The 104427-nt window shown below is 33.7% G+C and overlaps 2 long non-coding RNA genes across 2 annotated transcripts; one reads left to right on the top strand and one right to left on the bottom strand.

The window, feature by feature from the left end:
* Positions 1–6126: 6126 nt before the first annotated feature.
* Positions 6127–7578, bottom strand: LOC115443549. The gene is made up of 3 exons (XR_003938625.2): positions 7423–7578; positions 6778–6897; positions 6127–6275 (listed from the first exon to the last, which is right to left on the bottom strand). It is a non-coding gene; the product is annotated as an uncharacterized LOC115443549 (long non-coding RNA).
* A 6915-nt stretch (positions 7579–14493) lies between these two features.
* On the top strand, positions 14494–88984 carry LOC119189015. Its single transcript, XR_005112210.1, has 3 exons — positions 14494–14527; positions 51921–51956; positions 88843–88984. It is a non-coding gene; the product is annotated as an uncharacterized LOC119189015 (long non-coding RNA).
* Positions 88985–104427: the final 15443 nt, after the last annotated feature.

The raw sequence follows: 104427 nt of genomic DNA, 5'->3' as shown, positions 1-104427 counted from the left end.
GCCAGTACACAAAAGAGACAATAAAGAAAAAAGTAAACAATTATCGTCCCATTACGCTAATTCCAGTATTCTCAAATATTTGAAAAATAATGCACGCCCGTATTACCACATTCCTAAATAAACATAATATTTTAACAAAAGAACAAAATGGATTCCAAAAAAACAAGTCTACCACACTAGCGGCCTTCTCTATAATAAACACTGTGACCAAATCTCTAGATAAAAGAAAACGTGTATCAGCGGTATTTTTTTGGATTTAGATGATAACAACCTAACTGCTAACATAAAATAAGATACCAAATAATTCAATTTAAAATTACAATAGCTTGAACTAATACTTTTTAAAAATAAATTATCATAACCAAGAAATTAATGAAGTAAATGAAGTAAAATTTTTAGGTATCACACTAGACGAAAACTGCAACTGGAAAGCTCATATTAAAACAACTTGTACCAAAATAAACAGATTTGTATACGGACTCAGAAAAATAAGAAACTAGCTAGTGAAAAAACTGCCTTAATGGCGTATCATGGATATGTCGGATCCATACTACGATACGGCATATTGTTATGGGAAACTCAACAGATATAGGTAGGGTGTTCATAGCACAAAAAAATGTCTCCGGGCAATATGCGGGTCGCACCACTAGATTCATGCAAACCACTGTTCAGAAAATTAAAACTGCTCACTCTAACTTCAATATATATATTAGAAATTGGTATATTTGTCAAAAAACATTCTGAGTTGTTTGAAAAGTATGTCAAAATAATAAATACACTATCAGAGATCCAACTAATGTAAAACTAAATTCAATGTCAACCACTATGTATAAAAGAATTACCGGTTGTATGATCATTCAAATATATAATAAAATACCGAAAACCTTACGTGAACTACCTTTTACCTTATTTATTAATAGATTAAAGAAATGGCTCATAGATAAATGTTTCTATACAATTAAAGAATTTTTGGAATGTAAAGATATATAGTAATATAATAGTAACCCCCAGATGAACATAGGTTTTATAGTTAGATATAATATAATAATATTATGTATAGAAAATCATGTAATTTGTATGAGTAAACTACACCTAAAAGGGAATAGATATATTAATAATAGGTAATTTGCCTAACTTCGTTCTCTCTAATTATAAGTACGTATATAATTTTTTTGCATACCGTTGAAACGGTGAAACATGTTGCACATGTAAGATATTTAACATCATAATTTATACCATGTTTTATGTAAAATAAATTGATTTGATTTGATTTGATTTGATTTACTGATGATTGTCTTTTTTCTGTTGTAAAATATGAACATTGCGTACTAATTTGTGAGTCTTGTGTACTCCTATAATTAGTACATACATTAGCGTGTGACTTTACTACTTTTATGTTATAAACAAGAAATGTGTGTACTGTTGGAGAACCTTATTTAAATAAATAAATAATATTATATATAGGTAATGCAGTTTTTCAACCTCTTAGTCTGTTCTACAGTGACGATAGGCATTCAAGCCCTATTTGTAAATGCACATTGGCTCAATGCAAATGTAAGACCGGGTCGTTACTCATGCGTGGTCAGGATGCGAGCGGATGTCGCTCGATGAATTATGACGTCATGAGCGCGCGATCTCAACCCGTTACTGCTCCCTTAGAGGGTGCTCGAATGACTAGTATTTTGTCGGGTTTTCGATATAGCTTTGTTTTCGAATGTTTTAACTGGTTTTAAAAGTAATTCGAATGGTTCAGACTGGTAGATCTTCTTGTTGGTGTTATTTATTACCATTGATTTATTACATTATTGTGACTAAAACTATTTTAAGGATTTTATTGCGCTTGATATTGTAACTTTGACTTTGCGGATGACCAACACCTCAGTCCGCCCTGTGACCACGTAGATTGCAGTCTCCGAAACGTCGGGAGAAAAAAAATTCAAAAACCGCGATAAAACCTGTAAAATAGTTTTAGATTAATATCTAACATTCGCATAAACATAAATAATTGTTATTGTGACCATTATGCGATAATTTTGTAACATTTCTGATTGATTACATATTTACGATTTTATTGATGATGTGATTCAATAGTATCATGCCGATAAAGCCAGCACTTTTTTATCGTACCCAAAATATTTACAACGTGCCTCTATGTCATAGAAAATCGCAAAAATGATACAGTATACCATAGAGGCAAATATAAAACATAAAGTAATTTTATAATAATACCCAATCTTGTATCTCATTACTTGAAATCGGAAAAGCATACATTATTAAAAAAAATATATATTCTATGTTTGATAACCCGTGTAGAAATTTCGTGAAATAACTTAAGCAGAAGTTCAAAGACATTTCGAATAACAAGTTTATATATTAAAGTTCCAATAAACTTGTGAAAGCGTTCCACTTTAATGTACATTTTATCATTTTTGTTTAATGCGTAAATGACAGCTCAATGCCGGTCAATAATCTTTTGAAATTAGATGCAAATTATTCTATAGATTTTCTAATTGGGTCACCGTTGATTTTTAGTTTTTTCACGACTTTTATTTACTTGTTTTAAGAACTAGGTCCAGTGGATCTCGAGTGATGATGCAGAGGCGCTTCCATCGTTGGCTCTTTGTGAATTTTATCAGGTCATCTCAGTATTGAAAGACTGGTGAAAGCCTTCTAAGAGTTTCCGTTGAAGCTCGTGGCGAACGCATCGCACGCATGGGACGCATTGAAGGTACGAACTGGTATTTAATCGGCCCAGGGTTAGAGGTGGTTCGTCCTTAAATGCTGTAGTACGAAATTTTTACACTTTTTTTCACAATAAATAGTAATTGTATTTTTCGCACTACAATTATTTTTTATTTTATCATAGTGCAGGACGTCCTTAAATGCTGAGGTACGGATTTTGACACTTTTGTTTATAATAAATAGTAATTATTGTATATTTCGCCCTTGATTTCTTATCATAGTACAAGAAACAAACAGTATAATGCATACAAATAAATGAATTCAAATGACCAAAAACACAATGCCAATGAAGTTTTCAATATCTAAAAAGAACAGTAATTATAAGTTTTATCGGCAAAAATAGCGTACTATTTAATCGCAAGATTATCAAGATAAATGAATTGTTACACTTAAATACTGCACAACTAGTTGACACTAAAACACTAAGCGTAGTACTTATACCATGCATTTACTATTCTCAGCGTCAACTTTTAGTTTCGCAAAAATTAACGATCTAAACTTATTTATTTTCTAATAAAAATCAATAATGTTGAAATTTAATGACGATGGTTAAGCGGGCGATTAGTTAGCTAAAATCGTGTATCCTTGACATAGTGTAATATAGTTTTTAATAATATAGTACTACGTACGGATTTCCTGTAAACTCTAATGTTGGTGTGACAAATGTGTTATTCCTTCGTGACGTAATGCCACGATTTAGACTTTGGAATTACTAATGATATGGAATTGCTATTGCAGTATTTTACAAATTCCTATTTTACAAATATATTATACTTATAATATAATTCCTATGTGAACCTCTTAGCGAGAAATTTCGGACAGCGACAAATCTTCGACGGAGATTAGCCAGGTATGCAGGAGATATCATAGTGCTTTCACTCTCATAGTCCGGTGAGACGGCATTCCGAAATGACCGGAGAGAGATTTCTAAAGCACGGAGGTATCACACCGCGCCGCCTACTTCCTGACTCCAAGCTGTGACTGAATAATTTTTAAGGTGGAAAAACCCAGTCTATTTCGGTGGTCGGGCAAAGAACATTGTGACTGGGTTTTTTGAATACCGATTTGGACCCAGGACCTCAAGGCGATAGTCGTACTTTTACCACATACGCAATACAACTACACAACTGAGGCAATCAAATATTAATATATTTATATATCACCATATACTAATGGATATGAAAGCCTTCAATCCCTTTTGATTATACAGATTAAAGTTTTTGATAGTTAGATTAGTATTTTGATAGTTACAATGTTACTTATATTGTATTTATAGTTATTATAGGTATTTTATACATTTATCTTCTTTCTCAGTGTCATATTACCGTGATGCACCTACCATGATTATCTCTGCACCACCCTAAGGTTGACTGGTAGAGAATGCCTATGGCATTAAGTCCGCCTGTATACATTTGTATATTAAGTGCAATAAATAAAATTAAAGACCAATCATATTATATGCTTCTAACCGTTATAAGAGAACTGTTTGTCCTGAAAAAGCGCTGAAACTACAGTGGTTTATATAGCCTCATATCACACCTACTGTATCTAGGGTCCAAAGGCCCAAAGGAATGACCTCGATAAAGGTTCGCTTTTGTTCGCTCAATTTGGGTTAAGGGACGGGAATATATTTTCCTGCTTTTGCATTTAGAAAGCGACTTTTTCTACGCAAGAATGGTTGTTACTATTCTCGGGGAATAAAAAGCTGAAATAACTAAATAAGGATGAAATTCTTGCGGGTGCGCGACTATATTTTAAATAGTAAATGAAGATGTGACCAGGCTTTAGTGCCCACGGTCATGCCTGTCCCGTTATTTGCTACAGAATACTGTGCTTTTGCGGGACATTTTTGTACTTAGAATATTTCGTAATCTCATTGAAGATACTTTGCATAATATGTTTCACGGAATTGTTGAATTTTGCGCAGTTGCTCGTCTGTTTGTTTAAACGTTTATTGTTTTTTGGTTAACTGACTATGGTGTGGTCAAAATTAATAGTTTTTCTCGACTTTGAGCTTTAGTCAATATGGTAGTCGTCTTTTGAAGTCATGATGTATGATAAAATAGTGATCCAGTTGGGTTCTTTAATCGCACCTGTGACCAATAAACTTACCCTTTTTATTTAACAACTGCTTGATCATAAGCATTACTAGGCATCACTGCCCAAAAATGAAATGAAATTAAAGGACTTATTTACTGGCGAAGGTACAGGGTAGAGCTTAAACATTGGTTTATAATTAATCAAGTTTTATAAAAATTATTGACATGCAATTTTTTTTAATATGCATGATAAATAAAAAAGTATTTATTACTTTAGGGAATATTAATAATTGATAAGATTAACTTTGGAACTTGGCTGTCAATTCAATTTAAAATAAGTTTTACATTGTAATGTCTTTTATAATGTTAATTTAAAAATATTTATGCTTATTACTTACAGTAACAAAATCACTCAAACTATTCATAAATTACAAAGCAGTGCGTTTTTTTATTGCTTTGAAAAACGAGACAAGCTTGCCATTCGCCTGATGGTAAGTGATACGAGCCCATAAATAGTATAAACACCATCCAATTCCTTGAATTACAAAGTATTGTTTCGCATTCCACTGATCTCGCACATCCTGAGACATAATATGTTAAGTCTTATAATTATGTCCAGTAGTTACACTGGCTACAATGTTGTTTAAACCGGAACACAACAGTGACTACACGCTGCTGTTTCGCAGCAGACATAGACATTGCAATTGGTGCCTACCCAGGCGGACTTTTACATATAAGAGATCTACCACCCGTATAGGCGTAGATACAATTAGTGTTTGATATTATACGTTACTATTGTTGAATTACTAAAAGAAGGGGTTCCCTGCTGTCATTACTGAACACATATTTCCCAAATTTTTAACTAAAATACGATGTCATAAAATTATTTCTAAAAAGGGTTTTTTTTTATTTTCTGTTGGTCATTAGTCAATTCATACAACTTGATAGTTTTTACTGTGTCTTATTGATAATTGTATCTTACGCTGAACTATTACGTGTCGTTGTCCATAATTTCATGCAGGTTTAATAAAATTTATAACTTGTTATAGTCTTGTCATTTGCATACAAACATAAATTCTAACACTAAATTTATATTTAGCCTTTTCTACATATCCCATTCCGTTTGAAAATTAAATACTGTTTGTTTGATATAATACATCTTTGGATAAATAAAACAACATGATTTAATACGATATACATATACACACCAAATATGTTTTACATAAAATTTTATCTGTCACAATAAGTCCCGTAGTTTTCTCTACCGCACTGTCTCGGGTCAGATAGACCTGTATGAATAATCTTGTGCTAATGTCTAGTTGTAATCCCATCGTAGGCTGTGTCCTTACGAGGACAGCGGCTCAATTTGTCTTCCTCACACACTTAGGTTAAACGCGTTGGTCTTGTGGATTACCCGGCTCAATTACGGAGCACGTAGGTGTTTGAGTTGTTTTGGTTATATCATTTGGTCGTATTTAAAGCATTGTAGAAATGCTGTGGATAATGATAATAGAATTTTTTATTGCATAAGCAATAGAACATACAAAGAACATAGAAAAACAAATGTAAGATATGGTTCTATAATGGGCGTTGTTATCGCTAAAAGAGATTTCTTCCAGACAATCTTTGAATGGACAGAAACAAATGTAAAAAATAGACAGTTAAATTAATAAAGTTTCGTGTAATAATGATAATGTGTTAAGAAATTTGATCTGCTCGTTTACTACAAAAGTTTGGCGACTTCACAAATTCGATTTGACATAACATCATCAAAAATACGTAAATCTTGTAAATATATTACATGTTTACTTATTATAGCAATTTATTATAATTTGATCCAGATTCGTGTGAAATTATTGTAACAGAATAAAGTTCTACAAAATCCATCCATTACTTTTAGCATGTAAAGTAGCACAACTTTATCATAAAAAATATCACCCCTTGTAAAATACTCATGTTTTACATTGTTTTATTGCCCATTTTGAAAATAACATACCTATTCTCGCATATAAAGTACCAGGTGTTGCTCGTGACTTTGTCTGCGTGAAAAGCCTTTGCCGCTACAAAAGTCACTAAATCACTGTAGCGGTTCATTACGCCATCAATACAACGCCATCTATTAAAAAGAAATTAAAACAATGGAATTATTCTCCACGAGAGTAAATTCCCGGTATAAAAAAGCCTATGTGTTAATCCATGACATGGTCTTCGCGTGTGTAAAATTTTATGCAAATTCGATCAGCTGTGTCTGAGTTTACTTCTAACAAATATCCAAACATTTTCCCAAATATTCTTATTTACTATATTATTAAGATAATATAAGATAGCAGGAAAGTAAATACATTTAGTAAGGATTTTATTTGGGTTGAATGAGAAGTTTGGTATATCTATAACAGTGAAAGCTGTTGGTTCTTACAACTCAGGGTAGACTTATTTAAATAGTTACCAAGAGAATATAATAGTGTATAATATATTCATGTTCATTACTCCTTCTTTTTATTATTATTTTTGAGGTAATAAACAATTTGTATTATACTTCAGTAACAATTATTTCGAATCGATTTCCGAATCGTAATAATGTTTACGAAATATTGATTCACAAAGTGCAGGATTTGTAATTATAGTAGAATGTAAGTTGTACTTTGTATTACAAAGAGATATTGTGTCGCGAGCGTCACATAATAACTTCAGATTTCTGTCTTCTAAGAAACAGGGTCATCTTATTGTATAATTTCGCCTGTTATTAAATGCAGCTTATAGTTGACTTATATTTATGTTGCAGGTTATAAACATGCTTCCTTGTTTTGTTTTATATTGATAGTAATGTTGCTGAAAAAATGCTGAAATAAATAATATTAGCAGGTAAATAAACCGGTGCTGAATTAAATAGGATATTTATTTAATGAGAGGATGTATACAAAGTAAAATCATTCACGTAAATAAATATAAATTGTAAAATTTACACTGATTCTAAAGATGTATAAAACTAAAACGTTATATTAATTACGTTGCTTGTAAGTGTCATATAACGACTTTCAGCTTATCTGCTATCAAATTATCTAGAAATATAAAATAAGTAGTCAATGCAGAAATTATGATGCTTTACCATTTGTATAAACGAATGGAAACAGTGAACGCACAATCAATAACATTGTGAAATTGTTGTTGGAATATATTCTGTATATTCTGAACAGCGCCATCTATTGGCCAATGTTGTTTAACTAATATTTAGTATGGCAAGGTTTAGCAAGATGGCGCTACTGCTATGTGCCGTTACCGTGGCCGCTTTGCATTGGTTTTTTGAACATTCACTAGGTGGCGCTATAACAATATTCTCGAATGTTAGTTTTTCGGTTTATTCCACGGATTTATAAAGCCTTTTATAAAGATATATTTGGATGTCAATAAAATTTTTCACTAATGGTTAGCTTAGTATCAAATACACAAGAAAATTCAGAAATTTGAATAGATATCTATATTCAAATTTTTGTTTCAAAACAAACCTTACAAATGAAATTTCGTAAGTATGTATAAGAAGGTATGTAAAACAAGGAACTTTTTTTTTTCACTCATCTAGACCTAATATAAATATTTGCACGTTCACAGTACATATTTTATTTCTACTTTCAATGTAGAAATCGAACTTGCGTGTTTCTTTCTTTTACGGCTGGCTCACGCCGCGGTACCCTTCAGGTATTGACGCTTTACATATTATGAAGCATTATTATATTGTACATTTTTATCTTTACCTGAAAATTTTAATAAGGTAAAACCAATTTCATTGTGTAAAACCCGTGACAATCAATTGTTGAAAGGGTGTCTCTTAATCGCAGTTTTCATGACTGTTTGCAATGATTGCTATATCAGCAAGTGAAAACTCGGCCCACTGAGAATTTATGAAAAATCTAGTGGCTACGTGTTTTGACAACGAGAGGTAGCTTTTATGTTCGAAACCCAAATGAGCTAATTAAAAATGTGATTGTCTATTTGAAAAAGCGCTTAATAACATATTTGTGATTTCAATTTTAGCCTGAAATGTACATAGTTCGGTTCGAATATATTTGCGTACCAGTGGGTGTAGTAGTCATGTGGTTATTTAATGTCTAGCCTTTCAAGTAAGAATAAAAGGCGTGAACATTTGTTACTAATGTGACGGAAAATATTTTCTATATAGTAATTAATAAAATAAATAACTTTTATTTATTATTATCTATTCCAAAACTCTACAAATGCAAATCACTATAACCTATACACAGGACATATAAACATGATAAATTTGTAATCATACTCCTTATCAAGATCCATTAACATAATATACCACAATAAAAGAGTTCATTACTTAAAATATTTCTACGTCTGCACGACACACGTTGAATTATCCGCACATTACCTGTTTCCACGTAACAAAGGATTACAGCGTAGCGTTATTTAGATTAAGCCTTCCATTACTTTAAAAACCACATCGTTGTACTCGTGCGATATTCATCAGGTAAATACCGGTGTACCGACCATAAAGTCTGACAATTAGAGAATTAAATTAGTGCCTAACAAGGCAGCGAATTAAAAACTTAATAACCAAGATAAGCTTTGTATGGGTCTCGCCGCTGACGAATGTGGACGCAGTCTACTATGAATTATGTATTGTTTTACATGTGGGATTGAAATTATCTTTATTGACATAACCATTAAATTTAGTGTTATTAATAAAAATGGTGCATTAATGAAATGTGGAATTTACGTTTTTAATTAAATTTATTTTAACGCACCAAAATTAATTTAAACTTTATAACAAATTTTATTTAAGTAGGTATTTTACTCATAAGTTAAGGTACGCAATATAATTTCGATGCAATTTTCAGCTTAAATAAAAGGCCAGTGTTTTACAAAAGCCACGTAAAGTAAATAGCGTGCGGAAAAGTTCATTAACTGTCATAACAAGTTACTGTTCAAGGCTTTAAAAAGGAACACAGCTCTCGGACTATAAATATTGTTTAGATTGTTCTAGGAGGAACTTTATCGTAGCCGCACTGGAATTAAGCAATTACATGCAAGTCCTGAAACTTTACAGGAAAATGAGGAAAACAGAAAACGCCAAACATCGTTTTATTTCCTTACATTTGCAATTCAATTGGTCTAGCTACTTTAAATGACTTCGGGACGTCAGTACGCCGCAGTAGAATTATTGCGTTCCCGTAAATGTTTAGGTATTTTTATGGATTTATGGTTTTTGCTTGCCAGTTAAAGCCATGCAACACAAACACGAATATTTCAAACTACAAAGGTTTTGTGATAATTTAATGTATAAAAAATATTGCTTGTAAAATGGAAACACTTTTGATTTTATAAACGTAAGCTATTGTACGGTAAAAATCCTTTTAAAAATATATTTCCACTTGGTATTCGGTAGCTATGGATTTCGTAGCACCTCTACGAATATTACCGCTACGAGCTACGGCGTAGCGCGCAACATTAGAAATTACATTACCACCGACAACTTTTTAATATGCATAGAACACAGTTTCATTATAAGTGATGTCCGCACCGTTATAATAATGAACTCTATTGTCTATTTTTACTTAATTGTAAAACAATTCTAAATTTGAAACTAACAAGTTCACAATATAAATATAAAACCATAAAACCGTGTTCAGCATGTGGTAGAGTAAATTTTATTATTTATATTTTGTGCCGTCAGTCCAGCGGACTATGCTTTTATGTAAATATGATTATGCACGACGCACGGGCGAAACTTTCCCAAAATGAGTTTGTAACGAGTGTCCGCGACGCTACGAGTTCCGCATGCAGAATACTATTACGGGAACCACGAATAGTTTTAATCCTTCCTATTTGGCTGATAAAACATCATAAAATGTTTGCATTTTGCGCGGTCGACTGTGTGATGGTAATAAAATAAAGTTTGAATTATGATACAGAATTTCGTTTATTAATTCGCGCGCGTAAAATATATTGCCCAAATTAAAAGGTTATTTTAACATTTATAATGAACAAATAAATCACAGCTGATAATTTTAATAATATGATTACCATAAACAAAATATATATATGCAGTGCTTTTTATTAAAAACAAATGTAACCATATTTAAGAATGGAATCAAAATTAAACGTCATGGTATATTATTTTTTCAAACACAAAATTCCTATACATTCGCGTGAACACATTGATTTTGGAACAATCGTAATCTCCAGACGTACCTGAGAAGCAAAAGCAATTGGAAGCGATTGCACCACATTGCCGCACCGCCACCGCACCGCACCGCAACGGAACACCAAAGAGAATGCAGAAGCCGTTGAATCGAAACTGGAATTGCTAACAACAGAAAGTGCTTGGAGAAACAATGGGAAGGATCTAATTGCGGTGTCCCTAGCGGCTAGGAACGCAGTCGGAATCGACATTGAATTCCACTGAACGGAGGGCACGTGCCGAAAGGAGCTGAGATGACTGACTTCCGATGTTTGCTTAAATTTGTATATGTGGGTAGTTAACCAGCCAAGTCAGAATCTAAACTTGACTAGGCAAGTATACAAGGGTCAAGATTATTCTGTGTTGTAATTAAGAGTTAGAGTAAAAGCTCGCTCGACAGGTATAGTTGGTTGAAAAGATAATCTTATATTTTTATATTTGTTGTTGTTTTAATTTTTGTTGTTTTATTATTACCAAGTCTCCTAAAACTCGACTTCGTACTATCAATACTAGAGTTTGTTAACTATATAAATTATTTCTGCATGGTAAATAAATGAGTTGAAAATTCGTGAAAAATTATAATTTGCAATAAATTTTTCCAAGGTGGTTTGGTATATTAATAATCTCATATTTCACCAGATTCCGTAGTCCATATGGGCGAGTTTGCGTTCAACTCATTCAATTATGCAAAGCTACCATTTGTTAACAGATTTTAGGGTAATTCGGTGAATGTCGACTCGGTTTTATGTTAATCAGCTTAGTGTCCGTAATTTATGTGGTACATGCTTACAAACATTTCAGGGTATAATGTGGCCATCCACTGATAACGTTATTTCGTGCAATTAATGGCAGAAACACTCACTGGCACGAGTTAAAGGCGTATTAATATTTGGCGGCATTGTTGAATTGCTTTTGTTTAACGGTTATTTTGTGTTAATTCAATGCGAGCAGCGATAAGCGTCGGAAACATTGAGTTGGACTTGTGTTACGATACTTGGCTATCTTCGAGGCTGTTATTGTTTGTTTTATAGGCCAGTGTTATTGAAATTGTAGACTGTTAAATAAAATATTGTGTGTGTAGCTGTAAAATATTTTTTTTACGAATTAAATAGTTAGGCAATGCCACTGAAGATATTCCGGTTCCTATTTTGGCCGATTATCTATGTTTTGTTCGTTGAATTGCAAAAACATACTCAAAATTTTTTAGTTCAGTTCTTTTTTAGTATTTAAATTTACATAATATGTAAACATGTTGACAATTGGCTGATATGTATATCACTTACAGGTATACACAACATTCAAAATTGTTGTTCAAAATGTTGCAATTTAATCAAAAACGATTTTCTTCATAGTCTTCATGATGTTTTAAAATTAAGTAGGCCATCAGTGGTACCTTTACCTTAAAAATAATAATAAAATTTTATAACTATTAAACAACGTTCCATATATTATGTACAATTCAAGTCTATTAGTCATAATATCATGTCTACAAAATTGGATATTGCAACCTCGCCCTTCAAATATTGAGTTGAATCGTGATAGCAAACTAGCCTCAAGCCCCAAGGGCTTGATTACACGATCTCATAGGAGTACGTACGCCCACTAATATATTTGTACCTATATTATTACACTTATAAATCTACCTAATTATGAAAGATATTTTTTATGAACTTACCTTAATGTTAGCATCCTACGCTGTGATGTTTATGAGATGTTAAGGTTTTATGTAATGTATAAAAAAAATACTTACAGTTACTATAAGGGTTTTATTTTTGTCTGCAGCTCCACCTGTATGAAATGGTATTTGCGTAGAAGAGAATTATGAGATAGCATGCTACTAAGCAGCATATTAGATACAACTTTATATGTTAGTATAGATCTATTTTTTTTTAGTTGAAGGATACATTTTTTATCCGCCCGGATAGCGACCACCGGTCACAACGTTTTAAAACCCGTTATAGTGGTCCACGTAAGTGTGACGCGTTCCAGGATTAGCCTGTGTATATCCAGTTCCAAAAGGCCAGCATATTTGTGTCAACCGTCGACACTCGACATTCTATTGGACTCTATTCGACTTACCATCAGGTGCAGTGGGGTCACTTTATCGTGCACGTTTAAGAAAAATGCCTTACAAACAATATGTTGTTTATAATACTGGGCCCTTATCCTGTATGATAGTGTAAACGCGTAACGCGGCCGTGTCATGTTATCTTATCAGAAATGTGCGTGAAATGGTATTCTGTAAGCCAAATTTCTATAGTCCTAAACATGATGCGTTGTGTTATGTGCTTGTTACGCACTGTTAAAATAACGTGCGGGATAGAGAATAAGGCCCCTGTGATGCAATCGAAAAATGCCCATATCTTTAAAAATAAATATAATACAATGTACACCTAAAAATTTTATATAACGAAAAATTCCCTCTGAATTTCTTGCAAACCCATTTCACCTTACAATTGCGATGAAACAAACCGCGCGGTATTGACTGAGCGTTGCTAACTAGACCAGTGTCATTACAACAATACTTGCCGCGATTGTAGTGGTCACATGACAGTCACGACAGAGGGGTTTCCGCGTCAACTCGTCGCCACAAAAACTGAGCAATTTTCTGATAGTCATCTGACACGAAAATGGTTACGTTTGACATGCCATTTATATTTCCATTTATCAAATACTACGTGACGCGTGAGCGAGTAATGTTATTGGCTAATTATTTTAATGAAAATAAAATTAGCTAATCATTTTGATTGCTTTCGAGTTCATGTTTGTGGCGTATTATGTGCGTAATATATGGTAAGATAGTCTATTGTTTGTAATTTATATATGTAAGGTTGTCTTCGAATTCTCTGTTTCGTGTATTAGATGTACTATCAAATCAATACCGACTCAGTATTAAATTGATTGATTGCGAATATGATCGTAGTACAGATATCAAACATAATCTGTTAAACATGAGTCGTCTGGTGACTGGCTAAAATAATTTTGGGCGACAATAATACAGAATATTACTGATATATATAACTTTTTATAAACCGGCTATATTTAGTATTTAGTTTTTGGTTAATTTATTTAATATAAAGTTATTTAAATCGTCAATACTTTTGTTAGGTGTCCTTTTCTATTTTCAATTTTTATTATAATTTTCTATATACCATTTTTTATGATTTTGATAATAATTATATTTCCAGTTTTGGAGATAATGCCTTTGGCATTAAGTCCGCCTATGAACAAAATTTTATTGTATATGAAGTGGAAATAAATATATTTTGTTAATTTATTGAATGTAAAGCTAATCTTCAAATCTTATTCGTCAATATTTTTGCTAGGTGTCCTTTTCTATTTCCAATTAATTTTTAATATTTCTGACACAGTTACCTAACTAATGCAGATATGTTTAAAAAAACCTGTATTATTAATCCAAATAAATATTTATTATTATTATTATTAAAAACATGATTATAATTTTCTATACCAGTTGTATGATTTTAATAATAAATATATTTTGATTTCAGATGTGGAGTGACGTCAGTCAGTCTGAAAGCAAGTAAGTATGAAATTAAAGTGATTACCGTCGGAGTTGTGTAATAACTGTTTGCGGCACACGACTGTATCAAACCCGTAATTATTTGTGTATTATAAACGCTTATTAGATTGATGTTATCAATGTAAAGCTAATCGGCGGTTTCAGATATCCTCACGTGTCTTTAATTGAAGTACAATGTCTGTCGGACTTTACTTGTCTTGTAGTGTATTTAACTATGTAAATACTTGTTTAGCTCGTGTTTGTTTCTGGGGAAAAGTCATTCCGTTGCTTCTTTGTTGAAATATCAGATCGCTTGTGAAATAAACTTTAATATTTATCGAACTATCATTTAAATGTAATTTCGAACTTTCTAAATCTAAAGAGTATTTTTAATAGTTACATGTATTAAATAATTTATAGCATAGAATCGGCTCATTAATTCTGAAGATTAATCTCCTACAAGCAACTTACAAATTTTATCTCTTTGTAAAAAAGGCTTAATAAAATTAGACTGAACTGCAGATGTGTTCCTAAATAATTATAAATTTATTAGGTTGAAAATAAACTAAATCAAATGATTTCTTATGTTTACGCGAATATCAGATATTTTAGAAAACTATTTTTATATGGTCCTAAACGTGACCATGAAGGCTGCAGTCTTCTAAACGTTGGAAGAAAATTATATATAAAAAATCGCGATAAAATCCTTTGACAAAAACCTTTTGAATCCCCAACATATATTTTCTTTATAAATCATGTATACATACACACTCATATTCTGAGAAAATGCATTCGTTCAGGGTTCACAATGTCTATATAACCAACAGTCAATACAAAAGATGCCAGTATTCCAGTTTAGAAAACTTAAGCCAAATAGTGAGAAAACATGCAACGCGGTATACATTCGCGATGTTTTGGTCTTGTTTGAGCTTTAGGCCTTGTTGTACCCAAACATGAGCCAGTGTTGAACTGCACGGCGCTCTTTTACCTCTCTGTCAAGATTACAGTGTTGCGGCTTCCTTCAAAGTAATTATGTTGCTGAAAGTATGAAAAAGCTAAAAGTGAAGAATTTCGGTCGGTTTAGTGCTGAAAGAAGTATAACGACTTTGATGAAGGCGCCCCCGACGAGATCTCTTTTAAAAGATAATTCTAGATGTTTTATGGTCGAACCGAAAACTTTGCTTTTTCGTAACGATGTTTCCCTTCACTCAACATAAATTTTGATATTAAAGTCAGTTTAATGTTGTTTAAATATGCATTCAGACATAGTATAAAAAGCCGATTCGATGTTGTGGATGGAATTCAAAGAATTATCTGGCTGGTATGCTTTGGGGGAGGATAGCGGTAGATGACATGGACCAATCGGGATAAGGTTTTTATACACTTGTCATTGAGAGATTTAACTATTTAAAATATTGGTTACCTTGAACTTTAATCCATCGAACATTACTATTTCAGTGTAATGAATGAATAGATAGCGCTTTTGTAAATAGAAATCTTATCATAGCGACTTGACGAGTCCAAATTTCAGTAGGTACAAGATGTTTTTATAAAATGTATTTAAATTAACGGTGAAGGAAAACATCGTGAGGAAACCTGCACATCTTAGAAGTTCTCTATAGAAATTTCGAAGGTGTGTGAAGTCTACCAACCCGCACTAGGCCAGCGTGGTGGACTAAGGTCTAATCCCTCTCAGTAGTAGAGGAGGCCCGTGCTCAGCAGTGGGCAAGTATATAATACAGGGCTGATATTATTATTATTTATTTTATTTAAAAATTCTATAACGCAATATCCAATATACAGGTTGATTTATTATGAAATTGTTAATAATAACATTCAATAGAAATACAAAGCAATGGAATAACTTCACGGGAATGACATGGCTTTCAATTAGAATGTTTAAATAGTGATGACCTACATGCATTGTCTTCATAGCAATTGATACTTGTTTATGCATAAGGGAAAACATTATTTACTCAAGTTGAATTCCCTAACAACATCATGTGAAGTTGTGCATATGGTCAGAACTCTTTCTAAGAAATGTTTAGTTCATAATTCATTTGTTATTGTATAATGATACAATAAAATGAGGAAACTAAGCAGAATGATAAACAGTCGGTGAATAGGGTCGATATATACAATTCATAATATAATTTGCCCACTTTCATAATTTATAATGTTAATAACATAGTTTTACGAAAATACTAACAAATAATTATAACAAATAGTAATAATAGAACAAATCATAATAAGTAAGATGTAAAAATAAACAATAATTTTGCTTATACTCTTCCATATTTTAAGATAAGGTACAGATTTCTATTGAAGCGAATTTTTCCCGTCCATAAAGATTAAACTTTATACCTTAGTGTTCATTTTCGACATAACGACGATAGCTTAGTTGGAAATGAAACGGTCTGCCGACACGATGGTCTACACTCTACAGGTTCAAAACCCAAAACACACCTCAGACTTTTTAAAAGTTTTGCATGTATTGTTTATCAATTATCGTTCTCTTAATGTGAAGGAAAACATCGTGAAGAAACCTAAATACCTAAAGAATTCTACGATAGAATGTAAGGGTGTGTGAAGTCTGCCTATTTGCACTGGGCCATTGTGGTGGACTAAGGCCTAATCCTTCTCTATAATAGAGGAGGCCTGTGCCCAGCAGTGGGTCAGTATATAATAAAATAATATCAGTCAGTATATAATAAATAAAAACAATGTATATAATACAGGGCTGTACGAATTTTTCTATCACAGGGCATGGTATATATACATATACGCTATAACGATAGTAGATACTGTAAACTGTGTTATAAAATATGCAAAATATTCTACGATAAATTCGACAGATCCGCAGTTCTAGTACTAAACCTGTCTAAAAGTAAATTGACTATAAAACTGAGTGGTACATGTCGTTTAGAAGTGTCGTTTATTTTTCATATTCATACCTGTAAACAATAATGGACCTAATCGATAATCTAATACCACACAGTCTTCCCTACGCAAAGAGCGGTGCGAAACAGCCGTAAGTTGATTTAATTTGTGTACTAAGATAAGTGCTTGTGTTGCAGTTCTTGTTTTTTTTATAAACGGTTATAATACAGTAAGGGTTTGTGACGGAATAGTGAGATTAACGTCGCGGGTTTGATATCAACCTTCAAGACTGCATGTCGGAATTTTCTAAATTACGTGTGTATACTTATGCACGTAGTATATATTGTTATATAGGTATCTTAGAATTCTTAATAAGATATATATGATTTACATTTTATTTATCTGTACCATTATAAAATACAATTTATGCATGCTAATATTACGTATATAGTCTTTCACGTTAGTTATAGTTTAAATAATATATTAACAAAATACAAAATTATAGATTACGAAATTATAAACACATATATATACACAAAGCAATTTATTTAAATATTGCTTTAATTTCAATTATTATTTGCGTGACCTACTCGTTAGCGCGTCTGTAGCTAAAAACAAAACAACTTATGTTCGTAATTCAAATTTAAACAAAAGAAAAAACAGACATAATTTAATTCTATATTGAATTAAATGTTGACCGCGACTAATTTTCTATCAGTTGTACTTGAGGGGGCTTTGTGCCCGTTTCAGTTATTAAGTCTCAAAGGAGCTCGGCGGGTGTTCCAAGCCTTTCGCAGAAAAAAACAGACCCGTATTAAAATGTTAACTTAAGGTCCCAGGGCCCCGAAGCAAAGATTTAACGTTGTAGCAGCAGTCATTGTATTTTTAATTCGTGAGGGTTGAAATTGCATACGCTTTTTTATGATTAAAATGTCAGAATGGCATTTGTCCACAAAGAAAACAGCTAAATATCGATCATTGTATGTGATTAATGAACTTAACATAAACATAAAACAATCCGAATATTCAAATACCTAGGAAAATCAATGGTATGTTTTCTCATTACTTAACCGACTAGATTGGTACACCACGTGTCCGCACAATAAAACCACCGGACAAAGTCTGACTACACACCTGGCGTTCGTACTCTCGTATGTGCGAATCAATGGTGTGGAAAAGGCTTTATCGATTTTAAACTACCCTTATGTTGCAGTTTGTTAAACTTATATTGTTATTGGCTTTTTAAAAGGAAATGTTCCTTTGCTTGGACCGTTTGTTTTTGCGAACTTCAAAGATGTGCATTTGTTTTGAAAGGAAAATGTGTTTCCGTTTGTGTGTGATTCTTTTTTCAATACGATGGCTTAGATAGTGCTTGTATTTTTAATTCATTTCCCTATGTGTACATTTTTTATCGATAAGCGAATTTTATCGGACGAATAATTTAGTATTTTGCCATAATATTTTAACAATTTGACAAAATGATATAATTATTTGTAGGTATGATAAAAGTTCAAATAAAAAATCAGTCCATAGGTTTATGAATCCAGTATTAATTGTTATTTTTAGTAACAATTAATGGTTGAAATGCTTTCGATTTGTCTTACAATTTCGTTGATTTGAAATTAATTGTCATTCAGGTCGTTATAAATGAAATATTCATAAAATTTTAATTGATATATTTTATCTACTTTTAATTACAGTACAAAAGTTTAAATATATAACTACGGTTCAAAGCGAGGGAAATAACATTTTTGTTTATAAAAGTTTTCAAAGATCGACTTTAAATGTCATTCATAAAGAGTCTTATTGAAATTATACATCAAAATACCGAATATTATATTGGCCCAATTCAAACACGAATTTTAATGTTTTTATTTGAAGCTGTGGCATTCATTAACAGACTTCCTTTATAATTCGATAAAATAATAAGTAGTGGAAAGAGAAAAGAAAAAGGGTTGTCTCGTAGCCGAAATTCAAAAGGTTTTAAGTTCATAAAAGCTCAAGTTAGCTCGTTGTTGAGAGCTTCGTCATTTTTTTTCGTATTATAATTTTCGTAGTTTTCACAAGGGAACGGCACGAAGCCCGCTGAGTGGTACTGAGAGCCCTAGCTTTGCTAGGAGCTAAATAACTTTACTGAACTGTTTTTGGGAAAATTAAAACAGGTAATAATGATTTCGCAAGCGGACGATTGTTTAAGCCATTTTGGGGCCTTTTTTTAATTTCAACATGTTCTGTTCCGCACGCTAGCTCAACTGTGAAACAGACGAGTGGAATGTACCAAAAAATAAGCTCACGCTACAATAAAAATACATTTTTGTTTTGGAGTACAATTTTCATATTACCATAATGTTATTGTTGCTGTTTGGTAGGATTTTAAATACAAGTTTTGGGCGCAGTTTTACTAATACTAGACTGAGTTTAAACTGTAATTTACTAATTGTTGCTCGCGGCTTTATCTGCGTGAAAAATCTTTATTACTTCAAGTCTCTAAATCATTGCAGCGATACATAGCGCAGCCTACCCTTCCAAAATAGGGGCATATAGTATAATACCAATATTTATATCTAGTATACAGGGTCATTTTGACATTGCGTTACTAAATGAAACCACATACTGGTCTTACCTTTTGATGACATTGTGCCAAAAATCATCTATTAATAACGATTATTTTCACCAAAAATCCTGGTTTTAGTTTTCTGATCTTTTTATCATTTTGTAACTTGATAAGCCTGTGGTTTCATTCAGTAAAGCGATGTTAAAATGACCCTTATATTGTGTCGGGTTCCCTTTTAAAAATTTCACCCTTTGCCACTCTCTACCGGTGTCCCAAATTTCATCTAAAACCATTCAGCTATTCCTGTGTTTATTTCTAACAAACATTCGAACATTTTACAAACTTTTCCATTTATATTATTAGTAAGAAGTAAGATTAGATAAGAAGTAGTGTAAACAATATTTTCACCAATTTCCCTTCATGAACAGATTGTGAGTGACATGTAACATATTCAGCTAACTACACTATGTACCTTTAAATATACCTTAGACTTCCAACTGATCCTTAGAAATAATTAAATTGTTTACCTCTGCAACGGCTTATTATTTCTAGTAGCTATTTATTTATAGCTGCTGATTCCCACAATAATAAGATCGATTAATACTGTGTACTGGATTGACTAGTCGCAAAGGGTGAAATTTTCCGAAAAGGAACCTAATACAACATAATATAGGTATTAATTTGCATAAATGCGGATTGTAAATACTTTTAATGATAAATAGATTTTATGTAAATTACGAAAAGGAAGCCACGAATTATATGGAGTCTTCGCCAATAATATGGACAATGTACACAATTGTCCCCAGAATACGGCTCGCCCAAACCAATATGGGCTCTCTCTCTCATGGCAGTAATCGTTTCAGTAGAGTCATATCCGGTCTTTCCATGAGTGGATTAAGAGCATAAAAATACTTAATTGCAATCGCGATTTATAGTTAACTAACTTTTGCTCACGGGTCCGCCCATGAAAAATCATTCCCCAGATAAAACTTCCACTTTGTACTTCCGTGATAAAAAAGCCTATATCCAATCTTATGATTCAAGAGTGGTCTACAAATTCCATCAAAATGAAAGATGGAAAGCGTAACAGAGTTACTTTCGTATTTATATTAGTAAGAATAATCGCGGATATAGAAAACTAGCAACTCTATAATGCACGGCGCCATCGCAACCAGATTAATATTTAATTACGTTCCCATAACAGAGGTGATTGCGTTTCCTGCAACTGACGTGCCAGTTTATTATTTTGCCAATTTGAAACGATATTAAATTCTTGGAGGTGGAACCGGGGCCTGTCTCGTCAGAAACTTGATTTATTAAACGTTCGAGTATGGATTTCATATTAGAAACGTTTAGAACATGTGACTCGTGAATAGTTTGTGATTTCCGCCGTCGCGTTCTGGATTAACGGTGCTTATAGAATGTGGAAATGATAATTGTATATTTTACCTATATTACGTATAAATATACATATGGTTTGGTATCTTGAAAATACTTTTGAAACTACCTATAAAATCTATACTTTGGAAAAATATCATTAAGTATGGGTAACTAAATTATATTTATTGCTCAAAGAGCCTGCTTTAAACAAAAAGATTAGGAATGAGGAATAACGTATTTATATAAAGATTCGTCTTTATTTTTTTTTCAAAACGCATAAATATATTTTATAAATTATACGAGTAATGGCGAATAACTTGTATTAAAATCTACATTGGTAAAATTGAGATAAACAAATCTATCGGTAGTTGTGAATGTAGGCACGAAATCATTTTTCCCTACAATCCGCCGTGCGAATAGATAATGGAAAAAGACGTGGTTTTGCAGCGCCCAGACGCGAGACAAATATTTGTAGATCATACAAATATTCGTCTCGATGTGGGACTTTACAGTTTACACCTATCGTAACGCACAAAGAGATGTTTTTTAACGGTTTCTTTTGATATTTACAAAGTGAGGTTTTGAAATAAATTAGAATTCTTATTTGAATTTTTAGGGTTTACACACGATAGAAAAAATCTAAAAATCTAATCAAGTGATGGCAACCACCGCAATCTTACGGTAATTGACAAATTGCCAGTTGCAATGATAGCCAGAACTTCGAATTATTGTTTGGTGCTACGCAGCCCTACTTACCACGAGATATCAGTTATTAGTTTAATTCAGAGTGACTTCGTTGGTTATAAAACATAACGTACTCGAAAGCGGAACACAACAATGTTCATACAATAATGGTTGTTAATACAAAAACGATCAAATGATGATACCTCCCCTGATCAACTTTCTCATACGGTAGACCAACCATTATGCACATTCTATGAGCTGGGACAGTATATACCGAGCAATATTTATCAAAATTCCGGTGCGTTTGTATAAGCCAACCCTTGTCAGGCTAACAAAGGTATGCCACGTGAAAAAACACTAATGCCAAACGTCTAAGCCAGAACTGATAACGCCAATTTGCTCTAACAGTTCAAGCTCACAATCTGGACGCTGCATTTCAAAGCGGTTTGAAACTACGAAATACTTTCTATCATAAATATATCCAATTGTTATATAGTTATTAAAGTTTTCTATTCATCACAAACTTGGCTATCTACTGCTTCAATAACGGAGCGAGTGTGACTCCTGCAGACGGTAAACTTTGTTGAACTTGCTGTGTGCAGTTCGTGCCTCGTACGCCGAAATACGTTTTGTGTATTTATAAAGATTTTTGATGTCGTGATGTCATAAAATTTAACTAGTTGATAGCCCTCTGTTATCATAAAATTAAACTGATATCAGTTTATGTAACCCTACCAACGTGGGGAGGATTATAGAACACGATAAACTAATTTTCTGTGTCATATAGGTAAACATTTTTTTATGTTTCGTTTATTTTACTTTTCGAATCTACACCGTATATAATGTACATGTATGAATTTTCAGATATTATTTTTTACCGTGTAGCAAGTTACTCTCGGATCCAATTGGATTATAAAACAATATGTTTATGTAATTAAATACAAATCTTTCTTAAGTAAAGAGTCAAACAGTCCAATTTGTAAATCCAGAAGGTGTATTATCAGATTCACTAGAAAGTTTAATGTCAGTTGTGTTCTCTATGACAATAATACTCAAGTTACCTATTGTTTAACAGAAAACACTGTTGCCCAACAAAGAGGTATATTAGAAAAATAATGACGAATTTAGTTTGTACTACTCTTGTCCACAGACGGTACGTCCGAACTCAAGACCTTCCTCTTAAGCAACATTTCGATGAGCGGATTCAAATATTTTTCCTAAGTGCAGATCCTCTTGGCGTCCGTTTGAAGCAAAGACATCTTTGTGCGCGAGTCTTTTACAGATATTTTGGCAAATAGTCCTGTGATGCGTCGTTAAGACGGTGATTTCAGCTTTTATTGTTGGAAATATGAGCAATGTAGTAACTGGATTTAGCATATCTGAAGATAAATAAGAATTAGGATCATTAAACTTTTAAATCATGTTTGTTATTTGTTAAGAACGATATTAGGGTACAAATAAATCCGTTTATAGTTGAGTTTTATCCGGTAATAGTTTCTTACTGAACTCCGTACCGACAAGGAAAAAATAAACACAAGTTGCAAAATCCCCGTTAATACTTAGTTTGACTTCCTTAATTGTTTTGAACTGAGGATAACGCTAAATTCTTATGAAGCAACTAAAACAAGTAAAACATTACAATATAAAGTTTCAAGTTGTAATTTGGACGAAAGCCGCCCTGAACACGCAATTAAATGTTTGAAATAATTACGGGGAACAATTACCAAAGTGGCAGCAGAGTTGTGGACGACAGATGTTGGCTTTGGCGAGTGAAACGTTTTTAGACCCGCGCTGAGGACCCGTTCCTCGGCACGTTAAACTTTTGCTTCTTAGCGAATCGCACCAATCTATCCGAATAAACGATATTTTACACTTCTCTAAATATAATGATGTTTCTTTAGTACTTTAAGGGCCCGTGTCACAAATTTTAAGTCTACGAAATATAAAAGTCACACTGCAGTCTATGCTCTCAAATAAATAGTAATAAAATGAGCACTACCTACAATAGCTGTTTAATACTGATAAATAAAATTTACTTTAAACTGCAAAACAGGTCCCAATGAACATAAAAATATTATTATTATCTGTAAGATTTAATTCACTACTAATTGAGGAGTGGTTACAGTTAATTCAAAATATATCTGCATGATGTGATGTGATGTGATTAATATAAAAATATTTATTATGATTAAAATTATTACCATTGTTTCCAAGTTCAGTTAAATTCGGCTCCTTCCTCGCCATTGTGCTTGCCTGGCACGGCCGGGGCACTTTTTGTCTCGTTTCTATCAGACAACTTTCAGCAATTCTACTTTTATGGACCATCTGCTACCGCCATAATCATATTCCATTGTAACAATACATTTTAACTCTTAATATTCGTTTTGAACGACAAATTTGTAATACTTAATGTTTTAAGAAAGTTGTAAGTAGTTTCAGAAAATTATGCAAGCTTTAGTTTAAATATAATTGTAAGTCTTTTCGATGTTTCAGAAACTTGGTTGTAAGTTACTTAGTTGTAGTTTACTAACTTTCTTAGTAAATATTCTAATTAATTGGATTCTGACATATTTTTCTAAGTATTTTTATATGGCTATTTCAAAATGATTTTTAACATCGTATTAATCCAAAAATGTACCCAAAAATATCGAATAATAAAAAATGATGGAATCACTCTTTTTTATAATATTTAAGATGTGTCGCAGAAGTTAACCTCAATAGCGCGCAATAGATATTTCATTTAAGTTGAAATTTGACGATACGCCAGTATTAATTAATGCCGTCCATTAGCGTCGCTTGCTCCGTCTCTGAGAGCGCTCTATCGCTCTAAATGCAATTAGTTTAGCGAAGCACCGACACCGCGCGACACCGAGCTCTCAACCTAAATATAATTCGCGCTCTAATAAGATTATACCATGGAGTGTTCATAAGAAAATATTGTAGCCCGTAATGAAATATGCGATGAACTTTCAGCTTTACGGCTGGAAATATTCTCCGCTTGATTTTTACTGTAGTGTGGATCTTTTTTACGTATAAGAAGGTTGGTTAATCATTCCTATTGTTGGAATTTGCGTTATTGGAATTGTTAATGGTTTAATTGCAACTTTTTTTTTCTAAGTTAGTATTTTAAAACAATAGTTTTTATAATAAGAACCGACTAAGAGTCTGCACGTCATCTGGGCCTTTCATTGAAAATCAGCGTTGCAGTACTACTTAGGTCGTACTGTAGCATCCAGCTGAATGAGAAATACCTTTGCTGGACTTTATGTAATTTTTATTTCTTTATTTATTTATAATATAATCATTTTCTTTGTTTAATTTTATTTATGAAATGTGTCGATTCAAAATTGTGCCAGCAATAAATCTTTCTTTCTTTCTATGCTTAAATTCTTCTAAGGGCTCATTCCTTCCGGACTTCGGTCCGTGTAGCGTTTATTGCTACATCAGCCCTGGCCGGAATTATCAGTGTTATATTATTATTAGGAACAGCAGTGGTTAGGTCCACAACTTATTTTATGGAAATACTTCTACAAATAAATTGCCAACCAGATAGTCCTGATCAACTGACTCGATCAGTCTAACATTCGATGCTTTTACGCTGAGGCTGATGCACAAACGCTTTTTTACAATCGTAAACGTTAATGGAAAACAAAAAAAAACATGGGAAAAACATTCAAAGCAGGAAAGAGTGAGCCATAATCATGAAAAAGGTAATTTATTACGCCCAATTTAGACACGTATATTGAATAGGATTTTAGTTCGTATCCAATAGTAAAATATTCACCTTGATGCTGTGCGATAGCCAGTCTCAATATCGTAATAAATGTGACGTAAAATTACTGCGCAGTGGAACGATCACCACTCCCACGTCCTGGATTTGGATCCCGGGTCGGTTAAAGTGATATTTGGTTTCTATGCTTAGTATCAGCCCGGAGTCTGGTATTTGTGCCCGATATGGTGATAGACTCGCCCCTTGTTACATTATGGTACGGAACACATGAGGCGAAAAGTGGATGCCCTAGTTGCATCTCTGCCTTCGTAGATAATAGGTGAAACTACTTCTTAGGTATTTACTCGTCCTCAGTGTGGCCTTAATATAAGGTACCTATCAATTGTTACACCTCTAATGTAGTTGTGTAACTACCAGTTTCATAATAGTCTACAGTAATATATAAAGTTAAAGAGTATGTTTGTTTGTTTGAGTGCGCTAAAGGAATTACTAAACCAATTTTAAAAACCTACATTATTCCTGCGTACTGTATAAAGCTATATTTTTATCCCGGGAAAATATAAAGCAGGAAATTTGTCCCGGAAAATCTTTTTGACGCGGGTGATGCCACGAGCAAAAACTAGTCGAAGATATAAAACAAAAACGTTTATATCCTAACTATAGAGACTAATATGAGCATAGTTCGCATGATTAGCAGATTACCTACTAATTGTTAGCACTTTGCACCATAAGTTGAATGAGGTAATATCTATAATCGCATATTTTGGTGGCATCGTCTTTGCCTAATGGAAGGTTCGGGTTAGTAATAATCGATATGAAGTTATATACATTGGACATTGTTGCATTGTCTTGCAGTAATGTTAGTTCATACACATATCTATATCGGTTATAGGTGTTTAATTGTAAACTATAATTAATATCTATCGGACATGACACATATAACTGCTTTCTTAATTAGGTTTTGATTATCTTAGTTAACGTTGATTTTTGGCTAACTCGATTTGATTTTTTTTTTACCTGATTATTGCTTCTCTCTCAGTAGTAGAGGAGGTCCGTGCCCAACAGTGGGACAGTATATAATACAAGGCTGATATTATTATTATTATTGCTTCACGCATGTATACAGAGATTTGACGTCATTAATAGTATTTACGGCTCATTCTCAGATGGTGCTAAAATATAATAACTAAGGTTCAAAATAATATTTTTTGTGATGTGATTATTTGTAAGTCGCACTTTACAAGCCATACCACCACATACGAGTACGCATCACCTATATCGCCTATCGTAACAACGGACACCAAGTCCACAGTCCAGGCTGATATTCTATATATATTATTACGTCAAATAAAAATGAATTACACAAAGTTAAATATACTCAAAACTTTTGAGATATATATTTACTAATATTATGTACTATAATTGGAAATTATGAGGCTTAACATCCAATCTCTCATGATGACGAGCGCATTGCAATGCCATACAAAACACAATAAATCAAGGTACCAATTTTTCTAGCTATTATTTATAGGCGACCGTATCGCCCATCAGGTGAACAACTTTCTCATATTATTAAAATATGCATATAATATATATTTTAGTATAGTCTATATCTCAAAATAAACATTAATAAATCAAATTACCTTCGACTTTACTCAGTCAAGCAATTTCTAATATGATTTGAAAACAATGATGGCATTCAACTGTTAATATTTAGACTGCTGCATACAATTTGCGAACTTAAGTTCTTGCAATAGCAGACGGCATTAGACCTGTACGGTTCAATGATTTGGAGACGGTAGTTAACGATACTCACAATGGCGCAGTGGAGGCTGAACCATTTGAGAAACGACAGGCTACAGGTTGGATTATCGGACTGAGAATGAAAATCAATATTATTTACAGTCCACGCAAAAATAAGTATTTCCTTAAACTGTAAATGTTTTTAAATTCATTAAATATTATTTAGCGCTGCCAGATATGACGTCGAATTTATGTTTAATAAACGAGTAATTACTAATTGTTCGTGTTAGAATATAAACTAATAAAGCGGTTTTCCATCAGCAGTTCACGAATAGGGAAGAAATAAATTAAATCAAATGGTGATGAACAGTGATGTACATTTCCGCCATTTTTATTATAGTGGTGTGTGCCTGTATTGAAATATAGATGTGCGATTTTCAAAATTAACCAAAATATTTAAGTGAATAAAAGTTATGTAGCACCTTATCTGAAATTGAATGTAGGCGTCATTATTTAAGTTTAAAGGATTTTCAATTTAAAACACTATATTTTTAATTTAATGCAAAAACTCAAACAAAACTTTTAGAGTAGTTTAGAGCAGTTTTCCAATATCTATCTTTCGCTAAGTCACACTGTTCTCCGTTAACTGCAAAGGCTGTGCTGGGTCTAACGCAAATTATTAGCGCAACTTTAACCTTGCTCCCTCCCCGGGTATTCTTTCACGTCCGGCTTCGCTCCACGAACCCTCAATAGATTCATTAAGACTCTAACGAGATCTTCCCGAGAGATTCACGAATGCTTTGTTTCATTAAATGCGATTTATTTTGTTTATACGTTTTCAGATATTTGTTTATAGTACGCGCCTAATAATACGCCGTTTTCTATCCTCGTTCCTTCGTTTATGAAGGAATCAAATTGTCTTTCGTGTTGTCTGTGAATTTATATTTCATTTTATGGTGTACCTTCTTGATGATATATATTAGACGAGATTTGACCTGAGTTAGGTAATGTATATTTTTTATGCTTAGGTATATTATCGTTGTCTTTGGTATATGAGCAAGGTGTAAAGTCTATGCAATACAGAACATCTAAAGCAAAAAAAAAAAACCGTAAAAAATACTTTAATAACCAAAAAGTTGGTTGGTACGTAAATCCAAGTTCGCGTCCAAATCGCAGTGGTTCGCTTTTTTTACTGATTGCGAAATTGATAGTTAATACAAGAAAGGCTAATTAAAATAATCCCAACCTACATATATACCTACGAGACGTTGCCTGCCTTAGTGGTTCGAACATCAGCTCGGGCAAAGTTTTATGAGGGTTTATCTAAAATAATTAGTCCTCGATTTGGTACCCTGCCCTCTTACCTCTTACCTCGGTCACTTATGATCGGCAAGAGACACGACGTCAGATAGACCACCAGCTTTAAATCCATGTTAAAGTATTTTATCAACATGCTCTTAAAAGTGTGTACCGCGGATTCAACATTGTAGGAATGCATTGCACTCCAATCTTGGATCGGAGTAAGTGGAGGAAGGAGTATGTTTATCGTCAAGCGTTTCATTGACAAGCCTATTTATTTGTATTATATATAAGATACAAATAAATAATTTATATTGAATATATAGAGGTCAGTTAAGTTTAAACTCATGTACACCACTTTTTTTAGACGAGGTTAAAACGAGCGTTCTTTACTCGTCAATCAAGGTTATTTTGATATCCAAACTATTAGAATTTCACTAACGTTACGCTTAAGACAAACCATATAAAACATGTATGTATATTGTATAACTACGTTTCCGCATAAATTTAAGCCAAAAATCAATATAGCATTTGCATTAAAATACCTTTTGATGAAATCCAACATGCGACTGAAATGAAAGAGATTAAAAATTCACCCTCCATAAGTTACTTTACCGACAGCTTTGATAATTAGGCAGCTACGACCGCCCCGGCAAGTTCAGCTTATTATACAAATATAGCAAGAAATGTGCCCGTCTGTATGTAAATAATTATATGATTTTGCATTGGAAATGTGAAAGTGAATGGTTTAGTAAGACATTGGATTTAATGTTTTATTGCAATTTGAATATGATTTTAAATACATGTGAGCCTTCTTTGGTTAATTTACGTTTGATTTAATTCCTATTCCATCATCGTACGTCAATGTATTCTATTGTTAGAGTTCCGTAAAAAAGTAAATGTATTTTTATTGGACATAATAATATAATAAAAATAAAATATATTTTTCTCCATGCATTACCACAATTTTACCTTACTAATATTTTAACGAAAGTTTGTGAAATAATTTGATTGTTCGGACGTTTGGATGTTTGTCAAAAGTAAACGTAGAAATAATTGAACGGGATTCGAAGAAATTTGACACACGGATAGGCTACTGCCAAAGAGAATTATAATATATATGGAAAGGCTACTGCTTTTATTTTATAGAAAATAATGGAAGTTTTTATATTGATGGTAACGCTTTTAATCGTTATAATGTTTTAAAAAGTTTTGTAGCGGGAAAGGCTTTTCTCACAGGCGAAGCTGGAAGTAACACATGTGTATTATGAAGTCAATTTTAAAATTGACACGATCTAGACTAGAACAGATATCCATACAAAATAGACCAAATTTACTGCACCCTATTAATACCCTCCCAAAACCACTGAATTAGCCAAATTAACGCACCATGAATATTTTTGGCAAATTTACTATGTTAATGTCGACATTAAACACCTTTATTGTGGCACTAAACGCAAATCGATCGGAAGCGGCGTGTCGACGTTTCAAATCTAGGGAGGTATTTTTCAAGGCGACTGCAGCGTCGAGATAAGCGCTTTTCGTAATGTGACCGAATTTCAATCAAATTTATGAGTTATAATAATGATTATAGGTGCTTTATCTGCTCAGCTCATAAAATTTTCTCAATTTGAATGAAAAGGTGAAGTCTAGTGTAAAAAATTTGAAATCGCAAGGCGCTGATAACGTTTCGCTAAATTAATCTCGGAAAAATATTCGGAGGGGAATTGTTTCGATTGATCATTGCACGTTTGTCAATGTTAATATTTATTTAGATACGAATGGTTGGGGTGGTCTGAATATTAATTGGTCTTGGAGGTAAAATCGTTTGGTAAACGAGAAGAAATAAATGAAGACCATTTTTATTTTCTGTGTTCATTTTTTTATTATTACTAGGCTTAAATTAATGACATTTAAATATTGTTATTGTATTGTTTTTTAATATTAATAAATGTTATTTTTCTTTGCAGTCAATATTTTGAAATGAATATAATCTATAGATAAAAAATATTGTTAGTATACTAATATTGCCGTCATAAGGAAAAGGGCATTTCTACACAAAAGTTTTTGTAAGAAGCCAATAAAAGCACATTGCTTCGTCTTTTATTTATTATTACGAATATATTTTTAACTGAATTTCAGAAATAAATAGATACGTTTTTTCAATGATGACGGCAGAATACTGTTTTTGTTCTTTTATTACAACCGTACTTAATATAGGTCCTCTTTATGGATTATAAGTATAATCGATGTTCCGTATTTATGACTCCCCCGCGATGTCGCGAAGGTCGTAAATACATTGAACGTAAATTGTACATACGATTTCGTTCATTACTGATATATAAATAAAATCAAATTGTATAACATTTTTTTTTATAAAATGTTTTTGTATGATCAAATGATTATAACTTGCTATAAATAATTGTATACAGAGAAATTTTGTTGAGTTAGGAATACAAATTTTAAAATGGAAACAATAAATACCATGACTTATTTAAATTATCTAATTAAATTTAATTTTAAGGAATTAGCCTGAAAAAAAACTAGTGTATACCTAAGCAATTGTGCACTTATAAGTTATATCGATTGTTGTCGTTTTAAAATTGTATTCGTGTCAATTGTTGGCTAGTAAAATAAATAAAATTAAAATAAAAAAGGATATGTATGTATCCTATATTTAATTGTCAATAAACTGCAACCAATGGCTTTCCCAAATGAATAAACAAATAATGTATTACACGCCTTAAATCGTCGTATCCTAACTCCTTGTACAGGTAACGCCATTCCCCTAAAATCAATAAAATAAAACACTTCAATATTTAAAGTGTAAATTTTCTTTCCGTTCGATTTTATTTGAAATCATTTTCCGATATAATAAGTTATTATAACACTTAGTAAAAGTCGGCGAGTGAAATCTTTGTTCTCGGAACCCCGGAGTGAGGCAGACCGCTCGCAGCGATTGAAATTTAAAATATTGTACCCTTTGCCATTATGCGAGCTTATTCACCCTTGAAATATCCCTAGGGGGCGCCAGGTACAACGATTGGGGAAAATATTTTACACTTGTTACTAAGGATGTCGTTTTAAGTCTGCCATTACCGTTTAAATTGAAGACGAGTTTGAACCTAATGCTATGCCAATAGGATTCATAACCGGTAACACGCGTACGATATTATGGGAATATTTATGACACGCACTTAATTACTGTGTCGAGAATGAAAATTGTTATTGAAACCGAGTTGATTGAACTGGCGATTCATAACTATGTCATTTTGGATGCGACGCTAATGAAAACACGATTAATCATCAGGCGCACTCTCAGTGAAATGTTATGCGACGCGTGATTCTGCAATTTGTTTATTGTGTATTATTTTTGTTATTAATGGCCGTTTTATATTGATGAGCGTTCTTATTTTAAATGCAGATTAAAAAAAATCAAAGTGTTTAATTATATACTCGTAGTTTTATTAAATTTATTTTGATTACTAAGAGTGTCGTTCATGTTTCGACTACGGTAAACAAAAACTACCAGGTTAAATTGAAAATTATAACTTAAAAACAAAAGCGAGCTATTCGTATATTGTTTAAAAATGAAATAGTAACAGTAGTTCTCGTAGCAGAACAAAAGATTCCGTAAAATTTCGAGGCTTAAATTCCGTTGGTTAATTTAGCTCAGTTTAAATGGAGCTACGACGAGGCCGCCAGACCCGACGGTAAGTGTCATATCATTGTTTGCTGGAAGCGTTTTTGTTTCGGATCGGTTGTCTGTTGGAATTCAACCAAGAATGGAAACAATTTTGAAATTCGGGATTTCGGAAAACGAATCCAAGTTTACGTATGAATATGTAGCCCTAAATTGAGAGTACAAGCCAGTGCACATAATTAAAATGTTCACTAAACCTTGCCAGTACGAAAATAATTAAACGAATAACTCCACTCATTAGTCGTCATTGCGGTACCTCTAGGTGCACAGCGAGGGCGTACTCTACCCGCATTACTGGATATTAGCTCCGGCCCACTGGGCAGAAAGCGAACGTTTACTTGATAAAATAAATTTGAACAAAACAAACGCATCCGCTGCGGCAATATGAATCCACCTCTCTGAAGTTGTGCTAAGCGGCATGGAAGTGGAAAAATGGTAGCCGGGTATGGGCTAATATGCGAATACTTGGAATACCCGTTAGATTTGTCATCAATACCTGAACGGGACGGGTAGTCGCGAAACTATTTCTGCGCTGGAACAGGGGTTCCCAAAGATAGATTGGACGAGAAGTTGTCTGTAGATCTGATTCTAGATACGATATTTATTAAGGGAGTTGCAGGAATCTATAAAAGAGGTTTTATTAACTATAAAAAGAAGAATCAGCGCGTTTATTTAGGGCTATGTTTAAAATAGTACTAAATTTGGGGATTTTGTTTTTTAATTTTTAACAGATAAATTACGTCGTGACTTTCTTAAGCTTGTAGCAATGTTGAAGATTCGAAATATTTTAAAAACAGAAAATAAAATTATCTAAATAACTAGCTAATTTTTTAAATACATCAAGCTAACATGGATGGAATTAGCACGATGATAATTGGGACATTGCCTGAATTATGAAAAATTATTGTCCATGTTGTCCAATGTGCAAATAATTCGTTTGTGAACTAATTACTAATACTATAATAACTATGGCATACTGTTGTATTAAACTCGACATCACCGCAAAACCTGATAAGTAAAAACACAGAACCGTATAAATGGTAAGATCGTGTATCCCTTTGAATGTTAGTTTATTGAAATCAGTTCTTTTCAAATCAGCCCGGCCAAGATCCGCACAGACGCTCTCGGAGAATTTAAATTCGTAACTGAATTTAAGCCGAATTGAAGTGTCAAGCGTAACGAGAGACTCACTCGTGCCCAGTAGGGTGGCCATTCGTTAGTCTAACTCTTTTGGTAAAACGACCCCAGGATAAGCCGGGTGCACTGTTAACATTCTTTTCAATAATGATGGGAGGGGAACGCGGGGTACCCTGTGTCTTGTTTATTGGATTTTTTGTTGCAATCTACATATGAATAGCAAAAGCAATCTGTCGGACGTTGGAGGGCGTCGAGTCGAGCTTGCTTTTGTTTGCTTAATCTGCACTATATTAAAAATAATATTTGGTGCATTACTCGTTAGTATTACAGACATTAAATATCGGTGTAAATATTTACTCGTTTCTCAAATTATGTTACACAAACATGTATGCTTATTTGCAAACTCGGTACAAAATTGAGGGTACCACTAGCAAACAAATTAAGTGAGTGTGCGCAATAGCAATTTATTTCTTGAAAGATTTTTCACGACGGAGGCAATTCATAAATTACGTGCAAGTATCGAGTGGTCCGCGTTCCGCAAACTATTCGACTCTAAGTTTTCCATATCCACTTTAAAGTTTCGCTGTAAAGTAACAACACGCGTGTTGGTCGCTTTAATAAGTGCCCGCGCATGATAAATAGGATCAAGTGCGGGAACGAATGAGGGCCTTTTGTCTTTCTATGGCCCACAAAGTGTTTCTCCGCCCTTGTCACACGGAGCCCGAGGGTTGCGGATTTAATACAACGTTTGTGGACTAGAAAATGAAAACGTATGCCGCTTTGGGGTTAAACCAAGCGAAGTGGAACGATTCGTATGTAGCCAGGACACATGCCGGTTTTATTTTATTCTGCGGTTAGAACTCTGATTTGTTTTACTTTCGGACTATCCAATTTGCAAATTCTTATTAGGCATTTGGTTTTCAAATTGTAATTTTTAATTAATTAAACAAATGTATTTGTAAAGGGAATTATTTTCACCACTGTATTCTGTTTATAAAGTGCGTTTGGGGGACATCCAGTCGGGTGCAGACATGTCTGAACCGAATGTATGCATTTTAGTAAAACTGTACTTTCCCTTCACGGAACTCTGGGGCGGTCTTCTATCATTTCAAGTCGGTTTCCTTGGCATTTTAATCGACACCTCAGAATAGAAGTTCCATGGTAGCCCCAAAATTAAATTGGTGAAAGAGGGTGCACCAATTGCACCTCTGCCTACCCCTTCTGGAATAACAAGGCGTGTACGTGTTATATAATAATCTAACGTGTTGAGGCTTAATTGGATTAATTCCGAAGTTAATGTGGATGACATACAAACAGCTATTAAAAAATCTGCAATTAACTAAAATAATTTTATGAATGCTTTAGCTACATGCCCAGACTGGGGCAAAGAGTTAGTCACGCACACGTGAATTTGATGAGGGTTGATATACCAACCGACACGGAGATCTTAATTTGAATTTCACGTGCCTTAGCAATTCATTGTCAAGTGTGCAAACAACTTTATTAAAATTGAGCCAATGGATTGTGGATTGATTTATTTAGCACTACGCATTGCTCGCGACTGTGCCCGTGTGAGAATCTTTTTTTGCGAAGGTCTAAATCACTGTATAAATCCATAGGCCCATACGTAAGATATCAGCAGCATCTATTTAGAACATAAATTTAAAATCATAAATATTACCTACAGGAGAAAATTACCAAAACAAAAATGTGTTAATCCAAAATATGGTGTGTCGTTATATAAAATTTTATCAAAATACTTTTTCAAACATATAAACATATAAACATTAAAACATTTGCACAAGCATTCGCCTTTATAATTTTATATTAAGTTTAAGTATATTAAATGAACGCAGCATAATAATATAATATTAGCAAGATAAGATATGATAAAGAAATAACATTATTTTGTGCAGATCTGATATATAAAGGGTAAAATCAGATTAATCTTCATTTGCTCCGAACTGAAATAACCATGGTATATTTGGCCGACAGCCTACGTCTATACTGATATAGCACCTTTCAAACGTGGCTGTCACTTTCAAAACTTTGTTATGATGTCATTGTTCTGAGTATGAGTCCCATTGACCAGATTGGTTTAACTGACTTGATATCGTTCGTAGATAGACTAGATTTTTTGATTTCTAGGAGTTATTATTCATTGTGTTGTATCTGCTATTATCTTTCTTTTTTTGATTTCTAGGAGTTATTATTCATTGTGTTGTATCTGCTATTATCTTTCTTTTTTTGATTTCTAGGAGTTATTATTCATTGTGTTGTATCTGCTATTATCTTTCTTTTTTGATTTCTAGGAGTTATTATTCATTGTGTTGTATCTGCTATTATCTTTCTTTTTTTGATTTCTAGGAGTTATTATTCATTGCGTTGTATCTGCTATTATCTTTCTTTTTTTTTTCATACAAGAACGGCATAGTGACCCCCTTGCACTGCAGTAGGGTCCAATAAAATGTCGATTAACGAGAGATGATTACCGCTCAACAGTCGAGGCAATTATGCCGGCCTGTTGAAACCGTATATAGGTACACAGGCTGATTTCGGAACGTGACACACTTACGTAGGCCACTATAGCAGATTCTAACATCTTATATATTATGGTGGTTACTTCGGGCGGATATAAAATATATTCATTCAACAGCAATACAAGATGGAAGCAATAATATAAAACAAGAAGATGACTTGCCACGTTTATAGATTCTACTATTCATCATAACCAGAAAAAAGCAATTAAGGAAAGCTGCAGTTGCTGATATGTACACTAGCTAGAGAACATTACGCGGGCACTAACAGTGCAAACAAACTGCGCGTGATTTATGTTTCGTATCCAAATTACAGTAGAATCTCCATAGAATTAAACCAAGACCGGCGACCATTAGAAAGGTCGCATCCATTCGCAACAACACGTTAAAGTTACACAGACGGAATGGCCAACCGACGTAGACAAAGCGAGGTCATCAATATAACTGAGTTTAGTTCAGTTCGGCCGGAGGGCACAGAACACCACATTAGTACGAGATTAATACACTCCTATCGAATAGTTATTACCCGTCCCTTATTGAGAGTCTTTCGATACACGCAACGCCTATTTGACTTGTCTTGCTTCGTTGAACACTTCCTGATTTGGCCGTGTTTTTTGGATCAAAGTCCTGTTCAATCAAGTAGAATGTATTTCTTACGGTACTGCGTAGGCTATTGTTGTGTTGAGTTTAGATCCCTATTTCCGTAGAGGTTTCTTGCACTTATCAATTTCTTTTGTGATTGTTTCATCGATTATATTTTGCGAACTGCATTGGATACATCTACGTATTTATTATTATTCCCTAAATGTTGTATTATATACACAACTAGGTATTGCTCGCTACAAAACACTGTTCATAGCACAACCGGTAAGAAAACTGGGCTATCTATTTTAAACATTCCGTTATTTCCAATGGGAAAGAACTACCAGGATCAAAAGTAGCCTCTGTATTAATCTAAAACATGGTCTAGTCGGGGACAAAATTACATCCAAATTCGTTCAGTTGTTTCTGCGTTTATATCCAACAAATATCTTAACATTTTCAAAAATGTTTCCTTTTATATTCGTGAGATTCCATAATTTGAGCTTATACTTAAAACATGCCTATTTCAGTCAACAAACAACATTGACGTTTGACGATTTAAAGGACATTATAATAGTTGTTCTTTAAAATAGTTACTAATTTTATATTCGACTTGGAGATTGTAGTAAGATATCGCTCTGCGCAGTTTTGTATAATCAAAGTTTTGTTTGTTGCTACCATTATTAAATTTGCATATCTCTTTATTTAGCTGTATTATACAAAAAAATATATATTGTCATATTACGGACTACAATTTAGAGTGTTGACGTCATTTTTAACGTCAGTGAATACAAATTTACAACTTGTTTTATAACTTCATTGGTGATTTCTCGCTTCTGATATAATTAATTTTCGGAGTACACTTCGTATTTCTTTACTTCAAATACGAAATGAAAGTCTGGTAATTTTTCATTGAGATTTCGTATCTATCTCGATTGACATATTACTGGGTTTTGTTCGCGGCTTCATAGCCTTGAAAAAGTTATTCAGGATAAAACTCCTGCTATATACTTGCTGGGATAAAAAGTAGCTTATATGCAGTTCTAGACTATAATTTATCTCTGTGCCCAATTTCATTCCGATCCTTCATCCATTGATTGAGTAACAAACATCCAACCTTTCGCGTTTATATTACTATAGATTATAATCAATTAGAGCACTCCGCGTGAGCACATCGTTTAATATCATTTATTCCGGTGTACTAAGTTAATCACAAATGTGTAATAATTCATTTGGACAGTATCAAAGCAAACTGGAAATTTAATACACGCGTACGCAAGCCATGGTTCATTTGGTCACATCCAACGGTTGATTAAGCCCGTACAATGTGATCATTTCGATTGTTTCATGCGACTCATTAATCTGTGTACATTAGAGATTTCGTGCTTGGCAAATATTATTATAGAATAACTTTAAATAATATGCTTTTAACGTTATTAACAGACACCGACGTTTAAATTTTAAAACGGGGCATTGAACTGTCCTTAACTAGGAACCTTAGATGTTCATCATCATCTCAGCCACTGGAAGTCCACTACTGAACATAGGCCTCCCCCAAGGATCTCCACGTCGACCTGTTGGAAGCGGCCTTAGACGTTAATGTCACATAAAGATTAGTATTTACTCATTGTCCTGTCCTACCACCAAAACACAGATACAACAGTACTCGCCGACAATGCGCTTGTATGTACAATACTCACATATAAACAATTAGTTACTGCTATAATGATAACTGATAAACTTATATTCATCCTTGTAATGCGCTGTTAAATTCACATTTAAATACAGATTAACATCAAATAAATATCGAGATCGATCTAACGATTTGTTCCTCGTAAACTATTTACGTGCAGTACTTAACGAATGGCGGCCATCAATAGTAAACAAGTGGTTTCCTTTACAAATGTCCTGAGAGCGAACAACACGTATTACAACTAGATAATTTACAGCCGGCCTCTCTTTACTATCTGACTCGCCAATCTACAAATTGCTTACGAGAACACAGTAAAACCAGTTTTAATGTGTACGTATCAGCGTAAAATAGACGTACTTGACAGCGTCCTTCTAAGATTCGTGTGGTGGGTGACTATTTCATTACTCTCTTGATCTCTATTATTTTCCTGTAACTGTATGTACTATGATTTAGACATAATTATTACAGAATTGCAGGAGTTTATGGCCGGTGGACAGCATTTAAAATGACCGAAAAATAAGGATTTGTTTTGTGTATTTTCTATTTTACAACTATTTATGGCATTAATTTTTTATTTTAAAAGAGTGCTAGCGAATCTTTTAAAATTAAATTCATCTCAAAAGTAAAGTTTACAGATTTAAAAGGGTGGCATTTCTGTCAAAGTAACGCCTTCTGAGAGGCACAAGAATTAGTTAATTATTCGAAGTGCGTTCTGAAATTGGTGGCTGCGGATGATAAGTAAAACTGCAGAACCTAACTCGTTAGTCAAGTCAATCCTAATATTCGTGATACTAATTGCAGTGTTATTTATAAAAGGTGAAAACATATATTTTTTTTACATTTTATATGCATTAATGTTACTGCTTACTATTTTCATGAATGCAAAAATTTGGGTAAACGTTTAGACGTTTGCATTTTTAAAGGTTCGTTAGAAGTAAATGCAGAAAAAGCTGAAAGAAATTGGATGAAATTTGGCATATCGCTACAGTATGTTTTAGGGACTTTCGTGGTGGAAAAAGTTTTTCACGCGGACAAAGTCGTGAGCATCATCTAGTTTTATAATATAAAGCAAACAATTTCCAAAAAGGTTGTAGTCAATATAAAGGTAAATAATTTGTAGAGACATAAAATACATTCAAAAAGATTTTCGGAATTATTCAAATATGAAATCGTATTAATTTACTTGGAAAATAATATATTTAATTTAATCAAGCGTTATCCAATCGACTTATGCTTTTAAAAGATGTTTTCATTTGCACACAAACCATTTGTTATTAACCCTTGATACATTTCAACGGCAAATTAAATGTGAATCCTTTGTAATTAAATCCGTCGTGTACTCCGGGTTAATTTAAACATAAAGCAAGATTATGATCAAGTTGCGAAGTTTTTGCCACGAGGGTGCACCCGGGTCGCAATAACTAAATTAGAATCAAGAGTAGAAAATATTCAAAGAAATTAACTGACCAATTCAGGCAATCATACCGGGCTCTAATATAATTAATAATTCGAATCACTCGAACTTCGAGGGCTCTATGGTTTAATTGAGTGCGTCTGTTGGGTAGCCTAAGTAGGTATTAGATAAGTAAACGTGTATAGCTAATTATTGGCTTTAGTATTTGATTTACAAAAAATGTAATAGAAAATACTTTATTTAATTAACTTTAAAATGAATCGGTATAAGAGTAGTTCAAATGAGCCATTGTTGTATCACACGGTTTTAAGAAAATATCTTTGTTTTTATAATAAATGAATGAGCGAAATGAATCATAAATTTTAAGTCTAGAAATAGTGCTCAAGGTCATTATAAAAACATATTTTTTGTCTTTTTTTGAGAATAAAACTCTTTAACATTAAAACATATTTGACTAGCATATCCAAAATGAAACCGTAGTTATGGAGTACATACTTACCTTACCTTTTTTAGCTGTTTAATTTGTGTCCTATATCGAACCAATCTTATTATATTATGATTAGGCGACACAAGCTCGGCAACGCGTAGACGCACAATTACACTTCTACTTATATTTTAAGCTGTATTGTCATATTGTTTTGGAATTAATATCTTTATCACCACCTTAATAAAGTAGTTGAAAGGGGTCCAAATACACAACTTTTTAAGAGATAAATAGGTAACGTGGAAATGTTTTATAAGAAACAGTTGTTTGGCAAAGTTTCGACGATTACGATGAATTAGTAATCAACTTGGCCAGTGTAGTTCATGAACAATTTATATCACCAAAATTGAAGGACCCTCCTAAACTCTTGTTTAATTATCACGAAATATTCTTCGCGCGTAATGAGGCCCAATTTTGGAACACCTGTTTGCTTCACTCAAGTATTTAATAATTCGTGAGATGAAATATATTTTTTCCTGTTATAACTATATTGGCAATTTTATATTAATTTATTAACTGTCTAAGAGATATTTTTGATGAAATCTGACGAAAGGTTTATTCCGTTCTATATATATACATTGCTTACCCGGTCCATCCTCTACTCAGTTTTTTTTTATTAATTTATTCAGATTTTAATAAAACATGTAGTGATGACGCGTAATTAGTTTGTTAAGCTTTAACTATAACATCAAAATTATGTAGTTCAAACTATTAATAAGATTAAGAACAACAAACTAAAACTACAGGGTTAAAATGGATTCGCGAATTTGCATGAATGTATAGTGAATTTCTATAAACAAGTTTCAAGCGACCGTAGACGTTTTATTTATTAATGTAATTAACTTTGAACGTATCGGACTTTGTACTTAAAGCTTGTTTAAAAATTTAGCACCAGTTTCCTTGGGTGGAGTTTGTTGCCCCACCAGCCTTCACTCTTAATTATTACTTTGGGAAAATTAAGACTGTCGTTTAGCCCGGAGTGCCCAACCGGCTGGAGGTTGCTACGCTCTTCCATTTATCTAAATGTACTTTATCTTACAGGGGTGAGCCGCTAGCTAATATGTGGAGACTTCCTTGCGTTTACATTTTTTTGTTTGAATTGTTTTTGGTGTTATTATTTATTGAGGAAATTTTAATTTACACGTTTAGTTAAATATATGTTTGTATTTATCATTCATTACTTTGGAGTATGTATATTAAATTTGTCGTAATTCGCACGGGTAGAATTAGACAATTATTAAACATGTTATTTAATTCTTGTTTACAAAAAAACTTAAAGCCTATTTTTAGGTAACTTCTTATTGTTCCAGCTTCTTATTGTGCTTCTTGTTGTACCTTATCATATTACGCTTTGGAGTCTGTACGGCATACTTTGTTTAACATATCGCCGAAAGGAACTAGATGCTTATTTTATAACCGGTCGCTTCTTTGACATCAATTCCCAATTGATGGTCCATGAGTATTAAATTACGCTCGATCCGAGTTCAAATACCCAGAATATATCAATATACAACTCGTATAAGATACTGCCACTACGCCATGGATGTTTAAAAATATTAAGTTTACAGTAAAACAAAAAATTACCTGCAAAAAAAAACAAATGACTCCACAGACGTCGATGTTCTTTTTGACGCCTCAAAGTAATGACGATACTAGGCACTACCGCGCGTTAAGTACATTACCTATTGTAAGTGTTCTTTGAGATGCCTACACACCGTCGCAAATCTGTGGGACGCTTTTACTCTAATTATGAGCTTTACCGTTTATACGCACGTATGTGATGGAGCCTTTATGAAAACACAATACGTATACCGATATACGAGAAACGTGACATAATTCACATTCGTTCTTTTCCGCCAATTAATGTCGCAACTGTCGTTCAAAATTCGTTTGTATTGATACGAGCGAGTCAGAGCTGTTTCTTTGATAATTCCAGGTGTTCGTTAAAGCGCTTGTTATTTTCGAAATAGCTTCGTGATTGAAATGTGAATGCAAATTAAGTGTTGTAGTTATTTAGGGACAGATGAGACGCTTTTAAAGTTGGTGAATGGTCGTGTTATCTATGTTGTGTTTATATTTATAATTTTGTCACTTTTTCTCATATAAGCGTTAAAAAAATCAAGAGTAAAAGAGACAAAGCGCTGAATTTTATATGAATTAAATCGATTGTTGTCTTGGTGTTTAAAATTTCGATTGTCGAGACAGGGTTGACGGCACAAGAAATAACTATTTCTTGTTGTAACTTCTAGTACCACTGTAAAAAATTGTATTGTATTTTTCACTTCGTTATATAAAAGTGCAAATTAGCGACGATGAGTGATTGAAACAACTGATCCCCACTCTTCTAACTATCACGTGCAATAGCGGTAACTTTGAAGTGCCGGTATAAAAAAATGATTTTCGCTAATCACGAGACATATCGACTCAATAAAATAAATTAACATTTTAAATATACATAATATATTTATTTTATTCGAAAAAAATCCTTTGGTCTTGCGTATAATAATGGAAAAATTCTTCTTTAAAAAAATATTGGGTCTTTAAAGCGCTTTTTCATACGTATATAATATTAATATTCGGGTAATCAGGTAGTTTAGTACAAAACACTCTACTCAAGAAGTATATAGTATTCGTACTCAAGGCCAATGAACTCGGCAATCAAGTTGATGGAGGCATACTTCAAAAAGTAAAAACTTAAACTCTTTCAATATTTATGATTTTAAAGTGCTCCAAAAAGTTTTTCGGAGATGGATCATGGAACGACAAAACTTTTTCTGTTCTGGAAAAATCTATTATTTTTAACAGTAAGGACATATTTCAAGATATTTCTCAAAAATATATTATAATAATGAAATATTTTTTTACCTTCATATACGTTTTTTTTTTAACTATTTTAAATGTTGATTAAAAGTTTTATTTATTACAATTGGGTCACCAGATAACATGTATTATTCTCTTTTGATTTCCCGATTGGAACAAGCGCCGCCTATGAACCTAATTTTGTAAAGTTTGAGATATGCCATTGTTAAGCTTTGATGACCGGAAAACATGTTTTTGAAGTATAGATAAGATAAATAGAAGGCAATTTTGCTGTCCATACAAATGTAACAAAGCATTTATATGTATTTTTTAACTACTGCTCATAACAACACAGCAATCATTAAATAAATTATCTATCCGCCATTCCCGGTCAAACCACATAAAAATATCAGCCAATTAGCCTATTTAGAAAGCACTGTGATCGGAAAAATAATTATCAAATTAATGGTTAACCAATTTGGCAAAGATTTCATTTGCAGCGCGTAAATTGTGGTCGGTTCTCATTTTCATTTTTGTTGTAAATAACAAAATTTTAATGCAGCGGTCGACGGGGTTTACGCTAAACGTTGTTTAATTATACGAATCATTTGATTTAATTAAAGATAACAAATGGACAATGTTTAGCTCTTCGCGTAATGTATTCGATGTCTGACGATAGTGTTTTGTTTTCCATAAGAATTTACGTGCCTGTTATATATGTACTACATACTAGATTCGGCGTTAAGAACATTCACTGTGTTCAACTGAATTGAACTGAAATCCATTTAAACTGTCTTTAGTATGGTCAATATTTACAGCTTGTGGTTGTGTAAGGAGTGGCGCTCATGATATAAAAAATTATGGCGCTCATGATATGGATTTGATTAAAAAATATGAGTCAAATAAATAAAATTATTTGTTGTTCAAGTTAATAAATAGGTTATAACAGTGACGTTTTGGTTGCCATTTTATTTCAGATTTTGAACAAATAGTTTATATGCAAGGTCGTGTCTATAGAATATACGTCAATATGCCTATACGAGTATATCGGGCTTGGATAGACTGTGTATTTTGTTTAGAATATTTTTTTTAAGTGGAGCCAGTGTAACTACTGGACATAATAAGACTTTACATCTCATGTCTCAGGATGGCGAGCGCAGTGGAATACCAAACAAAGTTTTGCAATTCAAGGTGTTGGATGGTGTTTTTACTGTTTATGGGCGGTCGTATCGCTTACCATCAAGCGATCTGCAAGCTCGTTTCGTCATTCAAAGCAACAAAAACAAAAAGTGCCGAGTATTATAAAGGCTTAGTACATATCACTATAATATTATGCTGAATAATTTTGATACATGGTAGTTCTTCATCAAAATACGTTACGTAAAAAATAATTAAGCAAAAGTTATTTTCAGTATGAAAGAGATATCAAACTCTTTCGGTACGGCACTTTTACGACTTTTACTTAGAATTTCTCGCCGAAATTCGAGGTAAGCCGCTAATAGACCTTTTAAATATAAGCTATGTTAGTATACTCATTTAAGTATCCAATTTACCTTGTCTGTTCAAAATCAATAGTAAAGTTTTATCTGTAGGCAGGTTACTTCCAAAAAACCTACCATATTATTTTCACTAAATTACTATTGCATGTTATTTTGTATTATTTTTTAAGCAAACCTTATCTTTTTGTGTATTAAAATGTATAAAGGACTTGGCGCCTAAGAGGGAATAGAAAACAATCGTATTACTCATAAAGAAGTCGCGTACTTACAAAACGGATACGTATACGTTTAAGTCTGCGAACGTCGGGTATTAGCGCAAAGTACGAACAAGAGAAATGTTATAACAAGGATAAACTGCGGCTTCCACTTGTTAACGTAAGGTTTTATTTTAAGTGGTTCGTAGTTGCATTTTTTTATACCGTATCCTCGTATGTTTCGGAGCGGCTGTCACGAGCCGCCGCAAGCCGTGCTTTGTACATTCTTGAACATATTTTACGCAGTAGCGGTGTATAAATATTTATGAAATGCTGTCCGAATTAAATCCAGTGTAAACGTTTACGACGTCGTATTGTTCTCCTTTTTTCACAGACGTCTGCGCAATAAAACGTTATGTAGTCGTTGACGGTGAATGATTAACTGTTTGTTGGTTTAGTTGAAGGCCGAATGCGCTTGCCGCAATAAACATACCACCGCTAACTACTCGTAAAAGTGGACGAAATTGCTTTTTGAAAATATTCATTTCGTTTTATGAAGGATGCTTAATATAAATGCTGCCATTTGCAAGCCTTTGCGTATGTACTAAATATTTATGTTGTATTAATCTCTCCTCTTTCAGTGTTTGGTTTGATACTAGAAAAATATTTGAACAATTTAATGAATTTTTATCTCCGTTTTATGTTCGGGTATCGTGGCGAATTACCATTCTAAAACTACTCGCTTTATTTATATCGCAAGAAATTATAAGCCGATAAATAATTCAATTTCCAACATCCTGCTTTGAAACATACATTTACTTATTAAATGAGCAAAATTGTCGAGAGTTACCTGCCCGGCGCGATGTATTAGATTATCCTCCGAGACTAAGATAATGCGCCTACGTACAGCGTCTAGGGGGAATCAATAATCCTATAACACACTATCCTTTCAAATCCATTTATGATATATCACACAAACCAGTCCGCGGGCGAGTTTATTTATCCCCAGTATAGCGGAGACAGAAAAGATCAAATAGCCTTTGTCCTTACCCTTCTTTACTTATTCAAACAAAATTACATATGCCTGCTTCTGGATCGACATTGCCCGAAATTTTACGTGCTGGAGATAGTGTCATGAATATAAATCTATCGTAAAGGACAGTGTGGAGAGGTTAGCGGAGTTTACGGCGCAGCTCACTTTGCATTCTTTGTATGTGAGCCCTTTATGGCCGGTTTATAGACTTAGGTCATTTTGCATAAAGCTTCTATACGTAAGGAAGTTTACTCAGCCGCTGTGACCATTGGGATCGAGTACTGAATTTTGCATGACTATTGCGGTGGACATGATGCCTCGTTGCAGGTATTTCGAAGATAATGCCGGGTTTTTATTTATATAGAAAATTGGGAAAGTTCAGGATGTTGATAAAAACTATAAGGAATGTAAGTACTGTGATTTTTTTTAGGGCGTTTATGGAAAATAGAAGCATAAACCGCTGGATATTTCTTAACGATACAGTCAGTCATATAAGTGGCTCAACGAATTCAAAACTTTAAATCGCTAAAGCGTTTTGTTTTATTTTTATGATGAGTAAAAACGTGGTTAAGAAAAACAAAAGTGTAAAGGCGATATGATTTTTTAAATAAGTTCAGCTACTTATGAAGCTGACGGTACATAATATTACCGTGTGTACTAAGTTTTATGCCGAAAAAAATCGGGAAACTTTCATACGGAAGTTTCCACTAGCAAAAGTTAGATACTAATATTACTCATCTAGCCAAATGTATACCATCCTGTGATAAGATAAGTAAAAATCCATGATTACCAATTATCACGAAGAGTAGGCCTAGTGCGTTGTACAAATGTTTAGCTTCTCAACCATCCCTGTTAACTATTAATCCCATTTTCTTTGCTGGAGATAACGAAACTCATTTAAGATATCTCGCGAACGCCTTTCAGGCGCTTTGGGGTGCAGCCTTTGGTGTGGCTATGGAAAACTGTGGAGTCGGTACTAATAAAACTTTTAAATTGGAGAGTGATTAATTAATAGTGCATATATATTTTTACTAAATAAGAATGATTTATTAGTATTATTATTTTAATATGAGTTTTGAGTAAAAAAATATGAAGTAATATGTGTATAGGTAATTTGTATGGTTTGAAATTGATAATTTAAACATTGTCTTTCGAGAAATGATAACAAAATAATGTGTGTGTTTATTTTATATAAATGAATGACAAGAGGATTAAATTGCTCGTTTAACAGTTGAGGGTACGACCGCTCATAAACAGTAACACTACTTTGGATTAAAAATTCTCTACTAACTTTAACAGATGCATTCTTATCTATCACTTGTCAATATTTTAAACACGAAGTCGTCTCCGCACCACCTTTGTGCTTTAATACGTATTTCGTCTTAAAAGACCAAAGGTTTCACTTTATGTCTAATAAAATTTTCTTCAAAGTATCCTTAATTGAAAATTCAAATTTATGCATAAGCTCTGATTGTAGAAGCGTTGCGAGGAACACCGACCATCCAGGACAAGACCGTTTAAAGAGATTTCATGCCTTTTAGAGATTCCCTGGGATTGTTGGCAAATTGCGTTGATGAAAATTACGTTGCAGATTAAAAGGAACGGTTTAATTAATTCCTAGTTAATCCATGACAAAGAAGGTGTATTATATTTCTATTAAAACGTCATTAGTATTTAGAATTGTTTTAATCAAGCTACGTTTGGTTTATTCGCTGTAATTTTAAGGTTTCATCAAGTATTGTTTCTTATTAAAAACGTTTGGATTGTCTTTAATAAGCCAAGTTTGATTTAATGAGCTTGAAATGTTTTATTAATATTTGCCAATGATTGTCCGTAATATTTTTTTTTAATTTTCATAGTTGGTCTAATCATGCCTTTAAAAAATATATGTACTCCTTGATGGCTGTACCATTTTTACAATATGTGTCTTTAAACATTAGTATTATACTATTTTATTTGTATTATACACTGTATCTAATTTGTCTTACCTTTGAAGTGACTCTGAAAAAAGGGCAATACTATAGTTTCTTATCCGTTTTTTTTTCTGTTAGAAACTGCTTTCCTAACTGTCAGTGACAAAAATATTACATAATCTAAATAATGTTTAACATTTTGAAAATTGGAAATAAATTATTTCATTTCGCTTTATTATTTATGTAGTATCAAACACTTCATCATTATAAATTACGTCATTGCATCGTCAAAGTAAGTAGAAACTTAACGCTAAGTACAAACGATTAAGTTATTTACTAAGATGCTAACAACAGTCTCTAAGTAAAACTCGATTTTCTTTTGCTTACTTAAGTTGTATGTCTTTGTAACTTGCAGTCTACTTATCTTAAAAATAACTCCCTAGTATAAAGTAATAAGTAACAGCTACTTTCTAATAAAATTAATAAAATCGTTTAGTTTAATAATGAATAAATTTATAATTAATTTAGGCTCGTAGATTTGGTAATGTGGTGGTACGTTTAAAGCTCTCTTGCGGTTTGAATTGTGGGTGGATAGCGATCACGCTTAATGGTTTATAATTAACGTTACTATTTTAACAAGCGAACATGTTGACCTATTTTATCGGTACAAACTGAATCAATGACTTTTCATACTTTCGATTCAAACGAGAACATTCAACTTCAATTCAATGTCGATTCAACTGCATTGCCATACGACCTCTCAATTAACATCCAACGTTGTTAATTCTATTAAAAAGTCCAATGCGGTATGACAAGGGGCTTTTATTTGTACGAGTGCTTGCGAAGTCGGCGAGGTACAGCAAACAGGGCGCGAAACAAATCGCCGCTAAACGATAATTTAGCAGAGTTTTGTGCAAAATATCTGTTTCATTGGGGCGTCACGATCGGATGCGCAATCTAACATCGCGCCCTCTTCCGTTCATAAATAAAATCGGATGACATTTATATCATAACGACGGAACAATGATAAGGCGAGACTTCCCGTGTTTCCGTGAAGTTATCTACACAGTTTGAAATTGTTTAGTTCCACTAGCCGGACTTCGGTCTTACCTTGTGCCAAATAGGTGTTACTATGTATGTGGCTCCTTTCATTGTAAAACTAATACTAACATTATAAACATTTTCATATAAAAAGAAATAATATAGGTATATGTATAACCCCATTAAATTAATGATATTAATCACGAGTTAATATATCCGAGTAAGAAATATCCCCGTACAGACCGCTTAACTTTATTAAATTTGCGGCATCGTACCCTTAAAATAAATTAATGGGTACGCCAAACACAAGGTGAAAGAGCTTTTAAAATCTCGACCGCTGTCTACGGGCGGCAGGTGAGGCCAAACATTAGCTAAATTGTTAGGCTTCACGACATAATCTCTTTAGTCAGAGACTCGTTATTTTTACCAGAAACGTCCGTAACAGTTACTTGTAAAAGCTGAAATAATTTAATAAAAGCGTTATATCTTTCTCGGGTCACGTAAGAGGGCCTTCGGGGGGAAAATTACATTTTGTTTGGCCACGTCCACGACGAGACATGGGACAACTCAGTTAACGAGTGTTCAGGATTCTTGGTATACTTTTATATCTCGTACAATCTCTTTACAGATATATGAGTTTGCGAAATCTCCCGGCAAATCAGCAAATAGGTTTTTTGTTGGAAACGTGTTTGATAGCTCGCGGTATTGGAACGATGTTTATTTATGAAACCAGGTTATTGGATTTGTCGCGGCTTTAGAAAACAATTGATGGACGGATATCTTTATTTATTGGGATGGGTTTGGTTATTATAAGGCGTTACCGCATCAAGTTTTTAATCGATATTTATTGTAAATTTTATTGGTTTATCAAAGGTCAAAAAACGTCTAAACAGTAAAGGAAACTAAGAAAAAGGAACCGCGGATTAGGAACACTTCCTTTCTGGACATAACTAGCCGTGTTGTAATGCGAATCACAGTAAAAGTTGTACAACCCTCATTACGGAGGGTCCATACACTTGGACATTAGAAGCCGCAACTAGCGCATACGTGCAATATAAATAAAAACTTTACCTTCGCATCAGCGGTACATGCGACCTACCTGTGTACATTATTTCAACATTAGCGAAGTTGCGGATATCCGCCCTCCCCAACTTTCCTGCATGAGGGTTGAATAAATGCCGCAACAAAATTTACAAAATGTTAATTTTAACCCTTATAACGACGAATGAGGTAATTTTGACACGAAGTACGCCGCAACGAATGGAAATTACCGAGTTTAGGGTACACAGATATTCGCATATCGGCTTGTGTATGTTTTGATCATTCTGAATGTGAAGCGATTACATGACGATTTAAAACATCTCGTTGGCTTTTCGAATAAGGTTTATTTTTACTTAACATTTTTTACCCAAAGGTGTTTTGAGATTCTGATCCAGTTTATTATTATTATAATCAATACACATTTAAATAAAATGTAAGTGTCTATTTCAATGTGAATATAATATGTATTCGTTAAAATTATATTACTATATTTAAATACTAGATTCTACATTTTTTATCTGTCTGGGCTAAGCTTTGAAATGGCTGTTTCGATTTTAACGACTAATGAGAAGACATTGTATTATATCCTCTATCAAAAAGTCAAAATGAGCAGACGAAATGCACTAAAAATAGCAATAATATATACTATTTATTATTAGAATTAACGTTTATTTTCACACAATATGCAATTAAATATTTTTCGATATTTTCTTGAGCAAACTTGTAAAGTTTGTCACTTATTATTAATCTATAGACGAAAAATAACCTGTCTACGGCATCTGACTGGACAGGATTTGAAATTTGGCGCTATTTCTGCAGAAACCGCTTCACGCAGAGTTTTGCCGGAGGGTTTTATATAAAACGGCATTCAATTTGCCATGAACTTTTTGATAGTGAACATAGAAAGGCATTACTTTGCTTATTCTGTTGTTAACTTTTTTTTTTATAATACCTCTAACAAATTTAGCTATTGAAACATAGTACACAATAAATGAAATAATACTCAAATGTAAACACTATAAAAATCGAATTTGTTGCATTTTCATATGCGAGCATGCAAATGCGTAATAATAAATACCGTATCCAGTTATTTCTTTTAAAATTATTATTAATAAACGAAAAGAATTACATCTAGAATATGCGAGGTTCCCATAGTATTTTTTCACTAAAAGACTTCAAAGCAAGTGTATCAGCGATTCAAAGCTAGTTAAAATTCACAAATTGAAACAAAATAATGTTACCAACCAAGTATTTAATTTAAAAGTTTATTTATGGTATGACTTATAAGTAGGTTCACGGGATCGCAAACCAAATGCCCGATTTGGATCGCGGTTTGAAATTAATGTTTGGAATCTCTTGATGTGGACCGAAAATAGAAAACACCTATTAATTATTAACTTAAAATTAATATGAAAACTATTTTTGAACGTTTAATTCTGTTATATTGTATTAGGCAACATTTATCGCGCTTATTTTGTTTTCAGAATACGTTTATGAGATATTTTTGTTTTTCATTGTTATAAAACGGTCAGATCAGTTTTTCGGCCCAAAAGCAATAAATGATTTTCAAAGATATACCGTATACAAATTTTGATTTGATCCAAAACCACTGAAGTTGTAACTGTGACAATTTGCGGGGCCCTTTAGGGCCGGTGCCTGCCTAGGTCTCAATGCCACCGGATCTTGGACCTAGGCACATAGGCAAAGGATGGGAACACCGTAGGTTCTTAGTCAGTAAAAGTCTGACACGCCCTCCCGCCCATCCCAAGGCGGGAGATAGTCAACTGACGATTTACCTACGTAAAAAAAAAAAAAAAAGTTATAACTGTGACGTGGACGTGTGCCTACATCGATGTGACGCATGGTAACATTCGTACAAGACAATACAGTGGGTAATAATATCCCTTATATACCGCAGACGAGTTTTAAAGAGGGGAAAGTAATCTTCTATAATGCTTCGTTTTAATTTCAACCGTAAATAATAATTTGGTCAATTTTCCACAATTTCGGTTGCGTGTTCAAAGTTTTTATTACAATTTCATTGTTATTTAGGCGTGTTTGTTCCTTGTTTCAGATTACATCGGAGGTTTTAAAGGAGCCGGGCGCTAATGTGAGTTTCCGAATTTTACTTTTGTTTATTATACGTAAAACGTAATTGAATTCCTCCATTTTCTTCCCGAGCAGTAAAACCGAGCGCACTTACACGTAAATAACTAAGTTTCGTGTCCGGTGCGTTCAGCTCGGGCATAATAATAAAGTCCCAAAGCAGATAGGCCGCCGTAATGTGGAACGAAAACTAGCCGGAACTTTTTACAGAGGGAAATTTTAGTCAACAGGAAGGCGCTCCAAAACTATGAGTGTTAAGAAACTTTTACGAGCGGTCGAGTCATTTAAGCGCACTCAAGAGCTAATCCCACTACCCGCGTCGCGCATCGCCGGTCGCTGTCGGTGGCCGCCGGCCGTCCGCGCCTCGGTCGCACCGCGGCGGAGTGGCGGCGGCGCGACGACGCCGAATGGCGCACCTGAGACCCGGCTTTTTATTTCTGTTTCACATTTCCACCTAATTTCAGCCCGCAGAGGCTGCCGAGGTGGGCTGAACTTTGTTGGGCGTCATAAATTTATTTAACGGCCCGAAGGCAATAAGAGGCGGAGTGTAAAAAGAAAAATACGATACCAACGTGCCTAGCCGTTATTGCAATTAAACAGAGGAAGTAAATCTTTCAATACGAGCGGCGAGCGTTCGCCTCCCGTTTCCTGCCTTAATTTATCGCTTTGTTTTATTCAGTGGCGCGTCCCATTGACGGATTGCGATGTGTTTGATTAAAAAACGCAACTTGATCTTTGCCACCCTTTCTGGTTGCAGCGCGGAATACTAATCTTGCTACAATTCGTCGAGAACGTTCGATAAATGCTCTCGTGTCGACGGTACTTTATTGCCGCTGCTAACTGAAACCGAGCACCTGCCTACTGCCTAGAGTGTTGCTATTATTCAATGATTCATGCCCTGTTTAACATATCCTTAACCGCACCTATTAATGCAGATGTTTGTATGCACGCCAATGTTCTTTATAATAAAACCGGGCAGTTAAAATAGAAACAGTTATACTACTAGTAATAGAAAAAACCTTAGGCACATTTCGCGAAAATTGCCAGCAATTTTACGTTAAATGTAAATGAGGTTGAATATAAAAATCAGTACACTAAAGTCGGACCGGTTTTAAATTTACCTATACTTCTTAGGTAATGTAATTGGTTTCTTAACGAAATTCTGCTTCTCAGAATACAAAACAGTTTTGTAGTGTAAACGTGTTTTACTTTAAGAGTGGATACAAGATTACGATTCAAAATTTTCATAAACGAAGTCAAAAAGTTAACATCTGCATTAAACGTAGTCGAGCGAGATTCTCCACATTGTGTCGTTGATTTTCCATTTTTATTTTCATTTCCTCGAAGGAGTTCCGATAAAAAGCATCGGATTGGCTCACATCCTACAGCAGCTCAATTGCTCTACACACGTATTTAATTTGTTCTGTGTTGATTTATTCCACTTCGATTACTTCATTTCTCTTTGATCCAGACGGTCGGCAAACGATTTCTGCCTTTTTTCGCAGCGTGAATTTTCGATTGCAGACATATAAAACGAGCCCTAAAATTTTCTTTGAGCAAAGTTCGTGATAAAATGTTTGACCTTGTAGGAAATCTGTTAGATTAAATTTAAATTTATTTACAAAGGAAATAAGCTTGGTAATTCAAAATCATACAGTTCGGAAATCGTTATGTTAGTGTGGAAAAATAAATAAATTCCTGGAACTAAAACCGCACGTAGAAATATTTGGAAACTGTGGATTACGTTTTCGGTTGTTTGTTGGTTTGTTTTTGTTGATTGAAACATTGTAGCTAGTGTAATAGAGTCCTAATTAGCGTCGCTAACGAGCTGGTAGGAGATATTTACAACTCCGTAAGCAACTTCATAGTGCTTATTTTGTGTTTCCTCGTCAAGTTACACTCAGAGGGGTTGCACATCGCGAAATTTCTGTGGTAATAGGAAAATGAAGGGACGAGTGTTAAATTCAAATTGCTTAATGGTTCGGAAGCAGGCATTTCATTTTCCAGTCGAATTGTTGCGTAATTTACTACTGCGTGCGTAAACGACGCGGGACCTTTCCTTTTGTTTGCCGAAAAATCTAAAAAAAAATATTTGGGATTTATGTGTGAATATTCAAATGAGAATGCCGACCTTTAACATTACATTTATATGTGCTCGAAAATATTGTGTAATTTTTTGTAACATTTTTAATAGACGTAGTGGCTGTGTGTGTCTTATTTTTTCACAAGATTATACAACATTTATCTTTATGGAATTATACTCGTTGCTACGATATACGCCTTGTTTAGTGTTTACAATTAGATAAGAAAAATTAAAAAAAAAAACAAATATGCCTATAATTACCGGATACGTTTCAAAAATACATATCAATCATATTTAATTATAGGGCGGTGGATAAACAAACTATTTCAATTAGGCCGATAGTCTGGCGCGACAAAAGTACGGACAGCACAAAAAGCTTTCAAATATTCATAGAATGCGGTAATTCACGGTATCGATTCCCCTTGCTTGTGCCGTGGCTATTAGGGTTGGCTCATTTGAACGATTACTGTTATGCCTCACGTTTACACTGTTTAAGCCTTGAAATTGATAACGGGTAATGAGAGACCGCGGGGCATTTTAGTAATTTAGATTTCCTGGAATTCAATTGGGAATATTGAAATCGCTTGACTATGCACGGGCTGGATTAGCAAGAATATTTTTAGGTTTTGTACGGTTTTGTTCGCCGCTTTCATGCTTGAAATTTGACTCTTAGAATAAAAGTGTCATTATTAAAGGAATACCTATAATATTTTTTATTTCAGATATATTTTAATATTGTTAATTTCAGATATATTATCATGTTTTCTGAGAATGTCAAATTTCAAATGTGGATTATATGCTGTTACTACTAATATAAAACCATACATATGAATATTTTTATAAAATATAAAATTTATTATTGAATTAATAAAAAAAATCTAATAGTCCATGTAGAAATGTGTTTACTATTCAAACAGGTTATATACCACATACGTTTCCCGATATCTCGGTACAGATTCACTTCAAATATTTAAAACTAAAATATTAGTATACTGCAATTACTTTTCTTTTATATAAAAAAGCAGACAATTTAGAACTATAGAAAAAACAAGTAGGGTTCAAATTCACTTAACAAGCAAAATATAAAAAAATATAACAATTTAGAGTTAAAAAAGAAAATCAGCATTCATTTTTCCAACCCTAGCATAAAACACGCCCCACCGAAAGATAGTATCGGACACTGCGCCTATATTATTGTGAACCGTAGTGAAAATATAAACATACAACTTGGACGGTATAGAAAAGTTAAATTAGCTTTAAATACAGGCTATTCGTACCTAAGTATTGATACTGCATGGGAATTACGACTGGCTGGATCCTTGAGGTAATCATAGTTCTCGAGGGCTATGTGGCCTACCATCATTTATATTTATAGTAATTTTATTAGACTACAAGTATTAAGAGGTTATGCAACAATACTTTGACTATTAAAGCGCTCATAATTTGCTTGATTTATTATTAGTAACTGGTGATAAAATCGTCTTATCTATATTGATAGAAATAAACAAGGTAACGGAACCACTGATGACCTGCTTAATTTAAAAATCTTCTTAAAATGGTTTTATGAAAAGACAAAGAAAAACCTATCAAAAAGTATTTAATAATAGATAAAATATAAAAAAAATCGTTGTATGTTTTTGCATTACGACACAATAAAAACATGGACTGTGCGCTATGTTAGGAACAAGACTATTTTCGGTCACACTAACTTAATATCTAAATTATTCACTATACTTTTCTTAATACTCATCGTAATTAACTTGTTTTGATAACAAATCGTTTGGGGGCGTGAGCCCTACTTCCCCAGACCGTTATGTCGTGATGCAGTTTAATTATTGGCATTATTTATGAATTTTCCACTTCACAATTTTTTTATTTTCACAGTAATATTGCACTTGCGGATAGCGACCTATAAACAAGGTGTAAAACCCACCATAGTAACGTAACTGAGTCGCGTTTCGGGATCAGCCTGTATATCCTGTTTCAAACAGACCGGCATAGCTGTTCACTGGCGAGGGTTAATCTCATCGACACTCTAGTTGGACCCTACTCCACTTACCATCAGGTGCAGTGGGGTCCTTTGCTGTGTGCAAAAAAAAAAGAAGAGTTGTTTAAGGGATTTCCGACTTTCCGCACATATTCGTTTATTTTCAAGATAAACTTAAGTACAGACTATCCAGCTAGAAGCAAATTCCACCAGCTGAGAACATAAGCCCGCAATTGGAACATATCGTATTACACTAACATTACTTAGCATCGATACTAACCTATAATTCCATGTGAAATAGATACCTGCTTTCATATAATCCTACGTTAATATACATAATTTCCCAAACCTCTATTAGACAATCGAGCATTCTGTATGTAGGACAGAACACATAATCTGCCCGTATATCAGGCAGTAATAGTTCGAGACGACATAATTGACTCCTACCAATCCGATAAGGCCGTTACATTACAGTGATTTACGTGTTTATAATAATATCTGGCAAGCGGACGTTGATTGCTTCTTATTATCATAATCTGGAGTTAATTGCGACCTGACCTATATTTGGAGTATTGATGCGATTATAATAATGTCCCTTTGACCCGTTAACTGTGCTGAGTTGAAGGGTTAACGGACTTAAGCCGGGATAATTCTTAATTAAGATTGTTTCATGTAACCACGGGGTATGGTGGTAGTTTCCAGGGAGTGGGGCAAGTAGGCTGTAAATGAAAATATCCTTACTGTAGTTTTGGGAATTTATTTAACATACCATAACTGTACAAAACCATGGAATATATATTCAGTATAATTTGGAACCAAAATGAAAACAGAAGATAATAAAAAAATAATGGCTCCAAACGGTGTGTCTATTCTTTTCGGATTCAACTCCATAGAGACATTTTTATTAGTTGCGTAAAGAAACCATTGCAGATTGACGAAAAGGGACTATTGCAAGATAACATAAACTCTTTTCTTTCAATCTCAAATAGCTTTCGTCTTAAAAGTCACCAAAATTCCTCAATCACTGACCACATGTGATTATCCATCAGAAGACTAGTATAGAATAAGAATGAAATTAGAGTTAAACTATTAAAGAATATGTAATTATTTCGTAAAAGAATTAAATCATAAAATCTTCACTAAACAATGGTTCAATATCCATATAATAATCTTAATAAACTACTGCATTGTAACTGCGAAGAGATCTTCTCCAAAGATTTCTAGACTATTTGCGTAAACACAATTTGAAACTATACAAATGTAAACCTATATATTGTCTGTCTGCGTGTGGTCAATGCGTGGTATAATGGCCCGAATTCTCTCGCGTATTAGCGGTAGCTTGTACTCTGTGGTGGGATGTGGGCAAATAGATAAGGTTGTGCAATTATATAGACCTTATACTATACGTATGATCAAAGTGTGGGCTGATATTAATTTCAGTAATCTATTCTATATATTATATACTTATAATAAATCTGTAGAGAGGTCAATTCTGTACATGAAATATATTTCTAAAATAACTATCAGGGGGTGATTAGGGTTCGATACTGATGCCAAAAATGCAATTAGTAAAAATTTTGTCTGTCTGTCTGTATAACCGTTATAGAAACAAAAACTACTCGACGGATTTTAACGAAACTTGGTACAATTATTTTTCATACTCCTGAGCTGGTTATCGATACTTTTCATCACGCTACAATTAATAGGAGCAGAGCAGTGAAGGGAAATGTTGGGAAAACGGGAGAAGTTACTCCATTTTTAACCTTCTGTCGCGTGTGCAACCTTAATGGTTAAAGCTACACAGAAAACATGTATGACGGAAAAGTTCTCCTTAATATTATATAAAAAATATCCCACGACAGCATATGTCTATCTTTTATGGTTGACTCACAATAACACGTGTAACTCCCGATAGCTTAGCAGTTCGAAGCTTTCTTATTATATTTGTCTACTCTTACGTTTATAACACTCTCAGTCATGCGTAATAAAAAAGTTAACATTATTAAAAATTCTATAAAAAAGATTCATAGAAATCGGTATAGAAACACCAAAGTTATACATGAAATACGCTAATAATAAGCCATCACGCGTGAATACTGAATCATGCTATATGCTTCCTTCGATTTCACCAGGATCCCATCATCAGACCCTGACCGGACAATCGGACCACCTGCATACCATCATACATTAAAAAAACATCCCGATAAATTGAGCACCTCCTCCATTTTTGAAGTCCGAAATCAACGCGGGCGAAGCTGCGGACGGAAGCTAGTGTAGAAATATGTTTGTATGTTAATTTTAATATACTGTTTATTGTTAATTCTGCTGGAATCTTAAAATTAATTAAAGTTAAAACTATTTCGTAGGTAATGTCATATCAGCAAATATTACCTAGATTTTTTCTCTTAATTTTGCAAGTTTATATTTTATCTAACTAAATATTATCTACTATGTTTAGTTATTTTTAAGTTCAAATATTTGCTCTTAGGAAATATTATTCTGAACCCACACTTACATATACATTTTATGATCATTGCTTTTTAAAGACCAGTATAGGTTCCACAGCACCCATACTAAATTATAAATAAACACAAAAAAACAAGATACTCAAAAAAACGAACGGCTAATAGAAACACTCTATTTGAAATCCAAATTCATTCAAACCCTTGTCAAAACTGCATACGATAACAACATAATTCAATCCCGTCCATACATGGTAACTTTTCGCAATCAATAGCATTGTTTGCATAGTGTTATTATCTCATTACGTTGTAATGCGACTGATAGAGCGGTGTTGACAATCGTCCCGTTTAGCAACAACTGCCGCGTTCCCATGTCGCGCGTCATTACCGCTTGAGTTATGAGATGCACTCCATTTGCGTGTGCGAAATGTTTAAGCGATTTAATCGATGGATTCATTAATCGAGTGGGATTTTTGGTAAACACATTTTGTTTATTATAAGTTGTTTATCCGTGTATCGTGAAACTTTTCTAAGTTTGTATACGAACGCCTTTGCTTTTTTAAGGTATACTAGATGTGGGACTTATCTGCCTCGTCTTCAAGTGCAATTGTAACAGTGTTGTAATATCAGAGAGATTGGATGATGAATACATTTCTGAAGCTCAGTTATAATATATAGTAGAAGTAGCTAATAAAATAATGTACGTGTAAACGTGACAAAACAAACATGGAATGAACATTACATTACATAGTCGACACGTCATCACAAAGTTCCGTGCGTCACATGTATTTTCGCGTAATATAATGAGCAGGAACATTTTCATATTCCATTATAATTATGCAAATGACAGTGGCGCCCCTGTCCGCGTATGCAAATCCATCTCGACGCAGGTGTGTGCTGTTTATCCTATTGATTTAATAACTGGGCTCATCGCGAATCGAATGAACGTTATTGTATGTGAAATATCAATGTTCTGTTACAACGCATTAGCAGAATAGGCGTCGAATGCGCCAGACACGGAATTAGGAGTAAGATGGTTTTTCAGTTAGTATAAAGGGTCTTTTTTCATTGCGTTACTAAATTAAACCACATTCTTCTTTACCTTTGCTAAAGTTGTGGTAAAATTATCCACGAAAGCAAATATTTTCGGCAAAAGTCCCTTTTTTTAGTTCCTAAGTATTTGGTAATTGTTTTTGTCTAGTGCCAATATGGTGTGTTTGTGATAACTTACGGTAAATTGGTTCAAAAAGACAACTATATGGTTTCATTTATTATCATATTGTATAATTGACCCTGTACTACATCGTTCTGCGGCAGGCACAAGACTGGGTGGAGTGGAAGCAGCTCGTCAGCGCCACCACCAAGGTTTACCAAAGAGGGCGCGACCTTCAGTCATAATTATATCGTTCTGTATCTTATTCTTACTAATATTAAGATTGCAAAGATATTTGAAGTTTGGCTGATAGAAATAAACGCATTTCACGTATGATGGTAACACAAAGTATTCAACGTTTTATTTGAAAAATTGGAGTCAGAATTTTATAACGGTAAAGGGATTTAAAGCGAACAGAGTTGGGAGCAACGCCTAGTTGCATATACACTTTTATTTTATGTTGCTTGTTTAGGGTGCTTATACATACCATAGCAGTGGATAGAGTTCCTTTTTTAATCTATTACAATCTAATGTGATTTTTAATGCCGACTTGCTTAATCCGGAGTTGCCTCTAGAATATACTTGAGATTAAAAAGAGGTAAATTACTTATGTTCCATTGCCTTGGTTCTTCATAAAACTATTGATTTCCAAAATGTATTAATATTTAGGTTAAAAGTATTAAACCAAAGAATAATTATAAATATACAATATCATAATAGATTTAAATATTTAGGCAGTGTTAGATATATTATCATGTCAAAATCTAATCTTTAAAGAGAATCTTAAATTTATGATCATAATTTCTTGTTAATCATTAAAATAATGTAAAGTAAACAATAACTCACAGAACCTGGGAAAAGTGTTTTTGATGAAATATCCTTAACAAGTCATTTAATTACCTTTAAGAAAGTGTCTAACGGTTCACAATAAATTAATGTGACACCTAATATTATATGTGTATTTGCAAGAATCGTCACAAATGAAGCAAAAATTTCCCGCAACACCAGGTTTACTGAATTCCATAAATATTTTAAAAGCCTACCTTGTCCAAGCATCCTATTACCGCTCTGCACTATTCGCCACATCAAAACTGATAAGGGAAGGGTGAATGCACGAGTGCGTCCAGGTACTTGGGGTTGCGAGAGGAGAGCGGGGGCGGCGCGGGGAGTGCCAGAGGTACGAAGCCTCAGTTCAGGAATACCAACGTGATTAATGGATTCCGCACGATAATGATAATGACCCGGCACCGCATCATCGGAATCAATGCTGAGTGCAGTGCTTGGTTAGTTTTTGCATAGTTGGCGAGCCAGTCGTGCGTGTGCCTTGATGAGGGTGCGTAATTCTGGATCGGTTTAGGGGAACACTGGCTATTCCGTTTGTTTTAGTCTATCCATCCATGTTAACGAGTCAATGCGGTTTAAATTTGAAGTGTTCGTTGTCAATTTTGAATAGATACGTAGTAATTAGGTGGTTTTTCTTGTAATTAATAAGAAGTGGTATTTCCTGTGTATAGTCATTATAAAAACTATTAAGTCGTTTTCATATAAATCGCCTTAGTGACGCTGGAAGGTCCTGAATCTGATTGTCAATGAAGAAAAAATATTTTCTTTTTTTAATTTTGTCGAAGTATAAACACAAGTTTATTTATGTATGAATAATCTATTCGATTTTGAATAATTGCATAATATAAGAAAATTTTTATGTCAGCTTTTTAAGAATCATCAAATGCTCATACATCCAGCAAACGTCATATAAGGCGGCACGTATCATATTTTTAAAGTAATCACCGCTTTTATCAGAGTTTGTGCAACAGGCGTCATCCTTATCACGCTTTCCCAAGCCTAATGTTTCCGAATTACATTCGCCTGTTTAAAAAAGGGGTTTCCATGGCATTTCGTTCCATTATCGGTATCCGTCTGAATGCATTCGTGTCGTTCGAAATAAAAAAAGAATGGTAGAAAAAATCAATATGCTTTGTATTTTTCAGTGAACATTTAAAACGTCGGTTAATTCGTTGCAGTTGACAAAACTTGTTCATTCAAATGTTTTCAACAATGCATTTTGAACAAGATATTCTACGACTATTTTGTAGGGTAAAATGTTCCAAGTGTTTTATAAAGGTAGTTTAAAACTAATTGATTTAACTAATGTTTAATGAGATCAAAAAGAGAATATTAGGTTACTGAATAACACCGGTAAATGAAATTTTATAATATCGCTGACCAAATGGATTTTAACTTGTATGTTGTCTGACCTGGGAATCAAATCTATTCTCCAGAATCACAACCCACATACTTGCCACTAGACCAAAGCGTCACCAATATTGAATCCTGTAATACTGGTGATAAAATTTATACACATTCGTATACTAAAATATATAAAAGTCAGAAGTTAAGTTAGAAGAAACGAAGAAATTACATTTGTATTACATCTACACATTAGAAAAAGTTGGCGGCACAACGGGCCAGACAGCGTACTGCAAGTCCTGCGAAGGTGGGATAAGCTGCTAGTAAATCATCAGACAATGAATACTAGGTGTGCGCGTCGACACGATAACGGTTAAATATGGCCCGGCCGCTCATATTGTGTGTACTTAAATCCTTTGCAGTATTGAGCGTCTAATGTATCTGTGTGCTAGCAACTTACCTACCGAATTTGGTTTGTTGCGTACAATATACGATTAAATTTAGTTTTAATTCTTTCTTGTTTGTCACTAAGTAAACATAATTTCATTTTTGGCATATTATTTTTGATATTTCTGACCGCCTTGCCATCAAGACTGTTTCGGTGGTGTAGTTATACTGCATGCGCGGTACGACAGCGCTCTTAGGTCCTGGGTTTGAATCACGGGTCGGGCAAAATTATATTTGGGTTTTTCTGCTCAGTCTCAGCCTGGAATCTGGAATTTGTGACCGATATGACGATAGGCTCGCCCCCATCACATCATGGGACGAAACACACTTGGCGAAAAGTGGGTGCGCTGGTCGCGGCTCTGCATATGCCTTCGAGGATAAATGCGTGATGTTGTGTATTTTTGATAATTCTGTTACATTTTTTTTCTACAGTACCGAGTACTTTACAACAATTTAAAGACATGTTCACGTTCCTTCTTCTTCTCAACCTATAATTCCATCAACCTCTCAAATGAAAACAATCTTAAATGCACGGAAAGCCTCTCTTATATCTACTCTTTCATCACCCCAAGCGGTTTCAATATCGACTATTAACAGAATATAAACGTCCCGTTGATAAATCGGCGCGACGCTAGCGTTAACTGCTAAATAGCGTGACTCTAATGACACGGTAGCAGGGGAAATGCATTCAAAAGTTCAGTTGAGATAGTCGTCAGTACAATTTCTTCATCTAATATTTATTATTAATGAGTCTCTGTGTCCAAGTGTGGGATTCGGATTGTTGTTTTAGTTAAACGTGTATAATTATGCATAAATATGGATTCACTCAAAATACTTTTTATATATTTTTTTTCTGAGGAAATATTTCATTTATTATATTTAAAATAGTTTACCTCGCCATGTTTATAATAAAATAACAATCAAAGTAAAAAAAAAAATACTACATATGTTAATCATCAAAAAATAATTGTAGACGGAAGGTTTATTCATTATTAAATACAAAATCTCTAAACTTTATGCCTCAAAGTCTATGCAGTGGCGCATTTAGTCCACCTACAATTCGCCCAGTTTATTTCCTTCCCAACATGTGATAGATAGCGCATCCAGTGCCATAATCGGACTTAATTACATTTATGAAACTTGCTACTTTATTCCAACTGTAATAAAGTACACCAACACCATAATATATTATAATATTCAATGCAATAAAACGATAACTTACAGCATCTGATATATGTGCTATTATTAGGTGTACACAGAATTTACCACTGACAACATAATTTAAAACTTTAAACTAAACTACACTAAACTTTAAACATGACAATGAGGTGGTACAAGATACTATGAATGTCCTTAAAATATCAGATCATTGAGTAACGATTACATAAAAATAATTTGTTTGCAATTGGCAAGAGGAAAAACTATAGTTAGCTTATATCATATTAACTACAGTTTAATTTTTTTTTTATTTCACAATAAAATTTTATATAGAGATTTTTTGACAACTTGCTTTCTTTGAATTCCGGCGAAGTAAATATAATTTACATCCCTCATCCCTCTCAGTAGTAGAGGAGGCCCGTGCTCAGCAGTGGGCAAGTATATAATACAGGGCTGATATTATTATTATTATTATTTAAATATAATTTACAGTTCTTTGAATTCGATTTCGTAGTCTTGAGACAGCTTAGATGTTACATTTCGATTGACTATAATCTGAGACCCAAAGGATGTCACTTGTCAGTTCTGTGTACTGGAGTCATTGAACGATGTCACGTCTCAATAGCGGTTTGATTCTAGCCAATCTCTTAGGAAATTATCTGAAGATTGTTGCTGGAGTGATATATGTATACTCACCTAGTGTTTCGTTATATTACGTGATATGTTAGAACAGTGTATTCTTTGTGAATTTATCGTTCGCTTTAACGGTGAAGGAAAACATCGTGAGGAAACCTGCACATCTGAGAAGTTCTCTATAGGAATTTCGAAGGTGTGTGAAGTTTACCAATCCGCACTAGGCCAGCGTGGTAGACTATGGCCTAATCCCTCTCAGTAGTAGAGGAAGCCCGTGCTCAGCAGTGGGCAAGTATAATATAATACAGGGCTGATATTATTATTATTATTATTTAGAACAGTTTATGAACTTGTTTCTTTTGCGTTGTATAATAAGTAGTTTTTGTAGTATTAGTAATTCCGTCATTAATAATTTAGGATAAGAAGCTGATTTTTAGGGTACGATGGGGCTGGCATATTGGAAATATTACTAGAATGTTCTAAAAATAAAAGAAATATTAAAATTCCATTCACGTTAGTTATCAGAAACTAATTCTATACAATACTCGGAATATGTGCTAATAAATCAATAAATAAAGTTACTGACGACAAGATACAAAAAGACTTGCTATTTTCATTAGAAATATGACAATATTCTCAACAATAACATATAAACAACATAAACAATCTCTGTACATATAAATTATTTTTTGTCGGTCTATCCCATTTACATATCACGTATTAGCCCGTCTCCCCTCGGTTATTTATTTGTTTTTGTTTTAATAAAATCCCAAAAATGGGAAGTTCTCATAACATTGGCGTCTGTTACGGCGTGTTTACATGCAACCGCACCGTTCTAATCCTAGTTTATATCTATACCGAGGCTTAATACTTTATTACGTGATTATGTTTGCCGAAAAACGATGCGATCACATATTTCGATGTAATGTTCACAGGTTATAAAGATAATTTGATCATTACTTATGTCCATGAAATGGATAAACTTACCACGTTTTTAATTTAAATTTAGAACATTATTTTTTTAATATTGTGATTTCTATGTAAGAATAACAAAGGGTCTGCTTCATAAGTTTTAGGGTTTTTATTTGACAGCCGTTATCGTTTTTAACAACTAATTTAGATAATATAAATTTTATTAAAAATTATTTGGGTATACTTATAGATTAGAGTGTGACTTTTGTATTTGGTCGGCGTTTACATGTGTCGAGTTGCATTGACTCAGAAGTTGTAAACAAGCCCATTCACTAGTGTATTTATATTTAAAGCACTAATACCAAGCAGCAGATTCAAATACTCGAAAATAAAAAAAATGCTACTGTCGACAAATATTATAATAGCGTATTTACGTGATCAAAGAATTGTATTAATATGCAAAGTTAAAGTCGGGTGAAACTGGTTAAAACTATTCCGTGACCCGTCCCTATTACTGCACCAAATTGTTCACTTTCATTATATTGATGCATTCACGATACATTATGATCTCTTTCTATCATGTTTTTGACAAAATTATGTACTTAATGAATAACATTTATGTTGGACAGACATGGAACCTAGTGGCGAAATATCAGCTAGATTGAATGATGAATCAATTATTTCCTTTGCTTTACTGCAAATTCTTTTTTTGTGAATGTTTAATGATGTTTCTTAGAAGTAAAACAGAAACCGCTGAATAAATTTGGATGAAGTTTGACATGCTAATAGTGGAAGTCAGACATTAAAACATATTCTTATTTATCCTTGAAAATTGCACAATGGGATTCTACTATTCGGCCAAAAATAATAGTTATATTGTTAACTAACATTGCCTTACTGCCGTATGGCCGAAATGGCCGGTAATTAATCAGAAACCTTATTCAAGCATTAATGCATATTTTAAGTAACAGTTTGCTAGAATATCTGACTACAAACCGTACAAATAATAGTTAATAAGTAGGTAATAAATCGATCTTTAATCATAAAATAAGTAATAATTATTATCCCTATCATTGAATTGAAGAAATTAACTTAACTATAAAGAAAAAGTCATTATTCTAAAACTATTCGCCGTACGAACGTCAACAATAAATAATTTCTGGTTGCTCGCACCTTAAACGTTAAACACTTTAGTATTGAGCACGCTCCACTTGGTGTTACTAATCTCATTAGTGAGTGTAGACACAGATGCTGCAGTGTAATCCTGTCGTACTCAACGGATTTGCATAAAGAGTTCATGATTTGTTTCAGGTTTTGCCCTCCTACCTTTTTCACTTTTATCCCTGTGTAATTGCCGGGATGTGGCGAATTTTTATTATTGTTTTATCTGTTAACCGGTTTTGTGTCTTTGCCCGTTTTTGAGGGGGATTGCGTTAATTAAACCGGCTTAATATATTTGCTATTCAGTTTTTAGTTTTGCGCGACGGCTTTTGAAGTTTTTTTTTTGTGTTTTAACTGTCAGTTTATTTTAGTTTGTTTTAATAGGTAAAAATATCAACGCAGGTCGTACTAGGGTAAACTTAACTTTATATTTAAAAGTATATTTTTTTTATATTACAAAGTCCAATCAATATATTTTGTATAACTTTTTAAAGTAATAAATACTTAGTGCTTTTCTTACTGCCTCGGTGGCGTAGTTGTATTGCATGCCCGGTACAATAGCGCTCTGAGGTCCTGGGTTCGAATCCCGGGTCGGGCAAAGTGATATTTGGGTTTTTCTGCTCAGTATCAGCCCGGAGTCTGGAATTTGTGCCCGATATGGCGATAGGCTCGCCCCCTATCACATCATGGGACGGAACATACTTGGCGAAAAGTGGGTGCCTTAGTTGCGCCTCTGCATACCCCTTCGGGGATAAATGCGTGATGTTATGTATGCTTTTCTTACGTTTACACGAATGTTAGATTTTGAAATAAATAAATTTGTCGGATATGGATTTTTTCTCGGTCCCTACGTGACTATAAGACTACCAAGTCTTCGCTACGTCGGGAGAAACTTATAATACCAAAAACCGCGATAAAATCCGAAAATAGTTTGATTTCAATACTTAGTGTTAGGTATGTTCCAAATTTCCGTCACAAAGGTCACTAAGTTAGCATAGCGGTCACATCTACCCGCAACCTAAACAGAACGGGATAACCAGATATTCTAACCTAAAATTAGGGATACGGGCACCAAATTTAATTAATTAAACCATCGCCAATATCTAATAGCCGAGGGTAAAGCAAATAAAGGTACAACTCGCAAGCACATTGGTGTATCGGAGTGGTCAGTGTATGTGCACACAATACACCACGATATCGATAAATTAAATTGGACCGACCGCAGTGGCCATACTGTATGTTAATTGGTAAATAACTGAATATGGACGCATGATGCAGACCACCTAAGTCTCGTCTAATAGATTTGGGAACGCGCCGAGATTCTACGACCTACGCGTTGATTGGTTCAATTGTTTTGAGTGTGCGATGGCTTTCGTCTGTTAATAGATTTATATTATGTTTGATGTGTTCTAAATTTAAATTTTAAATAATATGTTTAATTTATATTGTCTGAAAAGTAGAAAAAAAATTATTTGTGATTATTTTATTCATTTAATTATTATTTTGTCTTGAGACTAAAATGTAAGAAATACTGTGTTCGGTAATTAAAAAAAGTTTATATTAGTTTTATATGGTCACAAGGAAAAATATTATAATTTATAAGATTAGTTGCTCATAGTAGTATTACTTAGTACTTAGGTATGGTCACGCTTAGGTACTATATTGTGCTATAGCGCCTACGTGTTTGTATGTATTTTAATTGTAATACACTGAAAAATCTTTTAATTAGCTATTAGATAGATCTATCATAAGGTGTATGTAAACTTTTAAGGACAGTAAATTACTCCTATATTTTTTACTAACCACATCATAATATATTAACTATAAAACAAATATGCCTTTCTCTTCTAAGGCTTAAAAATATACAAACGTAGAAAAATGGTAACATTTTAGCCGCAGTTACAGGACCTATCAGATTAGAAAACGCAAGAAATTGTACGGACGCTCTTGAAATACGCTTATCCGCTGGTAAATCCAGATAGAGCAAACACAATACTACTTTAATAAACCATACAATAGCATACGAGCACTTGTTAGCGTTCAAATAAAAGAAAAAGAGCAAAACCCCTTAAGTAAATCAACGTACACGAGGCAGGGCGCAAACATCGCGAGTTTCGAATCGATTGCACGGACGCGACGGGACAACCCTTATCTCGGCGGTGCGCACGTGTGAACCCAGTTCAATTTTAATTTCATGCTCAAACAATGACGCTATCGAGCCGGCTATTATTTTGTATAGCCGCCAAGGGTTCGGTTCATCCAAATCCGCCAGATAAGCCGTGAGCTCTTTGTCGCCGGCTGTCCTGATAGCTAATTTGGGAGCGCGCGCTGTACCTTCGGGACACTCTCTCCATTACACAAACACTTTTATTTGTCATTAGAATATCGAATTTATTCAAGCTGAGTCATTTTATCTAATCCTCTCATTAAGTTTATCAGCTTTCACATATTAAATTAAATTACATGGCACCGCGCTGTTTGCGAAACAACTTCAATAATTTTCGGTTCAAATGAGATTCCTTCAATTTGCATTCAAATCACGAATACAATCGAGGAGTCATGAATATTGCGATTGAATATTTTTTGTTGGCTTATCAGATATCTTTTACAAATGGCTTACAACAATTTTTCTTTTAAGTTTTGCATGTTTTGCATAGTGTTATGCGATGCGGTTTTTAATTTGTCTCTGTTAATACAATCATGTTCAGTTAATAGTTTTGAATCGTGTATTGAAACAACGCTCTCGTTTTATGGATGCAGATAAGCATACCTCGCAATTCAAATCAGTGAACGTGCCTCCCCAGCGGCGATGATTTACCAAATTCCCAACTGAATCGCCTCATCGCTAACCCCCTGTGTCTGTGTTTATCAAAACACTTAACGATTTAATATGTTCGCTGAACTCTGCCTTCCCCCTCCGTACATTAACGACGCATGTGCCAATGTTCACGTAGATTATGATTATCTGGATTTTGATGAGTTTGAAGATGAGTGTTGCATACATGGATGTCAAAAAGATTAGTCGGTACGAACCCTTTGAACGTTTGAAGTTGAAGAGTGTCGGCCACAACCGTTTTAGATAATTATATTGAACGAATTCTTTATATTTATTGTTTTATATTAATTAACAGTCTAGACCTGCGCAACTTGGTCTTATTGACAAATATTTAATAAATGTCTCCTAATTTTTGAACAGACGCAGTGGATAAAATACTCATAAGGAATTTTAACTGCGTACGAAATATAGATAAATAATTAATAGATCATATGATAATGTTTTTGAATGACTGCATGTTTTGGCTTAAAACTATAGCATTCATTCAAAATTTAAGAATTAAAATAACAATAACGCTAGTAGGTACGCCTAATCAAACAACAAAATTATTTTAGCTAGGTTCGACACCATATTAATAAATTCGTAGCCAATCAAAACAGTTGTTAGCGTCATAAAACCAGCTCGGTGGTACCAAAGATATTTACGTATGCATGAAAATATAACTGTCAAATATTTTTTATTAATGAACGATCACTTCGGCTCTATTCCATTTCACGCTTCGCAAACTTTAAGCGATCGTTAAAACCACGCTTAATGCCGTTTATCCATAAAATTTAAACAAATTTCCACCTTTATGTTCAAAACTGACACCTAACTTAGCGGAGACAGCATTTAATATCACCTGTACACTTCTAGCGGGTTTTCTGATTTTTATCGATCGTGATTTTCAACATCTGGACAAGTTGTAATAGGGGAACTTCTAATAAGAAAACTTCTAATAGACTGTTTGAAAGTGCGATCTTGTGAGCTATATTGGACTAATGAGCTTAAAGGCACTAGTGAGGTCGTATGACGTCTGGCGAACATAAATCCGAGTTTATGATATTACTTACTGTATAGTTTAGGAGTCTTGAAAAAGGTCGCAGGAATACGTTGGATGCCGCTTTGGACAGGTCCGTCTGGAAATTTTTGGGAGAGGCCTATGTTTAGCAGTGGAATTTATCTGGGTGATGATGATAGTTGAGGAGTCTTACAGAGGAATAACACATTACAGGGGAGTGCTGTTTAATAGAGATCATGTCTTCTGCTCGATGCAGGAATTTTATTACTGGGAGAATTTGATACAGAACATTAAGTTCTATATTTTCAAATAATCGAAAACTGGCGTCTTCATGGATCAAATTAGGTTTTGAGGTGATAATGGTAAATTAAAGGAGATATTTTTATATGACGATATGACATTTAATAAGGCACTATAGTTATTGATTTATTTTTTTAACAGATGATGTTAAGTTCAATACACTTCGCAGATCAATATGTGCACTAATAATAGTTGTACACAATATTTGGAATCAGTCAAATTTCGCTGACCTTTAACTTATAGTCCCCTTGGTACATTATTTTAAAACCGGCTTCCTATAACACGAACTTGCTCCAAAACCATAAAATCAGAACAGACTTTCCAAAGGGAAATATAAAGGCCTCTGCTTTTAATTATCTGTGAATGTTCATTATTCGATTGTATAATTTTATATTTATGCCTACCCTTCCCGTTGATCCGGTGCCGATATAAATATCCGTTCCATTTAAACAAACAAAAGCAATGCATCGTGCTGATATCTGTTCCGACAACTGATGGAAATCTTTGTTTACACTATATCAATTAAGTCTACGTTCTGTTTGCACTCAGCGTTTTGTATAAAGCAGCACTTTGATTTTCGTTTGCCCCGCACTCTTGCATAATGCGCTTATTAAACGGATGTCTTTCGAGTAATTGTTTGTGTTTGATAACGTTCTTTTTCGAGTTTTCAAATTTAGAACAGTTAGTATTTTTTTTTGTTATAAAATGGCGCTGTTGTTATAGCTTATATCGAAGTGACGGAAGGTTACCGTAAAATTAACGTAATTTTTTTTTTATTTATTTATGCGACTACAATCTTAGTCTAAGAATATATTTGACTGCGAAAATAATATCTGAAAGATTTTATATAAATTATTTGTTAAGATAAAACGCTTTAAAATATTAAGTAACTTCCAGTAATAATATTTAAAGCACTTCAATTAGAAACAAGCTAAATCCAACCTTAATGTATTTCATCTACGCTCTGATAAATTTTCCTACATGAATTAATTTTAATATCTACCTGAGAAACTAAAGATAACCGGGGTTAGGCCATAAAGCACGTATCCCTTTTAGATAGAGGCGTTAATTAAACTCAAACAAAGATTAGCCGCCGATTGAGTGGGGATCGCCCGCGCTTTAATGCCTATCTCTTTTTTTAAATATTATTTCACCCTATGTGTTCCTTTAAGTCTGGCATTTTACGGAAGGTATTTGATCGGGTTTATTTTGAATATGCTTTTTTTCAAATACATATAGGTGTGCAGATTAAGAAGTCATTTTCTGTAAAGTAATTAACCTTTTTGGAGTATAGTTGTCATCCTGTCATGTTATTATTGGTGAAGCAATTTTGCAATAGATTCCAAACGGTTATGTATAGTAAGTAAGCTATTAAATGTGTATAAGAAACTAAAATTATGGAGCCCTCTTATTATTTTGTTTTATTATTTTATACCCTGCTGTATGCTGTAATGTAATAATGTAAACAATTGGACATTTTTTATTATTGCATGAGAATATTACGGGATTCATTTTATAAAAAGGCAATGTGTTTTCAAATTATAACATTTTTTAAATTACTTAGCAAAAATATATCGTGAAGCCTTTTCATATTTTATAGTAAAGCGAGGAATTGCTACTGGCTTCACCTACATGATAATCGATCCCCGTAACAAAGGTCCCAATAACGGTACCAATCCATGGCGCCACTTATGCGATGCGAGCGCATTCTATTTAAAAATCAGATAACAAAATCTTTTTTTTTCACAGAAACAAATTACCGGATTAAAAAGCAACCTATGTTTATACAGAACATGGTCTATCTGTAAGACAAAGTTTTTACAAATCCGTTCAGCTCCTTTTGCATTGATTTCTTTTAATTAAAAAAGCCGACATATGACCGGAACAAGCTCCTAAATGATAACTTAAGCCTTGCTTATTAAATAGTTCAATACAATATCAACCTCAAATCTTATTAAAAATGATATTGATTTATTAATACGGTCCTAATTACACTTCTATAAGATTAACAGTTGCTTCAGCAACTTCAACTATCACTCAGAACTCTTCTCGTTATACACTATACACAACTCAAAACGTAAAAAAGCGAAAGGGACAAAGTTTTACATTTATATACTCAAACGGTGAAAAAGCGCACAATTTGCTTACATATTCCGCGGTGTGTTTGTTAGAGATACTGTACACTGTACGTATTTACGCGCGACTCTATATCGGCGTGTTTCATACGAATCGAGGAGGATTGCGACCGCTCTTTGTGGCAGACACGTTTTCAAACCAATAGTCCCTATCGATTTTTTTTGGTACCACATGTGAAGTAGCAATTGGTCAGCAATTCGTTATGCAGCATATGCATCGAGCTTTTCTTTTTTTATCTATGCGCAATCTTTATCCTGTGAAGTGTCGGAGTTGATTCTCGGTCCAGTTTTGGATGCACAGATTCTGTTTTCGCATATAGCTACACGCACAAAAACAGTATAAAAACAAAATAATGCCTTATTAATTATCATTCAGAAATACATTAACTTACAGTATATAGTAAAGAGAAGTTATTAGCTAAATGCAATAAACCATCTTCTAAACACGTAAAATAGAAATATATCAAAACAATAGCTTGTAATACAGGAAACAAGTTAGTTAATCAACAAGCGGAAGACTTCATTCACTGTTATCTCACTTTATTAGCTCCCTTCGCATGAATTTATTACAGCGGTAACTCAAATAAGTGAATTCGTTTTATATAAAAAAAAAAAACTTATAAAACTCTGGTGTACTGGTCGGAACCGAACAATGGGTCATCGACGATGCAGGGCACGTCTCGTCGCCTTAAAAATGTGGCGCTTAAATCTATAAAGTACTCCCCAGTATTACTATTCCTTATCGGTATTTCTTTGACGAGTACATTATAATATTAGACTCCCCTACAAGCTTCCTTTTAAAATCTGTTACTGTTATGGATACAGTAGGCACTCAACTATAAATCGGTTTAAGTAAACGTGCAGTGTGTTTGCTTCATAAGATATTAATGTTTTTAACCGCCTTTGCGAGTTTGTGTTTGGTTTCTCGTATTATTGACTCAAAACAGTTGTCAAAGGAGGTTAGTAAATGAAACAACATTAAAAATCTAAATTGCATTTTAATCTTTGATGAGTTATTTTAAGATTTAATCTCAATTTTAATGACGTTTGTAAATTATTTTTATTTTTATCACAGATATAATAAAGTGTTGAACAAAATTGAATAAATAAAATTAGATATAATTGAAACTGCTTACTGGTGACAAATTATAACTTACGATATTTTAGCGACAAACTGAAAATGTTTTTTTTTTTTGAGCTCGGCAAAATTAACCCACTGTACCTGATAGTAAGTGGTGTGGGGTCCACTAGAATGCCAACTGACCAGAGATGATTACCCCGACAGCAGTCGACACTATTTTGCCGGCCTGTTGAACTTTCTGGTTTCATATTGATGGTTACTGGCTAAAATCAAGATATAATTTTACAGTAAGTATATTGTTACTGCGAAAAAAATCAAATCAACAAATGTTTATTTTTTGTTTATGTTTGTAATATTTTGAATCTAACTCATGTGTAATTTGAAGAAATATGTTATGATTAGAATATTAATAAATTATACTATTTGGTAATAGTATTGTAAATTTGATTTATTTTTTGATATATGGAAGACTTACAGCTATACAAGCCTAAATAGCACTAGAATAGTTGAATGAGAGCGAATAACAAGTATTGACCTATAGAAATATTAAAGTGAAGGATGAGCACTCAATTACTGCAACTCATGAGACAATTTGCAATTAATAAACTCTAAAAATAAATAATACAAAAAATAAAATATGAAAAGAAAGAAACTTCTTATAAAAAGAACAACTATAGTATTTCCTCGGGCATCGTAAGAACTGGCCGTTTCTAACACAATTATGCCGCTAATAATGAAAGCGACAAGGATGCACTGTGAATAATTCATCAGTCAAAACAAACACACGATCTTGGAACACTAACAAAGGTACACAACCAATATAGAGTGGAGACGGCATGCCAATTACCGATCTGCATATCCGAATACCTAAGTGGCGATATTCGAAGTATTCCACCACGCCCCACCACGTCCAAACAGAAACATAAAATCTACGGAATGCACATAATAGCCGCTCAAACTGCCAGCACGCGGGCCAGCGTGTCAATGTATTGAATTTCAAAGATGATTAATGGGATTACTTGAATTCCCGATTTGAATCCCCGTTCTGTTTGTTTGTTCGAAAACTAAACAATGTTCGAAAATGGAACAAATGACGAACGGCTCAAACAGTAGCCATTATCCACCTTAGGGACATTTCGTGATTCATGTTATAATGTAAGTCGGTTGACCTGAATTCCAATGAATAAATAACATTTATGTTTGAAATTAAAAAATAAAAATATATAAAGATTTCCATTGCAGTTAAGAATCAACTAAAAGAAATGAAATAGCTTCTAAGTGAATAATGATATTTTTACGAAGATTTATATCAAAACATTTTTTTGCGAACAAAAACCTTATTTCACACTGTGTGCACATGACTGTATATCTTGTCTGATTTCTCAAGAGTGTAGCTAAAATATTTTTCACGCATTAAGTATTCGATATCACTTTTGTACGAAGGAAGTATTCAGTTTTATTCATGTGTACATTTATGGTTTTATTTATTTAGGCGATCGTTTTGCTTGCATCCTTCAAGTTTTAAGGACCACTTTTTTATCAACACCAAATATTTATTTATATAAAGTAGAATTAGCAATTGTTCTGAGAAATTCGCAAAGTTTTCGCACGGCCGAGTTTTTCCCCGCCGTTGTGGATTGCCAAAAGTGTGAAAACGTGTTGAACAACTAAGAGGATCCGGGCAAAGGGGAATGTCTCCCATATGACAAACATAGCCGCGGGCTATCCTGTCTTGCTGTTACTGGTTACCCTCACGGTGAAGTGGGGACAAAATTGGGCCATCAGTCTACTGGCATTAAGGGTAAGCAGAGATTGACATACGCACATTTACGGCCACTTTGGGTTCTTTATAACCCACTAGGCGATGCTAGTCTGTCCGTGCGAAAGATCAAATTTCCACTGAAAACTTCTCCTGGATAAAAAAATAACCTGTATTTTTACCCAAGGCATAGTCTATTAGTGCAAGAAATTATCCAACTACATTCAACGATTTTTGTATTTATTTCTAACAAACATTCAAACATTTTGACAAAAAATTGTATTAGAAAACTATGACGAGAAGACAATTGCACCTATTTATAACTCCAACAGATGTGTGAGTATATTAGCAGTTCGGATAATTTAACACCACGCTAATAAATAGTTCATGAAATATTTGCACTTTAATTTCCAAGGTAAATGGCGTTCAGTTTTAGAATTTCCTCATAGCAGTGGCTAGCTGGTCACACGAGTCTCACCTCTATATTTCATACTTGGTCGGGGAATGCCTGGCACGCGTCGGCTACGTTGAATATTGGTCAGCTTCAGGTATTCTTGACTAGCTTCATTATTATTTTTATGAAGAAGCCACGTTAGAAAAGATATTTCATATTAAACATTCCCTGCAATCTTCTAATGACGACCGTTTTCTGACGATAAAGTTGTTTTAGAATAATACTCGTTATTAAGATGTGTCGAGCTGTCATTATTATTATATTTTGCTGACTATTTCTCTTCAATAAAATAGCCGAATAATCGAGCTGTCATAAGCAAGATAAAACCGTAATATCACAATGCCACGAGCAGAATACGCAACACGACACCACGAGAAAGTGCGCTGATGACGTCTCCGAGCAGAAGTATTTTCATAAAGTGTGAAAAAAGTAAAGTTCTGTTGTTCAGAGGTGCGAACCGAGTCTCGTATTACCGATAGACAAAACGATACGACAACGAAAACTACAGTTCAGTTATCATATCAGCTCTTAGTTTGCCAAGCTTTTCTGAGTTTTAAATGAGCACTGTAAGGTTCAATTTTGATAAAGCAATAACGCGGTTCCGCTGTGTTACCTCACGTTCGAATTATACTTTATCCTTGAAGACCCAGAATAGACAAAAGTCACCCTGCTCAGTGAGCGAATTCATTCGAATTTAAACTCTGTGCGTACCAATATAGGATTTATAATTATGCCACAAGATCATTTTTGCTTCCATTGGAAAATGTCATCGCGACAGGACTAGGCGTAAGTGAACGCGTCAAAGTGTAAAATGAGGGGTTTAGCGTGGTGTCAGTGAAAGTCATTAGGAATGGAATGGATGAAAATTGCGTGCATATTTAGGTGGCTCTCAGAGTTAATATGAATGACGTGATGAAATGAAATATCTCAGGGATTTTCGTTTAATATCACCAACGGTTTAATATCATTAAGAGCTCGGACAATTCAATTTTTATCAATTTTTCCCGAATGTTAAGCTGTAAGCCAGATTATTCGTGTGTCCAATATGTTTTTCCATCATTCAATGGGATAGTAACATTCTTTTTAACATTATTGATTAATATCTAGTATAGTTTCGAATATGACCACTAATTAATTATTTTAAGTGGCTTCAAATAAATGTTGTTTGATCCTTATAATTATAAAAATAATAAAAATATTGTACTTACAAAATAAATTAAAAATTACAACATTATTAGTAGTAGTATTCTACGCTATCTTCCAATGAATAAAATATTTATGAACTAAAAAAGAGTTAGTTCTGACAACAAAACATATCCAGTCTTACTTATAAACTTGTTTTAGCGTTAAGAGGTGCTTAAGAATTGCTTAAATAGTTGTCAAAAACATCACTGGTTTCCTAGTTTGAACCTTATTAAAAGGAAAAATGGCGGGTTTTAATTTACAGCTGATCGAGTAAATTTCTGTTTTAACTAAGTATAGCTTTGCGAATTTTTTATAAGTAAGACTGATCAATAATAAACCAATATCAAAGTATCCCCAGATTAGAAAGTGACATAACTTGCAATACGGAGTAGGTTAGTGACGTGCAGTGCGGTGTCTAAATCAAAGACAACAATGGCAAGCCGGGATTGTCTGCGCCGCGCTCGTGAGCACTTCGCGCCACTTTCGCTACTTTGTGGATATTGTGAAGAGGCGCCGCGCCGAGCCGACTCGCGAAATTAGATCGTACCGTCGGAAAAAATGTTTACCGCACCTGATTGGATTTTATATTGATGGCCCGCTAGGATCGTGCGTCTTTGTAAAGTATCTTGCATTTATACCGGGAATTCGCTGCGATTTATTTTGCCGTGTTTGCGCCAAATGTTATACTTATATGGATTGATTTTATTTGTTCATTTCACTCTTAGGAACAGTTTAAAAGTAGAACTTTATTATTTAAAATACTAATTGATTCAGAATAGGGCATTAAAATAATCGGATTATTTTTTAAAACGGAATGAATGCGTATGAAAATGTATTTCGGAATTAACTTTTCAATTTGCGTTGTGAGACGTGTTCTGAGTGTTTCTGCTGTCTGTCTTGCTAACCAGACCATTAAAAGCGAGGGTGTGAAAATTCGCTGCTTATTTTCATAGAACGCAGGCAACTGCAAATCCATACTTGGTTTTATATTCATATGTGAGTCGTCTGAGTGTGAAATTTTAGATGCAGTGTATTTCGATAAAGCCGTAAACCCCAGTAATATTATTAGACTGAGTGTCGGGAAAAAGCGGATCATAGTTTCGTTGGAATAAGATTTTAAGTTAATGGAATGGGGTTATGCAAAATTAAAATCTATGATTATATTTGTCAATTTCCAAAATTATTTACCCTTTTTAGGAAAGTGGCATAGTCTTACTCAGAAGATTAAATAAAAATACATTTCTTTTAATGTCAATCTTAAACTGTACATTCACGTTAGTTTTTACCCGTTATCCTAAAATACCAAAAAAGAAAACTCTACGAATGGAGAACAAACCCGACTAGTATCGTCGCTGAAACTCGTCACAATTTTTTTATTTGTCTGTTTTTAATTGAAAATGGAAAACAAAAGCAATCGGGGGTCGCCGGCACAAGCAAATCAAAAGGCAAAAATATTAGAAGTGCAATGTCGAGCGTCGCCGCACTCTATGTCGTTCCGCCATTTTATCTGGCAGTTTCTTTTGTGCCTGGCATGCTGTTATCTAGCTGGCTGGCTGTTACCGAGTTGACTATATCGGAATGGCAATACAGTGCCAAACATGCAAGCTATCGCGTCTTCCTGAAATGGGAGAAAAGTGAAATAATTTAATTAAAAGAAACTTAAGTTTCAATATAGAGACGAAGACTAAAAGGCATTGAAATAAGAGCGGACGTTTATGAGTTCAAATGTTTGTTTCCTTCCTTCTTATTGACATCTATTTATGAAGTTTTATTTAATTATCCACTTGTCTATTTTGTTCTTGTCTATTTAATTATCTACTCATCTATTTTATTCTTAAGCCTGGAATGATTGCTGAGAGATTAATTTACACATGTCACGTGGTATAGTGGGATACGTGCCGACAATAAAACGTTCTATTATCGCACTTATAATCCGTGAACAAACTTATACTCCAGCGAATATTATAACCTTAAGCAAATACAAGTTAATTATAAATTAATAGTTTTAAACTAATTGCAAAAACGATCTAGAAAGGAAGTAGGTTCCAATCTTGAGTAACGACTGCATTTAGGGCTTGAATCTTGAGACCTTAAGTGTGTCGGGGTGCGTTAAGTCGTCTATTTCGGTTGCCGAAATAAAGCAACTATTAAAAGTTTGACGACTTTATGAGAAAAATGGCTGGTAGGTTAAAGATTAATAATGATGATGATTTTTTTTGCATTGCCGCCAGGAAGTATCCTAGTAGTAGCTAGCGCATGTTTTTAAGGAATCATTTTAACCATGAAGGCATTATCGTGAGGAATCCTGCATATCTGAGAAATTATCTATAGGAATTTTGAGGGTGTGTGAAGTCTACCAATCCGTAGTAGGCCAGCGTGGAGGAGTAAGGCCTAATTCCACTCAGTAGCAGGAGAGGCCCGTGTCGAGCCGTGGGACAGTATATAATACAAGGCTGATGTTTATATATTTAAGCGAAGGATTTTTTCTTGAAATTAATATTTGTATTTGATATGCCTAACTTTCTTATCCCCTATGCCATCATGCCAAGAGGCTACAATCTGGCAGGCTCACCTGTGGTCTGATTGTGAGTGATAACTACTATCAAGTCCTACAATCTCAGAGGAATTAGTCTGTGTTGCTGACCTTTGAGAAAAGGAATTGGGCAAGTTATTTTTAGAACGGAATGAAATGATATTTGAAGATTACGACGTTCATAATTGTACATTTCATTTTACTTAGTTTCGTTGTATTATTCTCAATGAATTTGAAATTATTTCGAAATATAGAAATGTTTAAGATTTTCGACATTTTATTAAAGGTTACATCCTTATGTTGCTCGGAGCGTGATGGATAATAAATATGAATATGAAATGACCTTTATGACTGGTATCTATTTATATTCAGGGACAAACAATTTGGTATGTTCCTATGTTTGGTTTTTCACGATTCTTTATGTAATAGCAAATAGTACGAAGGAGAAGCCCCTCTGCGAAAACTATTTAATTTATTAAGAAATGAGCAGTAATTAATATTTGAAATATTGCAATGTGCAGGAGTGTACGCATAGGGGATGTCGCCCTGTCTTATTCTTTCCTACCTGTCGTAATTCTCGATGACGTCACGTGCGCGTAATGTGCCATTTTTTTGTTTTTTGACACTCAACCGAAATTCAAAAGCTTATAGCTAGTTGAATTTTTATAAAATTTTAATCAATATATATTACTGTGTTAGAATTTATATGACAAATATTTGATAAACTTAATGAACAAAAATGATTTAAATAGCTTTATTTACCGATGATAAATATTATAGTCTAATCCACCCAAACTAGAGGAGTCGGTGGAAATCTTTACCAACCAGTGAGACATTTAATATAGCCAATAACATTATATTTCTATATTATATCTTTCTCCTGACACGAGTAAGCCTTACGTATAAACACTATTCAATTCAACATAACAATATCTTAAGTCAATATAAATGTTACCAATAAATAAATACATAAAACCAGACTAACGTAGTTTACAGTAACATTGTTATTTTTGTTATAACGTTCCGCCAATATTTCCTCCCACTTATGTTGAGATTCGCCAATATTTTGTAATAATCCGTTTACTGGTCAGGTTTTCCCGATCGTGGCTCAACTGGACGTATCGACGTATAGGAAAATTGGCTGGAACTTGTCTAAGATAAATTGTGTTAGCAATATTTGAATATTTTCAATGTTGAACAGTTTTATAATATTAGTAATAAAAGTGACTGCTTCAGTTGTGTAGTACGAATGACTTGTGTTAAAGTGTTCAATCTACGGGTAAAGTGCTATTGTGGTTTTCTGCTTAGTGTCTATCTGGAATTGTTCCTGGTAAATGACAATCCTTGTTTGTTCATAGGAACGAAATAGCCGGTAAAATATAGAAAAAGGAGAAAGGCGAGATGCAATTTTTTTTTATACGTTTAAAATATTATTAGCAGTTACTTAAATTTTGTCATGTAAGGATGACCTGCTGATAATGGTCTAGATTATAAATCGCAAACTTCAGGTACTTTAGAGTTGCTAAGTAACTATTTTAACGTCGGATCATAGTTTATTTTCGTTGGTTAAAAATTGAATTGGTCGAAGGCTATTAGGACTTGCGTCTTAGGAGGTTTCTGAATCCTTATATTTCACGGGTGGTCGTTTAGCATACGCGACTATTAATTTAACAAGGCATTTGAAATTAATGCATTTTGGAATTATTGTTTGAGGTTTCTTTATGTTATAGGATATTCCGTGGCCTATTCTACATTCTATTGTAAACTCAAAATATTCCAAATATTATATTTTTTAAAAATGATAGTAAGAAGTTATTTCTGGGCTCATAAATAAATATAAAAACGGGGCATAGTTGAGAGCAGAAGTGATTGCCGAGACGAATGTCCGCGGGTTCAAAAACCAAGGGTACGCACTTTTGACTTTTCTAAAGATATGTGAGTATTCTTTGTGTATTATCGCTTGCTTTAATGATGAAGGAAAACATGTGAGGAAACCTGCATACCTGAGACGCTCTCAATTATAAATTTCGAAGGTATGTTCGCCAACACGCCCTACGCCAGTATTGGGAACGCCTAAACTCAGTAGTAAAGAAAGCCCATGCCCAATACTGCGACAGTATAATAAAGGCTGATATTATAAGTTGCTATCACACAGTTACTATTTTCACGACAAAAGATAGCTATTCCAAAACAAAAGAAAATCTACATTAACACGCTATACTTTTTAAATGTTTGTTATTACACTCCATCACGCAGCAATATTGTATAATAATAATAATATCAGCCCTGTATTATATACTTGCCCACTGCTGAGCACGGGCCTCCTCTACTACTGAGAGGGAATAGGCCTTAGTCCACCACGCTGGCCTAGTGCGGATTGATAGACTGCACACACCCTCGAAATTCCTATAGAGAACTTCTCAGATGTGCAGGTTTCCTCACGATGTTTTCCTTCACCGTTAAAGCCAACGATAAATTCACAAAATATACACACATGATTTTAGAAAAGTCAGAGGTGTGTGCCCTTGGGATTTGAACCTGCGGACATTCGTCTTGGCAGTCCGTTCCACACCCAACTAGGCTATCGCCGCTTATAATATTGTATAGCTAATCTAAAATAAAAAAAATAAATAAATTAACAGACCTTTATGTAAAAACTTTCGTGTTCCACGCCGCCTTGCGTAATTTCCCTGGCAACACTTCCAGTGACCAGCCCGCATGTGTATAAAACCACTTTGTTGCCAGCGTCAGGCCCACTAGATTTCTTTGTACAAAGGGCCGTGGCCGTAGCACCTGCATTTGTCAGTGTTCTCTATATTGTGCCTTTGTGCATATCCACGCTGAACTTAATGAAAATCGCTGATTCTAGACGTTAGATATTTTATAAGGGATTATCTTGGATTTCTTATTTTTTAATCTATTATAACTTTAATAAATCTATGCTTTTAGCCTTTATGAAGATGAGCAAATAATTTGGAAGTTATTTGAATTTAGAGTCGTCAACTGGGAGTCCAACAGTCAATATAGAAAACCTTCTTCCTTGAAAAATGTTAACCACGCTATACGCAAATATATCTTAGTATAGAAGAATATGTATCGGGCATAAATAATCACCTCTATGCGTAAGCTACTCTTTTCTCTTCTTAATTTGTAATTGTTTACATCCGTTTAGAGATCACATAACATCAGGTGATCATGTTCGTTTGTCGATAAATTTGCTCGACGCGGAAATCGAACCCTGGACCTCGAAATTAAACTACGCCACCGAGACAGATAATTAAAATAACATTATTAAATTAATGTAAATCATATTATATTACTGTGCAGTCTATATATAGCAAAAAGTTATTACTATAAAACTTGCGGTTGATTGATGAACGTGCTGTTGATGAGAGTTTTTATCGTAATTATGAAAGAGATTTAAAAAGATTTCATCTCGATAACGTGTGGTAATGGTTCTGAATGGACGGTGCTTTCAATGCAATAAATCATTTATAGCCGATTATTACTTATATTATAGCTAGATTAAACTCAGAATATTTTTAGCAAAAATGTATTTTATATTTTCTGAAAGTAATAAGATTAATGTTGATTATGACTTTTGATACAATCTGACGCTAATAGGATTGGTTTAGTTTGAAGTAGTAATTATTAATTTAATTATATCGTTATAATATTCTTTAATTCTGTGAATAAGATATATTTAGCATCTTTTGGAGTACATTATATTGCACCTTAGTGAATTGTTATATTTGTGACTAGCTATCTACCTGCAGCTCCTCGCGTAGAAGAATTCTAACCAAAGTTTAAAGTCACATAATTACGTCTTTATCCCGGAAGGGGTAGGCTGAGGTGCATCCAAAACACACACTTTTCGCCATGTGTGTTCCGTCCCATGATGTGATAGTCGGCGAGCTTATCGCTACTTCAGGTACAAATTCCAGACTCCGAACGCAAGACTCTGGAGTGTCGTACCGCGCACGCAATGCAACCGCCACCAAGTTAGAAGAGAATAAGTTTTAAGAAGTTTTAAAGTAAACAACAAATAAAAAAAAAATGTTTCTTATCTTTTTAATAACCGATTTTAATGAAACAAATCTTGCTATCTATCTTACCCACTTAGTCCCTTAGTTAAAACTACATGAAGATCCGTTCAGTAGTTTCAAAGTTGTGGGGTCAACCAATAAACAGAAAACATGCATGATGTGGGACCCTCACTCCCAAAAAATATGAATTTGGAGTTATTTCGCTTTATTGTTTTGCATGCGATATATGAATTATAACATCTAAAAGTATAATCGGGCTTACTGGTCCGTAAACTCCTTAGAAACAACAATAAAGCCAAAACGCCCACAGCATTATTCCGTCATAAAACGCAAACCACCTCTTGAGACGACGCAATTAAAATAAGACATAGCTGAGTGAAGACCGGCATTGTCTCTCGACGTCTATAATTTTGATAATAGGCTAGAAAATATTCTTTTGTCTCCTACAGACTATCTGCTTGTAAGATGTTCGATTATTCCTTGAATAAGGCGCCACTGTCAGCTGTGATCGGGCAGCATTTTTATGGCGTCGATAATTTGACAAAAGGATGAGTTGGTTCTTAATTTAATGAAGAATATTATAGTTTAAATTAATTTGGATTTTGTTTTCGCTATTTATATTTAATAATCTGACGCTACTGCATTACAAGATACTCAACTTTATAAAAACATGAATTATTAATTACCTACTTTACGTTAATAAATACTGGCCAAAATAATTAAAAATACATACATAACATATACATACATACATAACATCACGCATTTATAAAGACAATCACTTTTAGTATGTTCCTATGATGTGATACGTATAATAAATACTGCTGATACCAAAAATATCATTAAAAATACCTACATGCAATACAACTACGTCACCGAGGCAGTCATTAAAAATACCTACATGTATAGCAAAATTGTAACAGGAAAATTTGTGAAAATTACAGATATCGACGAAAATTCATACGGGGGATTTTATTAGAGCAACAGAAACTAAAATATTTTATAAAATGTTGTCTGTCTATTTGTAAGTTTGTACACGCAAAAACTATAGGGTACAATTTAATGCAGTTGTCACCTATATCTGGCTAAGGATCTAACTTAAAATTTAGGCTCCATTTTATCGCGGTAAGACATAAAACAAGAGTTTAATCCTCGGATAACTCTTTCATGCAAGCAGAGCCGCGAGCAAAAGCAATAATATAAAATTAAAATCAGCCCACACGGTTCTACAGTAGTTACGCCATGACGAGAGTTGAGAGCGCGCCGCTAACTATTGTAAATGACCCGACGAGGGTGTAATTACATTTTTTCACACTTCACTAATAGTAACTCACTAATTTGGTAGGAGACTTAATATGACCCACCCGCTTAGTTATTTCTGTAAAATTGTTTATGTGCTTTTAATGATTTATAAAATAAAATATTGACATAAATTCTAAAAGCATTTTGATTAGAGTGGCAACTATTCCAGTTTATGAACTCTCAGAATTTAGTGTCGGTTCATAAAATAGGTGTTCACTTGGCTAAAGCGCCTAGCATAATCCGAAAGCCTCGTTCCTCTCTAAATAGTATCCACATACGGCCACTTTATGAAAAGTATAAAGAACCTTACTAGTTTCATCCGACTACGGCGGAGCAAGGAAGGGCAATGATTTAGAAGGTATAAAATATGTCTACTATTATAAAAGTACAGAAATAATCGTGTTTAATCAATTCCTATGCATTCTCTTTACATTTCGTGGAATTAGAATATTACTAACATATATAGTAGGCTGTCAAGATGTATAGATTTTTAACTTTCATTTTAAGCTCTAAAATGACTCAAAAACCGAAGAGAATAATAATGAAGTAAGTACGTATATTAAATGGCATATTGCTCGAATTGCAGATAAAATGTTGGTCGTCATAGCATGACCAGTGTTACTCTGATTATAATCAACCATGATAGACAAGGCAAGAAGGTAAACAAATAATTAAACAAAAGACTGATGTAAAAATTTGTAAAGCGCGTCTTGTATAAAGACTTTCGTGATGTGACAAAAACCGGGATATCTGTTAAAAAGCGCCGCCCAGCCAGGTTCAATTACGTTTAAAGATAGACGAGGCTTTTATAACTTTTCTAGGGTGTTTCATTAAAAATTTTCTTCAAAGGGCTGGGGCTTGTCTCATTATTACATGGGATTTGAAGAGCACAAGCTCTGAATGACGAAACTGCAGAGCGGATTTCCTAAGGCAATATTTTGACACAAACGTGTACCACCTTTTACCGCGTATAAGATATGTATGAATTTGGATTAATGCTTTTGCGTTAATATTTTTTAAGTTGCCGTCTTATTAGGGACTAATATGACGTAAATCTTCTTCTAACATTGACTTCAAAATGTCGTTCTACTAGAAGTAAGGCAATATTTCCAAATTTGCTAAAATCAGGCTCCATCTACTCAGTTTTATTTTGACGTATACTGACAATTCCATCTAAGTAAACAACATACTATTTCTAATTTTGTCAAACAAATATAAACACTAAGTGTCAGCACATAGTAATTACGACGTAATTGCAAAAACCTACCCTGAACGTATCTCATAAATGAGAAAAAAATACTGCGTCTAATGAGACGTCAATTTCGCATGAATTCTTATTTGTACCGCGCTGAATACCCCTTCTGTGTATAAAAGTGACACACTGAGGCTAAATAATTACGGAGCGGATCCAGGTTGGATCTTTGATGCTTTAATCAGGTGACGAAAGGTTGGACACGCCTACAACCGTAATTAGAATGTCTTCGTGTAGACTCGCACTCTCGACGTGCGAATGAACACCTAAGTGTCTTCAAGGGGAATCAATTTTCTATCGACGAGGGTTGCTAGTGGATAACTTTTAAATTAGAATTTTGTGATGGAAATAGCGGAGGGACCTTTAGAACTTAAGTCTGGTTTACTTAAAATTAAATATCTAGTGGTAATTAAGTAGCTGGTGGAACAAATATAGCAAAGCGTCGAAATATAGCAAATTGTATTAAAATTATCCAACTTTAAATGATATGGTTAGAGAGAAATGTTCTTGAGTACCAATATTGTAGTTGAAACTAAATAGTTAAAATTGATTTTAGTTAAAATGATGACATGTGGAAAGTACAGTGTAATATCCATTTACACCCCTTCACTTTCAGACTTCAGTAGCAAAAACTGCATAATGAAAAATGCAAAAATAATTTCTAGTTACTAATCATGCCGTTCCGTTCTTTTGTATCCAAAGCCTAGCTTCAGACGAACCAAAAGTAAACGAGTCTACGGCAGCGAGGGAAGACTGTATCCCACACAAACTACCACACTACTAATGATGCATGTTGCAATTATCACGGCTTACCCGGCGCACAATTAGGAACACTCATCTATTATTACTGGCTTACGCATTTGCTTAATTTTGTCGCGGTATATTCAATAGAGAATAGGAGACATCTTTACTTATTGTTTCGTCAAAGGAAGTAATTATGTTTGTGTTTTGTGGACAAAATTGATTACCTGTTCTGCAGCTTGGGATAATGAAGTGAATGTAATACGATTATTAACAGTAGGTTTACGTCTGGAATTTGTGTTTGAATATTTCGCTGTTTTATTATATATACTTGTAAATTTGGTCATTTCTGCTACTGAATATTGGTAATGAAATCGAGGAGTGTTTAGGTTCGGTTTTCAGATGATGTTATAAAAAGACATTCGCGTTTTAATTCAAAAGATCCATAGTTTAAAAATGACTCCTATCAAGTCATGGAATAAAATAACTATGATGAATGGTGGGTGTGATAAAAGTAACTCCTCTCTCTTGGAATGATGTCAATGGAATTGGATTATTATTATATTATATATAAATGTTCTTTATGAAATAGAATTTCATTAATGTAATATTTGCGTCCCAATTGACAGATTTTAGTGTTTTGTAGTGTGTCAAAATTATTGGATTTTGAATAAGGTGCTTCTTAATTTAAATAGGATCAGGAAAATATCAAAAAACTTCCAAATATATGAATATAATATGAACTATCTAATCCGTAATACTTCACTTCACGTTAAGAAAATTGAATTGAACGAAATATGGAATAGGCAGTGAAGCATTATCGCATCAGTGGAATCAGCCAAAGCTCGACGTAATATTGACAAGATCCAATTCAACTCGCAAATCCGATCCTTCAACTTGTGAAGTGATTTCGCCTAATATCTAACGCCTTTGCATTTATGAATAATAACTGGAAAAAGTTAAATTCACTGATCCGCCTCCGTCTGAATATTGTTGTATTCGAGAGGTAACAAGCTAAAGGAAAAATAACACCTTTTACATGTTTCGGAGTAAATTCTTACCGGATTATTTTTGTTGGTGGCACTGATGTTCATATTATAAATGAAATTGTTAAGAATGCGTAAGTGAATAATGCCGACCATTCTTGTAGATTTTGTTAAAATGAAGTAAAAAATTGAAAATGAGTATATTTTTGAGACTATTAAAGCTATTGAAAGTTAAAATAAATGTCATAAAATTATGGAATGCTTGACCCACCTTATTTTAAAATCGTCATAAAATTGTTTCATGACAAAATACTAAGAAAAAATCTTCATTAATTTGCAAAAATCGCTATATATTATGGAATTAAATTATAAATAAATAACAACAAAAAATTAACGGTTGGCCATGTTAGAAACTGGGTTTTCTTCGCACTACCTTATTATTTCTTTACGTGTAAAATGTTTCAAATGTTCTACTATTACAAAATATCAAGAATAAATAACAAATTATTTTATCTAGAGTCTCAATTTTGGGAATATTTTTTTCTACATTATGCAGACTGAATAATGTAGATGTTTTTAAAGTTGTGAAGAACGCAATAAAAGGGCTCCAGACTTTACCTGCTGTCTCCAAAAATATTGAGTTTCTTTTGCAATATTAACTGTCAAATAAAATGTTAATGGCTACAAACTTTAAGAAATAGAATATCATTCTTACTTTCGCTTTATATTAAAATTTTAAGATAGTGCCACCAATAAATAAGGTTATCTGTAAGGTTTTTCATCGAGAAATAAATTGCTATCAATTATTACTTATATTAAATATATTTATGAAAATTTATAGTTTATATAAAAATAAAAAAAGAGTTTAGGACATTTTTTTTCAATAATAAGTCGGCGTATAACTGTGTATTTGAAATGTGAAAAATAAACTAAAATGAAAAATCTACAATATAAACCGTAGCTAAATAAAAATGAATTAAGTTAGACGTACTCACGAAAGAAATCGATTTATCCTCCACCTAACATTTTCCAATATATTATTCTATACCAATGAATATTGACACTAAAATTCTAACATATTATCTTCTTTGTTTCAGAAAAGCGATGTGGTATACGTAATTTAGAATAAACTCAAGATGGATGAACTGACACATTCTGTAAGAAGCGCGATGGCTCTGTTGTGGATCTTGTCTGGATTAGCCACTATACAAGCTGTGAAGGTCGTTATAGAACCACTGCCAAAAGGTAAGTCACAATTGATTTACGAACTATTTTGCTGGTGGTAGGATATATTTTATATCCGCCCGAACACAATGTGTTAAAATCTGCGATAGTGGCTTAAGTAAGTGTCGCGTTCTGTGATCAGCCTGTGTATAACCGTTTCCGACATAATTGTGTCGACTGCCGAGGGTAATCATCTCTCGTCAGTCGACATTCTACTAGACCCCACTCCACTTTATATCAGGTGCAGTGCAGTCACTTTGGCGGGCCCGTACAAAAATGAGCTCTCAAAAATCACCCCATGCACGTAAGAAAATGTACTATTGCACTGTTAGCAACAGTAAACAGAACGAATCTCCCTTTCTTAATTTAGTGTTTTTTTTCCAACTCAAATCCGTGAAGGAACTCCCCAAAGTTTGTCCCCCAGATGTTGGCACGACTGACTTCGCTTTAGTTTCGTTTAATTTCCTATCTCTCTTGTCGTGACGTTTATTACGGAGTTGTTCACCCACACTGGCTCAACACCAACCTACTTTTGTTGTCGGGCACTAATAACCATTTGGAATTAATTTTTATTCGCTCCTCGTTGTCTATTTTCGGACTGTGCCACTCCGACGCTTTATTGTTTTCGCATTAATTTACAGTCCACAGCTGCGGGTAACGCGGATTTCTAAGGAGTTTTTATCCTGTGCCTTCAGTATTCTTTCTTTTGAAAGTGAGAGCTCCTATTAATATTAATTAAAAAGTTTGAATAATTGAATGGATTCGGAATTGTTCCCGGTTTTGTTGGGTTTCTTCGACAGTGAATCACGGCAATAATTAAAACTTCACAGAGTTTATTATTGGATGTTTGCGAATGACAGATTTTGCACCCGAAACCGCAGCCAGAATGTGATATATCGCCGGCGTTGTTTCACTGAACAAAATACTTTAAACTTTCATGTAAACACATAATATTAAGTAAAGTATATACTGCTTACTGCGTTGCTAACTTTAGAACTGAGAATGTATTTCATTACTTTGTGTTTATAAAGTTAAAAAATAATAATTCTAGCCTAGAACGTAAGCAATGCAAGTCACGAACTAAAAGTACAATTAAGAGTTCGCTGTCGGCATATAAAACACGTAGACAGATTCCTGGAACGATCAAAGTAATTGCCGGAGGAAAACGTTTGAACATAAAATTCCTTATTGATTTACTTAGCGATTGACTGAAATAAACATTCGTTTTAAAATTTAAATCCTTCTTTGTAGACAATTAACGGAGTTAAGATTTCGTCTTTTGTCAGAAAAGGATATTTTATATTCTATAATCTTTTGTTAAAATTTAAACAGAAGTTATAATTATTTCTAGCTAGACAAATTTAATAAGCGACGTTGTAAATTACAAATTCTCTTTTAAGATATTATCAGCAAATAATTTAAATTTTAATTATGAATACATTTCTTATGTATTTCTTTTAAAAATAATGTTGATACATTCGTTTGTTTTATTCTTTTGTTGTTACTTTGACAATGCTATCGAAAATTGGGTTTGATTTACGAAATGTAAAATAATATTAATTAATTAGCCACTCATCGAAATAGTACTTCTTAAATATTGAAGTAATTTTTTACTGTTGGAATATATGCTACTTATAATTTCTTTCTTTTTCAATTTATAAAGAAAATCAAAATTCTTTTTTTTGGTAAGTTTTGAATTAATAGATATGTAATCAATAATCCCAGAGGTGTCATTATAGTTTCCATCAAACCTGCGAGTTACATTTAATAATTGATCATTGAAATACATGGTTTATTAGGGATTTCATCATTTTTTTTTAATTCCCACGTTGCGATGGTTTTTCATACTTATTTTTATAAATATTAAGAAACAAAATCTTATGAGTTTGTAAGGCGATATGTTTATCAAAGTCTATTCTGTTCGATTGCGTATACTTGATAATGTTTTGACCCATTTATACTCTTCCATTTGAAAGACATTTAATGAAGTGATCAATCAAGAAACAATCTTATAATTTTGAAAGAAGGTTTATAATTAATCAAAGATCGTAGTACATATTACGTGGGGTATAAGTAAAGCACGAACCGTGACAAAACGAATCAAATACGCTCAATTACATACAGAAACCACGAGCTGATCGGCATCGCAGTCCGCGGGTGGATTGCAATTATTGTTTTTGCAAATGTCCGTGAAAAATAAATGCCGCCATCGGTTACACTTGCCACAATATCATGTCATAGGCACTGCGATATATTTATTATCGTACGTTTCAATGTTTATATTATTTAGGTACTGTAGCTATTTTTTGTGTTGACTGTAAAATGTAAAACAGTGTATTAAGTACACCGTTTTAAAAGTTGAAAGTAAGTACTATATTTGATAGAATAAAATTCACATTTGCGTCTCATCTGTTCGTTGGATATAATATTATATGCATTCTGGTATTCTAATCATCCGAATGCGCCGATATGACAGATTTTTCGCTATGGCCGCTAACCAGTCGAACTCAAATGTGTTCTTTACCTTACAACTAGTTATATTTAGTTACATAGATATTTTAGAATATTAATAATATTTAAATTCAACTTTTATAAACCATCAATACCAATTCGTTTATCTACGGCTGCTTCGTCAGAATTTCTATTTATATTTGTATTCAATAAATGACTCCACAACAACTGCAACATAACTGATAAATGTTCAATATTTTCGCTATTGTTTTTGTACGTTGAATATTGCCAAACAAAAAACGTTTTAAAAAACACGCTGACCTATTTGCCGTGCAACAATAAAGCCGGAATATTTCAACAAGATACAATGCCGGCATGAACTTGTTCCACACATCAACATGCCTAGTGCCCGAAGGCCGGTAGATCTACGATTGCCAATTAAAAGTATAGATGGTAACATACGGACGATGAATGCTCCAGACTCATACATCGGACATGGTCAGACGTTTTATTCTGTCCGGTTTGAAACTACAGGGTGGTTCGAAATAAAATTTTATTATTATTTGAACAAATTACATGTGTGCTGTACTTTTTTATATGGGGAAACGTCTTTAAGGCGTGGAACCTCCTAGCAAAAACTTAAATACAAATTACGTTGATTATTTTGTTTTACATTTCTTGCAAGTAGCTATAGGATAAAGGAATTTTATATAAAAAATATATAGAATCATAGCACAAAAAAAATATTTCATCAGTCTCACATTGTCAAGTTCAGTTAGCCAAGATACATTTACTTTTATCCGTTAAATATGAATTGAGTACTACATATCAATTTGTACATCAAATATTAAATTCATCAATAGTCCAACTTATTATATTTTGCCAAACTATTCCCTACGAAATTAATATTGACATACACAAAGATATTATTATCTATATTGGCGTTTCCAAGAAAAAGTATAGCTTGAATAGACCTTTTATTATTTCATGGATGAGTACACACACTCTTTGTAAATCATATCTTTAAAAAGGAAAAATTTTACCCACTGATATAAATTTATTTAATTTAACACTGAATAGTCCTTACAAGCGCTTAGTTACAAATTTTAATCAAAATTTTATTTAACGAATCCAAGCAAAAAAGGCTTAAATTTGCCACGTAAATAGTTGGTTTCTAATTTCAGAGATCTTGTGCTCGAGTCATTGGTTTTAATTAAACCAGTAGATATTGGTGATATTTTATTAGACTTTTAAAGTAAAGAAACCTGTGAAAACGTTTCGTTTATTATTACTTAACGTTATTAAATTATTCTCGGTTCGTTCTTTCACGAAACATAAAACGTAAATCTAACAAAGATTCTGTGGGGCTTTTACTTAACTTTTACGACAACGCCTGAGTTTAACGGTTAGGTTTAATTACATTTGTACTGTTCTGGGTAATTTTATGCTTCGCTTTCACATTTTGGTTACATTGTTTTAAGTTAATATTGGGTATTCGCGTAAAAGATACGGCCACTTGACTTCTGCTCGCCCCGAAACTAATTTGGGCAGCGGACATGAAAATTACAAAGTTCCTCGCGTAGCATTGTATTTGTGTGACGACGTTGCGTTCTGCAACGTTTTTATTGTGTCGAGATTCCGAGCTATAACTGACTTTATAGCTTTGAATTTTAAAGATGTCAAGTGGGAAGATTTTGTTGCTCTAAGTGTTCAAATGCTCTGAGAATTGCCACATGAATCAACACAACACACGATGTTGCACTCAAACGTTTTATCGCATCAGATATTTAACCTACATCTTAAATCAAACAAGGGCTTTAAACGGTCCCAACTCGCTTGATTTTTTTCCCGTTAAGGAAAACAGTGCACTTGTTTAGAAACACTCTGTTTCCGTTTGGCGAGGGCATGTTCGGGTGGGGAGCGATTTGTGACACTAAAACAAATGACAGTCGACCGCCCCCGCCCCGCGCGCTCCCGCCCGCCCGATGACAGTTTAACGCTGTCCGGACTTTAGTTACCGACTAAACTGGCCGAGTTATTGCCGTTTTTAACAAATGCTATTGCGGAATTAGAGGGTGTTTAATTACAGTAATTTTGGGATGAAATGTTTTACTGCTTTAATTAGCGTTGACAATAGTATGGCTTATAGAAGGATAGGTGTGTTTTGAAGTAATATTGTGTTATAATAGGTAATATTACTTTTATCTGTTCTACTAAAGCTAGTTGAAGTTATATTATTCATAACCTAAATTTTTTAAGCCTTAATTAAAAGAAAAAAAAATTGACAGATATCTTGAATATAAAGGTTTCATAATATTTCAAATTTCCTTTATATCAAGAGAATACTAAGCGAAACCCCTTTCTTCAAGGAAAAACTTAAACGTGTAGATGAAAAAAACCTTTTTCTTTTATATTGTGTCAACGTCATCTTCTGATAAACAAGCCTGTTTACCCAGAAGTCGGAAACAGAGAATGTTCCAGGGGAAATGAACGGCTAAATGCTGAGAAAAAATCTCTTAAGACAAGGCAAGATGATTAACGTTCCAACACGAGTTACTTTTATTGTATGACACAATAACACCTGAATAGCCTTCACTTGTTTTCCCGTGGCTTCTAATGGCGTTAATAACGTGAGACATGTGAATAAACTGCTTACTATTGTTTGGGCAGGGTATATTCTTATTCTGTGTGCGTAATATATCAAGTTGTTTCTATCAGTTGTATTTGTTAGAGATATTTCTTTACTTTTCGACCTGTATGGTTTATTTGACATAAAAGGAACGCTCATATAATCGTCGGCTTTACAATGAATTTAAGAACGTCTTACTCTTATAATCTAGGATTTACAACGAATTAAAGAAAGTCTTAGTAAATATTTGATTCACTTTCTTATTAACGGTATATTTCAGTGTTTCCATTATTTGCCTAATAACATTAATGTAGCCGACCTAAAATGAAAATATTATTTTTACGTAAAATTGTTACGAGAAAAATCCGTACAATGTATACAAGGAAAATACCTTCGAGACTTGAAAGAGCGACCAAAAATCACCGGACAAACTTCAAGTGAGAGATAAAGAGGTCTATAAAAAACAATACGAATGATCTCATTCCAATCCAAATACGTTTTCGATATTCAATAAAATGGTTCTAACGGAATTATACAGTACTTCTACCTACACAGTGTAGGTATACGAAACGCTTAAATATCCTTATGCAAACAGATATCCGCGTACGGGCGCTGAGACGTTATTCTAAGGTTTACATGCTTAGTCCTTTGAAATTTATTGGCTTTCAACACCCAGGGCGTTTCGATTGCTTTGATCATCAACTATTTTTGACATAGAATTTTATTAGTGCTTCGTATTTATTGATTGATAAAACTTATAATATCTATGCTGACGAAAAGAAACGATTAATAAGAATCATAGTTCGATTTGGAAATATTTTATCAGTAATAATTAAGAAAGAGCGTTACAATATGATTAAAAAAGCTACGTGTAATAAATTTTGTTATCTAAAAAGCTTTGTAAGCAGTTTTGTACTTTATAATACCTACACTAGGTCTCAAATCAGTTTAGTTCTTTATTTTCGGTATACCATAAAGATTTATGTTTATCTTTCCTCTTTAGTTATCAGCGACGTCACTGTAGGAAATTGATTTCGTAACATTTGTTTCCAATTTTTGATTTCAATCCTTCCAAATCTGCGCCTTCATCTTAATTCAATCGCGTCGGTAAAAAGCCTGATTCCCAACAATAGAAAAATGCGGCGTTAAGCCAAATCCTCGTGGGATTGAGAAAACATTGGCTTTCTTTCGATGTTTTAACCAGTTTTTTTTGTTGAATAATCTTTATTTTCATGCATCATATTGTGTGTGGAAATTTTGATCCTATATATATTATTTATATTTTTATATTATGGAGATATGACGTCAGTAAAATTTGTGGTCAAAACTGGACATTCAGTGAATATTGTTTTTGAATTGATAGTATTTAAAGATGCTTATGAGGCATAACTGAAATATTAATTCAAATTTATGACCGAAGCGATAACCTAATTCGGCATATCTTATGTAATAGAGCCCCAAATAATATACACGAAATTTTGACATTCGATATTTTCCTTGTGTTTATTGAAATATTATCTCGTTGTTAGAGAAGACCTATGAAATATACTCGAGATAAATTTACTTATTTCACGTTCTCGTATTTGTGAAATGGGATATTATAGTATTATGGCGAAGGTTCAAACGTCTCACTTATTTACGCGATAAGATGAATTTGCAAACGTTTCTTATTATTTGAGAGCGTATCATCTTGTGATTGTTTTTTCTTTAAATTTAATTTTCCATTAAGTTATAAATATCTTATCTATAATTATCCTATCTTGCTTTAAAATATATATTATAATTATTTTCCTGCGTCAAGGACACACTTTTTTTTAATATAATGTACTATTGAGATCCTCTTCACAATATATACTTAAAATTCTAAAAAACACAACACTGATCAACCCAACCATTTGATTTGACAAACTACAAATAATATTTGGATTCGTCGCGGCAATAGATATGACCAGGTTAATCAATAGACCGATTTGAGTACACAATGGCAGATTTATTCGATTCTCCAACGTTCCTCGCATAAGGGCGAACGCATTGTTAACGTATTCCGGACAGCAATGATCATTCAATACGAAAACGTATGTGGAAAAGAGCAGATTACCCTTGTTTACAAAATAAAGTTTTCTTCTCATTCCAAGATAAAGCTGGGCAGAGATTAAATTCGGTCCGTATTTGCTAAGTCCCGCTCCCCATGTAAACGACCCTAAGACAAAATATTATTTGGCATAGCTTAATGGGCTCCGAAGAAAGGTTACTTTACGACTTCTTATTTGGCGTTCTGTAATGAGTTTTACAGCGAGGGTCCCGTGAACGCTTTATCCAGTTTCTTGATAACGTCATTAGGAATGTATTCTCTACTCGTGTTTTTTATATTTGATTTGTTATAAATCCTCAATGAGCAAAATTTTTGGGGTGATGCACTGTGAAAAGGTATTTAAAAATATTAGAAGAATTTGTTTATAAAGCTAAAAATCATTCGAAATATACATTTGTTCATTTCCAAAGCATAGAATCATTCGTAATGTATGTAAATTAACTACATGCAGTGTAGGATGGTGGTACGTTTAATTTGAATATAAATAAATTTTCATCACCAAAATAACTTATTCAAAACTAAGTCGCAGAAGAAAATTGTCCTGAATCTAAATTTGTTTTCCAATACTAAAACTCTCAGTTTACGTGCATAAAAAAATCACAAGCTCTATCTTTCGCACCACACCACTCTGACTCATTCAGATAATCCTGTCACTTTGAATCTGGCTTTAGCCCAGAATCCTTGTTACCTTCCTTTACGGCACCAATACCTTGCCAAAGTTTACGACAAAACCGGAAATAAGGGTCCTTTTTGTTCCCTTGGAATTTCATTTCTGTATTCATTATTTTTCCAAATTAGGTGGGCACCTTTATAAAAAGCAAAATTAAGTGGCGAAATAAATTCTAGATTTTTAATAATACGCGTTTGTAATTTAGAGCGCGGTGTAAGTTAGGAACCTATGTTATTAAACAGCGCGTGACTACAAATTGTAGCGGTGAAATAAGAAAACAGGTGCCAGATATATTTTTGAGACATGCTGAAGAAAGTTAGAAAATTTCGTTACGAGCGAAGATATAAAAATACATAATTTTATTTTATACCAGCTCGGGTGTAAGATAAGTATGAGGTCCTTTTAAAATTAGTCATGCGTTAATAAAAAATCATATTCGTTGATGCGTATCTCATAATAATAAGGCTGTTGTTTCTAGCTTTATGCAATTTACAAAACGAATTTTATTACACTTAATCATAACTTCATATAAATTCATGAGTTAATATTATTACCAGTTTGTTTAATATAATTTTAAATTATCGTCACTAAAGAATATTCAATTTACTAATAAATAAAAATTTATCACCAATATTTCAACTATGAAATTGATTTAACAATATTGAAAACATAAACGTTCGTACACGTAAGCGTTCGAGCTAACGTAGTGTCGAGACTGGAAGCAAGATATGATCCCTCACCTCCCTCGGGACCACGACCCTAATTGGACGTGGTCTGCCTCCCCAATACATCGATTATTTAATCTATGATACGATGAATCAAATGCACTCTAATAGATACACTTTAAGGGCTATTAGACAGGTAACAAAAGAACATTTTATGAAGATTTTTCTTTTATGCTTTTTAAGAAACTAAGTTTTTTTTTGTAAGCGACACGACCGCTCACAAACAGTAGACACCTTCGAACACCTTGAATTACAAAGTATTGTTTGGTTGACGCTCGCCATCCTGAGACATGAGGTGTTAAGTCTTATTATGTCCAGTAGTTACACTAGCTACAATATCCTTCAAACCGGAATATAATAGTGACAACAAACTGCTGCTTAGCGGTTGAAAAAGACATTCCGGTGGTACCTGGTGGGAGGTCTCTCATATGTGAAAGTCTGCCTGGATAGGCAGACTTTCACATATGAGAGACCTCCCACCAGTAATTTTGATTCTGTTAACCAAAGAAACCTAAACTTGAAAGGAGTTTTTTAAAATCCAGAATTATATTTTCAAAGAAACCTTTGAGATAATTAGACTTAAATATCATGTAGAACGTGTATTAATTTTCTATACTAAACTATGGGGACAATGTTTGCGAATCATCTGACCTATAAAAATTGTTCCATATTTGCTAATTGAACGGTGTACGGTGGGCCGAACGTCGTGTTTAGTTTCTGTATAAATGCCCGCCAGACAATTTGACTGGCCGCAATGTCGACTATCGAGACTATTAAATAGACAGCCCGCTACGTCAACAATCTGTGTCAATCCGTCATATCTACATTATATATAGCGATGTCTACTATGTTACTTTTCCATTGTTGTCTTCATGTCCAAGGTATGTTCTAAGTAATAGTATCCTTGTTGTGGTGCCTGGTTTGTTTTGCTCTGATTTGTTGAATGTGGTCTAGGAATGCGATTCGTTTGATTAAGCGACTGGTTGATTGTCAATTGTGTACTTTGGTCACTATGCAAGGATAACTGTACAAAGCGCTTTGAAATAAAATCATCATCAGTTATTGGCATGGTGAACATTGAAGCAAAAGAATTGGGTTTGCACTGTCTAATGCTAAATTAAAAGACGCTTCTTATCAATCCCTAAGTTTTGTGGTCATTTATGGTCTACTCAGTAAAAGGAATGCAGAGGTGCTAACTAGTTTATGAATTTTAATATTATGACGTATATTAATTTAATAGATGGAATTAATACGAATAAAATATTATTTAGACGTACAACTAAGTCCTTTCGAGCATGATTGATACGGCGACAGTTAACGATTTATATTATCCCACAATAAATTAGCAATGCGAGTGAAAGCCAATTGTTCCAATAACTCGAAGCGAATTGTGGCACAAGATTAACTACTCAGTACGAACTGACGAAACTTCGTCTACGCTTGACTTCAAGATCATTCCTCCTAATATTCAATTTAACTTTGACACTTCGCTCGTCCAACAAAACCAGTGTCAGCTTTTTGTTTTAGATATCATTTCTCACTTCCCGGATTAATTATAATTTGAGACGGAATATTATTTTCTCGCAAAGTATTAGAAACTTATTTTAATGTCTTAGAAGTTGAAGAGTCTTGAATACTGCAGAGGCTGAGTGTTGTGCATTTGCCTCTCGAGGGCTCTCCATCGACATTGGCTGCAACTATTTATATAACAGCTTAAATTGTAGTACATAAAACTCATATTCAGTTGGTAATGAAATGGTTTTAAGATTTATTTTTAAGTTTATAAATAACCAAACTTAGGCTGAGATCCATAAATCCTACTTCAACTAAGTTCTTATGTCGAAGTAAAAACAGTTAAAAATTCTCTCATTCACGCGTATCTTTTTCTAAGCCTGCAACTTTTTAGTAGCATCTTATAAATGTTTTAGTTTTTAGAAAAAGAAGCGCGTGAAATAAATAATTCTGATCTGTTTTTTATTACGGACTTGCTTAGTAAAAGTTTGCGTTATATACTTATCTGCCATGTTCCATATAACACGGTATATTGACGTATTACCAATGTTTCATACAATACTAATAATGGATACTAAAAAAATCTATTATTTATGTTAAAAATATTTTCCAAAATAAACTAAAAGAATCATATTCATAATTCTGAAATATCTCGCCAGCACTATGCAACAAAAGCTTTTACGTTTTACCTACAAGAATTTTAACCTCCATACATGCAAAGTAAAGTAACTTGGTTTACACTGTTTCTTCTATTTTCTTTCCTAAAATTCGCTTTGTTTTTAAAGTTAATGCACTTTGTTCAATGTAAATGAATTTTGTTTGCAAAGCAGTATTCATTGTAATTCACGCTCCTCGAGGCTAGAAATCGTAACTTACAAGTGGATGATTGTTGCTTTAGGATATTCAATTTAACAGCAATTTGCACAATGTAGGTGTGTATAATTTGAAAGTTACCAGTAATCATAAACTTATACCAAGTAGTAACGTAACTTGGCAGGTTCGCAACTGCTAACTTCGTACGAGCATTCCTTTGAACGAACACGTAAGTTTTGGAAATGGATTATCGAATGAGCTCCATTAACCTTGGCAAGATTACATTTGCATAATGACTTTGTGAACTGTTCTTTGCAGAGATAGGGCCAAGTTGTGTTGTAATTATACTCGATACTTGTTCTGTAATCAAAGAAGGGTTAAGGATAATTGTAATTTAAGTATACAAAAAGACAATACAACATATCTCTTTCTACAATTTGGAAATTAACACTTATTTTAAGGTACTAAATACATAAAATAAGCAAAATATTTTGTTTTTGCGCCGACAAAGAATGCACGATGCCTTTGGCTAGTAAGTAGCTGGCTTGTTTTCCAGCCAATGGATTAAAAAAAACTAAGCACATGATTTTTTTTTCAACAGGATGAAATAATTTTGAGCACATATTATCATGAGAGTTTATTGATTGCTTCGGGTGGCATAGTTGTAAGCAGTGCGAGTACAACTATCGCGCTAAGGTCCTGATTCAAATCCCGGGTCGGGCCAAAATAAAAGTGACTGGTTTTTTCATCTTAAAAATTACTCAGTCGCAGCTAGGACTCAGGAATTTGGCGGTGTGATACCCCCGTGCTTCGGAAAGAACGTAAAGCTGTTGGTCCCATGCCTGAGTTATCTCCGGTCATGTCGAATTGCCGTCTCATGGGACTACGAGAGTGAAGGATTAAAAAGTGTACGTGTGTATTGCACTCGTACAATAATAAATCTCGTTCGTAATACAAGCATAAGCTTAAGAAATCCTTCATGTTGAATTATATAAAGGTGTAATTCGAACGTGCTATTTTAGTTTACCATAAAATTAAGGCTAATGTTCAATTATTAAAGCAGTCAGACTAGATATAATTCTGTCTAGCAAAATAGAAGTCAAATAAATCAATTTTACTAACAACGGCGTGAACTCTAATATCTGAAACGAGGAGCATAAATTAAATAAGTTATACAAAAGATATATTAAATCAACTCCTTTAAAATATACTATAAAGCGTTAAAGCAGATTTTCACCAAATTCAAGACACAATTTTAGCCGGTCCATTAAGAAATTTGCGCCGTTATTAAAGTTGTTTCTTGATTTTTGAAAATGTCAAGGTAATTTTAATATCGTAAAGTGTTTCATAAAATACGTTTTACATTAGACAATAAATGTTACGCGTTTCTAAAAACTTTCTGAAATTAAAAGTATTGACAGCTCTCCGAGATTTCATTACAAATAATTATATTTTTCATTGCTAACTTAAAAATACAATTTACAGTAATGAGATCTGTGTATCTTAGTACGCAGCAAAATAATTTGTCAAAATAGCCACCTGCAAAGATTTTGTTATTTTTTTACCCCAGCTCTCAATAGATGAGCAATATAACCCCTAAGCATAGAATCTAATTAGGCGTACAAAAAACTTCTTTATTTCATAAAAGTATATTCTATTTCTTTATCCTTTGACCACATTGTAGTGTGCCTGACAGGCAATTTTCTTCAATAACATAATGTGTTTGTTCTCTGTTATGATTGTAACGAAAAATACGTTTAAAACACGTTCAATGTGCTTCACTTTGACACCTCGAAGTTAATTTATTTTATCGATGAGCAAAGAAAAGTTGTAATGAGATTTACGATATTGCACAAACTCCAGAACACGATATATAGTGTCACAAACTGAATAAAACTTGCAAACTGACCGTGTTTTTGACAAATATTGAAAAGGATAATAAAAGAATAGAAAAGAAATATTCGAACTTAATTCACGCGATTTTGATACTAAAACAGAGTTGTACATTCTTAATATTACACTTAGTATAGCAACTAATCCTCAAATTAACATTTAAATATGTAAAATTAACATTTATATATTTTCCGACTTCTTTAGTTCTTATACGTATTATGAATAAGTCTAAAAATTTCAAACCGAATATAAAATTTCCACTAACATGTTGTATCTTCCTATGTGTAAATAGAATAGTCTATTAGTTTAACTCCTACAAGTTATTCTTGGCTTTGTTGCATTATCTTTGTCTGATATCCTTTCAGTTGTTGAATCCACCTCAACCGTTCCGCCTTTCTGCTATGGATTACCTTTTCATTGTGAATGACTGCTTGAAGCTAGATTTTAGTCCATTCATCCATTATTAAGTGGTTTGATATGATTTTACTAGAAATGTTAGTTTAAATTTAAGTTGAAATAAAAAACTAAAAACTATTTAAAAGGATTTTATCGCGGTTTTTAAATTTAAAATGTTGCTTAAATTTTGCTGTTACACCACGAAGGATGCCGTATGAAGACATTATTTGCAATGTTGAGAACAGTCTTTTCATGAATAATATAAAAGGAAGATTCGGAGGCAATACGCCAAGACATTTCGTCAATTTTGCGTCAAAAGAAAATGCCGAAACCAAATCTTCCAAAACATCAATATATCGCTTTGAAGAACTTGCGATCAAGGAAAGACCTTACCATTCTCCGTGCAGATAAAGGGAATGCGACAGTAGTAATGGATACGTCAGACTACAATCATAAAATGGAACAACTTTTATCGGATGGAAGCACGTATAGAATAGTCAAATCAGACCCGACTAACAAGATATTGAAGGCTACTAGCACTTTAATAATAAAAAATTACCTTGATAAATTAAATCTCGACGTAAACTTACTCGTTCCTTCGTGTGCAAAATCGCCTAAACTGTATGGACTGCCGAAGATACACAAGTTAAATGCTCCACTACGTCCCATTGTGAGTCAGATCGACACACCAACCTACAGATTGGCTCAGCACGTAGCAAAAGTGCTTTCACCCCTCAGAGGAAACACTAGAGCATCTGTGAAGGATTCATACCAATTTGTCAGCGACATTAAACACCTACAGTTAGCTGACAATGAAACAATGGTCAGTTTTGATGTCCAGTCTCTTCACGAGCTTACCATTACAAGATTGCATCAAAATTGTGTCTAAGAAGTTAGTAGATAATAACATACCTGTGGAATATGCAGAACTACTCCAACACTGCCTTACATCTGGCTATATGTTGTGGAATGATCAGTTCTATGTACAAGTAGAGGGTGTAGCGATGGGCCCCCTGTATCTCCGGTAGTCGCCGATATATTCATGGAGGACTTCGAGGAGACAGCCCTGACAACATCACCGGTCTCTCCAAGGTTTTACAAACGGTACGTAGATGATACTTTCACAATTTTACCATCGGACAAAGTATCTGCATTTTTAAATCACCTTAACTCCATCAATAATAAAATCCAATTCACTATGGAGTTAGAACACAATAAATCTCTTGCTTTCTTGGATGTTTTAGTCATTCGTAATCCTGATCAGACCTTAAGTCATACTGTGTATCGGAAACAGACCCATACTGATAAATATCTGAACGGTGAATCTCACCACCATCCAAAACAGTTAGCTACCGTGGGCAAATCATTGTTTCAGAGAGCACGAGGAATCTGTGACGAGAAACACCTGGCCGCTGAGCTACAACATGTCAAGCAAGTACTGCGAGACAACAAGCTCCAAATTCCACGCCGCCGTCACAGAGACCGAGTGAAACCAGCCACAGTTGAACGTGTTCCGGTTGTACTACCATATGTGAGAGGAGTCACCGACAAGATTGGCTACATCCTGAAGCGTGCTTCAATAAAAACCTATTTCAAGCCGCCTAAGAAGATTAGTCAATTTTACCACCCGTCAAATGCCATATACCTCTGCAAGAACCGGGTGTATACAAGATAGACTGCAACTGTGGCCTCTCTTATATAGGACAAACAAAAAGAAATATAGGGACCCGCGAACATATAGCTGACGTGAAACACCGACGCTCTACGAAGTCTGCAGTCGCTGAACATTCTGAAGGAGGCTCCAATCATTATTTGCGATTAGACAAGCCACAAATCCTTGCCAAAGAACACCGATTCCTGCCTAGGATGATTCGCGAGGCTATTGAAATTAAAAACACCCAAATTTCAATAGGGAAGATGGTTGGAAGCTTGCACAAGCCTGGGATCCTGTTCTACATTTAATTAAATCGGATCCCAAAAGACCGGCTGCCAGACCTCAAGACACTGTGAGCTCATTCTGCGTAGATCGGACCGTCAACAGATAAAATTTTAAAAAGTTGTATATTTGAAAAATGTAGGTAGATATTGTAACTTTGACTTTACGGATGAACAACACCTCAGTCCCCCCGTTACAATGAAGGCTGCAAAGTCTTCGAAACGTATGGAGAAAATAATAATATAAAAAAACCGCGATAAAATCCGTTTAAATAGTTTTAGTTTTTATTTCAATGTCTAACATTCGCGTAAACATAAGAAATCATTAAATTTAAGTTATTG

Source organism: Manduca sexta, chromosome 11 (assembly GCF_014839805.1).
Source record: "Manduca sexta isolate Smith_Timp_Sample1 chromosome 11, JHU_Msex_v1.0, whole genome shotgun sequence".
Classification (NCBI taxonomy): domain Eukaryota; kingdom Metazoa; phylum Arthropoda; class Insecta; order Lepidoptera; family Sphingidae; genus Manduca; species Manduca sexta.
The sequence above is the reverse complement of the archived record's forward strand: the minus strand, read 5'-3'. Positions and strand labels throughout refer to the sequence as shown.